The sequence below is a fragment of the Podarcis melisellensis genome (genome assembly GCF_964234715.1).
Source record: "Podarcis melisellensis genome assembly, chromosome: 7".
In the NCBI taxonomy this organism is placed as follows: domain Eukaryota; kingdom Metazoa; phylum Chordata; class Lepidosauria; order Squamata; family Lacertidae; genus Podarcis; species Podarcis melisellensis.
In genome coordinates, this window is record NC_138539.1 from 57,286,436 (window position 1) to 57,429,705 (window position 143,270).

The 143,270-nt window shown below is 42.3% G+C and overlaps 5 protein-coding genes across 10 annotated transcripts; 2 read left to right on the forward strand and 3 right to left on the reverse strand.

Annotated features, from left to right (window-relative positions):
- Positions 1–640: 640 nt before the first annotated feature.
- ALDH5A1 (aldehyde dehydrogenase 5 family member A1) lies at positions 641–14,535 on the reverse strand. The gene is made up of 10 exons (XM_081919251.1): positions 13,982–14,535; positions 12,430–12,513; positions 9,346–9,516; positions 7,966–8,082; positions 7,478–7,621; positions 6,168–6,311; positions 4,805–4,963; positions 4,470–4,639; positions 2,856–2,914; positions 641–2,675 (listed from the first exon to the last, which is right to left on the reverse strand). Exons 1-10 carry the CDS (start codon positions 14,315–14,317, stop codon positions 2,470–2,472), a joined length of 1,590 nt encoding a protein of 529 aa, XP_081775377.1. The 5' UTR covers positions 14,318–14,535; the 3' UTR covers positions 641–2,469.
- On the forward strand, positions 13,669–38,831 carry GPLD1 (glycosylphosphatidylinositol specific phospholipase D1). Of its 3 annotated transcripts, none has more exons than XM_081919245.1 (26): positions 13,669–13,802; positions 16,213–16,556; positions 17,579–17,634; positions 18,065–18,143; positions 19,373–19,470; positions 19,819–19,929; positions 20,467–20,515; positions 20,968–21,022; positions 21,802–21,909; positions 23,441–23,468; positions 23,557–23,696; positions 24,416–24,481; positions 25,436–25,556; positions 26,666–26,805; positions 27,173–27,359; positions 27,831–27,941; positions 28,292–28,366; positions 29,896–30,052; positions 30,636–30,777; positions 32,143–32,245; positions 32,465–32,558; positions 34,045–34,221; positions 35,649–35,809; positions 36,318–36,344; positions 37,109–37,159; positions 37,520–38,831. In XM_081919245.1, exons 2-26 carry the CDS (start codon positions 16,463–16,465, stop codon positions 37,595–37,597), a joined length of 2,508 nt encoding a protein of 835 aa, XP_081775371.1. In that variant the 5' UTR covers positions 13,669–13,802; positions 16,213–16,462; the 3' UTR covers positions 37,598–38,831. The 3 variants fall into 3 exon arrangements, with proteins under 3 accessions (XP_081775371.1, XP_081775370.1, XP_081775372.1); XM_081919244.1 differs by having other exon boundaries at positions 13,670–13,802; positions 32,140–32,245; XM_081919246.1 differs by lacking the exons at positions 13,669–13,802; positions 16,213–16,556 and adding an exon at positions 14,692–15,847 and having other exon boundaries at positions 32,140–32,245.
- Positions 38,832–40,499: 1,668 nt separating this feature from the next.
- Positions 40,500–52,409, reverse strand: MRS2 (magnesium transporter MRS2). The gene is made up of 11 exons (XM_081919259.1): positions 52,019–52,409; positions 50,433–50,506; positions 48,681–48,717; positions 47,801–47,913; positions 46,652–46,825; positions 44,978–45,108; positions 43,840–43,956; positions 43,139–43,291; positions 42,726–42,843; positions 41,816–41,929; positions 40,500–40,983 (listed from the first exon to the last, which is right to left on the reverse strand). Exons 1-11 carry the CDS (start codon positions 52,392–52,394, stop codon positions 40,873–40,875), a joined length of 1,518 nt encoding a protein of 505 aa, XP_081775385.1. The 5' UTR covers positions 52,395–52,409; the 3' UTR covers positions 40,500–40,872.
- Positions 52,410–65,194: 12,785 nt separating this feature from the next.
- Positions 65,195–105,297, forward strand: DCDC2 (doublecortin domain containing 2). 4 transcript variants are annotated; one of them, XM_081919260.1, is made up of 12 exons: positions 65,195–65,235; positions 68,776–69,129; positions 72,070–72,121; positions 77,995–78,009; positions 84,659–84,735; positions 84,823–84,954; positions 89,319–89,465; positions 90,623–90,677; positions 91,673–91,823; positions 99,679–99,782; positions 103,440–103,739; positions 104,779–105,297. In XM_081919260.1, the coding sequence occupies exons 1-12, from the start codon at positions 65,210–65,212 to the stop codon at positions 104,881–104,883; spliced, it is 1,518 nt and encodes a 505-aa protein (XP_081775386.1). In that variant the 5' UTR covers positions 65,195–65,209; the 3' UTR covers positions 104,884–105,297. The 4 variants fall into 4 exon arrangements, with proteins under 4 accessions (XP_081775386.1, XP_081775387.1, XP_081775388.1 ...); XM_081919262.1 differs by lacking the exon at positions 65,195–65,235 and adding an exon at positions 66,287–66,669; XM_081919263.1 differs by lacking the exon at positions 65,195–65,235 and adding an exon at positions 66,686–66,943.
- A 12,241-nt stretch (positions 105,298–117,538) lies between these two features.
- Positions 117,539–131,068, reverse strand: NRSN1 (neurensin 1). Its single transcript, XM_081919286.1, has 3 exons — positions 130,946–131,068; positions 120,697–120,897; positions 117,539–119,183 (listed from the first exon to the last, which is right to left on the reverse strand). Exons 2-3 carry the CDS (start codon positions 120,886–120,888, stop codon positions 118,785–118,787), a joined length of 591 nt encoding a protein of 196 aa, XP_081775412.1. The 5' UTR covers positions 120,889–120,897; positions 130,946–131,068; the 3' UTR covers positions 117,539–118,784.
- Between the last annotated feature and the right edge of the window lie 12,202 nt (positions 131,069–143,270).

Sequence of the window (143,270 nt, forward strand, 5' to 3'; positions counted from 1 at the left end):
CACAGATCTGACAGTAGATGTGAATGTCCACCAATTTTAAAGTTAAACATTTATTACACACAGCTGTTTTCCAAACACCCAAAGCAAATCTACACACAGAAGTGAAATGTAAGAATTCAAGTATCACCTTCTGTTAGTGAATTACTGTATACAAACTTTTGTTATTTTTTATGTAAACATACCATACAAATGCATATTAACACTTAGCTGATCCAGCCCCGAGAGAAAATTTCTCCAATAAGGCTAGTAGTATCTTGTTACACTTGAACAATTTGTGCTTCTCAAATGTTTTGCTTCTTTTTCCTCAAAAGAGGAGCGTTGACAAGCTTGGGCTGTATTGAATCCCTAATTTGTTTTAGTTTTGTATTTGTGTGTGTTTCAGATTTTGAATTACATGTAGAGCAACTGCCTTAAATAATATAACAGGAAGCATTTCTAGACTTGTCTGTAAGACTGTAGATCAGTCTGTGGTACTAGCCTATATGCCCACAAATGTAAAAATTATTGTTGCTGGGATTTTTAAAAAAGTATGTAAGATTATATAGATTAATTATTCTTCCTCAGTACCATTTGACAGTGATTTCCTCAGGAAACTACTCAGTTTGCTGGCATTACAGACCAAGCTTCATCTTGGTTGTAATTGATTTTTTTTAGGAATAGCAATTAGAGCTACATAATGTGCTTTTAAGGAGTCGCTATAGTGCCACTATTTAACCTATCCCTAATATAATACAGCAGAACCAATGTTTTGTAGTACAAAGTCACCCAAAATAAGCTTAGCTGACCTGTATCAGTTTTGGAGGTTAATGAACATACATGAAAATAGGAAGAAACAAGCGACTAGTTGTGTGTGTCCGAATGAGATCTGGATTTATGTTTCTCCTGAATGCTGGATGGTCGTGGCTACACTGTGAACTACTTCTCGAGCCAAGTGGTGTCTCTTAGAACTGTCAGTGAAATGGCAGAAGCTTCGCACTTAAGGAAGACCTCAAATGTTTGTTCCAAGCCCTTTTGGTTCATCTGAAGCAGCCCTTTGGATCGCAAGCAGATTTGATAGGGAAGGGGATTGCATAGCTAAGTCCACTTGAAAACATATTGCAAAATGTCAAATGAAGTTTTGCAATGTAAATAAAGTGCATGTTCCATTGAATGCAGCAGTAGCAAAGCAGAGCTGTTAAATCTTTTTATGTTTCGAACGTAACAGCAGCTCATACAGAAAAGGCCTGATGGAGCACATGCAGGTAACATTAAAGCTCACTGGGAAGAGCACAAAAGTGCTTTTATCTTGTGCCATCAAAAGTCTTAACGTGTGGTGGTAAAATAAACAACTTTTGGGATTCTAGCTGTATGCCACTGTTAACTCAAATAAGTTCATGGAGGAAGCTTTAAAGTCCTCCCACATAGCACCCGCCCCCCACTTTTCCCCAGGTCTTAAGCTTTTTCTCTTGTACCCAGTTAACTGCTTTCTGTAATCTCTAGAATGAGCAGGAGGGCCATGGAGGATGAGACAAGTCTTCCAGAGAAGAAATATTACTTGGCAAGAATAGACACAGGAAACAGAGCTCTAGAGCAGTGTAATGGGCTATGGAGGTGTGAGCTTGTGTGCTGTGGCGCTTCAAATAAATATTACTTCCTTGTGGAGCTATTGGTCCAAGTTGGTCTCAGTGCATTACAGCTTTTGCAAGACACAATGTTACCCCACCCATACGAAACAGTTTATGTTCGTATCTCTGTGCTGTTGTACTAATGCATGATAATTTGGTCACAAGGCTCAGCTGATAGGAGCAAATCACAAGTATCTCCTTAGAGATGCTCTAGTCCTATTGTAAGTAATAGGGAGGATTCTGTCAGAACTGTACATATACCTTCAAGGCCATTTTTCAGCTCCAGCCAATAGCTGAAGAACAATATGAAAAAGTGCAATACATCCTTCCCTAGAAAATATTTCCTAGAAGCCCTAAGACAGGCACCCAGAAAATAATAAAAACATTAGAAAAAGAAACAGACAACATTTGGCACAATTATTCAGTTATTTCACACCTGGCTCAGCGCATGAGAAAGGGTAAATGAGGATCTTTTTCCTACTTTGCTACTCTCCAAAAATCATTTATTTCTATCCTGCCTTTCCCCTCTAACAGACACTCAAGGTAAATCATACATCTTAATTAGTAAAGTTTTTCCAAATTCCTCTGAAACACAATAGGGAATCGAAACATTATTTATCCCTGCATTATGGTTAAGACAGGTAATATAAATAAACCTATATTTCTACAACCTGTGTACACAGAATACCAGAGTTGTTCTATATGTATCGTCATGTCTACAAGTAATGACGTTTCTACAAAAACATTATTACTTCCATTTTAAGAGGGAATGAAAAATCACAAATGATCTTGCTAAAGCTTATGAATGCCCCAAAAGGTTGTTTTCCAGGCATTCTGAATAGGTTAGACTCCTAACAAATGGCTACTATAAACCTCCAAAACAGACATACTTTATTTCCAAATATTCATCAATACCGTATTTTGAACCTTCTCTTCCCAGCCCAGATTGTTTTACGCCACCAAAAGGGCACTCCACGGCAGACACAATGCCTTCATTAACGCCCACCATCCCAACCTCCAGCTTCTCTGCAACTCTCCAGATCTGGGCCGGGTCTCGGGAGTAGAAATAACCTGCAAATTGGAGCATTGAATAGAAAACAGTTTGGCGTTTTTTGTTTGTTGTTTTGCGGGGAGAAAGGTCATTTTTCTAAGCTTGAAATGGTAAAATCAAGATGTGGCCTGGTAGCTTGAACCATACCCCATCTTGCCTCCTTAAGCATTGTAGATTTGCAGTATTAAGAACTCACATACCTGCTAAGCCCACGTTGGCTGAATTTGCTATGGCAAGAGCTTCTTCCTCTGTATCAAACCTGCAAAAGTATTAATAGGAGATGTAAATAATAATGGAAGAACTGCTTTATTGCAAGTGGTGTGCAATTAGAGGCCTCTCCCATGGGAAATTCGTAATGGCATCCCCACTCTCTCGAGTGACGCAGATTTCCATAACTTCCCATGAATTAAGCTAGTATAAAAGTTACACGATGTTTTCCAACATCAGCAATACATTTGCATGTTTAAAAATGACACCGATTATGGGAAGATTAGTAAATCCTATGCAGTTTCATCAGGTTAAAATAAAACAGGGTGGGGAAATGGGGAAGAATTTTCTAAAGGTGACATCCAACAATGGCTATTTGCTTGCACAATAGAGACTTTTACACCTCTCTGCTGCAGCACCCCCATGCAGTCTAGAATCTGGGGAAGTGAAGTCCATTGGTGACATTAAATTTTGCCCTAAGAGAAAAAGGTTGGGAATGGCTACAAAAACCACCACGTAATTTCTTGAGTGAGCATTTGCTGGAATATAGCTAAGCAAATGCGAGACCTAATGTAAATATATTTTGACATCCAGGTCACTCCATAGTGTTTGAAGGGTTGGTGGTGTGCCTCACCACACATAATGCAAACAATATTCCCACACTATGAGACAAGACTTCCCAGTAAGTCAACATTTGCAACATTTTAGCACACCCAGAACAGTTTCCCTCAGGAAATCCCTTGGGGAAAGTCTATTCAAGCTCTACCTACCCAAGCTATATAAGAAATAAAAATAAAATTGAGGCACCAGAGAATCTAGAATGTGGGCATCACTGTGAAAGAGGCAAGTGCCTTCATTCTTACACACTTGTGCAAACTTCAGGACACATGAAAAATGATCATGAAAAGATTCTGAAAAGCGCTAACAGATCAGAAATTAAAGGCACAGGCATTTTATTGTATTTTGACATGGTTTTGAAATACCTACCTTTCTCAGGCTATCCACATAAATAATTGTAACAAGATTATGCCTGGGATGCATACTACTAAAGTTTTCAAAAGAAATCTAAGGTGGTACCTGCTTATATTTTGTATACATAAATATATAAAGAAACACAAAATGTCTGACACAGTCTGTGGAATTTTTCTACCCGAAGTTGGGAAAGGGGTGCTGTTGTCTTTATACATGGCAATTTAAAATAAGGGAAAGTTCCCCACACTTAATACACATAATCCCTCCTGACTGTCGCTGACTTTGAGAAATGTGCATTAGCAGTGAAGCCATCACTATATGAGTAAACTGTATTGCACTTCCATGACTGCGATGGGTCCAAAAAACACAGCAGCAATTGTGGCTATCGCAGAGTGTATTTGTGTAGGGACAGTTCCTTGCCAATTCAAACATTATACTTGGAAGCGTGATCCTTAATCCAGGAATTGTCTGGGAGGGTCACATGTAATAAGTAGGAGAAATGTCAGCTGTTTCCTGTTGTGAACTACTTCTATGCTTATCACAATCCATCTTGCCTCCAAGTGTGTAATATGGTAAGGTTAACAGGAGTAATAATCAAAGTTTGTTAATGTGTGATATGCAGAATAAACTCTTACTTCATAACTGGGGCCAAAGGACCAAAAGTCTCCTCTTGTGTGCACAACATGTGTGTTGTGACATTGCTGAGAAGAGTCGGTTCAAAGAAATTCTTCCCGTAACTGTGCCTTTTTCCTCCTGTAACTATGGACGCTCCTTGGGAAACAGCATCGTGAATATGTTTTTCAACCTAAGAGAAAGAAAGCAAGTGCAGTGTTAGGCTCTCCCACAAAAGGGCGGTTTTCATATCCCAAGTAGAATTTTGTAGTTCATTATTATCCCACTGGCATAGCCAACAAACGTAACTTGGCAATACCTCTTCGTACCACAAAAAAATTAAAAACAAAACACTTACCTTTTCCACAGCTTTTTCATTAATTAGCGGTCCCTGAGTTGTCCCTTCATCAAACCCATTGCCAATCCGTAGCTCTGACTTAATGGCTCGTGCAAACTTTTCTACGAATGCATCGTGGATCCCTTTTTGCACCAAGAAGCGGTTTGTACACACACAGGTCTAAAGTCAGAAGAAATTGTGTTTGTTTTCAGTTAGGCATAGACTAGTGCTTTGTTGTTTAATGTCATAGGCTCCTTTGGGAGGAAGGGTGGGGTAGAAATTTAAGAAATAAGCCAAAATGTATAAATCAAGACCAAATGTATGCTGGAAATGTAAAGAGAAAGAGGGAACCTTTTATCATATGTGGCGGATGTGTAAAGTGGTAAAAGCATTCTGGGAGATGATATATATAATGAGTTGAAAAAAAATGTTATAGAAAGCTTTCTCTTAAGAAACCAGAAGCTTTTCTTTTAGGAATTTTAGGTGCAGAGATTCCAAATGACCAGAAGACATTATTCATGTATGCGACTACAGCTGTCTGGACTCTGCTAGCTCAGAGATGGAAAGAAAATACAGTCCCTACCAAGGAAGATAAAATGGATGGGCTATGCTGAAATGGCAAAACTGACTGGAAGAATTAGGAATCAGGAAGAATCAAATTTTAATAAGGAATGGTGAAAATACATAATGTATTTTAAATAATTATTGTAAACTATTAACATCCTTAGTAGGATTGACATAAAACTACGAAATGTGCAATTAATATTTGTGGACATATCCTACTGAGCTCTGTTTGTACTCGGCTGTGTATCATGGGAGGCATGGAAACATTCCGTTTTACACGCAAATGCTTTGGTTTCTACCTTCATCAGCAACACAACTGAGTTTCATGAGCAACAATGTCAGGTTTCAAACTAGGTTCCAGTGCAAAGAATGCTGAGGGCAGAATTCTTCAGAGGGCAACACTAGCTAACTACAAGAGAGCTTAAAAGTAAAGGAAAAGGCAAAAGTTTTAAGTATTGCCCTCCAAATTAAAGCCAAGGGTTTAGTCTGCACAGTTAGTGTAGATTCAAAGTGTGCCAGAATTGGACTTCCACCCAAGCATGAATAAACTCCCCTTGAAATCAATAACACTTCTAAGTAAATCAGAATGTAACGGTCCCACTGTAACTGAACTCTGCTTAGTTATAGCTGGGTTGTATTCTGAACTGTCAGACTTATTATTATGACACCTGCTTTTTATAGATCAAGAATGAGGGGTGAAATGTCTTTGCTTGTGTCCACCCCCCCATCCCAGTACAAAGCATAACCAAATTTGTAAAAGAGCAGTGCTCAAATTATCTGCAAGTGTTGTAGGGGGAAAAACAGGGGAGATTAATCTCACCTGGCCTGAATTTCTGTATTTGGAAGCTAAAGCTCCTGCTACCGCTTTGTCTACATCAGCACTATCAAACACTATGAATGGAGCGTGTCCTCCGAGCTCCATGGAGACCCTCTTCACAGTGCCAGCAGCATGGCGCAGCAATATCTGCAAATACACAGGAAACACAGAAAGCTGTATACCTACAAAGATGAATTACACAAACTTAGCTTTTTTTGAATGCCGAGAGAATACTCTGTAGTTGAAATCACGAGTTCCCTACTAAACTACCCACTCATTTTTCTAATCTAAGGAGTAAATGTAGATCTCAAAGTCTTCAGTGCTTATTTTAGATGGTGATGATGATGATAATAATAATAAATAGTAGTAGTAGTAGTAGTATGCCCCAGCCACTCTGAGCAGCTTCCAACAAATTTTAAAACCACAGTATAATTTACCTAATTATACACAGTGCCCAGCCTTGGACATGGGATGTTCTCTAGTCTAAAGCAATAGATGTGAATCTTTGAAACAGTCCCATTCTTTTTAATACCACTATGCATGCATTAAGATACTGGTCTGAGATGAGTTGATCCAATTATGTAAGTGAATGGAAAACAACTACTGGTTTCAGACTGAGTTTCAAGGGATGGCAGTAAGGGTCAAACTAGACAAGACAAGATATAGATATAGATATCTAGATATAGATATATTTTTATGTATGTGACTACAGCAGCATGAATATTGATAGCCCAATGCTGGAAAGAGGAAAAGATCCCAACAAAAAAAGATTAGCAAATAAAGTTAATGGAATATGCGGAAATGGCTAAATTAACAGAGAAACTTAGAAATCAAGACAATAACAAATTTAAAAATGGGAATGGGAAGTCTTTATTGCATATATATCAAAGCACCGTATACAAGTTGATACAATAAGCAGGATTTTAAGAAACATTTGCATTATTATGATAAAAGATAGAACTGGATACAATTAGATGAATAATATTACATGGACATGCATGAATTAATCATAAAACAATGGAACGACGGGAAGGGGGTAGAGGGAAGTCAAGGGATTTAAGAAATCCCACATTTGGATGTCCTACTGAATGTATAAACAGCACTGTGAAGTTTTTAATTTTTATTTCTTTATTTTCTTTTAAATATTTATTTTATTTAATGTGATGTTTGTCATAATGAAAATCAATAAAAATATTTTTAAAAAACAAAACAAACTAGGCAAGATAACATCTACCCAATTAGCAACTTCATTTTAGCTATGTATTTTAGCCACAAATTTGCAGCAGTTTACGAGCCAACATTGAGAAGCTTACCTTTCCTGTAGCCGTTGAGCCTGTAAAAGAGATCTTGGCTACCAAAGGATCAGTGCACATCACTTCCCCAACCGCTACTGCCTGTTGTCTAGAACAGGGAACAACATTATACACTCCTGCAGGTATTCCAGCCCGATTTGCAAGCTGCAGCGAAAAAATAGTGGCATGAAACTGGTTAGAATTATATAATAATGATAAACAACAAGCTGAAGATGGTGCTGAGCTTTGTCTTGTTGTAAGTGTGTCACAAGCATTTAAAAACCACACATAATTTCAATAATCTTATTTTTAAAAATAACCAAAAAGTTAATCTGCCTTTTATATAGTGTATGTGAATGCTTTTAGATTTTTATTCCATTTTTAGCTTTATACTGGTTTCAGTCTTTGTACTATTCTACAAATAACTCAGAGTGACTTAGAAAAAAATGACTAGTAAGTGCAATAAATAGTAATAATTAATCCACTGTTCATCAATATAAAAATCTCACCTCAGCAAGTGCTAAAGCAGATAAGGGTGTATCTTCTGCTGGTTTCACCACCACTGTGCAGCCAGCTGCCAAAGCAGCACCGACTTTCCTTGTAATCATAGCACTTGGAAAATTCCACTAAATTGAAGAAACAGGTCCATTTAAATGTTGTGTGCACATTGGTACAATAAAACTGGCAAGTTCTGAAATTTGAGGGGGAAATTAGCAAGATAGAAAGCTTTTAAGATCCTTGGCTGTTGTTTGACCCATCTGCTCCCGAGATCCTGGCAACTTCTAGATACCATCAAACCATATATAAAAGCCACTCTCCACCAACAAAATGGGACCTTAACTTCCACTGAATGGTTTGGAATCCCATTGTCTCTGCAGGAAACCGTGTAGTTACCGTGTGGGGACACCAAGGTCTTGTTCTCTGACTTGCCACTAAGAACCATCAGATTAGCAGATACCAGAAAGAAGACTCAGCAAGCCTACCAATAGCCCCAGATCTCAAATTCACTGCCCTGGGAAGTGCATAGAATTGCAGATGTAGCTCCTTTGCTGGTGACTTTTAAAGTGACCTTTAAAATGCCTTCTATTTTGTTCAGTTAGCTTTTAAATTTTGTTAATTTTATGCTGTTATTAATTTTAGTTGCTCCTGCACAATTGTTTCCAGTTGTGGGCTGTTTTAATTAACAGATATGTATACTTACCCTGAGAGACTTATGCTAAGGGACAGGGTAAGCCTGAGAGTGCTACAGTACTTGCTGAAAGCTTAGAAAGCAAAAAGAGGACTGGGTGAGTTTTCCAGTGAGTGATGCTTCTGTAGCTAGTGTGGTTTTCTTTGTCTTTTATCCCCAAGTCCTACCATAGGTATGGGATGCGGGTGGCGCTGTGGTCTAAACCACAGAGCTTAGGACTTGCCAGTCGGAAGGTTGGCGGTTCAAATCCCCGCAACAGAGTGAGCTCCTGTTGCTTGGTCCCAGCTCCTGCCAACCTAGCAGTTTGAAAGCATGTCAAAGTGCAACTAGATAAATAGGTACCGCTCCGGCGGGAAGGTAAATGGCGTTTCCGTGCACTGCTCTGGTTTCACCAAAAGCGGCTTAGTCATGCTGGCCACATGACCCGGAAGCTGTACGCCGGCTCCCTCGGCCAGTAAAGCGAGATGAGCACCGCAACCCCAGAGTCGTCTGCGACTGGTATTAACTGCCAGGGGTCCTTTACCTTTACCTAGCATAGGTATAGCACAAATATTACAACGCATTTACAACCTGTATATTGTGTGCAAAATTTGAGTTTTCATTGTAAGAATTTTAATTCATTGGCCTCAGGGCATCACCAATCCTGCCTCGTTTGAATATTAAAAGTAAAAGTCTGACTTAAACAGTCAGCTGAACTCACAGGAGTAATGATGGCAGCAACTCCCACCGGCTGCTTAAGAACTAGAACTCTTCTGTCCTTTGCAGAAGATGGGATGATGTCACCATAAATGCGCCGAGCTTCTTCAGCAAACCATTCCAAGAAAGAAGCAGAATAAAGAATTTCACCCTGTGCTTCCTTTAGGGGTTTCCCCTGTGAATGATTCAGAATGCAGACATTCACATGCAGAGAACTACAAAACGTCTCTCCCCCAACAAAATGATTACAATGAAGGATTTGTGTGATCACATTTGTTTTTCATTTTAAAGTGTGATTTTAAACTGTCTAAACTGCCTTCCAAGTGCTGGCACTTGCCTTTAAAGTCCTCCTCCATCTGATACAAACCTTAAGAGTCAAAGGCTTAGACAGTCTCTGCATATATGAAGGAGATGTTGTCTTAGAAATGTGGATTTAGACTCATATTTGCCAAGATAATGTACATCGTAGGATGCACGCAACCAAGAATTAGTGGGCAGAGTGCTTAACTCCTCCTCAGTCTGCTAGTTCTCCTCTGCAAAAAATCCTGTCCACTAGGTAATTTCCTTTTCAGCTGGGTTTGCCTACTGTTATTACCTGCCTGAAGGAAAACCTTAAGCACTGCTAAGCAGAAGGTGGGAGGATGGATGAAGTCTTCCGGGGAGAAAGTACCTGGTGTGAAAGGGTAAAGTCCCCTCACCTGGCCTCCTTAGAAGTTTCCCTGTAAGACTTCCGGGTTGGCGCCATCGCCGAATGGCGGACTCCCTCCGAGCTCCGGAGGGAGCCTGCTCGGCAGGGGTTGGGTCCTCCCGCGCCGGCGACGCGGGGACCCTCAAAAACCATGGGCGCTGAAACCCATGGACATGGTGACTCGGCTGGCACCTTTTAAACCCCCCCCGACCCGCGAAGGAGCCTTTTTAAAGGCTACGGAACGGGTGGCGGGGGGGGGGGGTGCTTTGAGTACTCCGCTTCCCCTGCCGAGCGAAGCCGCATGCCATTCGACGGAGAGCGCTGACTTCTTCCATTGGAAATTCGGACTCAAAGTATAACCCGTGAGTAATTGGAACTTGGATTAAAAAGGACTAAATTTATAAAAAATTTGGAACGAGCGGGGAGGGCGTAAAAAGGAAGTCAGCCCCCCCCCCTGTTGTAGAGGAGCTAAAGCAAAGGACTTAACATCTAAGATCGAGCGCAACCCTATTTTGAAAAAGTTATTAAATTTCGCGATGGAAAATTATAAGACTGTGCTGGAGGAGAATAGTGGAAGTGAATTAAAAAGCAACCCCCCCACGGAACCTGGGAGCGTTTTAGTTAGAGCGCCCGGAGAAGACAAGGAGAGGTTTTGACAGCTGTCAAAGAGCTGTCAAAGCAGAAGAACAAAAAAGAACTTTGTTGCAAGGACTTTACCGGTTACATTTGTTATAATTTGGATTTAGAATGTTTAAAACAAGGAATACTAAGTTACTATGATTGCTGGTTGTGATCTGGAAGGGAACTGAGTTATTGCAATCCACCTAGAGGAGCTGAGGGATATTACAAGTTGTCAGCATTGAATTTGAACAGAACTCTTTATCTCCTGGGAAACTGCAGAAATGGAACACTATTTTGGCTACAGAGGCTCATACATGTAAAGCAGACAATAGACTTATCTATTGAAGAATGGAAGGGACTTGGCATCATGTTTGGTTCCTGAATAACAGAGCCTTTGCAGAGGAATTTAGAGACTTTTTGAATTGGAACATCTGTGCAGGAAAATAGGAAAAGAAAAGGAGGGGAAAAAGAGGAGACAGATCAACAAGAACAACAAGAACAATTGACAACTGGACAAAGTTGGAAGCGGGAACATTTGGAACATCTAGACTTGAAAAAGTATAAAGAAGTAAAATTGGAGTTTTCACTCCCAAGTACATAAAAGTCTGGATGGAAAAAATGGGCCTTTTTGAGATAGACTCCTTCCAAGATTGGATATACAAAATTAAAAATGACTGGTAAAGGACTATGGTTTAAAAAAAAATGTGGGAGCTCCAGGAAGACATCAGATTCGAGAAATATTGGGGACGCAACCGGGGAAAGGGGGAGGGAAATTTGGAATCCAAAGGTTGTAAAACTACATCTTATCTTATTATATTTTAATCTATTATGTATATTAAAGGGGAGAACGCGTGGAAGGGATTAAGTCGATTTTAGGAGGTGGGCAAATATTTTTAAAATTGGGATAATGACAATAAGTTTAAAATTTGGGATAAGAAATTGTTGAACTTATTTGTAAGAACTGGAATGCAAGAGGGGGAGGGGAGGGGAAGTCTTGGAAAGATGATATGGAAAATAAGATTCTAAATTGGGATGTTTTGTTTTTTATATTGTTATAATTGGAAATGCCTAATAAATATTATTAAAAAAAAAAGAAGTTTCCCTGTAGACCCCTGAACTATTTTTATGAGGGAAATATGAGGTTGGACCTCCATATTTCTCTTGTAGCATCTACTTTGTATTTCAGCCTTCCACGCTGTTTATGTTCAGTTACTCAGGCCTTCTTCCAAGAGCCTTCACTTCACAATGTTAGAACAGCAGCAATAAACATGTTCTTCACAACTGAGTGCTCCAAGGCTCTGGAATAACATCCATGTAGAGATTTGGAACTGCTCTCCTTCATCAACCTTCAATAAAGTACGTAAAACCTAACTATTTTAGAAGATGTGAAGTTAGTTTCTGGGATGTTTAGAAGCATAACACCCATAATTTAAGATTACTAGATGATCGTTTAAATGTCCTGCGGCTATTTTGACCTCAGGAAAAGCAGGTTAAAACATTTTAAAAAAAATAAACAAGCTTGCACCTGCAACTATACACATACTTTCTTAGAAGCAAATTCTTCGGAATCAGGTCTTCTGCGTTACTTTGCGGGGGGGGGGGCTTCAAAAAGTCACACATGAAAGATCCTGCATTTGTCGTGACATATTGCAACATGGAATATTGCAACTGTGCCCATTGACTGCTTCACCTTCTAGGCAAGATTCTTGTAACTAGCTGCCTGAAATTCAGCCCCAAATCCCTGAGGAATATGCCCCCCACACTTCTTTTTATACTTACGTTCTCTGCTGTTATGATCCTTGCAAGATCATCTTTATTCTCTATCATCAAATCAAACCATTTACAAAGTAAAGCAGCTCTTTCCTGAAAAAGAAATAGTGTTTTAGCAGTATCACTGCCAAGTGCAAAAAATATTATTACTCCAGTATTACTTGCATGCTTTACAGTATTTAAATTTGCTTGTCTCCCAATAATCCTGCAAGTAGATTCAGGTTCAATTCTAACAGGACTACTAACAAAAGTTGATAAAATTAATTTGGTGTGCTCTGGTCCATGGGGTCACAAAGAGTCGGACACGACTAAACGACTAAACAACAACAACATGCATCTCCACTCAAAGATGGAACTTAAGTATTATAATTAATACATGTATGATTTCCCCGTGTTTCTTACATATTGTACGTAAAGTACCCCAGGGAATATACTTACGCAGGGGAAACGCACCATACTCCACAATATAGTTAATGGGGAAACAAATGAACAAATAAAGGATTTCCATTACTCTGAAGGTGCAAGTTATTTTTATTATTATTATTTATTTCATTTATGAGCTGCTTCCCCTGAGATACCCCCAAAGTATATACAACAGTTGGTTATCTACCCCAGTAGATGTTTTTTTCAAATCTGCCCTAAAAACAGGTATTTGGAGCTTAGAAAGGCAAAATAAAGCCTATATATTTAAGGCCACCCTGCAAACCACATACATACATGTGTACTGTGCCAATATGATTGATATTTTGATGAGGCCCTAAGCTACTGAAGGTAATGGGGCCCTTTATATGTCCAGCTGTCCTTTGTCAACAACAAATTGCCGCTGGTTTTTTGGTGTTGAATATATGCTGTATGGTAATTTATGAACCTAATAGGTATCTAAAGCCATTTGCACATGCAGAATGTAGGCAGCCTATATATAGAAATGAGCAAGCCAGTGATATTTTAGGGAGCAGGCTAGCAGGCGGGGCCTATTACTTACATCATAGGAGCCTAAACAACACAAAGCACTGTTGCTGTATGTAGGTTTTATTTTGGAAATGTACATCCAGGTGTGTGTTTTTTTCCTTTCAATTTTTTGGGGCCCCCCAAGAGAGTGGGGCCCTAAACTATAGCTTGTAGGTAAATCCGGCACTGCTTCATATAAATAATAACAAGCAGCATTGACCCATTCCTTTATCTGCTGCTTCTTCAGCGCAAACTCTGGTTGAGTTTAAACGGGGGGGGGGGGAGTCTCTTTGAAGGAGGAGCGTTCCCTTTCTCCAGACCGGGCAGGCGCCTTCTGAGTAACCCTGTCTCGATGTCCCCACGGCGCGTCTGGAAGGGCGTGCGCGCGCGTTCCTCGCCTATGTGGGGCTGCCCATGACCTACAGCTGATGCCGGTGGGTGGCCACAAGCCAAGGAAGGCCGGGCTCCTCTCTTTTAACAGCTGTGCACCAGGCGCCGGCGGGCATCCATCCCTCCCTCTTGCGCACAGGCGCAGGAGGGAGCCTGGACTGGGGCTCTTGCATGCTCGGCTCCCCCTGCCTTGGAAACTCTCCCTGCGTCCCGCAAGCCTCACCTTGGCAGACGCCCCGCTCCAAGCAGCGCCGGCCTCGTAGGCGGCCCTCACCGCGGCCTGCGCCTCGGCCGCCCCGCAGTCCGCCACCCGGCTCAGCTCCGCGCCGCTGGCCGGGTCCCGGACGGGGAAGGCGGCCGCCGCTTGCACCCAGCGGCCTCCCACGAAGCCTCCGGTGCGCACCAGGGAACTGGCCAGCGCCCCTGCGCCCGGGCTGGCGCTGCTGCCCAGGCGGACGCCGCCGGGCGCCGCTAGCCAGAAGCGAGAGCGGCGGGGAGGAGGAGGAGGAGGGCGAGCGAGCGGGGCTCGGAGGCCCAACGACGCCCAGCGAGTCGCCATGGCCTCGGCGCCGGGGAAGGGAGCGGAGAGGGTGGAGCTGGGGGCGGGCGAGGGCGAAGGCCCCGCCGAGCGTGGAGCTCCTCGGCAGGCGGGTTTCTCGGGAGCGAAGTCCCTGAAGGCTGCAGCGCCACTCGCGCTTACTCGGGAGCAAAGCCTCGGAGGGACTTGCTTCCAAGCAGAGAACTGCGCAGCGCTGCAACTCCGTGCCAATGCACTTGGGGCCGTGCTCATCCAAGGATTTAGTGGTCTTTAAGCATAGGAGACAACTCCTAGCGACCAAGGTGCCTTTGCTTCCCCCCCCCATTAAAATATTTGAGGGGGCTGCCCCCCGGCATTGCCATTTAACTAGTGAGCAGTTATATATATATATATATTGTTCAGGTGGGCACCCCTGTCTTTAAGCCACTCTCCCGTGCTTGCTTGCTGGAGAGATTCGCTTGTAGCCCAAGCTTGCGTCGTCTGTTTCATTATCATGTCTCCGTGCGCTTTGGAGGATGCTCGGTGGCAGAGCATCTTCTTGGCACGCAGCAAGTCCTAGGATCAACTCTGGCCTCTCCAAGTAGGGCTGGGAAATAATGCCCTCTGCCTGGAAACCTTGCACTGCAGAGCCACTGCCATCAGCCAGTGTAGGCAATAGCTAGGAAATGCCCTGGCTGAAACTGGAGAGTCACTGCCAGTCAGTGTAAGCAGTGTTGAACCAGAGTTGAGAGTGCTTGAGAGCAGAGCTGTGTATGTCTTGCAGCCCTTAAGCTAGCCTGCTTCCCTTAGGGAGAGTGGAGGATGTTGCCCCTTCACCTGTGTGGAAGCCAGATTCAGCTGCCCTTCCAGCTGGTTTCTGCCCAGTCATGGGAAGGTACTGCCTTGTCCTTTGCTTTGGGGCAGCCCTCAGTTTGGGTCTCTTAACCTGGAGCTGGCCAATAGCTGTATCGTAAGAGGCCCCTCTCTTCCCCCAAATTTGTGACCTGACCATTTAAAAACATTTTGCCCCACCTCCTCACAGATAATAATGTGGTTGCCAGTGTAATAATGCTGGGTTTCCCAGTTGATGGAATGGGTGCAGTCAAACACAGCTGCGGCGGTACATACAGCAACCTTCGCCAACCAGGTGCCCTCCAGATGTTTCAGACTAAACCTCCCATCAGCCCCAGCATCATATGGGATGGGCTAGCTCAGGGGTCAGCAAACTTTTTCAGCAGGGGGCTGGTCCACCATCCCTCAGACCTTGTCAGGGGCCGGACTATATTTTTTTGGGGGAAAGAACGAATTCCTATGCTCCACAAATAACCCAGAGATGCCTTTTAAATAACACATTCTACTCATGTAAAAACACACTGGTTCCCACACCGTCCGCAGGCCGGATTGAGAAAGTGATTGGGCTGGATTCGGCCCCTGGGCCTTAGTTTGCCTACCCATGGGCTAACTCCATTAGGCCTCCTCTCCCTTCAGCTTTCATAAGGGGCAGCTGTTCCAGCAGTGGGAGAATTTTCCCCTAGTACAGGAGCTGATGGATGATACCAAAAGAACGACTGTGTGAGTACAGTCTTTGGTCCTGGTACTTTGGTACTTCTTCCCATATAATGTGTGAATCAGCAGCAACACTTGTGAATGTAGTAAAACTCCCCCCAATGGGTTAACTGCTACTAAAAGTTCTTATTCCTTTAGATAGAATTCATAAGTATTGCAAACCTTGCATGTATTATGGACATTAACAGAACAAGACACAACCATCAGTATTTTAGGTTGTTGTTTTTAAGTGAAATATGTTATTTTCACTGATATCACCTGCATTAGCAGAGAACGGTTTAATGAACAATGGTGCGTTGAGAGAGAAGGAAGGAAGGACGGACGGACGCAGTTGCCAAACATCATACAATAATATCCTTTCTCTGTTCTAGGCATCATTTCACAGATATCAATGGAAAATCGACATCATATTAAGTTTCGTTGGGACCGATTCTTGTCTCAGATCTGTTGGCTGATACAGGGGAAACTGGCAACACATTTCCAAATCACGTGAGGGCTTTAGTTTATGTGCCAGTCACATATTTGATTAAGAAATGCACTGTAGCCCATATTTCAAAGGTCACAGTCCTCCTATTGAAAGCATCTTGAAAACCATGGTTTATAGTCCAGAATATCCACAACATGGAAGCTTTCAAGATCTGGTCTGTTCTAGCTGTACTTTGCAGTTTTTGCAGTAAAGGTACACCATGCGGCTTGTCAACACATATTGAAATAGGTAAGATTTGATAATAAAGGCATGAGTGTTGTGAAGCATCATAACAGATAATTTCTGTAATCTGACCATTATAGTTACCAGGTAAGTGTTATTTAAGGGGGGTGGATATGCAGCAATTGTTGAATAAAATACTGCGATTATCATGTTGTTTTAAACTGCTAGCAAGGCTAGGGCTGCATGTATCTAGAAAAGGTGAAATGATACCAGCATAATGCAAACTTGGCATATTTTATTAACAGAAAACAGCACATATGTGTGCTATCTTCAATCAAACATATTAAAAATCTGAGTATCTTAGCCTTCAGGACTAATTTTTATATGCAGAAATTAGATGCTAAATGTTTTCTGAGCTTTCAAGCCTTAAAACAATTATATGCTTACCTGCCCGATATTTGCCCGATATCTGCCCGATATTTGAGAAATCAAGAGGAGAGGGTAGCTTAAGAATTGGAAATATATTTCATTGTGGAATTTGTGTCTTACCCGCTGAGGCTTCAGTTGCAATTCATTTTGTAATGAATTTTCAGCTACAAAGTTTATGGCTAGAAGGCAATTCAGGCATTTAACTTCTTTTATTCATGCTTTTGTTCTAGTCTTTTGCATAAGGCATCTTAAAACAATACATTGTTAATTCAACAAGTGAAATTTGGGTTAAGCAATATGGTCAAATTGAAAGACTGCTTGAATGGGTAGGATAACCATGATAAAAATAAACACACTACCAGGATTACGTTTATTTACAAATTTGCCATTACTTGTTTCTCCATAAATTTTGTGACGGCAAAATAATAGATTGTGTGTGGGTAAGTAAGTTAAGGATATCTCCCGATATTCTTTGAAAACCAGCAGGTGAAGGTTGTTTGACATTTCCCGATATTAAGGAATACTATCATGCAGCAAAATCTGGACACTGTAGGGAATTGCATATTTCCCAGAGGATGGTAAGTGATCTCCAGTTAAGTACTGCAGATCCCCTGTTTTTCAAAAGCCACCAGGAAGCTAATGTGATGTTATTTTTCTAGCTCACAGAGCTCTGGAATTTTTCAGCAGCCCAGAAGGAAATGTTAATTATCGCAAGGTAGGAAACTTAGCAGTCTAACATTAAAAAGCATTTTAATAAATGTTTCCTCTTTCTGCTACCTTCTCCACCCACCCCAGCACTGAGCTTCCTTCCTTCCTTTTCTTTTTCTTTTTTGTAACTATTACAGAAATTGTCCAGACCATAGGCTAGGGGTTAGCCACCCCATTGTAAAAGAATTGACATTTGTTCATCCTTACCAAACTATGTAAAACCTTGTTATATTTACCTTTAATATTTTTATGAGTATTTAAGAGGCAGTATTTGAGTGACTTTAACAATACCTAGATGTGAGTATTAAGTACTTACTGTTTTAGTATTTGAAATATTGGTAATATGCAACTAGTAATATTCTCTCCCTCCCTCTCTCTTCCCCCTCCCCTTTTCTCTCTTACTTTTATTTCTGTTTTGTCACCATCCTCTTGTCCAGTTGATACTAACCCACCAAGATGCCTATCAGGCTGGAAGCCTGTATCCTGATGCCTTTTATTCTGGTATCTGCAGGAACGGTAATAAATGGCTGGAGAAATTAGGTTTCCCTCCCTTGCCCCCTAAAACCATACTACTGACAAGTAGCCTGATTCTTAATGCATTTTTACTAGCTGGCTGGCTAGAGGTCCATTTATATAAATTGTAATTATGCCAGTGGAGAATCTGAAGAGAACAAACCACTGTTCAAACAACGAATGCCAAGGAACACTGCAGGAGGAATGAGGAGAGTAAGTATAGTTGCAGGCCAACAACTTCTGGGGACGCAAGGTTAAAGAAGCCTACTTTAAAAAGTGCAGGCAGAGGAGATCAGTCAAGGCATTTGATCATTTAAACCGGCAATCTCTTTTTACAATTCCACGTTCCTTTGGTATGAGTGCATCTTGGGTTGATACGCTTTATAATTTATATTATGGGTTACTGGCCCAAGTTTTCGTGAACGAGGAAAATATTTTGGAGAAGAATTAGAGGAACAACTCTGGCAACCAATTTGGAATAAACTACTATTTGGATCCATCTCAATTAGAACTCCTAGAAAATTCTTTAAAAGTAGCACATCGCTGGTATATGTACCCAGCCCGACTGTATAGAATTAAGCACAACACACTCAACCTTTGCTAGTAGAAATGCAATGAAGTACTGGCTCTCCAATCCACATGGGGTGGTTTTACCTAAAAATTATTCCTTTTTGGGAAAAAGTTTTTTCAAACAATCAAATAATGGGACAATTGCTGCAACCAGAAAACCAGACCCCAAATTAGCCCTACTGTCATGTTTTACTCCTCACATTAAGATCATAACCAATAAAGAGCTCAACTTTCATTTATTAACTGCAGTTAGATTAGTGATTGTGGAAAATCAGAAAACTTTAATTGCAAATCTTTTTGAAGCCTGGATTTCGCAAGCATGGGACATTATGCTTTTGGACAAATTAACTGTTTCACGATAGGAATATCAGTTGAGGGGGCTCACCCCTTCTAAATGACATGGTATGCTTTTATTGACTTTGTTAAGACAATTGAAATTGGTTTTCACCCTCCATCGACTCATGGAACCTTATGGAGAGACATGTTCATTTGATTGGCTTTCTTGGAGCATCTAAAACTGCAACCCTCCAATGCTATTTTTCTTTCTTTTCTGTACAGCTACTAAGCTCTGTTTTACTTGTATGGGTATGTTTTGTTACTTGAAATTAAAAAGCAATTAAAAAATTATCATGAAATAATGTTGTTCTTGTCTGGTGTTTCAGGGCTGTTCCGTCAAGTATCTGAAGACACTCACTGGGCACCTTTTCTCAGTACCAGTGTCCATTACATCAGAAAGAACTATCCTCAGCCCTGGGGAGAGGTAATAAATCCCCCATAAATTGCTCAGGCCGAAGGCCCTGGTATCACTCTTTTCATAAATCTTATTGTTCTTTCCCTTTCTCATTTGTACCAAAAGCATTTGAAAGAGAAAATGTCAAATTAAATTTGATATTTCATATCGACTAGCTGTAAAAATGGCAGCGTGCATGCCCATTGAAGATGCTATACAAATAAATAACATACCACATAGATTTCTGCCTTGTGTTGGTGAAAGCAGAGGCAAGGTTTCATCAGCAAACATGTCAACTAAATGTCTCCAAATACCTTTTGAGAGTTTGGTTTCAATGCACTTAATGCAAAATTGCTTGTTTTTGTTTCTGTTGTTTAGGCCATAGAGAAACTGGTGGCTTTCCTCTTTGGCATCGCTTCTCATATGGTGGCAGACGTGAGCTGGCATAGCCTGGGGATTGAACAAGGATTTTTACATGCCATGGCAGCTGTAAGTGGTGCTTTATTTTATTATTAGGCTCGGGTCATTTTTTCCTTGTGACCGAAGCATGCAACAAGCATATTTTATCATTTGGTTTTGTTGTTCCCCTTAAGTGACAATCACATAATATCTGGGGTGGGAGGGAGAAGGAAGGAAGGAAGGAAAGATCTTTACTGCTGTTCACCTTTAAAAAAATTAATTGGTTGGGTGTTCTCTGTAGTACAAGAGAACAGGGAGAGCACAAACTCTTAAGATTCTGATGAGTAAGGATTGTTGTTGACTAGTAGCCATTATGGTTTGGTAGACATGAAAGAAACACCTTGGCAGTTTTGGAGGTAGCCAGAGAAGGAGACAAAAGTCTTGAGTTTTTGCAACTGATTGGCTAGGAAATCCTGCTGGAGGAATCCTGTATGTGGAACTTTATGCAAAGGCGAGGGTGAAAAAGAAGCTTCAAGGGTCTGGATCATCTCCTATGTTGGAGAAATGAGAAATTTTTATTCTGTTCATGTTTCTTTGATGTAAATAACTTGTTTCTATTTTTCCTAGATTGATTTTTCTGGCTCATATTCAGATGCTCACGCTGCTGGTGATTTTGGTAATTTATTTCCTTATGGATCCTGGAATGTTCTCCCTAGATTTCCATTAAATTCCTGAAGGTTCTTACAGAAAAAACTGATATCACTAAGGTTTCAATGACTTTATCCCTGAAATAAGTGATTTGTTTAACTAGGGCACTAGTTTCTTTCTGCATAGCTTGCTCAGTTTCACATGGGGCATTTCAGCTGGCTGAGATGCTTGACTTAAGGCCCTTAAGCAGACAGTGAGAAACTTGCTCAGGTTCTGAGCATAAGGGAGAGGACAAATCCAAAAGTATGTGGCAGACAGGAAGAAATGCCCTTAATGGAATTGAGCAAGCTAGAAAGAAACTAGTTGGGCCTGTGGAGGTGTTCCAGATTTTGTTCAAATTTAAAAGGCAGGCAAAATTTTTTGTATGGTTTTTGCTTCAGTAAGTTGATGTCTTGCTCTCTTTTCGCCCTCTAATTTTAGGAGGAGACGTGCTGAGCCAGTTTGAGCTTGATTTTAGTTATTTGGAGCCAAGCTGGTAAGTGTGCTATTTTCAAAACAGAGAGAGAGAGAGAGAGAGAGAGAGTGCAGGGAGCAGAGGGTTCAGAAGCAGAGACAGTGGCGAAAGATCCATGGTTTAACCACCACCACCACCAATGTGGTGTTGAGGAACCAATGTTACAACATTATAACCAATGTTAAACGTTATAACCACTGAAAACCAATGTTATAACATTATCCTTGCATTAGGGAGCAGGTGGCACTGTGGTCTAAACCACTGAGCAAGCCTCTTGGGCTTACCAACTGGAAGGTCAGCAATTCGAATCCATGTGAGGGGGTGAGCTGCTCCCATTGCTCTGTCCCAGCTTCTGCCAAGCTAGCAGTTCGAAAGCACACCAGTGCAAGTAGATAAATAGGTATTGCTGTGGTGGGAAGGTAAATGGCGTTTCCGTGCGCTCTGGCTTCCGTCATGGTGTCCCATTGCGCCAGAAGCAGTTTAGTCATGCTGGCCACATGACCTGGAAAGCTGTCTGTGGACCAATGCTGCTCCCTCAACCTGAAAGCGAGATGAGCACCACACCCCATAGTCGTCTTTTACTGGACTTAACTGTCCAGAGGTCCTTTACCTTTACTTGCATCAGGGACTCTGGGGTTGAAATTATCTTGTCTAGTTTGTTCACACCTGTTGTTGCCTGTGGCTTCACCCGCTGGGCAGGGGGGCGCTGCAGATGGGTCCACAATTTTAGTTGAGGACTTGATTTATGCCAATGAACTTTGTTGGTTTAAATAAGAAACTCCGCTGTTCAATATATTTAGGTATGTGCCAGTCAAAGATTTACTGTCAATCTACGAGGAACTTTATGGGCTGAAAGTAATAACTGAAGACACGATTGTTGACTGCACGTATCTGCAGTTTCTTGAAGTGTAAGTCAAGCTAAATGTTTCCATTTTTATTCCTACAGCAGTGCAGGTTTTATAATTTTATTATATGTTTGATCCCTTTTTTTAATGAAGAACATACTAAAAATCCTCTCAGTATAGTAATTGAATGAGAAAATAAATAATTTTGGGAAAGCAAAACTCAGTGTGGAGGACACTGGGCCCAAACAGAGGAAGTTTGTTGTTGATGGGTTAGACTTGCAAATAAGGATAGAGCAAGTGCTGTTAAATGATGAGAATTGGAGAAGAAAAGGTGCGAAAGAAGAAAGTTTAAAGTTGTGATGCGTGTTTTATTTTTTGTGGAAGGGATCTCCCATAAGTGGATGGGCCAGAGTAGATAGAAGGACAGTTGGTTGTTTTTTTTTTTTTAAATTGTGCTTTGGTGCTAAAGGAAAGATTGGAAGGGACTGACTGAAATGGGAAACAGATAAATATTAAGGAGGAGATGTCTCAATATAATACATTTTAAAGGAAATCATGGTGTGGAGTTGAAAGAGATTCCGGAGGGATGTGGACATATTTTAACATTTGCTGATGGGCCAGCAATTGTTGCCCTTATTCTAAACATTTCTTTGCACTACAGGCTCATATCAGGCTGTGTGTTTAATAAATATAGTTTTGGTCAGTTCATTATTTCAGCTGAATAACAAATCTGGAATAACCAATTTGTTAATGAATTTTACTGAAATAAATGTGTTTAGCTGATAGATGCCGTTGTTATCTTTCTACATAGTAAATACTGCTTCCACATTGTAGTGGCCCACAAAGTCTGTGTTTGGCGTAATCATAAACTATTATTTAGCATCATGGGAATGAGCTGCAGGGAACCTTTCCTTCCTCAGTGTGCCCATGAAGAGAAAAATCAGAAGTTTCCATTTTCAAGTTTGATTAACTCAAGTGTTTTGTTATGTCAGAACTCATGCAAACAGGTTAATCTTAAAAATGGTTTACTGAAACAAGCCAGCTTCAAACGTTAGGTAGTTAAACTTAGCCACAGTTTAGGGGTTGGACGTAATGCTAAACTGAAGTTAATCAAAAAAGGAAATTAACTTTTGATCACCTTGGAGGTTAGAGGGAAGTATGTAAGCCTGTGACTCGCTTTGACTTACTGCTGTAATGATAAACCGTAGTTTGTTGCAGCTAAATACTTTTATATGCAGTGCTTTTTTCTAAAAAATAATGTTTAGGGGTACTTTCATTTTCCTACTCATATTGAAATACTGGGGTATGCGTCGCCCTGCGTCCCCCCAGAGAAAAGCACTGTTTATATGGATTGCTTTAATTATTCCCTCCCCATTAACAGTGGGGCTATTAAGCAGTGATTTTAATAATCAGCTAAGAACTGAATATGTTATTTATGTATTTAAACTGTCAGCTATCTTTAAATAGAGGTACTCAAGGCAATATAAAAAACAACAACAGCAAAGTAAGCACATAGGTGTATATAAAAAGTGTTTTGTGCACTGAAAAGTTCTACACGGATGGTAAATAGAGAATACTGTACTTTCTCCTGCAGGTTTGGCGAAATGATCACTGTCGCCAAGGTAATGTATTTTTGTTGAAAAAAGCTTTCTTGAATGCTACTCTTGAAATTCTCATCTATCTAATTAATTTGCATTTCCATTTTCATAGCTTTACCCCATCTATGCCAGGAAGTCCCCATTTTTGGTGAACAGATTCCATGAATATTTTCTCGGTGGTGTGGATGATATGGCATTCTCATCAAATAACATTTTTGAGCTAACAAGTCAAATGTTAGAGAATGGAACAAGGTGAGGTGCTGGTTTAACCTCTCTAGACCAGGGTATACTACTCTAAACCAATAATAAAATTATGCAGATATTTTCATCTAAAAACAGTGGTTCAGATAAGTTGTGAATTGAGCTGTGGACGCTATAATAATTCACATGTAATAGCCACCCATTAGCCTTCTAACATTTCATATGAAGTGCTGATTATGTTTGCAATTATAGAAAACGAGTTTAAGGACATCTGGTTAATTCTGAGAGAGGAATAGTTGTGTGGTTTAATTAATACAATACAATGCAAATCTTTATTACGGGCATAAACCAGCATAAAAGGGTAGGATACAGTCATTTAAAATCTGAAAAGTGTTTTGGAAAGCTAAAAGGTGTTAAAACAGAATGTGAATATGAAAGTCTATAAGAATTTAAAAGAAGCTAAAAGAAGGGATAGGATCATTGGGCGGGTGTGTAGGAGCATAAAAGGTTGATATATAAAAGACTTTAACTATTAATTTACAGAGCGCTCTGATACGTTCATTAAATCTAGTTTGTGGCACAGGTCATCCTCTGACAAATTTTGAGCGCTGCTGTGCAGAATCTAGGAACATTGTACGTTGTAGCAGGATTGGTATCTGAGAGCAGCAGGGAGGTATAGAATTGTACTGTGCGCCCTGGGTACTTATGAAGTAGTAGTCAGTATTTAAAATTATGCATTTAGTATAATTATTTGAAAATTTCTTCTTTAGTGGCTGCTTTATTCCTGAGAATCCTTTGTATATACGCTGTAAAGATGAACAAACAAATGCTGTCGTGTAAGTAAAGACGTAACGTATGTCTGCCTAGTTTGATTGGTTGTCTGAACAATATTTGTCTTTTTCATGTTCATTCCATTAAACAAAATTCAGGCCGTCTACATCCTATGTCTCTTTCTGTTGCAATTGGCCCACCATCTAGATCAGAAAAAAACCCATATTCTTGCATTTCCTATAGGAGATCTCCAGAGAAATCTCCAGAGCAGATTTGGGGGGTGTAGGAGTGGAAGTGGGAAAAGCAAGATGGATCAGCCTCGCTGCATTAGTGGAAGCCATACTGTAGAACTTTGAACTTTGCCCGCTGATATGTTCTCAGCCAGCATCACCAAACTTTCAAATACTTGAAGCTTTTCATTTACGATTTTCCTTTAATGAATACTGTATAGTTGGAAGAAACCTCCAAAAGTAGCTGGTTCAGCTCACTACTGATGCAGGAAATCCACTGTTATAGCATCCCTGGTTGGGGCCCACCCATTTGGCTGGCTCTCCTGAAAATATTGTTAGAATAACTTAATTAAAAACAGGAGTTTACCTCTGGCCTTGTAGAAGATGGTTCTTATGGAACAAATGGAAATGGTTTGTTAGTTTTTTAGTAAAAAGCTGGCATATACTTGTCAGCACAAAACGGAGAGTTTGTGTTGCCAAAATTACAACCATAAATACACCAGAGACCACAATGGACTAGGTTTTGAGTGAAATACTAAATTGGATCATTCAAATGTTTAATAAAAAATTAAAAATACTTAAAGCACAGAACTATTGAGTACTGCCAGAAAATGTCCATAAAAAACCTTTGTGTACATTTTGTGCTTTAAACATCGGGCTTTTCCAGTTTTGTACTTAACTAAAACACTTATTACATTGTAATCTCTTGTAAAGGGCTATCAGTGACATTTATTCCATTTTTATGTTCCCAGAAGCAAATGTCTAATTGTTATTGCCTTATTTCAACAGAATCAAACAGTCCAAAACTGAACACTACAGACAAACGACTTCTTCAATGGCCAAATCAGTTGAAAAAAATATCAGCTACACAGAGCGAGGAGTTTATTTTGAAGTGCCACCTTGGACAGCAGTAAGTCTTTCTGGCATTTAGATATTAATGGTAAGGGATAGAAATATATATGGAGATACATTGGACACCCAGTGCCTTGTTTGTTGGCAAGTTGCCTTCTACATATGCTTTCCCACCCCACCCCACAAAAAACCTATATATTATGTTCCGGTAATACGAAGTAGTTTTTTGTTCTGTGCATTTCATGTAAAGCGCTCAGTATGAAGCTACCATATGTGAGATATTTCTGTTCACTGTAGCTTACGGGAAACTCTATAGGTGCCTGTCATGTGATTCCAAGTAAACCTTCAAGTCAAAATGTATAGTAGAATATGTAAACTGGCCTCAGCCAAGAGATTGTAACAATGGCTCAATATTTTAGCAGCACTGCGCTGGAGTTTAATTAACCTACTGGACAACAGACGATCTCCTTTCTTTCAAGAGGTCATGAGATACAGCTAGAGGAGGGTCTGATAACATAGTACATATATACAGTGCTTTTTTCCTGGGGGGATGCATACCCCTGAACATTTTGTGAATCTAAGTGTGGTCTCATTGAGGGGCAGTATTTCAGTATGAGTAGGAAATTGAGAGTACCCCTAAACATTTTTTTAAGAAAAAAACACTCTCTCTGTGTGTGTATAGTAGTAGTAGTACATATAATTTAAAAAATCTAATGAAATTGACAGTAGCTGTGTAGTGATGTGCCAAAATCTAGCCTCCATTTTTTTAAAAAAAAATTCTTCCTCTGAGAAAGAGGCTTCCATTTATCTGCCTCATCCTCGGGATGATTACAAATGTCCTAGGCCACTTCAAAGGTGAGGAAAGCATGACAATAAAACCCTGCACCCCCCCTGTGACAATTTCACTAAAACGTTCTCTCCTTTTTGATAATTTTTTAATGCCATTTCTTTTTCGTTCATTGACACAGACAATGATGAAGCAAAAACAAAACAAAAAAGCAGGATAAATTCACAGCACAGCACTAACTGTTTGCAAATGTAGAGGCACTTGTTCATTGCAGTGAGTCTTGTGTATTGCACTAAGTATAAATTGGGTCCTTGCTGGGTCAACAACCAAAATATAATTATGAATGTGCTTGAATATTCCTTTATTCCTTTTTCCCCCAGAATTATCTTCAGTTGAGCAATAGTGCCACTGCAAAAGGTTTGAGGAGAGTGTTGTCAGTCACGGCACAAGGGTCACCAAAGCATGTCACCAAACCCAGTGCTTCATATTTTCTGAAAACTCCATATGCTAGACTTGGGTGGTGAGTTCTGAGTTCTGATTTCTCCATTCTGCTTTTGTCTGATAGATCAGCTTGTATGGACTCAATACTATTGCCTGGATGCTTATCCTACCTGCATGTAATAACTATGCAGGGAAATTATCTTGTTTTGGGGGGGGGGGAACCCAAGCCATTTTATTTGCGATTTAAAGGCATGTAATCCTGTTGATACAGGATTGGGATAATAAAAAAATTAAATCAGATTTTGTTTTGGATCTCACCTTTCTTCAGGGCCACCACAGCAATTACTCTTTTATATAGACAATTGAAAATCTGCAAATGAAAATGTGGAAGTATTAAACAAATGTAAACCAAAATAGTAATTGGAATTATTTCACTTGATATGCAGGGCATTGATTTCTGCTGACCTAACCCAGGATGGCTACGATGACCTGGTGACAGGAGCACCTGGATACAGCCGGCTGGGACACATTCAGATAGGCCGTGTGTATATTGTTTATGGCAACGAATCAGGTTTGCCTCATGCAAACTTGGACCTAGACCAGGAAGCAGATTGCATTCTGGAGGGGAATAAGGTAGGAAAACAAGTCACACATTGGTCATTGAAAACATTTTGCTTGTGTTTCCAGTCATCTGAAAGACTGGCGGCATCTTCTTTTCTACTAGCAATGCCATTAACTTCATTTCTAATCTATATCACTTAAAGATAAAAGTCCATTGTGAATAAAGAGCCTTGCTGCTTAAAACTATTAAGGACTCTTTACTGGGGATCTATATGAGCTAAATGAAAGTAGTAGGGTTTGGCCATTCTCCTGAGTATTATATTTGCATGGTAGAATGGACTGTTGAGCTGGGTTTAAAGTACATATTTAAAATACAGTCTTTTGTCACAATTAAAAAAAAAAAGCTAAATAACAAACAAAAAATCCTAAAATGTTGAGCAATTGTGCTGAACGTTATATGAGCAGGTATTCCGTAAAAAGGCAGATAAGCTTTTAAAATGGGTGTTGGACTGCCATAATGATGCAGGCTTCTTTCTTTTTAAGCCTTCAGCAAGGTTTGGTTCTGCAGTAGCAGTTCTAGATTTCAACGAAGATGGTGTGTTGGATCTAGCAGTGGGAGCCCCGTCTGTAGGATCACAGGAACTCAGTTACAGGGTAAGAATATGTGTGTGTGGCCTTTTTGCAGTGTAAAATGTTAGTGCAGGTTAGTAAATACGGGTGATTCATAAGAGGGGACGTTAGCATGGCCCAAGTGAAATAAAGCAGACAGAATAGCAGATGCATCATCTGACTGACAATCTTAGGACCAACCTGTTTTGTGAACGCCAATATCTGTGAATCTCAAATTGAATGATTAGACTAGTCTAGATTGCAGTTGTACACCTGGACACACAGGTTCATGTGAAGATGAAAGGATGAGGTGAAATTGATTTTTTTAAAAAAATTAAATAAAAAATCTGGATTTGATTCATACTCTATTAAAATTTTATTTTCTGTTGATCCAGGGCTCTGTATATGTATTTTTTGGCAATAGAGGACAAGGTTTCCACAGCCTACCAAATGTCACCATAGCTTGTCAAGTAAGTTTGCTGATGAAATGCAATACAAACATATAAGAAATTAAATCTAGGGTTTCTCTAGATCTATCCAGAATAAACATACGTGTGGATTCTATTATAATAGATTTATTATTGCTTCATTGGCACACAATATGTTAAATCAATGTCATTGTGTGTACCAATGTGTGCCAATAACTGTTCCTGTACTTTTATGAAGCACTGTTAAGTACAATGATGTAAGATTGAAGAAAAAGGATTCTGTATTTCCTCTGTGTGTACCAGGGCCACATTTGGACTTAATAAACCATGATACGAATGAATCTTGCATGAATGAAGTTTGTGCAGGTGTATGAGCAAACAAACAAGAAATTGCTTGGTTAATTATAGTTTACTGATCCATCTAAATTGAAATTATGCTTAATGGATTCAGAACAAGCCAACTTCAAACTATGGCTCAATATCCTGGCTTGTTCTGAAGCTGTTAATCATATTTATCTGCTTTAGATGAAACAGGAAACTGTAGTTAACAGAATACTTCCTCATTTGCTTATGTGGAAGGAGAATCAAAGGGGTTGTTGATGCAATGATAACACTTCTTCCTATCTTGTCTTAAGTCAAGATATTGCCATCCGAATAATAATAATAATAATAATAATAATAATTTATTTATATCCCGCCCTCCCCAGCCGAAGCCGGGCTCAGGGCGGCTAACAACAATAAAATAATACAACATTTGTAGCTTTTTCATTCAGCCATCCAAAAGAATGTTGCAAAAACACTGTCCTGTGTGGTTCGTCTCATCTCCTTGAGTCATCTTGTGTTACTTACATCATGGACCGGGTGGTGTGAGAGGATTTGTAGTAGGGCTGCTTTACTGAAATTTCATTATTGATTCAGGTGCTAAACAAGATGTCTTCCTTTCTTCTCCAATTTTCACCAAGATTGCCTTGGTGAAACACAACTCAATTGGCCCATTTTATACTCCAGGCAATAGGGTCTAAAGTACAGACTTTCAAGACTGACTGCTGTTAGTTCACACAAGAAAGAAAGAAAGAAAGAAAGAGAAAGAAAATCACTCTCTTCCCCCGGTTCCTGACGAAAAACCACACACCTTCCTGTATAGTGTCAGACACGGGCCTTGACTTGTGCTTGTCCTAGGCAGAAAGGAACTCCCAAAACTATCTCCATCTCCTACATATCAGCTCTGCCCTTGAGTTGTCTTCTTGCTCAGCCATGGTTCTGCTAAGTGATGGTTTACTGTTAGTTTTCTCTCAGTTTAGAGAAACTATTTATCTGGAGCTTGCAGGTTCCTTGTCCTTCTGTTCTCCAGTCTTCCTCCTCTCAGTTTATAGCCGCTGCAGCACAAGCTCAGAGAGACTCTGAAAACTGATTTGAGTTGGACAAGCAACTACTAGGCCCGACAGACTGTACTAGGTGGGCTCAGGCATACAAGGCTTCCAGACAGACTGAAGGATAGTGAGATGCAACTTAATGCCCTGCACCTACTCCAGTATTGCAAGACCTACTAAAATTTCAGTTTCCTTCTGCAGGAAATATACTGTAACCTTGGCTGGTCACTGCTGGCAGCTGACCTTGATGGTGATGGAAACAATGATCTCGTAGTTGGTTCTCCTTACGCAGCTGGTGGTGGGAAACAAAGAGGATTTGTGGCTTCGTTTTATTCGTTTCTCAATAGAAGCAGCCAAGGTGACTTTGGTTTTTTTTTGCTGGAATTTATTTCTGCTCTTTCATATGCTATTTTTTCTTGCGTCTTCTATTAGCTCCCTTTCAAATCCATCGTAAGACAAAACCACAGTAATAGTCTAAATCCTTCTCCAAGTTATATTGCTGGTAATAAACACCGGACAATGCTTTTAATGCTAAAGGACCCTCAGCCTAAGATCCAGTATGAATTCATGCAGAAGGCTTTGTATACCATTCCATAATCTTCTGAGTCAAAACAGACTAGAGGGAGTTTTACAGTGCAACCCTATGTATTCCAACTCAGAAGTATGTCTTACTGAATATTTACCCCCTGGTAAGCATGTATTGATAGGACTGCTGCATCACTTGATGAACTGAACTGACCCTGCCCTAATGGCATCTTTGCAGAGACAATTTGATCTGACTCAAGTTTCAACATTAGTTTTCATGTATTAAAGAATAGCAAGAATTTTGATCCAGGTAGTGCAGTATGACTGAACAAACCAGAAGACCATGATCCTTTCATAAAGTGATATGTACCAGAAACAGCAGTATGTTATCCTCTGTTTCTTGTTTGGTCTATCAGACCAGCTGTTCCTATCAGATGCTGACTGGATAGTAAAAGGAGAAAAGGATTACGCGTGGTTTGGATCATCACTCAGCAGTGTCCAGCTTCAAAATACAACCTTGCTGCTTATCGGCAGTCCTTCTTGGAAAAACTGTAGAAGGTATATTGCACTTAATTTTAGAAGTTTGTATGTGATCATAAACAGCCTAACATTGTGCACTTTTAAATGTAAACTAACCCTATGCAGTAGGTTAGTATTATTTCTAAATGTGTACTGTTTTAATACTTGTTCTGCTTATTAGAGGGTGTTTCAAAGAAGCCAAATACCTCTCTTTTCCTAATGCTCCCTGGCGATGAGTTATAGACCACTTTTCAAACACAGGTTTCACACAGCAGTTTACAACAATATATCCCAACCATTAAAGATAATTGGTTATGTGTCCAATGTTAGAATCGTACTCAAAGTAAACCCATTTCAGTTAATAGAAATGACTAAGTCTGGTCCATTGATTGTGAGTCTACTCTGAGTATAACTTAGTTGGATGCAACCTATATATGTAAAGCAGTATTAATCAACATAAAGCTTGCATTCTGTCTGCCATAGCTTTTCCCCAGTCTGCATGGCCCTCCATTTGCTGGCATGTTATTATTTGTTTGCAAGCTGGATATTCGGGGGGTGGGGGAAGAGAGAGAAATTGGGGACTGGATACAGTGTATTCTGCTGGTTTGGGACAATCCTCCTATAAAGAAACTCTCCAGTATCTCTTTGGAAAAGTGTGTCATTTAATAAAACACAGAAATAAATATTTGTTTATGGTCCATTTAAAGACTAACAAAGTTGGGTCATATGCACTACTACTTTGGGGAGAGAGTTCCAAAAATGTGGGGCCACTACTGGAGAGGCCCTGATCTTATGCTCACCTGTCTGATAAATCTTGGGAAGAGGACAGTCTTAAGTCCTGATCAAGGTCATATAGGTGCAGGCATTCCTTCCAATTTATGCATTAAAGGTCAATACCAGCATTCTAAACTGGGTCCTGAAAACAAATAGACAGCTAATGCATCTGGTACAGCTTTGCTATGAATGCCTGGCCTCCACAAGCCTTCTAGCAGCTGCAGTGTCTGTTTGTTGGTGTTTCCAAAGTGGTTTTTAAAGGCAGCCCTAAGCAGAGAAAATTACAGTGATCTAGTCTGGATAGAACTAAGGCATATGTAACTCAAGCAACACCCCTTCTCTAGCTACAGTGGCAGACCGTAAACCAGCCTAAACTGCCACCAACGCCACTTAAATCTCTATAGATAATATGGAGTCCAGGAGAATCCCCAAACTATTAATTTGCTATTTAAGGGGAATGCAATCCTGCAGAAACTCTTGCAATTAAAACTTGTTATTTAAATTAAGACGTCACGTTCCAGATACTTTAGATTCTGAACCAAGAATATTTTGCCGTGGTGGTGCTATCTCTTGCAATTACTTCTTCTTCTTTTTTAATGTTCCTCATATTTTGACCATCGTGTGCAGTAGTCTAAGCTGCTATGTCTTACGAGATACCAAGATGACTGTTGGAAAGGTATACGGCTATATCCCACCAAGCATGCAGAGCTGGTTTACCTTAACCGGAGATAGGGTAGGTCTTTTTGGTACCCCTTGAAATGACAAATATAAAAACATACAAGGAAGACTCAGCCATGGTGCCAACAACAACAACAACAACAACAACTTCTTCTTCTTCTTCTTCTTCTTCTTCTTCTTCTTCTTCTTCTTCTTCTTCTTCTTCTTCTTCTTCTTCTTCTTCTTCCTCCTCTTCCTCTTCCTCTTCCTCTTCCTCTTCTTCTTTGACACACAGGAAATGGGGAGACTTGGTTCATCCTTGGCCACCGGCTTCCTTTCTGTAGAAGGAATCCACAGGCAAGTGTTGGTAGTTGGTGCACCATCACAAGGTATGCAGTACTTTCCTTGAGTCAGTTTTTTCTTTGCAGTGGTTTTACTTCTGCAATACACCAACGGGACTGATCAATTGTTTAAAAGTTAAATAGGTGCTTGGAGTCAATCATCATGGGAATTGCAGAGCAGGGAAGATTTAACCAGCAGGGAAAAGAGGACTAGGAGAGAAAGAGACCTCTGATTCTACCCACTGCCATTTCTGGGCCAGTCTGCTGCTGAAAGATTACTCTAAGAGAATCCTGCTCTTGACAGGGGGGAAAAAATCCTGGTTGCTCTCCTGTTTTCAAGGCTTTAAGGACTGGATGTTGGCAGTTCTGAAACACAGCATGTATGTACCATCCAACCCCAAACCGAGGAACATCATGGTTTAACAGAGCAGCAGGTAACAGCTGAGTCTGAAGTCCTGCTGCTCACACCAGCTGTTTCAGAATGTAGAGGGACAACAGTGTCGCACAGAACTTGTGTTGAATTCAAGCTGGGGCTGCAGAGGAAGAATTTTCCCTTGCAGCCTTGACTTGACAGGGCTTCAAAGGCAACATTTGGTTGTCATGCAGGGTGACAGAAAAAAGTGCCAAGTTCAAAAAGCACCCAGAATTCTACCTGTAAAGGAAAAACCAAGGGTTCTTGCAGCAGCTGCAACTTGAGGTTTCTCACACCTGTTATTCATATCTGTCTGTCTTTCTGGGTCAACTAAATCCTATATGAGGGAAAGTCAATTTTCTGTACACATTTGCTTTCAGATAATTACACCAGAGCAGGTGATGAATAAGATTCTGTGGTGTCGCATACTTAACATAAAGGGTGGCCCAGACAACTGTCTTCAAAATGTGTACGGCAGGCATAGGCAAACTCTGGCCCTTCAGATGTTTGGGACTACAATTCCCATCATCCCTGACCACTGGTCCTGTTAGCTAGGGATGATGGGAATTGTAGTCCCAAACATCTGGAGGGCCGGAGTTTGCCTATGCCTAGTGTACGGGAATCCCCTCTTGCTATGGGAGGGCCACATGTGCCCAATGTCATGTGAAAGTGAAGACTATATTGGGTTGGGTTTAGTATGTAACAAACTGCTCTGCAGCGAGTCAGACCATTGATTCACCTTGTCCATGACTTAGCTTTAAAACTCTCCTGAGTCTTGTTCAGTCCTGCTTCCTGAACTCCTTTAATGTAGCTGACCTCAGGCATACAGAACATTCACTTTCTCACTGAGCTATAGCTCTACTGCTGCCTCCAGATGAAGAAATATCATCTACGTTGGATTGAGAATGTTGCTGACATTATGATTTTGAGAGTGGACCCTTTGTTGTTATTGCGAAGTTAACGTGTAATTTCACAAAATGGAGATGACGGAGCCAAAGTTTCCTTGCTATTAATTCCGGTTATAACCTGCCGTAGACAGTGCCCATCTGTTAATGCCAATTATCGTTGCCATCTCCCAGGAACAGCAGTGTGACCCCCAGCATCTTGCTTGGCTTCTTTCAGACAGCACATCTAGGATTGCATTTATAAGCTCAGTGCTGCACCAAGCAGGAACTGCTTTGATGTATGATTTGACGGACCCTGCCAAGCCATTTCTGCTGAGCACTTTCGGCGGGGACAGGAGATTTTCACACTTCGGAGGAGATGTGCACCTGCGTGACATAAACAATGATGGACTTGGTAAAAACGGAATCCTCATAATCAGTGTCATATTTCATTTGTGAAGCACCTAAAATTACTAGATGTTGTGAGATGTGATATATATATGTTGTTGTTCTTTAGTCATTTAGTCGTGTCCAACTCTTCGTGACCCCATGGACCAGAGCACGCCAGGCACTTCTGTTCTCCACTGCTTCCCGCAGTTTGGTCAAACTCATGCTGGTAGCTTCGAGAACACCATCCAACCATCGATATATATATATATACACACATATATAAAAGAACAGGAATGGTGAAATAAGGGGACAAAGAGGAAGCGTGAAACAATAAATTCTGAACCAATAATTTTAACAGCCTTAAGCATATATAGAAGGAAAGGCTAGATCGAACAAATGAGCTTGATTTAGAAAAATTGGAGGAAAAGGGAAAGAAGCAGAGAAATCCAAACAAAGAGGTCAAAATACAAGTGTACTTGCAAGCCTGGGCCAGCACCAAGAATTGTAGGGTCAAAAGACGTTCCATGCACTCTAATGGGGAACATTAAATGGGTGATCTCAGACAGAAATTCTAAAAAAGATTAGAAGCCTAGCAAGGGTAGTGAACTCACAGCCCTTGAGCCTGACCTGGTCCCCCAAGCATTTTTTTTTAACCCCAAATCCACAAATTTTGGTGATGGCAGCAAAATGGCTGGGGTGGGGTGGTGAGTTGGAATGATGCTAGGGTTTGAATTTCTCTGGCAGGACCAGCATCCTGATGGGGATGCAAATTGCCTCCTCTGTATTCATCCTATCGGATGAGTGTGAGCGAAGTGGCAACTTCAATCCTCAGTTGATCTGTTTGGATTAACTGGGACGGGGAGTGGGTGCTGTGTTCTGTGTCTGTGATGTCTACGTGTGTACAAAAATGTATGTGGAGTGGCCAAAAACTAAGATGACTCATGGGCCAAAAAACATTAGTCACTCCTACAGTAAAGGGGGCAGGAATTGAGAGAGAGGGAAATAAACACATATTCACCTGCTTGTGGCTTGTTGGCTGTATTATTGTCTGTAGACTAAGGCCTGCTTCACATGCAATATGGAGAGATAGTTTCCATTGCTCATTGCATTTGTCTGTGGCAGACACCATACCACTTACAAATGCCTGGACATAGAGAAAATCCAAAAACACATTGGCGCTAGGTATGCCTATTTTAAACTAGGCATATTATTTGTGTCACCATGGTGTTTGTCATGGAGCAACATGGGTTTGGATCCAGCGGAGCCATAGTGGAAGCAGAAGACACAAAGCAGGCTTGTATATGTCTGGTAATTGTGTTCCCAAGTTTGTGTATGCCTGCGCCCAACGAAGTCTTTAAAGGTCAAAGCTTTTGCACAGGGATATCCAGTGCAAGTTAGTTTTTGTCTCATCGTACAATGTGATATATTTCCCCCTGCTGCGAATTTTTGCAGATGAGATCATTGTGACCTCACCTCTTCGAGCAAAAGACATCTTATCTGGGCTGTTTGGAGGAGAGGCTGCACGTGTTTACATATTTAGTGGAAACCAGACTACCTCTGGACATGTGACAGACAACTGCAAATCATGGACTTCGCCTTGTCCTGAAGACTGGGTAATGCTACAGCAAATGCTATAGGTCTTTGTGGTGGTGTCTGCTTGGTGGATAAACGGAAGTATAGAGGTACCTCTGGTTACGAACTTAATTTGTTCTGGAGGTCGGTTCTTAAGCTAAAGCCGTTCTTATCCTGAGGCGCGCTTTTGCTAATGGGCTTCCCGCTGCGTGCGCGCTGTAGGCACGCGATTTGCATTCACATCCTGGTGCAAAGTTCGCAACCAGGAGCAGCTACTTCCGGGTTAGTGGAACTCATAACCTGAAGCATTTGTAACCAGAAGTGTTTGTAACCAGAGGTACCACTGCAGTAACAAACTCTTTGCATTTGAAAACTCTCCTGATGCTCCTGCTCAGCAGTTTATGAAATATCTGCATCATAGTAGCTGACTTCTGTGTTTCTATATTGAAATAATTCTCAGCAGAGCAAACACTAGATACCATACATTTAATTGATTCATCCACCTTTAAAAACCAATGTAAAAGTGAGTCTCTCTTTTTTCTGTTCCAGGCGCAGTATGTCATCATTTCTCCTGAGGTGAGCAACCAAACTCTGAAAGGATAAATTGCTGCTTGGGCTAAATAAATTGTGGGTAGAATTAGTGGCTAACAATTGGGTCCTTAATGCATTTTAACCAGTTTTAACCATTAAAACTGAAACCATGTGAACAACAAACTTCCTTGGTGGGTTCAAAACACAGCTGAATTGATTCATGAAGGATATCTTGCAATTTCTATTTCTGACTCAATGGGGTCAGGAAGGATCTTCATCTGAAGAAGATTACAATGTCACAATTAGGGACAGGATGCTAAATGGTTTGGAAACTGAACCATCACCCCAAATTTCACTTGAGAAAACTTAGGGTCCATTCCCAAGCACATTTATATTCCACTGAATTTCAAAGGATCTAAGCAAACATGGTTAGGATTAGGCTGGGCATGATCAGGTTAGCTGTAAAGTTTCCAATTGACTGCAGACCTAAGCTATTTTTCCTCTTGCTGTATATAGCATATGGTTTTCATCATTCACACAAATGACATGGAGCGGTTTGTTCAGTAGGTATCTTTGCATCCTGAACAAGCATGCTCACAGCATTGCACTTGTTCTCTGGTTGTAGCAAACACTAGCTGGGATTACTGCACTGGTGATCTGTTGCCAGAGAAGTGGGTGGTGGTGACCCTGCTTACGGGAATTGAGTTGTGTTAAAGATGATCTTTGGTCTGTTAATGAAAATAACTATAGGGAAGAAAGAAAGCATTAACGCTGTCAAACAGTGCATAACCGTGGTTTTATTGCTGCAGGAAAAATCAAGATTTGGGAGTGCTGTGATCACAGTGAAATCTGGAGAAAAGGTAGGCAAACAAGCACTGCTGGTTTTCACAAGCCCATCTGCAGGGTGAATCATGGGCTGCTTGTGATAACTTGAGTGTTTCGCCTATGCCAGCTGGGTAAGAGGCCATGCCTTGCCTGCTTTCCCCCCGCAACACAACCCTAGGGAAGTAGCGTAGAACCAAGGCGGTTCCACAACTTCCTTGAGACCACCCCACTATGGTGAAGGTGGGAAGGATCATCACCTGACTTCCTTATGCACGGTGCCCAGCTGTACACAGGGGTAATCTGTTTTGCCCTGGCAAAATGACCCGCTAAAAAAAGAAAGAAAAAAGTAAGGAACTGAATTCTGCTGTATTAATGGATATTTTCTGTCTTTGCAGACTGAAGTTGTAGTAGCAGCTGAGAGAAGCTCCCTAGAAGCTCGGCTAAGTGGCAGACTTTTTCTCTACACCTTTTAATTGCCATGCTTCCCCACCTAGCCTCTTTTCAGCATCACGCTTCACTTTTGTAAAATTCTGCCCCTTTTGAAAATGGAGAAGCATAACTCACTTACTGTTTAACCGGCAATTGAACAGCATTAACATTTTAAGGAACGGAAGCCGAGATCTAAAATTACTTATTGCTGTGTTTAAATTTCCTTGCTAAGGGTAATAATGAATGGAAATCCTTCTAAAAACATAATGTCATTGCTTCAGACCATTAGCTGCTTTCAACTGTTTACATGCGTTGTGCATATACAGAGGCCTATTTTTAAAATATTTATTGCAATATACACTGCAATGGAGTAGATTGAAGAAGGAAGCCCCAATGAAAATGTGGAGTTGCACAAAAGAGAGTTTGGCAAGAGCACATTTTCCCAAGCTTCGCTATTGATTCCAACCTTGATTTGAAATGAACCACTTCTTTAACCTGTACTTGGAAGTGGGACTGCTTCGTCTCAAATTAGGCCGGACTCAGATACATCTGTCTGAAAAGAAGTAGAATTGCATTTTTATCCCTCTTCAGTCACGGCCAAAACATAAATCGCCCATGCTGAGTTATTAACATCTACATGGCAGCAAGAGCAGTTGTTCAACCTTGTATATCACAGATGCCTAATGGGCTATGATTTAAAGTGCTCTCCTGTTAGGATTCGGTCCACCAACCAGTAAGATGCCTCTTCCTTCTAGTCAAGTCCAATGGGACTTAATTCTTAGGTGCACAGGACTGCAATTGAAACTACAGGTCATGGTACTTCCTAGGTAGAGCCAGTAACAAGCATGTAACACTTTTTTCTGATATTAAGAAAACCTTCATGCATGGAATTGCACACAATTGCATGGTAAATTCAGGAGGATTTAGAAGCTGACCCACAAGAAATATTAGCTACTTGAGATTCACTCAGCTTCTACACCTATTTAAATAGCTTCTGTAGCTCCAAAGGTCTCAAGTGTGATTCTTGGTAGCTCCAATTAAAAGGATCTTGTAGTAGGACCCTGTTAGAACACAGACAATACTGGGCTAGATGAACAAATAGTACAAGCTGGTTGGTGCAAAGGCTACTTCCTATTTAATCAAATGTAATCTAATGACAAACTATTTCTCCAGATTCTCTCTGCTATTTAGGCTAATGATTAATGAATGTGCTGTCTTGATTTTTATTTTTTTTACCTTATCCCATGTGCAATGTAATAAAAACAGATATTCCCCCTTTGAGTGGTATTTCACATTCATTCTGAACTTTGCCATCATTCTAGATGTTATCAGAAAGTTAGAAGGTAAACTACTAACTGTGCCACAGATTGATGTTTCTTCTGGTTTTGCTACATTGCTTTCAACAGAGGTCTCGGGATTGATGACTCTTCTCCCTGGTTTTGTAGGATCGGGGCTTCTGATGAGGTTCAGCGGGTACACACATAACAGGCCCTGAGCCAACAGCGCCCCTGTCCCTTACATTTTTTTTAATTAAAAAAAGAAAGAAACATAGGGCAATTGGCCTTGTCTGAAGAAAGTTAGAAGGCAAAAGTGCAGAGGCAGTTCTAAGGTTGCAGTACTTCACAGGTCGCACCACTGCTAAGAATACTTATTCACCGTTGGTAAGCAATCTGAACAAGAAATGCTGATCACTCTCACTTGGGACTCAGGTGTATGTTTGTTCAAGTACCCTCCCCATCCACATGATTTCATTCACTTCCCAAGTGTGCTGCCTTTACAGAGGAAAACACAAGCTGCTGGCTTGGGTGTATTTTGCTGAAAAGTAATCCCCTTTAAATAAACGAGGGTTCCTTCCTTTTGAGAAAAAATTGGTGCTATTGCAATCTCTCCCCACCCTGGTTTTCCATGTTCCCCCATCCATTGATTTGCTTTTCATCACTGGAGTGTTATTTATTAATATACAGCAACCATAACAAAAAATATAAAGTACCAAAATGAATCAGCAAATACCTTACAGCTTGCAGCAAGTTAAAATTCCTATAGACTGTACTTTTAATAGGAACACTTTTTTGTTTATTAAGGTTATGTGTATGTTTTTCAGAGAGTTGTGAAATTACACACATTTGTTGCCTGTTGTCTTCCCCCTTTTATCTTCACAACAGCCTAGTTTTGGTAGTTCAGACACTAAAGTTGTGAAACTGCATAAATTAAGAAGTATTATTATTATTAGTAGTAGTAGTAGTATTATTAGTATTAGTATTATTTGCTTTTTTTATCAGGGTTGCCAAACACTTTATTTCGGTTTTGCATATTGTATTATTTATATGATGTTAGCCGCTCTGAGCCCAGGTCCGGCTGGGGAGGGCGGAGTACAATTATTATTATTATTTAAATAGCAGAACTATGAAATGCTGGAATTAAAGAGGGCTGCTGTGATCATTATATATTTGGACCTTGCTTTCCCACACAAGAGTTCAAGGTTGTGTGCGTTATCCTCCTCTCCCCACCTTTAATCTCTGCAATAGGACCCACCCTATTCCACTGTGATTTCTTTTCTAAACTGTTCTTAAAATGAATTTTACATAGTTGTAACCTGCCATGGGACCTTAGGGTAAAAGGTAGGTGTATATATATATACCTATATACAAGAAAAGCCTGCTAGATCAGGCTAATGGCCCATCTAGCCCAACACCCTGTTCTCACAGTGGCCAACCAGATGCCTGTGGGAAACCAGCAAGCGGAACGTGAGCACAGGAACAACTCTCCCTTCCTGTAGTTTCCAGCAACTGGCATTCGGAAGCACTGCATGGCTAGCAGCCACCGGTAGCCCTCTCTCGCATGAAATCATCTAATCTTATGAAAACATAACTCTCTACATACAGGAAGCATACTGTTTAAGGATGGTATGTACGACCACATTTCCCCTATCTATAAACTTTACCCATGAAGTGTGAAAACCACCATTTACAGAACATACAGTAAGATTTCTGGATTGGATTTTGCATTCTTTGGAGGGAGGACATTATTATTACCCATTTTCTTGTGTTCCTTAAAGATTACACCAAACGGAATTTCCCACAGGAGACATCAGATGATAAGCACCTTCAGCTCATCCAGCTGACTTGTGGAATTCTGATTTCCTACCGCGGTGCACAAAAGTCGACTGTACTCTTCTCTCAGCAATCTTCTGGTTTTGGTGGTCTCAGCTGCACATCTTTGGCATGTCATTAAGAGTCAAAGGAGAAATCCCTGCTACAGTATTACAAGAGAACACAGTCTAAAGTTCAGTTATTGCAGGTCGACCAGTACAGAGATCTGGTCAGTGGTTAGTCAGTGTGCTTCTACTTGACCCAAGTGGTTCTGTTTTAATATCGCTTTTATATTCCACCTTCCCATTTGCTGGCTGAGTTCTTTTCAGCAGAGCAGGGATCTGTGGAAGAAGAAGAAGAGGAGGTAGGATGGGGAAACGATTCAGTAGTCAGCACAAAGGAACTCTGAAATCCACTAAAGGAAGACTTCAGTGGTGTTACCTTGAAAGGTAACTCAGAAATTATAACTAATTCAGAATGCGGCAGCTACACTGGAGACTGGGAGCAGCTGCCGGGATCATATAACACCGGTCCCGAAATACCACCTACATTGGCTCCTAGTACAGTGGTACCTCGGGTTAAGTACTTAATTTGTTCCGGAGGTCCATTCTTAACCTGAACATGTTCTTAACCTGAAGCACCACTTTAGCTAATGGGGCCTGCTGCTGCTGCCGCGCTGCTGGAGCACGATTTCTGTTCTCATCCTGAAGCAAAGTTCTTAACCTGAAGCACTATTTCTGGGTTAGCGGAGTCTGTAACCTGAAGCGTATGTAACCTGAAGTGTATGTAACCCGAGGTAGCACTGTACGTTTCTGAGCACAGTTCAAAGTGACCTTTAAAGCCCTAAATGACTTTGGTCCTGTATACCTGAAGGAGTGCCTCCACCCCTCTCATTCAGTCTGGACGCTGGTCTTCTGGCAGTTCCCTCACTGCGAGAAGTGAAGTGACAGGGAATTCCCATAGCTCTTCAGGCAGAGCAGGCATCAAGACTTGGAATTTTACCCCTTATTTACTGCAGGCTCTATTCTAGTCACTTCAAGGTGAACATTGTTGCACACTTCGGCCCCTGGCTGCTTCTCTGCAGACATGCACAGGGAAGAGTCTGAGAAATTGGCAAATTGGAGAGAGACGAAGGTGGTGGCACAGTGTAACTTTCAGAGAGGTCCTACTCACAGGTGGAGGCATTGAAGGTTCCAGCTGTCGCCCAAGAAATGAAAGCAGACGCCGCCAAATTAGGCCGCTGCCCAGAAACATAATTCCTGTCACCAGCCAAAACATTCTGCGGTCCTAGGTAAAGTTGAAATGTATAGTTAACGATGCAACTCTTCAAACCTTTATCACGTTATCTTATTTTCACCACTTTGAAAAAGCAAGCTATCCCCCAAGATTACACTTGTTCCAGCTGACGACAGTTGGGAAGAGACCTTAATGCACAGCCCAGCAACCGGATTTATGAGCAAATTTGCATTCAAGGCTTAATGTGGGGTATGGGTACGGTTCCCTGATTCACAGTGGGGTCCCCCCCCCCACAATGGCGGGTTCCTCTCCTCTTCTCTATGCTGAAGCTACCAAACTAGCCAGAGATTTTGCTGAACGACAAGGGGGGGCGGGGAGATGGTCACGTGCTGAAAAGGAGCTGGGAAGCTCCTTTCTTTAGACAAGCGGCCCCCAGGTAAGTCACAGTAGATTGTACTCAACTTCTGTGTGTTTTCAGACCCCAAGCAAACCCTTCAGTCTGCTATGCATTTGATCTAGATCTCTCACTTGTAAAGCTGAAACACTTTATGATGCAAAAATGCATAAGGATACTGCGCACTCATAAAACAATGCTATTTTTAAGCCCAACTAAAGAGAAATATCTCCAACTGTTTCCTAAAGATGTGAGTAATCTATAGATAAACAATGACTACTAGGCACAATGGACTACAAGGCTTCACCTTCCTATTTGATATGGATGTAGATGAGAAGTTGCACATCCAGAATGAATGGTTTATCTCATGCGATTCATTTACAATCAGAATTGGGAACTGTGTGTGGTTTCATAAGAGAAAAATGAAGCCTTTTTTCCAAAACGGTGCCTTACCTCTTCGAATGAGGATTCCAAGTTCATGCCGAAAGCTACTCCTATCAATCCGAAGAGGGAGAGGGAGAAAGTTCCCATGGTCAGCTGCAAGTTCAGCCTCATCATCACATTGCGGTGGCTAAAGAGGAGCGAAAGGCTAGTTAGTATTTCGCAGATCCGAGTATCTCGGAAGAGTCTACCTCTTTTTCATCCAGAACCCAGACAGGTCTGGGAATTCAGATTAGAACACATGGAGTTACTTCAGATTTAATGAAATAACAAAGCACATTTTATAAGCATAAAATTAAACACATCTGTTCTACTTGATAAGAAGGGAAGCTTCATAAACATAAACACCACCGAGCTCAAGTTTCAAATGCCCTCCAGAAGGTGCATCTAAAATTGTAGTGAGCAGAATGTTACGTGCAGCTAACCTGTCTAAGTTGATAAAGATGATGCTTTCAGAATCATCAATCAATACCCGAAGCTCACGGGCATCATTGAGAAGATCTTCTGCCTGCCTGTAATAATTCTCCAATAGCAACTCCATCTCCTCCGCATGGTCAATTCCAGCCAGACTCTCCTCACTGTGAACAACAACAACAACAGATCTAATTAAAATGCCAGCATACTGAAAATCTACAAGCTGCATCCCTTGCAAGTGGAAGCCTAGACCAACATTCATCTCCCACCCTAATTCCTAGCCTTTGGTGTCGGCACACCATACAAAGCAATTTAAACAAAAACTCAAAATATATAGAGTATCTGTTCAACAATCTGAAGCAGCTGATAGCCTATAACTGGATGTAAAGTTACTTTTAAGAAATAAAATATTTAGTCCACAATTGCAATAGTTGCCATGCCACCTAGGCTGCTGACAAAACATTTCTTTTGCAACTTGGTGCCACCATAGCACTTGTTGGAATGTTTGTTCTTACAAAAGCAGCAGCATTCTGTGAGGCTAATCCTCTCCCGAAACGAAATGCTAGGGGAAAAAACATCTAAATGGTTTACAGAGATGCAGGAAACGCCGCTTCCTATACCCAAACTTTCACAATGTATATTTGGCTAATCCCATACACAGTCCTCGGATACAAAAGCCTTGCCCAACGTAAGCATCCCACTGTATACTTACAATACTTGGGGGTCTGTCCATTTAGACAGGCACAGTTCTTCCAGCACTTCTTCCTCGTCTAAGATTTCCAAGAGTGTCTCTTTGAAAACTTTAAGATCTGTTTCTAACTCTGACAAGCTAAAAGCAAAGCAGGAAGAATTAAAAACCAACCGCTACCACCAAGATGACACGAGTCAAGTGTCGTTTTGTGGGAGATCTGCATGCACAGAGGAAGAGCTACCTGTGGACCTTTAGCTCTTGCTGGGATACAACTTCCATCACCCCCAATCTTTGACTATGATGTCTGGGGCTGATAGGTGTCCAACTATGTCCATAAGGCTATAGGTTCCTTATCTCAGCTATAAAGCCCTATATGGCTTGGGAACTGGGTATTTTGAAGAACACCTTTCCCCATATGAACCTTGCAAGTTCATTAAAATGTGTGGAAGGCCCTTCTCTAAGAGACCCTACTTTCAGAGGTGGAGCAGTTGGTGACCAGGAATAGTCTTTTCAGTGGTGGCCCCCGAGTTGCAGACCTACATTAGCATCAGTGATGCACCAGGTTCAAACTGTTCTCTTCCCCAGGTCTTTTAACAAAGGACCATTTTATAGTGTTAGTGGGTTGGTGTTGTTTTTTAATAACACCAGCTTGCTGCTTTTTTATTTTCTATTCATTTTAGGATTGGGTTAATTTGGGGTTTTTTTGTATTTCTTTAGCATTTTCATGGGTAACTTTGCGGACTTGCTTAGGGGGAAGAGGATTTTGTAAGCATTTTCATTTATAAAAACAAATGGTACCTCAATTCTACAAAGGATTTACATGCAGATTAGGTTTCGCTTCTACAGCTAGGCATAGCACATGCTCTCTTCTCCATCCACATTATACAATCTTTTTCATCTTCACAACCATCATGTGGAGTAATTTCCAGACAGGTTGCCATGTTGGTCTGCTGCAGCAAGAACAAGTTTAGGGTTCCTCTTTTACAAGTGAGGTAACAGCTGCCAAGCATTTCAGATTTGGGACTTGACCCTAGAGCGCCTCCATCCCAGGTGAATAGTGTGCCTGTGCAAGATTCAACTATTGCATAGCTCAAAACTCAGGTTTCATACAGAAATGTCCAAGTAGGTCATTGAAAAATGGGAAGGAAGTCTGTCTTACCTCTTTCCATTTTGCAATAGGACATGGACTTTGCTCCTATCAACAGATAAAAGCTTAGGGTCCACTAAAGCATCCAGGGTCTCAAGAATCTGAGGCTGCAGGTTGTTAAGTCTCCCGTGCAGGTAGCTGATCTAGATAACAACAGGATCCTTCATAAGAATCAAAACAATCCTTTTAGAATGTCTTGGGTCATTGAAGCCTCTTGCTCAGAAAAGCAGGCAACACAGTCACAGACACTCCTGAAATCCCTGAAGCTGATGTGCATTTCCCAGCAAAATCAGCAATCCAGAAACACAAATACTGTAGCAAAGTATTTCTAGGGATATTGGGGACAAGTGTCCCAAAGAATATGATTAAACTATTTATGTATGTAACAACAGCTGCCAGAATCCTATATGAGCAACGCTGAAAGGAAGAAAAAGTCCCAAACAAAGAGGAATGGACTGCAAAGCCGATGGACTCTGCAGAACTGGCAAAGCTGGCAGCAAGAGTGCAAGACCAAAATGACGAACCTTTTATTGAAGAATGGAAACCCATTTTGGAATATTTGAGGAAGAATGAAAAGAACTATAGTCAATGAAATTGTGGGCAGGACTTGAATTAAAAGCAGTGGATTCAGAATTACAATAAATGTAACAAGAGGAAATACGTATTAGATATAGTCTTGACATACAACGCAGCAGAATATGGATGGGAACAAAAACACCACGGAGGTAAGTGTGGGAAGTCATTTTGTTTATTTTGTAAGAGAAACATATATTGAATTTGAAGTTAATGTGTTTAAACTTTCAAAATTGAATAATTTTTATTATTTTAAACCAACCATACTGGTGCAAAGTATCAACACATTTAAATGGTGTATGATGGAAGTCAGCTTGAACACATGCACCCACTTTCATTATTTAATAAAATAAGCCAGTTCTATCCTTTGGCTGCAGATGAGGCATGTGGTCAGGTAATGTGTCAGCCACTCACTGGCTAAGGTGCTGTGTCCACCATTTCATAGGTGCCCTGGGAGCCCTAATAGCTAACTGGAGGGAAGTGAAAACTCCTCCTTATAAGGGTAATGGAATAGAGTGGAGACTTCTTTCCTTCACCTCTGCCAGATTTAAAGCTGCCAATCAGGGCTGCACCTGGCCAGCTTATAGGCAGACCATGTTCCTAGTCAGCCTTCCTTAGCACTGTTAGAATTCCTGCTCCATGATTGCAGTCATGGGATTGGTGTCTTTCACATTACGGTATATGTTTTGACTCCACCGAGTGGGAAGTGACGGAGACAGGATGTTTGTGTTACTGTGTTCCGTGAAGTGGGACTGTTGTCCTTTGTTCTTTTTCTCTTTGCTGTCTGATGCTAGAGAGGGAGACATGTTGCAGTGTGTGCTTATATGTAAACAAAGTAGATTAGCCAAAATGCTGAGTTGCTGAGGTCTGTTATGCATGATGCGCAAACTCTGTGGATCCCTAAGTGTGTTGGTGTCAGTTGGCATTGGTCGCTGTGATGTTCAGGCTGAAGAAAGCTTTTGAAGCTCCTGAACAATCAACAAGGAGGAAGAGAACATGCCAGTCGGCCATGTGTCTCTACCAGGGTCCTACTCGAGTGTAGGCTGAACTCCTGACAAGCATAAGATCACAGCAAGCTATTACTCTCAGTACAGTAAACGCACAGGTGCTTACCCAGTACTGAAGTATTGCTTCGATAGCTCTGAATTCAAAGGGCAAAGAATATGTAACAAGTTGACCGTCGCCAGCTAGCTGAGGTGCCAGTTCCTGGAAGAGCCATTTTTCCAAGTTCAAATTGCGATAGTCTAGGATTAGGAGATACTCCGGTGTAATCACCGCCTTCAAAAACTGAAAGAAGCAGAGGATAAAATCAGTTGGGCTTTTGTATATTTGCAGACTTTTACATGGTGCCAACCAGCAGTGGCTCATGTGAGAGGGGGTGGTGCGGAGGGCAGTGGCACCCTCCCACCACTGGCAAGTTTTTCAGAAGGGGGCAGAGTGAGGACTGAGGTACTTCTGGTTGCAAGTGACAGCTCCACAGGTGTTGTTGCTGCCCCATCCCAAGTGGAGCATCACCATTGGGAGGACATTTCCTACACTTTGCCCCCACAAGACTGGTGCAAACTCTGTGGCACTCCAGGGAACCAATCTAAACCCACATGCAAGCTTGTTCTATCATTAAGTTAAAACCGGAGGAGCGGGGGTTAAAACCTGGATTTTTATGCAGGCTTTACATAGCGTGTTGTTGGTTTTTTGCTCATTTCCTGATAGTAGCAGATAAATACAGAGCTAAATATCTGGTTAGTGTTTGGTTTCCTCCTATTGCTGCTGTTCTGCATGCTTAAATTTTATAGGTTTTCTATCCCTTGTTGCTTTTACCTGTTTGTTTGTTTTTAAATAATTTCTGGTTCTATTTTAGATGCTGTTTTTTAAAAAAGATGAGCACTGAATTCCATATTGTAGTCTGCTGTACATATAGTACCACTTTTTGCAACTGGGAAGTTAAATTATGAAAACTATTTTTGAAAGCAGAACTGCTCACACCCCCTCAACCTTCTCTCACTGCCCATGTAAACTGACAAAATGTATAGAAAGAGAATCTGCCCAAATGATGCTGACATAAAAACGTCACACATGGAGCAGGTTGGAAAAATGGGAAAATAGTGTGCAAGTTTATCATATTGTCTTACACTGAACATAACCAAAAGACTTTATAATCTGAACAACAACAAAAAAGAGACATTGCACGTTCTTTTGTATTTCATGAAAACCTTTAATAAAAATTCTTCTTTTTTAAAAAATGAATTGTTCAGGTGCACTTACTTCCATTCTCATGATAATCCTGTTGTTCCTGGGAGATACACTGACTTGGTGTTGAAACCGTAGATCTCGTGCTTGGAGACTTAGTTCCTGATATAGCTCTGTTTTCTTTCTTTCTGCCAAGGAGTTTATTAAAAAAACAACAACACAATGATGTGAAATGAGAACAAAGACCACAGCAGCTTCTCAAAGGCATCACTCCAGCAAGCACAAGGCCCAGAGAAATTAACAGATCCAGAGTATAGTCTGAGTCCACATGACACAGACACCTTGTTGAAATAAAGCAGGATGGGATCCTGCCTGCGAACCCCAGGTCAGCCATATTGAGTACATTGAAAAAGGTGGTAAGGGAACAATCCTATGCACAAGAAGCTGGCATAAAGCAAGCCGGGGTAAGTTAAGTTATTCCAGTAAGATCCAAACTATGTTCAGCCGTGGGGCTGCTGTTGCTCTGCTTAAGCCTGGCAGAGAGAAATCAACTCTTTAAAATAGTGTTCTATGCCTGGTTGCCAGGTCATTGCCAAGTTCTATGCCAAGCAGAATGGGATCAGGATCCAGACTAGCTCCACCACCACCCCGGCCCGGCCCCAACCTCTATTGGGGAACTTACATTGGCCTCGGCTGACTGACCCAGAATGAGCAAGTTACCACAGTGAATCTTTGGCTGAGCCAGGGTTGGGCTGAGCCAGAGATCCGTTGCATCTTAAGCTGCTCAACCTGGCAGATCTTGCCACAGAACTGCCCTCTAAATAGATAAAATGATTTGTGGATTAGCATCCAGCAACCAAATAGAAAACAATCAATACTGCTGCATCGGCATGTCTTCAAAAGGTCTAGGCTTTGTTGAGTTCAGAAGTAAAGAGGAGACTAGAATTCCACCTACCGTAAAAGCTTATACCACCTTCTTTATCGAATTTCATCTGGAAAGAAAAAAAGAGAGAGAAATCAGTATTGCCAAATTCTTGAAAAAACACTAGGTAAAATGTACAGAATTCATATGATTTAGATGGCCATGCAATTTCTAGAGGCAGCATTAATTCTAAAGAATTAAATATCCAGCTTAATTCATACCTTGGTTACATATACAGTGGTACCTCGGGTTAAGAACTTAATTTGTTCCGGAGGTCCGTTCTTAACCTGAAACTGTTCTTAACCTGAAGCACCAGTTTAGCTAATGGGGCCTCCTGCTGCTGCCGCGCCGCCAGAGCATGATTTCTGTTCTCATCCTGAAGCGAAGTTCTTAACCCGAGTTATTATTTCTGGGTTAGCGGAGTCTGTAACCTGAAGCATCTGTAACCTGAGGTACCACTGTATCTCAAGATGTATGCAGTCTAGGTATGCAGAACTGAGACTTTGCAGCTGCTGCTGAGCTCGAGCTCCCATCAACCTCAGCAGCCAGCATTGCCAACTATCAGGAAGGACAGGAGTTGCAGCCTTTCATCAGCTGCGTGGCCACAGCTGGGTTCACCATAGCTGGGTGTGGTGTTTCCACCTCATGACACAACCTTTTGAACATTCGTGAAGTAGTTCTAAGGTGAGAAATGATGATAATACATCTTTCACTTTTGCAAGGCACATGCACTTCTACAAGGCAGCACACCTTGAACAAAGAGGGGGAGAATGGCGACCACTGTGGAGTCTAATGAAGATGGGCGATATTTGCAAGTTAAAAATGCTTCACAAATTAATGTATAAGAGTGAATTGGAAACAGCAGCAAAATACACAAATGAGCCAAGCCCAAATCACTCCTGGGCAATGGCATCAATTAACTTTGTTGGTAGAACAGTCATTTCCATGACAATTTTTTTTTTCCACATGGCAATCCCACACATGCTTATAACAGAATAATAGAACTACAGAGTTGGAAGGGACCCTGAGGATCATCTACTTCAATCCCCACAATGCAGGAATCACAACTGGATTATACATGACAGATGCCTGTTCTATACAGGGATCAAACTTGCAACCTTGGCATTATCAGCACCATGTTCTAACCAACTGAACTATGTTCATTGACATTTAGTCCCCGGTAAGTGTTTGGGGGTGTGGGGCAGCAGCCCCAGTCCACCCATACATCTACTTCTTTTCTCTCCAATGTCTTTAAAAGGTAAAAGTAAAGGGACCCTGACCATTAGGTCCAGTCGTGGCCGACTCTGGGGTTGCGGCGCTCATCTCGCTTTATTGGCCGAGGGAGCTGGCGTACAGCTTCTGGGTCATGTGGCCAGCAGGACTAAGCCGCTTCTGGCGAACCAGAGCAGCGCACGGGAACGCCGTTTACCCTCCCGCCAGAGCAGTACCTATTTATCTACTTGCACTTTGACGTGCTTTCGAAATGCTAGGTTGGCAGGAGCAGGGACCAAGCAATGGGAGCTTACCCCTTTGCAGGGATTCGAACAGCCGACCTTCTGATCAGCAAGTCCTAGGCTCTGTGGTTTAACCCACAGCACCATTATGCTTTTTTTCTTGTTCCTCTCTCAGGTCTCTCCTCGGGGTCTTCTTCCTTTAGCTTCCCCTTAGTTTCTAGCTGCCATTAACCAACTCTGCACCCCCAAAGCTGGCGCTTTGTGGGCATCTTTCATGTTCTTCTTCAGACTTGCCCTGCATCCCATAGTAATAACTGGAGGAAGTACTTACCACTGAAAACACTGGAGCCACACTCGCTAAAGTGGCTTGAGACACGTCTGTAGTAAAGTGTCGAGACAGATCATCTGAAGGAGGGTGAAAAGAAGTTCCAAGTTGTAAATTATATATATTTGCTGATCTCATATATGTTCAGCAACAAGCGCCACATTGATCATGAGTCACAGCTCATCATTCCTGCCAAGATCAACGATTTGTATATTATTTGCATCTTTAGATTGCAAGACCACCACTGATTAACATGTTTACAGTTCTTGATGCCAAACTAGGTCTCCATAAACAAACTAGACTGGCTATTACTTCAAGGTTAGAGGATAGTTATTTTATTTTTGTACTGGGTAACTAATTAAAAAAAAATGAAGTTGGGGCTTGGAGTGTCAACCAGAACAAAGTTCCCAACTTCTAAAATCTTTTTTACTAATGCAACATGGAGGCAAATACACAGGAAGTGTGGTGCACGGACAAGTGTTTCATACACGTTTCAATGCACTTCCCATGGGTGCTGGCCCATTTAACGTATAGCACTGCATTTCGCGCACACTTACTTGTACTGTGTGTTTTAAAGGAGGGGCAAAATGTGCTTTTATAGTGCAATCCTCTGTATGCCTACTTAGAAATTAAGCCTTACCAACTCCAATGGGGCACAAGGCCAGGTAAGCATGTACAGGATTGCAGCGCACTTGGGGCTCAGTGCCTTCAAACACAATGGGCCTTGCTTCAAGTATGGATACTTGCAACTCCTGTCACTTGTATCTGGCTCAAGTGTCACGGTGCAGAGATGTAAACTAAGACCAGTTAACACCCATGTTCATCCACGCTGACCGTTTTCACTGGGCAAAGGGATTTCTAGGTCAAATTCCTCCAAGCGCGCTTCCTCACACAGAGTGGTCTCCGTTTTATTCACAGTAGCTGCACTGAAATGAATAACGGTTCACTAAGAAGATCAAACCTCTCCATTCTTAAGGAAATCAGCCCTGAGTGCTCACTGGAAGGACAGATCGTGAAGCTGAGGCTCCAATACTTTGGCCACCTCATGAGAAGAGAAGACTCCCTGGAAAAGACCCTGATGATGGGAAAGATGGAGGGCACAAGGAGAAGGGGGCGACAGAGGATGAGATGGCTGGACAGTGTTCTTGAAGCTACTAGCCTGAGTTTGACCGAACTGCGGGAGGCAGTGGAGGACAGAGGTGCCTGGCGTTCTCTGGTCCATGGGGTCACGAAGAGTCGGACACGACTAAACGACTAAACAACAAAAGGTAGGTTCATCTGTTTCAGTGGGCCTACTCTTGAGCAAAACCTAGCTGAATGCCAGCTCCACTACCTACTACATTCGTGCGTAAAAAGGTTTTTGATGAATGCCAGCTCCACTATCTACTACATTCGTGCGTAAAAAGGTTTTTGCTAAGCTTGGTAAGGCTGCGTGAGCCATTCGGATAGGAAAAGCCCTGGCTAGGCGTCTTCAATCGGTGAACAAGTCGCCCCGGAACTTCCTCCTGCGGGACCACGAACAAACTCGGGCTGCAAAGCCCCAGCATCCCCGGGCAGGACGGAGAACCTGCCTGTGGCAGCGCGTGACTTACTTGCGCGCAGCAAGGTCCGCCTGCCCTCCGGCTCGAGCCGGCATTTCCCGGGCCTGCCGGCAGCCCACGCCGCGACATCCGGCAGGCAGCAGGCGGCGCGCCCTCGTTGCAAGAAGCGGCGGCTGCTGCAGCAGCAGATCCCCGAGGCGAACACGCGCAGCGCGACGGGCCGCAGCCGCCGGCTCCACAAACGGGCGCACTCCATAAGCGGCGCCGCTCCGACACGGGCCCCCGGTGGCGCTTCCACGTTCCTCGGGCGCGCAGGCGCTGCTTCCCTTCCTCCGGCAGCACACGTGGGAAGGGAGGAGCGGCCTTCGCGTTTGGTCTCCCGAGGCGGAGCTTCTGCACTGACGGGGAAGGGAGGGAGCCATTGCATCGCAAAGAGGAGGAGGCTTTGGGTGGCGTGTGATGCGGGGATCGTGAGACCAGAATCGGGGGAGCGCGGAAGCCCCTAGCCTCCGGATCAGGCCCCAAGGATGCTGTATCATCATCATATTTATATTCCGCCCATCTGGCTGGGTTTCCCTAGGCACTGGACGGCTTACAGCATATCTAAAAAACATAATAAAAACATCAAAGCATTAAAAACCTCCCGATGCAGGGCTGCCCTGTCTTCTACAAGTTGTGTAATTCTTTATCTGAAGGGAGTGCGTTCCAGAGGGAGGGAAATAGCCTGATATCTCATTTTGATCAACTACCAGTGTTTTTCTTTTATTCCAAATGGGTTTACGGTAAGCGCACTTGAACACTTGGGGGCGTTTTCTACTTAATGTACAATGCAGGGGTAAAAACGTGCATGAAAAGCAGGCCGCATTCAGTGCCAGCTTTACGTAGAAGCTAAACAAGCTGTACCTTAGGGCCTGGGGGGGGGCCGTGGGGGGGCAAGAAATTTAAAGGGAAAACTGGATGTACATTTCCAAAATATAAGATAAAAAACAAATAAAACCTACATACAGCAACAATGCTTTGTGTTGTGTAGGCTCCTATGATGTAAGTAATGGACCCCATCTGCTAGCCTGCTCTCTAAAATATCACTGGCTTGCTCATTTCTATATATAGGGTGCCTACATTCTGCATAGACTGGTTGCATGGCAACATGTAGCATGCAGCTGCAAATGGCTTTAGATACTTATTAGGTCCATAAATTAGCATATATACAACACCAAAAACTTCGACAAATTTTTGAGAAAGGACAGCTGGCTATATAAAGGGCCCCATTATCTTCAGTAGCTTAGGGCAGGCTTCCATTATCTTCAGTAGCTTAGGGCAGGCTTCCTCAACCTCGGCCTTCCAGATGTTTTGAGACTACAATTCCCATCATCCCTGACCACTGGTCCTGCTAGCTAGGGATCATGGGAGTTGTAGGCCAAAAACATCTGGAGGGCCGAGGTTGAGGAAGCCTGGCTTAGGGCCTCATCAAACCTAAATCCGGCACTGGCTGCATTCGTTATGGCCTGACTTCCTTGAACCCTGCCCACTCTACATTTCACAGAGTCAGATAATTGCCGCTCCTGCCTCAAATTATGTTCTTGCACTGACTGCGGGAGTCTTTCCCTGCCATATCTGGAGATGCCCCCAGGACTGACCTTGGGACCTTTTGCATACAAAGTCTGCTTTCCTTCTCTGAGCACCCACTAGCTGCTTTTTAAATAGGCCTTCTGTCTGCAAGGAGAAAGAGGGTGCTTAACAGAGGAGCTGGACTGTACTTTGCCGGAACACATAAACAACGGAAAAAACAATCATTTGTAGGATTTGTACATGAAGCTGAGACATGGGTTAATGTATTTATTTCAGGGCCGTTTGTAGGCTAAGTTGCTGCTATTCAACAGGACAGGATTTCCATGTGAATGTCTATGGTCTCTAGAGGAAGAACTCTAAAAGTTTTACAACATGAAAGCATAAAGAGAAGATTAAACTGTTTACAAGATTTTCTTTTCTGCACTTCCATCCACAAGACAGCAATATGAAGACAAGAAAAATGTCATTGAACAGGCTAATCAACTTTGGTCCATGTTTTCATGATCCTGGTTCAAGCCAGGGCTCTTTTAAATTTAAATTTTAACTTGTTTTAAATCCAGGGGTCAAGGAGTTTTGCACATCTTAATTAATGTGGCAATATTTTTGTCTTGTGACGCCTGACACAATGCCCAGCTTTCTGGATTGAATGCTCATGTTATTTCCCCCCTTTTATTTCCCTCTTGACAATTTGCAATCAAAGTCATCCTGTCACAGCAACCTTTCTAGCCAGCAGGGAGAAGGGGGGTGGAAGACTGGTGGGTAGAGACAGCATTTCTAGCCTTTGAAAACAGTTTGATTTGATGGACTGAGTTTATTTACCTATCACCTTTCCACAGTGAGCTGTGTCCAAAGAGGTTTACGACACTCATCCATTGGAAGATACGGCTGGTATAGAACACAGTTGCCCAAATCTTACTGGTGTTAGGACCAGAAGATCACAGACAGCACATTATACTTTGTCAGTCTCACAGGCTAGCTGCGCACCTAGTTTTTAGAGGAGGAAAACAAGAAAAAAAAATCTGAATCTCAGAAGCCAGAACAGCAAGAGGGATCGCTGTGCAGTAAAAGCAGCAATCCCTCTTGCTGTTCTGGGTTCTGGGATAGCTGCACAGCCTGCATTTGCTCCATAAGACGCACACACATTTCCCTTTACTTTTTAGGAGGGAAAAGGTGAGTCTTATAGAGCAAAAAATACGGTACTTTCAGATCTAGGGAATTAGTTTGAGTTTTGTGTGCCTGCAATAGGTGGCAGTATATGAAATAGTGAAACAGTGTTTGAGATGGCTGGATGTCAAGGATACAACCCAAACAAAAGACATTAAGAAAATACTGTGTAGAAAACAAGAGCAGGAGAGCACTAGCGGCTGTTTCCCCCCCCAATACCTGATCCAGTAAATACCCTGGTATTTATTCTTCAGCCTATAAAAACAACATTTGTTGGTGGTACCATATAGATGAATAAATTTATCTTGGCAAAATATTCGTGGACCACTGCCCATAAGAATCCCCAGCTGCTTTTGCTGTAGTCACATCCCTTTATTGACAAATGTTCAACACAGCTTCCACTTGACTGCAGGAAGCTCTTGCAGCCAATTGGAAGCTGCACCTTGGCTTTTGAACGGTTAAGTTCAAGAACCAATGTACGGCTGTATTATAGTAGAAATTTAGCCAGTGAATGTTATAGGGTTACCCACTTGTGCCTTTAACAGCATCTTCAAGTGCCAAAATGATCGGGTGAAGCTTTTCGCAGGGTAGAGGTAATATTTATTGTTGCCTATTAAGGCCTATAAATTAAGCTACACTGGTAGAATGAAATGTCAACTGTCCTAATATATTTAGTGATTATTTTGGTGTTGTTGTTGTTTAGTCGTTTAGTCGTGTACGACTCTTCGTGACCCCATGGACCAGATCACGCCAGGCACTCCTGTCTTCCACTGCCTCCCACAGTTTGGTCAAACTCATGCTGGTACAGAATGGTAATAAAAATGAATCCAGATATGTGGTGTAATGGTGCTATGGCACAGTTACAGAACCTTACATAGTAAAGCATATTTAATTGTCAAAATGAGGTTGGTCACAACTATTCTTTTCATTTTCTAGTTTGGGAACTAAATTGCCTTGTTAGTGCATGGGACAAAGAAAGGAATTCTAAACCATAGTAGAAATGAGAATCTTGGAGATACCCTTTAATTTATTCTAGATAAAGGCCTGTCAGTTTTGATGGGCATGAGTTGATAGAGGTGTGTTGCGGCCCTTTCCTCAAACACATTCTCTTTGTGTCTCTCATTTCCCACCATTCCATCTTTTCCTGAAGCCATTGCTTCGAAACCTGCATTTCCAAATGTTAGAAGACGGTGTCAAGTAGAATGTGCTGCTCTCCAGACTTCATTCTACAGAATACAGTAGGAGTCATTAAGAGCCCAGACAACCACCTATATTCATTTTTTGTTGTAGTAGTAAAGTCACACTAGAGGGTGACAGAGTGCTAAGAGAGCAGAGGGGGAATGTTAAGAATAAACTTTGCTAGTTATGGATGACATTAACCTCTGCCCCACTTTGACCCACCCTTTGGTGGGCAGTATTAAAATTCTTCTTGGAGTAGCCTGCATGCTAACAAAGAATTCTTATTTCAACATTACTGAGCAGAGAGAGGCAGTCTCTGTGTGTGCAAATTTTCTTCTTTCCCTTTAAGGGCCACTTTCTTTCTGTGGCAGACTTGCATTTCATAAGGATCTTCTCACCTATCTTCTGACTTCTTCTCCAATACACCTCAGGAGACTGAGCTTCACTTAAAAATAAAACAACAGCCTGCGGCTAATTAACAGAGTTCGCACAGGGGTGCAGCATTTACAACAAAAAGGAAGCTGGCATGCTTTAATGGCTTTCGTTGCCTTGTAATTTAATGTTTGGACAGGGAATTTTATGAGCCCCTGAAATAACGGTGGCCCAGGTTTTAAAAATAATGTGCAAATGCCATCAGTATTTCATTTGCTCCAATTAGTACTAGTGAGTCGGAGCGCCCAGTAACGAGTAATTCAAACTGCTGATTAAGGCAGTCCAATTATTCTAGAATTATTGCTGTGCATAAACCAAATGCTATTGTTTTGCTTGTTCTTAGATGCACAGCGTTGATTGTTGTAATTCTAAATCATGAGTGGACAAGCTATTTAACAGAAAGCGTTTAAATACCCTTCTGCTAGAATCTTTTAATTAACACTATCAGTGACGTTTCCTTAATTACATTATTATGTGTAACACCAGATATGGCAGAAATACAGAAGGATATATTGAGGTTGTTCCTGTGCAGTGAAATGTACTTTTTTATTTTGCTAAAGTTTACTTAAAAACTGAAACAGGTTCATTGAAATTCCAGCTGCCTTCCATGTGGCATCAGGACAATTTCCTGTTTAGACTTCCATAATCCTGTGAAGAACAGTCACCGTGGTCCAGTGGTTTAAACATTAATTCTTGCTTCTGCATGGCACTTGGAAGATCTTCCTGATGGCATTGCATGCAGGAGCCGTGATATTTAAATTCACCTTATCATGCGAATATTATGCCTGCTAGTGTATCCTTGGCAGTGATGCTCAAATGCATACCAAAATGAAGCCTCACATCAGTGCATCTATGAGGCCAGAGTAGAGTTGTTTTTCTTTGCTAGATTCCACTGGCAGGAACCGTGAGATATTGTAAACATTATTGGAATGTCTGCCTAGCTAAGTAACAGTGCAATCCTAATGTCAAAATATGTCAGCTGGGACAGGTTAGGCGTTATCTCCCTCCCAGATGAGGTGTCTTTAAGACAGGAGCATCTATCGACAGCCCTGCTGGCGGAAGTTAAGTCAGTGAAGAGGGCAAAAAGGGGTGGGGAATGGACAAGGCAGCTCAGGGAGAAGGATAAACAACGTTATGCAGAACCCTGACTCCCTTCATATACTGGTCCCGTGTAGAGAATTTTGTGTAATACAACAACCCAAATGAGGGTGCAACTGAATTCACTCTGTAGGAGTCCATGGAGCCCTGTTTAGGGAAGTTTTTAATGACTGATGTTTTAAATAGTAGGAGTGAGGTGCTGTGGTAACTTCATGCATGGAGACTGCTGCCTGGTTAGGATTGTTTTTCATTCTTTCTTCCAAAGCAGGGCTTTTGAAAAAAATTCTCAAGGTTCTAATGTGTACCTATGGGGGGGGCATTTTTTTCAAGTAATCTGGTCTCAGGCCATTTAGGGCTTTAAAGCTGTGTTGACTATTACCTGGGATGTGGGTGGCGCTGTGGTCTAAACCACTGAGCCTCTTGGGCTTGCTGATCAGAAGGTCGTAGTTCGATTCCCCGCAACGGGGTGAGCTCCTGTTGCTCTGTCCCAGCTCCTGTCAACCTAGCAGTTCAAAAGCACACCAGTGCAAGTAGATAAATAGGTACTGCTGTGGCGGCAAGGTAAACTGCATTTCCGTGTGCTCTGGTTTCTGTGGTTTAGTCATGCTGGCCACATGACCCAGAAAGCTGTCTGTGGACAAATGCCAGCTCCCTCAGCCTGAAAGCAAAATGAGTGCCACAACCCCATAGGCACCTTTGATTGGACTTAACCTTCCAGGGATCCTTTACCTTTTTACCTTTAGCTTTTGACTATTACCAGAGAACATTTGGTAATCTGGGCTGGTGTTCGAGCCTTTCAGGCCTGTGTCCCATCTAGTCTAGCATCCTGTTCTCACAGAGGCCAGCTAGATGCCTATGAGAAACCTGCATGCCAGACCTGAGCCCAACAGCATTCTCTCCTCCTGCAGTTTCTGGCTACTGGTACTCAGACGTGTACTGCCTTTGAGAGTGGAGGTAGAATGTGCCTATCATGGCTGCTGGCCAGCAACCTCCACACATTCATTTGAAGATAGCACCTGACCATACAGAAAGGAAGAAACAGTAATTGAACTGTTTATTTTTCTGTACAGATATGAGTGAACTGTCTACCAAAACACCAACAAGGGCAGCAGTTTAAAGCCCATAGGAATTGCTGGAACTTGGAGGACTGTCCTGATCCCATAAACGGCAATGTTAAAGTAGCAGCTTGTGGGGACCTCTTAGGTTCCAGCACTGGACATTTAGGGTCCTTGTGCCATTGTAGAGGCCAATCCAAGGTCAAGCACAGTAGCAGCCTTTGGCTCGAGGCAACTCATAGTCTTCCCTTGTCTTTATGCAGCAGATCTCTGATACCCAAGATACATCTTCCGATGGGGAAGGAGCAAAGCATGAATGGAGTTGGGGTATGGCCCCTGCTGAGCAATGTGGTCTGAAAGGACAGTGGAGTAGACAAAGACATCTCTGTCCACCTGTCTGGATTAGAATGTGCCGTTAGGTATTGCAGCACAGGCAGCTGCAACTGGGCTGCCTGTCTTTAACAGTAATAAATCATTTAAAATTAAGAAACACTGGCACAAGGCATTTGAAGACTGCAATATATAAAAAAGGAGTGTATACTAAAGTGGTAGTACTGCCCTTTCACATTTATTAATTAAGGCAAAATTGAAAAACCCAACTGTTAACCAGTAACAGTAGAACATCAAACACTGCTCTCCTCTAAATTACTTTTTTTTTGTAATGGTTAACCACCTTCTTTGTAGCTCACAGCAGGGGGGGATTTTTCCCCCTTCCTGAAAGCTGAGATAAAAAGAAAGGAGAAAATTCCTGTCTGCTTTTATCATCCTGTATGTTGAAATACGGGTTGTTGTTTTTAAAGAACGGCACTGAGCAGTGCAAGTCAATAAATGAAATTATTTTAATTTTGATACATGCTAATAATGTCCTGTCAGGTCAGCGTTACCCCTTCTACAAACGAGTGTGAGAAAGGAGGCAAAAGTCTTAAGTTGATTATGAGCAGTGTTTTATAGTGCAGATCTTTAAACAAAGATATTTCTGGTTAAAGTTTATTTACTATGTTCATTCTTTGAATTAAGGCTATCGGGTGCATTCTAGAGCTTTCATGGGAATTTCACCCTTATTCCTTACATGGTGTGTTGGTGCTATGGATCAAAATGACTAAATAAAGTGGTTCCTCAGTTTACAAACTTAATCCATTCCTGAAGTCTGTTCTTAAACCGAATCCATTCTTAAACCGAGGCGCGCTTTCCCTAATGAGGCCTCCCACTGCCGATGCCCTTCCACCGTTTGACTTCCGTTCGTAGACCGAGGTAAACTTCCAGTTTTGTGGAGTTTGTAAACCGAATAGTTCGTTAACAGGGCTGTTTGTAAACTGAGGTACCACTGTATATGATATGTATGGACTTGTGAAATACAAATTATACTCGTACAAAAAGACTGCCGAAAGATGAAGAAACACACTTTTGCTATTTCTGAATGAAATTCCTTTTTATGAAGCCCCCTTCACTGACAAACCACCTAAAGTAACTATACCTGACCTTCTCTGAGTAAAAATTTAACCATCAGATCTCACTGGTGCTACTACTAACCCTCCGCAGATAACATTCCACAAACTCTCCCTCACACTCAGCTGGGAGAAGCTCTTGTTTGTACACAGGTTATAGCATTGCCAGTGAGAGATTCTGGAAGCTATAATTTCTTCTCACTATCATACCAGCCTCTTCTTGTTTGTGAGCCAGTTTCACACAGCCAAGCCTCTCTGCTTTGATGGAAAAACATTTTCGTCTTCCTGTAGTCAATGTTGTATACCTGCTACCTCTCCTGTCAGGTGTTACGTGAATTTGTAGCCTTCTGAATATTGGGTTCTTTTTTGGAGGTGACGGGAGACCTTTCTTGGTGATGGGGGCTTGCAAGATTACCTGCCTGGGTAAATCAAGGAACTGAATGTACTCTGATAACACGCGTGCATCTTTTTGCGTGAGATGTAGTTCCATATATTGCAGCGGAAACGGCGAAACTGTACTTTTTTGGGCACATGCTTAAAATATTTTTCTTTAGGCAAGCCAATCGAGACACGCAGGTGGTGCTGTGTTTCAATCTTTTTAAAGCCTCTGTTGATTTTAATAATCCTGAATATTTTTAAACCCTTTAAATTGTTTTTTTCATCGAGAATTGTAACATTTGTTTTATATTATTGTAAACCATTGAGAGTTTCTTTTTGTCTACAATCAAGCAGGTATATAAATTTTGTTAAACAAACTGTCAGCTTGAGATAGCTCAGTCGGTAGAGCATGAAACTCTTAATCTCAGGGTTCTGGGTTCGAGCCCCAAGCTGTGCAAAAAGATTCCTGAATTGTAGCGGGTTGGACTAGGAATCTCTTACGACTCTACAATTCTATGAAGTAAAACTCCCGTTAGATGCATGGCACAGTTCATGTAAAGAGAACTCATCAATTCTCAATGAAAAACAAGAATTAACCCGAGTGTTTCATAGTGGAAGCAGACAGACAGATCTCTCTCTCTCTCTCTGAAGCAAGACTTAAGTGAGTTCAGTGTGGCTTAGCAAGGCCTTTTTCTGCCTGAAGTAAAGGACAAGATGGCTTCCGCTCCCATTCCACACACACAACCTGACTTTTAGCACTGGCGACAGGATAGCATCTCCCACTGCACCAAACATAACAACCCAGTTTCGAGGATATGAAGTAGCTCTTTGGCAATAGAGGAAAATAGCTGGGGGGCTCAGGAGGAACAGCTGGGAGCTACCGTTGCCTGCCCTGTAGCATCTGCAGCCTGAAGTGGTTGCTTCAGCCTGCCTAATGGCTGGCCCGGCCTGGTGCTGGGGAAGGTTGGAATACACAAGTATAGTTTATACTATGAATAACACAGGGCTCAGTTAAGACACCCCTGCAAAAAAGAGAGAGGGGGGAGCCTGATCTAATCCAATTTGTGGTCTTCTTTCATTGGTTTCTTGTGGTTTGCCCTTTTGGCCGTTGTCTTGTAAAAGTCTGATAAAAAAAAATGTCAGAGCTAATCTTCTGGAAAAGGAGGACTAGTAAAGTTGCGAAGTGCAAATAAAGAGAGTGGTGTTGAGCTTTCTCTTGTAAAATTTTCCCCAATAATAAAGTTTTTCTAAGGCTCCTGTCCAGTGCTTCACTTGTACAAAATAAGTAAACGGGATTTAATTTCCAAGTAAATTTAATTAAGGTAAGGGTAGTAGGGATATTTGGGACTCTAAACTGAAGCAAATGTAATCTGGCTGTATTAGGAGCCTAATATTTAAGAATTGATGTACACAGCATTTTGAGATACAACAAAAATCATTTGGGCAGCTAAAGAAAGCACTGCCTGAATCTTAAAATATGCCTTTGGAGAAAGTCTGCAAGACTGATAACTGAATACAAGACAATACAGAATATATGCCTAAACAGCAATTGTTGTTGTTCATTATATAATATTCTTTTAAACAATTCCATCTCCAAAGCATCTATCACCCATCCAGACTGAACCATCAGAAAATGTTTGGGTTTGATGTATCTTAGAAAGAAATTAAGATATTTGAAGATGACTATCATGTCCCCTCTTGGTCTCATTTTCTCCAGGCTTAGCATACTCAGTTCCCTCAACCGTTCCTCACAGGGCTTGGTTTCCAGAGTCTTGATCATCTTGTTTGCCCTCTTCTGCACATGTTCTAGCTTGTCAACATCCTTCTTAAGCCATGGCGCCCAGAAGTGGATAGAGTACAGTGGTACCCCGGGTTACAAACACCTCAGGATACAAACACTTGGGGTTACAGACTCCGCCAACCTGGAAGTAGTACAGTGGTGCCCCGCAAGACGAACGCCTCGCAAGACGAAAAACCCGCTAGACGAAAGGGTTTTCCGTTTTGGAGGCGCTTCGCAAAACGAATTTCCCTATGGGCTTCCTTCGCAAGACGAAAGCCCATAGGGAAATCTCCAGGGACAGCGGGGAAGTGCAGCGCGTCTTCCCCACTGTCCTCAGACCTCCTCCGAAGCCTGGCCCAAAGCCTGGCGATGGGGCGGAGAGCCCTCCTCCCCCCCGCCAGGCTTCGGAGGGCTCCTCCGAAGGCTGGCGATGGGGCGGAGGGCTCTCCGCCCCATCGCCAGCCTCCTCCGAAGGCTTGCGGTGGGAGGAGGGCTTTCCTCCCCACCGCCAACATTCAGAATGCTGTTCTGAATGTTGGCGGTGGGGAGGAAAAACCCTCCTCCCACCGCAAGTCCCGGGAACAGAGGAGAAGCGCTGCGCGCCTTCCCCTCTGTTCCCGGACCTGTCCTGAAGGCTTGCGGTGGGAGGAGGGCTTTCCTCCCCACCGCCAACATTCAGAATGCTGTTCTGAATGTTGGCGGTGGGGAGGAAAAACCCTCCTCCCACCGCAAGTCCCGGGAACAGAGGAGAAGCGCTGCGCGCCTTCCCCTCTGTTCCCGTACCTGTGCTGAAGGCTTGCGGTGGGGAGAAAAGCCCTTCTCCGCACCGCCAGCCTGGCAAGCGGTCTCCATAGGAACGCATTAATTGATTTTTAATGCATTCCTATGGGAAACCGTGCTTCGCAAGACGAAAAACTCGCAAGACGAAAAAACTTGCGGAACGAATTAATTTCGTCTTGCGAGGCACCACTGTACCTTGAGTTAAGAACTTTACTACCTCAGGATGAGAACAGAAATTGTGTGGTGGTGGCACGGCAGCAGCAGAAGGCCCTATTAGCTAATGTGGTACCTCAGGTTAAGAACGGTTTCAGGCTAAGAACGGACCTCCGGAACAAGTTAAGTTCATAACCAGAGGTACCACTGTACTTCAAGTGTGGCTTGATCAAGGCAGAATAGAGTGGTATTGTGACTTTCATTGATGAATGAATGATGGTTTAATATTATTCTTATTCTTATTTGCCCTCCTTGGGTAAATAAGGGTGGGTTACAACAATTTAAAATCCTTTACTACTACTACTACTAAATGCAACCACAAAAAGTAGGATGGCTCTGAAAATATACATCTCAGGTGTCAAAAGGCCAGGGTAAAGAGGTGCATCTTCAGTATTTGTTGAAAACTGTATAATGAATGCACCTCTGTGGTGAGAGAGTTCCACAACTTAAGAGCTGCCACAGAGAATGCCCTCTTTTGTGCCACCACCCCCTGAGCTTTTTAAGGCGGCATAACTACCAGGAGATTACGATCTGAATATGATAAAAAAGCTTGCACTTTTCCACAATAATCAAATTTTTTAAATGATGTGAAACTCGCATCTGGATTATTGATTGCTCCAGAATCTAGAAGATTCCAGACCCGGGTTATTGATGGCACAAATTGTACAGGGACAAGCAAACTGTGGCGCAGGAACAAAGTGTTATGCCTTGCACTCATTCCTCCCTTGCTCCTGCTTGTTACCTGGTGAAGTACATAATATTTCTTTTCTCAAGTTTATATCACGGCCTTTCTTCTGTTATGCTACCTGAAGCGGCTTACACAGGATTCCTAGGAGGTTACTCATCCAGGCACTGATCAGAACTAGAGCTGCTTAGCTTCAGCGAGCTGGGGGCCTCATGTGCCTTCAGATGATATTCTGGGCATACATATGTAGTATGCATACATATGTATATAGTGTTCACTGAAGTACTTTTGGCTGTGTACATTTAGAACACGCTGCTTTACTCAAAGAATCCTGGGAGCTGTCCTCACAGAACTATAATTCCCAGCACCCTTAACAAATTGCTGTTCCCATGATTCTTTGGGGGAAGTAAAATGTTGTAAATATATGGCATGTGCATAGCCATGGTCTTTAGGATTTGATATGTGGCATTCTTGACAAGAAGTCCGGCCATCATTGCTGTAGATCCCTGAAGGACAAATTGACAATTAGAAGAAGCAGTGCTTTTTTTCTGGGGAGAAGCAGGGGTACGCAAATTATTTTCTAGCACAGTGAATCGTCAGTTCTGTTGAACAGCACAGTGAACTGTCAGTTCCGTTGCTACCCTCGATGGCGGCCTCATTTTCCGTCATGGTGTTTCCTGAGTCTCAGATGGAAGCGAGCGTTTAATGTGTGAAGTAGGAGTTGGAATCAAGCAGGGTGATAGTTGTTACCACCTCCAATGGAGGCTTCCTTTCCTTTCCTGGTGATTTTCGTGAGTCAAAATGAGAGTACCCCTAAACATTATTTTAGGAAAAAAGCACTGATTAGAAGTACCATATAACTAAAGAAGTGATAAACTGAAAAAAGGAGGAGAGGGAAGGACAGGCGAGAAGTGAGGGAGACCCCTCAATATGCTTGCTTCTTTTAGTAGCATTAGCAGGTCATTCATCTTGTTCCAAGGTTTGGATGGGAATTACAGTTCAATCCTACGCATGTCTTCTTGGAAATAAGCCCTGAATGGAATTCCTGGGTAAGTGTGAATATGATAGCCTATTATCCTTGTGGCCTGTTTATTTTTTTTACTAAACCAAAGATACTCAGGAGACACATGTAACCATCTGTGTTCTCTCTCTCTCAAGAGGAATTGTGGAAAGCTGTAATCAGGAGTGGGCCGCTGAATAAAATAGAAATTAACAATACACCCATCTAAAAACTATTGCGTGTATCTCCCATGCAATGCCTAGCTTGGCCCTGCACATTGGCTATCATCCATCAAAGCAATAAGTGAAAAGCAATGATCTCGCCATCTTCTTTGGCGTTCGGTCTGCAGCAAATGGTACATGGCACCTTTCTGTGGGGTGGTGCTGAAGACTCATCAAGACATGAGCGCTTAATGGAACACCTGCTTTCAGGTGGCACTACAAACTTTTTTCAATACCTGTGCCATGCCAGTGCTTAGAAATCTTCAGAGGTTTCTATCTGTTTAGTAACAGGAGTAAGAGTAATCATAATCCACAGGCCCGTTCTTCCACGGATGGCAGTTGTGAACAGTTAGGAACCCACGCCGCCTCTGGAACCCCAAGAGCAGCGAGGGATCCTCCAACTGCCATCTCACGCCCTCGGGAATCTCCCCTGCAGGCCCACCAGGTACCCAAGAGGAACTTTGCCTGCCAATCCATCATGCGCCTTCTCTTGCCATTTCTGCACCGACGGCAGGCAGGCTGCCCTCTCGCCCCTGTCTGTCCGGCTCAAGCCATTTCCCACCTGCCACGGTTTGCCTAGTAAAAGGAAAAGGGGCAGGGCTGGATTTAGGTTTGATGAGGCCCTAAGCTACTGAAGGTAACGGGGCCCTTTATATGTCCAGCTGTCCTTTGTCAACAACAAATCGTCGCTGTTTTTTTTGTGTGTTGAATATATCCTATATGGTATATAGAGAGAAAAGCAAAGCTACAGGGAACCAGGCAGAGGGCCTTCTCGGTAGTGGCGCCCGCCCTGTGGAACGCCCTCCCGTCAGATGTCAAAGTGATAAACAACTACCTGACATTCAGAAGACATCTGAAGGCAGCCCTGTTCAGGGAAGTTTTTAATGTGTGACATTTTAATGTATTTTTAATCTTTGTTGGAAGCTGTCTAGAGTGGCTGGAGAAACCCAGCCAGATGGGTGGGATACAAATAATAAATTATTATTATTATTATTATTATTATTATTATTATTATTATTATTATTATTGATCTAATAGGTATCTAAAACCATTTGCACATAACAAAATATGTATTTTATCAAAGTAATTGTTAAACTGAAATACAATTAAGAAGAAATATATTAATAGTGAAATTTTGGGGGACCCTCAAGAGAGTGGGGCCCTAAACTATAAGCTTGTTTAGCTTATACGTAAATCCGGCACTGAAAAGGGGAAGAATAACAGTTTCTCTCCCTACCACCCACGGGAGGGGGGTCCCTGAGGCGCCCCTCTCCCTTGCCGGCGCCCCTGAAAGCTGCAAGGCTGTTGAGTCTCTGCAGTTTCCTTTCCTTGCATTGAGTGCAGCTATGTGCGTTGCTACGGAAACTGCAGGGTTGGGGAAATAATAATAATAATAGCATTCTCCTCCAACTCCTCCTCCTCCTCCTCCCCTGGGAGCCGAAGTTCCCGCAGCAGCAGCAGCAGCAACAAACCGCCAGAATAGCCTCCCTGCTCCTCTCTCTTACCTTTGGGAGACCCAGCCCGGAGAGAGAATGAGGCAGGTATTCTGCGGTAGCGACAGCCGCCGCCGCCGCCAGCCTGCAGTTCTTTGGTAAAGCTCATGGTGCTGGCAGCTGAGCCGCTGCTGGGTGGAGAGAGAGAGAGAGACGGGCTGCCCTATATCCAGAGTGAAAAGAAGAATTTGGACTTTGCTGTGTGCACAGGTGCTCTTCCCCTTTCTCCTGCTCTGTTCTTCTCTACAGGGGACCAAAACAAAAAATGCTCCCTAGTTTGTGCTGCGTCGTTTGTCCCCTTTCCCTTGCTTCCCCCTGATTTGCGTGTTCACACGTGATACTAACAGCGGCTCCCCCCTCCAGCCCGACACGGTCGTGTGAATTACTTTGCTTTGTTTGTTTTTAAAGTGTTTTTGTTTAAATCGGCCTCTTTTCCCTTCGTGGGTTAAGCCTGACGCTCGTGCACGCCAAAGAGCAGCCACAGGTTTGTTTTGTTTTTTAGCGCTTTTAGTGTCGCGCGGACGGGGACACTTTCTCTTGCTCTTGGGAGAGCTGGCGAGGAGAAAAGCTGGAACTGGGCACCCGGGTTTCCCGAAGGGAAATGCCAAGAAGAAAGAAGAAGTCGGGGAGGGGGGGGGGGTTGGATCTGCCCGAAGCCATTTGCAAAAGCAGCACAGGCATTTCTTGCCTGCTTCCACCCTGGCCAGAGGGCAGTGCTGGTCCAGGCATCTTGAAGGCTTGATATTTCCTCAGCAGAAGCTGAAAATGGGGGTGTTTGATACGAAGGGCCCTCAAAGGGATTTAGGGCACTGATCTCTCTCCCTGCCTTGAGCCAAATTATTCCTTCTAAAAGCAGCTGAGACAGACATCAGGAAATATTCAGAGGATGGGCTCCCTTGCCCTTCCATCCCATGGTTTAAAGTGAATTTAAACCAGAACTCACCTGTTCCAGGATCATATGAAGTGGTCATATGATCAACATGCTCCTGAGGATATGCAGAGTGCTTTCACTTCATCACAGAGCAACCACAGTCAGACCCCCCCCCCCAATGCCTCTGATGTGGCTTCTTGAGATCTCTTGTAGAAATTAATCGCTGGGCTATATCTTATCAAGGTTGCAGTAAGAGTGTGTCTGGTAAATTAGGGGGTAAGCATGTGGATCAATTAAATGTGACACTGGTGGGGCTGCAGCTATGTCTTCATTTGCAGTGAGAGACAGCATCCTGAGGGGAGTGAAGTATGAACTGTTTTCTCTTCAGACTGCATGTGGAGGAATGGCAATTTTTAATGCTTCACTATGTAAAAAAAAAAAAGAGAAAGGGGAAAATGCCTCCCTGCAAGTAGAAAACTAGTTAAGCAAAAAGCTTCCTTCCCTGATGTGCTTATTTTCTGCTTGCAAGGATTTTCAACATGGGTTGCTTTACCTGCTGTCTGAAATGGTACAGTCCACTCTAACATCTTGCTGCTCTGTCATTCTGTTCTGCTGTGGTAGAAGGGAGATCTGAAATAATGCAACTACAAAAAGACCAATTCATCAATAAAGTCTTTTGTGTCTCACAGTTCTGTGTTCTCTCTCCTCCCGCCACCCCATCTCTTGTTCTACTGAACATATTTCTGTTAGGATATTATCGGAATTCAGCCAGGAAAAGTCCCGCTATTCCCAGTTCCTGCCCACTATCTCTGGGGCCAATAAAATATTGCCAGCTGAAAGCTTTTATTCCCCCCCTAATACCTGATGATAATGTCCACCTCCTCTCCATTTTTGCATGCCACCTGTTGCTGAGCTTTGGCCGCTTTGGACACTTGCGGTCCACCTCACGGTTGATTTTGAGGAGGAAGAAGATGGCATAGAAGAATGGAGAAAAGTGAGGGGAGTGAAGACTCCTGGAGAAAAACGACAACATGTTGCCTTGTTCCAGTGACTACAAAGCTGGATGCTGGGACTACAAAGTTGGGAAAAGGGGGAGGGGGTTCTTTATTCTGCTAAGTCACTGTTTCTGCTTTATGCTTGTAGACTCAGTATATAGGATAAGAAACTCCTGATGGCATTACCATTCTCCGGAGAGTGGCGAGAACTGGTTGCCTAGCACAAGTTGCTCTTTAAACTGCTTTGAAATTGACACCTTAGGGAGGCACCAAGAGCATCTCTGGTACTTTCAGGCAGAGAGATACCATTGGTGGTAGTCCCAGTGTGCCCGTCTTGGTTGACTGTGTGTGTACACATGCAGTACGCATACTGCAAACAGGGATTTTAACAGGTCTGCAGGAGAGAGAGGCGGTAGGGAGAATAAAGCCTGTTTCTTGCTGAATCAACAGGTGTGCGAGCCAAAGGCTCCATTCAAAGGAGGAATCGGAAGACGTGGGTCAAAGCCTGGCCATGAGCAGTCCCAGTGCCAAGCCAACATGCCTGTCACAGCCGGTGGTGAAGAGCGTGATGGTGTATCGCAACGGAGATCCGTTCTTCCCAGGGCGCCGAGTGATCATCCACGAGAAGAAGGTGTCCAGCTTCGATGTCTTCCTTAAAGAAGTGACCGGTGGGGTGAATGCTCCCTTTGGGGCCGTGCGGAATATCTACACCCCCCGCGGTGGCCACCGTGTCCGACAGCTAGATGAGATTCAGAGCGGAGAGCACTATGTTGCCGGTGGCAGGGAGGCTTTCAAGAAACTCAAGTGAGTACAGTGGTACCTCGGGTTACAGACACTTCAGGTTACAGATGTTTCAGGTTACAGACTCCACTAACCCAGAAATAGCACCTCAGATTAAGAACTTTGCTTCAGGTTGAGAACAGAAATCGTGTGGTGGTGGCGTGGCGGCAGCGGGAAGCCCCATTATCTAAAGTGGTGCTTCAGGTTAAGAACAGTTTCAGGTTAAGAACGGACCTCCGGAACTAATTAAGTTCTTAACCCGAGGTACCACTGTAAAAGCAAACCAAAATGGCCTGGAAACTTTAACTTTATGTGCTCTTTTCAAAGGCACTATCCAGATGCCTCAAAAATTAGAATCAACGTAAGCACTGAGACTTTTTGCAGCTTGAAAGGTATTTCTGTTTCATCTGCCCAGTCCCCTTATCCCCTGTGCACATTTCCAACAAGGTGCTTCTATCATTTCAACATGAAATCTTTGTCCCTAAGGAGAGAAAAAAACAACAATTGACAGAAAAAGTTTCAATTGTTCAAACATTATTAACTTCATCAATGGACACATGAGGCTATTTTGTGGTATTTGGTAATCGTGTCTGACATTTCTGTGTCTCGGGTTCTATGTGTGCTTTGGCTCTGTTCCAGTAAACGTGGAATGGAGAGAAATATAACCTAGTCCTGGGCATGCTCAGATGTAAGTCCTGCTTTGTTTTATAGGGCCTTCTCCCAGGTAAGTGTGTATACGATTGCAGCCTTAATGGTTATGTTAATGAAGCACAGGTAATCTCTATTAAAATAATAAAACTTGGGGATATTCTTAGATAAATGCTGGTAGAGTAATCATTGGAAATATTTTTGTCATTCAATGCCCTGCCTTTTAGCCTCCAGCCCCACACCTGCAGCTGCATAAGCTTAGAACAAATGGCTAAATATACAACTAATTTGTGTGGCAGAATGAAGCATTTTAGCCATAGAATCGTGGAATTGTAGAGTTGGAAGGGACACAGCTTGTGTTATTTTTCAGCAATAAAGAAGAATGAGTTTGCTGGCCAGTGTAAACTGAAGTGGGATCTTTCGACTAGACTTTGTAATTAAGGACATTGTATATAACTGTTTTAAAGGTCATTTTTATGTGAAGATAAATATATGTAGGATGCAGAGTGTGTGCCAGTGCTTTGTAGATGTACAAAGAGCTGCACCTCCAGATGTACAGAGCTGTTCCTTTTCTTAGGCACAGTAGAAGTCATAGGAGACACTGGGTGGATTTACACACCGGGGAAAAACGTTATAAATAAGTCAGAAATTAGATCGTTATAGCAAAATAAAAAAACCCCTATGGAAAAATGCACCTATAAATTTCCTGCTCTCTGGCACCATCTGGTGTTGCATGATTATAGCACATTCAAATGGTTGTTTCTTTACTAATGTAGCTGAGCCCTTAGCAACTTTTGAAATTCCAGGAATTCAGTGAGACAGTTTTAAAAAAGCTTTGCATAAAATTGTATCCATTTTCCATTTGTCTTTAGCTGCTGGCAGGGCATATCAATTAGTTACTAGGCGATGCCATTTTTAAATACAGAATCCTATCATGAAACCAAAAAAGGGACGTGGGTGGTGCTGTGGTCTAAACCACTGAGCCTCAGGCTCGCTGATCGGAAGGTTGGTGGTTGGAATCCCCACGATGGGGTGAGCTCCCGTTGTTCGGTCCCAGCTCCTGCCAACCTAGCAGTTTGAAAGCACGTTAGAGTGTGAGTAGATAAATAGTTACCGCTCCGGTAGGAAGGTAAACGGTATTCCCGTGCGCTGCTCTGGTTTCGCCAGAAGCGGCTTAGTCATGCAGGCCACATGACCCGAAAAAAACTGTCTGTGGACAAACATCAGCTCCCTCGGCCAGTAAAGCGAGATGAGTGCCGCAACCCCAGAGTCATTCGTAACTGGACTTAACTGTCAGGGGTCCTTTACCTTTACCTTTTTATCATGAAACTGTGCCTATCAAAACATAAGAATCCCAACCAATCTTTTCTGTGCCATTATTGCAGCCTGGCGTAGACTATAGAGTTCCTTAATTTAGGGCAGGCTTCCTCAGCCTCGGCCCTCCAGATGTTTTTGGCCTACAACTCCCATGATCCCTAGCTAGCAGGACCAGTGGTCAGGGATGATGGGAATTGTAGTCTCAAAACATCTGGAGGGCCGAGGTTGAGGAAGCCTGATTTAGGGTATGGCTAATTCATCTCTCTGTGTTACTGTGCCCTGTTCCTCTTTACTAAAATAATGTAGAACTCGCACCATGTTTCAATTGTTGTGAGCAGTGGCTTCTGGGGTCTCTTGGTTCTTCAGCTTCTTGATTTCTCATTTTCTTTACTATTATTAGCAAAACATTCTAATTTGCTCAGGCACAGATAGTAAAGGGTTTCCTCCCTGTCTGCTGATGAACACTATTGGGATTTAAAGGCAGTTTATACTATCTGGGCTGCAAACATATAGCTTGCTTACTATCTCAGAAATAAGACCATTAAACTCCGTTGGACTTACTTGGAGTAGATGTGTATATGGCTGTACTTTGAATGTTTTTGTTTAATAAATATGCCTCACACATGAATTATTCCCCCCATCTTGCACTCACCTAACCACTATCAGATTGTGGGTCTTTTTGAAGCCAACGTAGCATCACCCATGCACAAAAGGGAGATATTCAGCAGGCCTGGGGCATTCCCAAGATTGGCAGATGTAAATGCACTCTGTGTGTGTGTATTTGTATATTTGGTGGAGACCACCAAACAGTCCAACAAGGACTGTGCACACTTGGTGGACGTGAAATGCTGACTGCCTTGGGTGGAGGGAGGTGAGATGGAATGGAGTTTCCTGTAAAAGGGTATGACTCTCTGGCTGGAACCCTGAACATGAAGGCATGCTCTACACCACTGTAGGTTACTCTTGTACATAACCTATATTCCTTTTGTTGATTTGCAGCTACTTGGACATTGGAGAACTGAAGAAAAGGCCTATGGAAATAAATAATGAGGTAAAGTAATTTATACATTAAATCAAACTAGGATTAGTCTGTATTATACCTGAGTCTAGGGAAATGAAAACAAAGCAAAGTTTTATTGCATCAGCTACAATCCTGAAATCACTTACCGGGTGGGTGGGTGTGTATATCATTGAACGCAGTGGTGCTTGCTTTTGAGTAGACACTGTAAGAGCCACCCTAACAGCTTGAGAGAGATCTAGACAGACAACTCCACTCACTTAAAACTCTAGATCTGCTTTGCCCCAGACTTCCACTTGGTTTCTCTTAAAGAGGCAGTAACTTATTAATGATCTGATGAAGTGGATTGCAGGCAATGAATTTGTCATGTGCCATAATACTCTTTGCATTCACATGTATTGGTAGCTGATTGTCAGGGTTGGAGTCAGACGCAGGTCAGCATGAAAGACTCAGGGCTCTGTTGTCAGGGAAGTTAACTATTCAAGGAAACGGCATACAACTCAGCAACCCTTTCCCGGAGGATTGCCAGAACTGAAGGTCCCTGCCTTCCACCCTTTCGAAGGCTCCTCATTTCCTAGATATTTCCCAAGCAGTCTTAAACTGTGCCTCCTCACCTCTGGCTTCTGTTCTGCTCTCATTATCCTGCAAGTACTATTTCTGAGATAGCAGAGCTTGTTGCAGCAGGAGTTGGAGACTCCCTGGATTCTTCAGCAGCCTCTTTCCCTGCCTCCTGCTTTAGTCTCGGAATCTGAACTGCTCTCTGCCACGAGCTCTTCCTGCTCACTAAACCCTGTTGCCCCACCAGCATCCAGCCCCTCTTCCCAATCTTCTCCCTCTGACCTCTCCTCAGTGCCCCACCACCAATCCCCTGGCTCTGAGCCTTCCTCCTCGGGGGTTTCCCTTCGGGGTTCCCAGCTGGTGCCTCCCACCACTTGTCTTCATCCAGCATTGTTAACAGACCCTAATCATGTTTCACAACTACAGGAAACAGAACAAATGAATTTTGCCTCTGGAAACCCTTCAACTTGTAATCCTGTAATATTTGGGAGCTCAGACCATAATTTTAGTTCAAAACTGTTATTAGTGGCAACCATTTTTTGGTGTGATATATGAACTTTCTAGTTAGTTTATGCTAACTCAGCATCTATTTTAAAGTTAAAATCCAGTGTCTTCTGGATTATTTGTTTGTGTTTGTTTTTTCTTTGTTGCTGTGGATCCCTTGTCTTATTCGCGGAACCAATTTCCCTGGAGGAAATACTGTAAAGAAGAGTGAAAGGCAGGCTGCACTGTTCTAACAGAATTGTTACTATAGTTCATGGTCATTTAACGCAGCTATAAAATCGGAAATTAATATTTTACAGTGATTATTTCCTGCAAGTGAGACAGACTAATTATATAGTATCAGTAATTCTAATTCCACCAGCGTGTTGTGCTTAGTACATGAACCAAACTTACGTCAGTGAAATCTTTGAATGGATTTCATTGCTAGAGAGAGTACAATTTTTGATGGAGTATGTAATGTAGAATGAAGATGCATGTTCAGAAACAGGTAAATAATAACACCTAAACTACTCATTTGTACGTGCCATAATAGGTTAAAAGGTATAGAACCCTGGAAGGTTAAGTACAGTCAAAGGCAACTATGGGGTGCGGCGCTCATCTCACTTTAGGCCGAGGGAGCCGACATTTGTCCACAGACAGCTTTCCGGGTCATGTGGCCAGCATGACTAAACCATTTCTGGCGCAATGGAACACCATGATGGAAGGTAGAGTGTAAGGAAATGCCATTTACCTTCTTGCCGCAGCGGTACCTATTTATCTACTTGCACTTTTGAACTGCTAGGTTGGCAGAAGCTGGGACAGAGCAACGGGAGCTCACCTTGTGCGGATTCAAACTGCCAACCTTCTGATCAGCAAGCCCAAGAGGCTCAGTGGTTTATACCACAGCGCCCAAGTTAACACACCTTTAACTTAGATTTGTTTAGAAAAGAGGCTAATTTGAGGCTCGAGTTAAAAGTGAGGATAATTTAAGTGCTCTTTCCTTACCATTTTTATTTTTGTGAATAACATGCACATTGTCTTTGATTTGTAGAGTTGGTTGCCTTTGCAGTTCAGCTCTTAGGTTTTGCTTATATTTAGGAATCCTACTGGCTGTGACATTTAAAGGCAGGGAGGAATTTTCATTGATGTCTCTTTGGCTTGTGATCCTAGGGTGTTTTTAAAAACTAACCATATTTTGTAGTGAGTGGCTTGGCTGGCTTCTTTTAGTACTGTAATCTGGATGTATCAGCCCTGCAGGCACCTTGTGAATTTATGAAATCCAAATAATGTGGGTAGGATCTGTGGTAGGATTGTTTTATCTTAATCTGTCCACAGCAGGTTGTTTCAAATGACTTTTTGATTGCTTTCAGCTGCCTGATTCATTGAACATTTTCCTCAGTCTCTTCTCCTCTATGTTACATTACAGTCTTCAACATTCCTTTCTGGAAGTAGGTTCCATTGAAATCAATGATATCCCCCCCCTCCCCGCCCAGGATAAATATATAGGATTCAGGTATAAATTTCCAAGTCTAAAGGGAGTGATTTAAGAAAAAGAATGTGATGTGCCAAATGGTACAGTAGTTTTTGTACTTGTGTGGTGAATGTACAGAGGCACCTCAGAATCCATTCCAGAAGTCTGTTCGACTTCCAAAACGTTCAAAAACCAAGGCGCGGCTTCAGATTGGATGCAGGAAGTTCCTGCAGTCAACCGGAAGCTGCAGAAGCTGCAGCAGACTTTTAGGTTCCAAAGAACGTTCGCAAACCGGAACACTCACTTCTGAGCTTATGGTGTTCGGGAGCCAAAACGTTCTACTTGCAAGGTGTTCGCAAACCAAGCTACCACTGTATTGAATATGTACAGCCCTAGTGTTATCTAAGCCTCACATATATTTACTAAAGTGGTTAGATGGAAGTGCAATCCTGTGCAACTCAGAACTCACAATTCTATTCACCCCCATATTGTTTTGTTCCTTTTGAGGAAGCAAGAGGAGTAGAATTGTTTAGCTGGAACTCTTTTTATTGCATTAAGTGGTAGCTAGAGGAGGAAACAGGACTGGACAGCATATCAAATGAATCTTCACTGAATCAAGATTTCCCCATGCAGTAATTTCAGTCATTGCCATTAGATAATGAAATGTAAAAAATTCTATTTGTTTTACAGTGTCTTTCATTGCAAATCACACTGTATGTTCACATTCCATGAAATACATTTTCAGTAGTGTCTTAAGTCTTCTTAATTTAGGCAGCATTCCAAAACCCACTTTTAAGCCGCGTTGAACTCAGTGGGACTTCAGAGTAGGCGTGTAGAGGGTTGTCCTGGGAACATCTTTTCTTTAAGAGGTTGGTGTAAAGATCCAGAGCAGGGATCACCTATAGTTATAGTGAAGTAAATTACCATATGTGCTGACAACTTTACTATCTAGGATAAGTAAACATTTCAGAAATAAGATTCGTTAAAAACAGTGAGGCTTGATTTATGAAGCATTTGCGTTCTATTAAAAGGGCAATCCATTGTGTTTTATGGGAATGTAGTATTGTAGAATAAAAATGACTCATACTTAAAAAGGAGAACCAATAGCTTTATTTCTTGCTGGTTGAGTGACCCGGCTCCTGGAGCACTGGATTTAGCATCTCAAAACTCTGGAAGAGCATAGCTCTCCAAGTTGTTTGATATTTAGTATCTTGGTAACCTAATTAGCACAACAAGCCATACAAACACTGTTATTCTTCTGAAATGAATACCTTGAGGATTCAGTGCAACGTTGACCAGAAAGCCTGTGAAAACAAAGATGATGCTTCTGGTTTACACATGTTTTGCTAATTGCAACTGTGTCCTTCAGAAAGATAATGGCCAAACATTCTAATTTTGTGTATAGCAGGAGTGGGGAGCCTTGGACCTGGAGGTTAAATGTGGCCCTCCAGGCATCTCTGTCTCATCCTTGGAACTCTCCCCAAGCCATGTCTCACAATAGCACTAATCTACACCTGCCTCAGGTGTTTTTGACTGGTGAGAATATGTCCGTCAACTGCAATAATGCCTCTAGCTTTCCCTGATGGTGGAGGGGTATAGAAACATGTGGCTTATGTTGTTGGAATGTAGGCTACTGTACAAAGGTAAATATGTAGCTCCACCCACTTTTTGCCCATCGTTCCACCCACCACTGACTTGTTTACTACGTATGAGGAAATGAAGCCTTTGGGTTGATAATGTTTCTTCATGCCAATCTGTGGTTATACCAATGAATACAGTCCAGTCTAGTCCCAACAAGAGGCAACGCTGGTACAAGGATGTCTGTGTGCACAGATAACCCTTTTTACCCGGCATACCCCTAGGATTTCTGCAAAGTGGTTGTAGAGGTACCCATGTGCAGACAGAATGATCCTGTACTTCATGCTAATACAGCTCCCTATGCATGCTCAGAAGGAAACAGGCTATGGTTGTGACAGGGGATGCGTGGAGAAGAAGCTCTGCTAGTAAGCGACTTGGGGAAAGGAACTAGTGTTTCTGTGTAGTCTACTGAATGTTTATATGCATGTTTTGCAGACATCTGACATTAATTCCTATGTTTGGCAATATGCCAAATTTTCTGTAATTTGTCCTTGTCATTGTAACAAAAGAGTAGGCCAACATCTCCCTCTCTCTATGCATATATGTAAAAACAAGGTGCAAATGGGTGAGAAGAGGGGTTAACTCACAGATCAGTCTGTGAAATCTTGATAAGAGAGACTAGATTTCTTCTGTTAGTGATGCAAAGCATCCACATACTTGGAGTAACCTGTTACTGCTTTGGGGGGCAATCTAATCATATGCAAAGAACAGTGATTTCATAAATCTGAACAAGCTTTTCCTTTGTTCTAAATATTTTTTTAAACATTTTTTTTTACACTCTCTGGTTTCTTTTCATTTGCCTGATAGCCTTTCAACCTGATAGTAAGAGCATGTAATCAGTCTTTTGGGTTCCCTTGACCTCAGTCTGTCCTAAGGGAATGCAAATATTTATACTCCGTTTACCAGGGAGGACTGAATATAATAGACCATTGTATTGAACTGTCCTAGCTAACCATGGTTCATTACATGAGCTGATCAACATGAGCTGGTATAGTAGTGGTGCACAGTATTTGCAGCCTTCTCATATTTATTTATATTAAACCATATAGGTAAGTATAAGCCAATTCACCTCGTTATGCTTCATATTACTGTATCTTGCCCTCTGAGGTGAAGAGATTACCCCATTGGCCTTGGTGTAGCATTAATAGCTTGTTGATGTCTCTGGAGCCAGAAATGCAAGCCAAAGCTACCTATTGGGGGGGGGGGAGAAATGAAGTGGTGTGTGTGTGTATTTATGTGCACAATGATCAAAAGAGAAAATACAAAAAAAGGTTAGAAATTGTTTGCATCTGATCAGCAGACCAAGCTGAGGTGGAATGCTGCTGATTCTTGTGGGAATTTATGCTGCTTTAGGCATGAGGTGGAGAGTGGAATTCTGGAAAATGAAAATCAATATTGTTCCATCATGTCAACATAAAAGCTTTAGTAGGGCTAAAATGTCTTTTACAACCCAACAGTCATGCTGTAATTTTAGTTTAGACTGGAACATACATAAATTCTGTGAAAAGGTATGGCAAAATAGAACAGGGAAGTAAGGAGAGATGGAGAATAAAGATATTTACTGGGTTAATAAATAGTGATATAAAAGAACAGTGTGGCCAGTTTTATATCTGATGAACAGATATTATTTTAACCACATCAGATAGGTCACTGCATCCATTCATATTAAAACAACCTGCTTTAAAAATATGTTGAAAATAAACAGATGATAATGAGTGTAACATGCTAAATGTGTTATTTTGTTTTTTGCCAACAGTTGGCACTGGAAGATGTAAGTACCCGTGTTGGATTTTTACTGACAAATTGCTAAATTGTCTAAACGTTTTTGAATAAGGTTTATCATGGTATAAGAATGAATGTTACATACAATGTCATTGGGTGGTATCTCACTTCAGACACATTGATTTCAGTGCATATACTCTGAATATTACATAGTAGGACACAAAATAATATACAATAGCTTTGATCCACGTATACATTTATAGACTACTTCCTACTCCTGTGCAGCAACAGGTGCACAGGTGGTCACAGTTGGCTCAAGGGGTGGGGGAGCATAAAGGTTCCCTGCTCCCCATTGCCGCCTAAATTGTAAATTATTTTGCATGCCCTTCAGTATTTCGAAAGGTTGCCTCTACTGAACCTTTGGTAATTTGAAAATGTTTTCTTTTTAGTTGTTTAATTTACTGATCGGTAAAAAGGCAGGTGATTCTAAAAGTTATTTAAGTAGTTGGCAGCTCTAACAGTGGCGTGTCAAGCAAAGTTATGTCTTTTGCTCAGTGGCTCCCTTACCATTTTTGCTGACGACTCCTGTTCCACCAACATACCAAGTTCAGGAGATGGTGGTAACTCATCGCTTTTGGCCTGCAGTGCACTTAATGCAGCAAACCAAGGTCAACTCAAAGCGTAGGCTTCCCATCTCTTTATTGTCGCTACTGTTTTCATTCAGATAAACTGGTGCAGTCTTGTTGTGCTGTAGGGAAAGCGAGACAGTTTTATTTCCTAAAATTAATTTCCTTGCTATTAGACCTAACTTATACTTTCATGGTAGAATGGATACAAGTCAAATGTATGCCCCTTTCCTGCAAAAATGCACTAATCACATTTTGCGAATGTGATTCCTGTCAATCACTTCCCTGCTCTCCTCCCAATGGAAGATTATTTGGACTATCAGAATTGACAGTAGTTACATGGCTCCAGGCCTTTGCTTATCAAGGTAACTGGGAACGTGGTGGAAGGGAATTTAGAGGGGAGGATCAATGATGAGAAGGAAGCATACTTAACCCCCACCCCCTTCAAACCAACTATCCATAGCAAAATCCTTCCTCCCTGAGACAATTCCTTCTTGGCTTAGCTTTCAATTCAGACCCTGGAGGGCAAGATTAGCAATAGAAAATTGATGGATAGGACTAAAGATTGTGGAGGTCAAACATCCCTTCCCTTCTGCTGATTTCTCCCTGCAAAAGCTGCCCATACAGTGGTACCTCGGGTTACAGACGCTTTAGGTTACAGACTCCGCTAACCCAGAAATAGTACCTTGGGTTAAGAACTTTGCTTCAGGATGAGAACAGAAATCACGTGGCGGTGGTGTGGCAGCAGCGGGAGGCCCTATTAGCTAAAGTGGTACCTCAGGTTTCAGGTTAAGAACAGTTTCAGGTTAAGAAAGGGCCTCCAGAACGAATTAAGTTCTTAACCCGAGGTACCACTGTATTAGCATTATGAAGGAAATACTGAGTTGGGCACTCAACGTTTCTCACATAATTTCTGGTTTAGATCTCCCGACAGATCCTTAACATGTGTGTCACCTGCTGTGAGGATCTCCTGATCACAGCCAGTCCGCTTAAAGCAATCTAGGAACCAAGAGTCCTGTTTCTTAAATTAAATTACAGTAATACATTTAAATTCCATTGATTTGCAAGCTGTTGTGTTGAAGTTTGAGCCTGTGCAGCTGAGGTAAATAGAGCCTGTCCAACTGAGTCTATCCAGCTGAGTAACTTTGGGTTATTGATATCATTTGAAGCATGCTAAGGATCTGTCTACTAAGCAGGCGATTAAAGGCTGCAGTGATGTGAGATCCTTAACATAATTACAGATTCCACGTTGGTTAATATATTACTTTGTGGTTCCCGAGGGGATCGTATTCCAGACAATGCTGTATTGTGGTGATTTGTAAATAAATATATGAGCAGCTGAACTGTAAACCTGAAACTGGAACTTAGGGCATGTGTGCAATGGAGCCTCCAGTTCAGTATATTACCACACAGGTAGAATTGTGGCAGGCAATACCAGTGGACCATGGTCTTCAAGTGTTAAACCTTTTAAAAAAACTATATTTACTGTGCAACCTGAAGCGATGGCAGTTTGCAGATCATTAGACATCAGCATGGAGATCATATGACTAGTGTGCTGCCATAGTTCATCTGAGAAACACCATTCACTGATCCACTATCATAGCTCATGCCCAAAATATCACATTACATAGTTATATCATCCCCCTCCCGATACAATTTTTTTTAAAGGAAAAACAACCAAAAGAAGCTGGATTCTTGAGGACAGGTGGGGAGAAGGGGCTGTTTGACCATTTGCCTGCCATCCATTTTTCTGCTCAAAATCTCCTCCATTGTAATTACACTCAGGAGTGGGGGGGCGGGGCGGGGGAAGAAACTGGTTCCCAGCCCTGTGGGAAAAAGGGGCAGAGAGTGAGCAATTTGGAACAGGAAAGAGCCTAGCAGGGTCAAGCCTCTTTATTCCCCTGCCCTTCTGATCCTCCAAGCCTCCACCCCCATTGTTCAGGCCGGACACTGAGGTCCAGCTCCAAGGACCTTATGCAAGAAGTGAGGTTACAGTGAACCAGGCAGAGGGCCTTCTTAGTAGTGGCGCCTGCCCTGTGGAATACCATCCCATCAGATGTCAAGAAAATAAACAACTATCTGACTTTTAGAAGACATCTGAAGGCAGCCTTGTATTGGGATATTTTTAAGGGCTAATGTTTTACCATTTTTATGTGCTGTAAGCTGCCCAGAGTGGCTGAGGAAACCCAGCCAGATGGGCGGGGACATAAATAATAAAATTATTACAGTTGTACCTTGGGTTACATACGCTTCAGGTTACATACGCTTCAGGTTACAGACTCCGCTAACTCAGAAATAGTACCTCGGGTTAAGAACTTTGCTTCAGGATGAGAACAGAAATCGTGCTCCGGCACGGCAGCAGCAGTGGGAGGCCCTATTAGCTAAAGTGGTGCTTCAGGTTAAGAACAGTTTCAGGTTAAGAACGGACCTCTGAAATGAATTAAGTACTTAACCCGAGCTACTACTGTATTATTATTCAAGTCTGAAGTCTTTTGTTTGTGCTTTTTCTGAAAACAAAAATGTTCAGGAAAAGAGTAATCCAACCACAAGTGTTTTACACGCTGTCCCTCAGTTGATTGTTTTGCCTGTGAATGATTCAACCATTAGTGGGGCAGAAGAGCACATTCTGCATCCCCACACTGAACTCAAAGCACTCCCTTTCCTCTTCTGAAATGGCACAGGAGAAATCCCCATGTGCTTATCAGAGTTGGCATCAGATCTCCCAGCCTCAATAAAATGCAAACAGTATGTAGCTACGGGCAGTGCAGAAGGCCTAAATATGTGAATCTGTCTGTCTCTACGAGAAAACACATACAAGATGCAGGCTTAGAGAACTCACTGCAGTATCTGCTATAAGCAAACATATATTTGGTATTTGGTATAATCAAATCTGTGAAAACAAAGCTCTTTTTGTAACCAAAATGACAAATGTCTAAGCAAATATTTACTTAATCAGGAAAGCTGCAGAGTTAGCTGAATATTGTTTTTATTAGGGCTAACCAATTGCTCTTTTCAGATGAACCGATGAATGCTGTCCTTGCTCCTTAACCGATTTATCCATCTGATTTTCTAAACAAAGCCTATGGGAGTATAACTTGTATGGCTTTGATAAAAAAGATCCAATTAATGAACTGAGACTTTGAATGGGGTCCGTTGCTGTGAGCTCTTCCTTCCCTCTAACGTGTTCACTGGTTGTATGAAAAGGGATAATCATAGTGTATATGAACTTTTGTTTAAAGTTTTGTTTTTAAGAAAATTGATTTTTCTGAGAGAAGTTCATTGCTTTACATATTTACTTGAAAATATGTATGGTCATATTTCACCCCTAATCTCTTTAATTCTCAGAAAATGGATTTTTTTACCTGACCACAGTGTAAACTCCAGAATCATGGAATGAGCTCATATCCAACTAATGCCTACTCTGAGTTGTTGTTGTTGTTTAGTCATGTCCGACTCTTCGTGACCCCATGGACCAGAGCATGCCAGGCACTCCTGTCTTCCATTGCCTCCCACAGTTTGGTCAAACTCATGCTGGTAGCTTCGAGAACACTGTCCAACCATCTCGTCCTCTGTTGTCCCCTTCTCCTTATGCCCTCAATCTTTCCCAACCTCAGGGTCTTTTCCAGGGAGTCTTCTCTTCTCATGAGGTGGCCAAAGTACTGGAGCCTCAGCTTCAGGATTTGTCCTTCCAGTGAGCACTCAGGGCTGATTTCCTTAAGAATGGAGAGGTTTGATCTTCTTGCAGTCCATGGGACTCTCAAGAGTCTCCTCCAACACCATAATTCAAAAGCATAAATTCTTCGGCGATCAGCCTTCTTTATGGTCCAGCTCTCACTTCCATACATCACAACTGGGAAAACCATAGCTTTAACTATATGACCTTTGTTGGCAAGGTGATGTCTCTGCTCTACTCTGAGTAGACCAACTGAAATCAGTGGACTTATTTGTGTCTCTTGATTTCAGTAGGTCCTGAAATGGTAATGCACTCATTTTTCCTGTTGTTTGATAGTTGTGTGTTTCAGGGGTGGTTTTTTCTTGTCTGTATAATGATGTGCATTCCATTGTAACACACTTAACAAATCAGCATAACTTTGTAATTATTCTCAAAAGAAAAAATAACATGCCTTGGTCACACCATGCACTCCCAAATGATTGGCTTATTTTAGAATGGAACTGTTTTGTTTTCCAGACGCACCAAAGGAGTGCAAAAATACTAATGACTCTTTGATTAGAGGCTCATTTAAAACTCAGATTGCTGCAACATCTATATTTGGAAGATATACACCCCTTCAGATATTTTTTGACCTCCCCACATCATTGCGAGGGTGGATTATTTCCACAAGGACTCAAGAAGGAAACATACTCTATAGCATAGTATCCTGTCGAGAAGCTTTGTTAGGTTTCATCAGCTTGAGGAAACTAATTAATTGCACACTTCAGGGAATCTTTTCAATGGCTTGTTCTTTATGATTAGTGAGTCTTTCTTTATCTTCAATGTTAGAAGGCAACCATCCTCTGAAGTCACATACAAAACACCATCTAGAAAAAGATTTGATTTCCCACTGGTTAGATGTGCCAGGCTGCCCCATTAGCAGTCCAAATTCTGTAATAGTTTGCCTGAAACTTTTACTGGGGTACCGTAAGTGGATAGTTCTGAGTGTATTTTAACTGCAGGTGTAGCTTACTGGATATCAGTATGAGAATTGAGTGCAAGGATGTGTCATCCTGGAAGTTTTGAAAGGGCTCAGAAGTGCTTCTGTATATATGTGTAGAAGCAGTGGGCTGTGTGGTTTTCTTTTCTGAAGGGTGGGATATAAATTGAAATAATAGTTAATAAATCATCATTGGAATCCATTACTGTCTAGATAAGTACTTCTACATATAGTCCTTGTGACCTACTACATAGAGCAAAAGCTCTAGCAGTTCCTGAAAAGCTAGGGTACTGAAAAATATTGCTAGTTTCTGAACACTTTCTAAGGAAATCTCTCCCTTTCCCTGGAACATCATTCTTCCAGTTCAAGGTTCCTCTCTAATTCAAGAATTAAAATTGCTTATTTTTTTGTGGTGGGTGCAAAAACAGCCTGTTACATAGGTGGCAACTCCCTGGGGACCTGGGTGACCCAGCACCCACAAAATTCCCCATGTGGAGGCTGGGCACCCACAAATTTCGGTGCCAGTGCCATGGCACCCATGGCCCTGGGCATCCACGGTCGTGAGGCCAAGTTGGCACTTCTGGCCTTCTACCAACACTGCTTGCCACTCCCCTGAGATGGCCATTTTTGAGGGGCTTGTGCTGGCGTAGGGGTTTTGGTTCAGGCAGCTGAGGCCTGGCTCAGCCGGGAAGATGGGATTATGGTAGTGTATCTCCAGCTCAGACGGGATCTGATGCTTATGCCAGAGATCCACCATTTCTCAACTCTCTTGTCCCTGTGGATTTTGGGGTTGGATTGTCCCCTAACACAGGAAATCTTTAAACATGGCACAGAAAGGAGGGAAGGGGTGCATGTGGACAATGCCCACAGGCACAAGCCTCATGTATATATAGGATTAATAGGCTCAGATATGTTCTGCTGAACTGGGTTTGGACTGCTTTTACAGAATATTATGTCGAAACCAATACTTTGCCTCATTTAGACATGAGGAGATGTTAAGGTGGATATAGCTTGATAGCCTCCTGGCTGGTATCAAATGGGAGATAGGTTTCTTTCCAAGCCGCTGAACATGGACTATGAGAAACAGCCAAGAAATTAGCAGATCTGACACTGGGAGGCCAAATTTCCTGTGACTCAGCAACACCACTTGCAAATCGGTAGACACTAATTAACTTTTGAAGTTCAGGAAAGTCGTGGCTAGAAATAACACAGCTACGATGAAGAAGAAAAACTAAGGATTTTGATGAGAAAGTGGAAAGCACAATGTCAACAAAAGCACAAATAAAACATGACTACAAATCCAAGTGGTATGATTAGAAAATTGGTCCTGGGAAGAATAAGGTAAGATTTTAAATAGATGTCATAATGACAAGTTGAGACAGAATCAGTTGCTGATTTATTTATTTTTTAAATCTTTCAGGTGAAGCCAGTTTCCCACAGCAGAATCAATGTGTCTGCCCGGTTTAGAAAGCCTCTTCAGGAGCCTTGCACTGTTTTGTAAGTTGGGTTTTCTGATAGGCAGTTTGAGCATCATTATTTTGAAGAACATCCAACTGATTGCAACTTTTCCTGTCCTCTTCTTAGCCTGATTGCTAATGGTGACCTCATAAGCCCGGCCGTGCGTCTTTTCATCCCCAGAAGAGCACTAAATCAATGGGATCATGTTCTTGAAATGGTTACTGAAAAGGTTACACTCAGAAGTGGCGCTGTGCACAGGTAAGATGAAATGGCACGTTGTCAATGTGACCACAGTTTCAGGCTTTTGCTAGTAAGGTGCAGCTGAGCAGGACCAAGTTCTAGGGGCAAAAGTGCTCTAATGTTGTACATATACATCATAAACTGGGGTTTCAGCCCTTTTGCTACTTGGTAGAAGCTGCCAGCAAATGCATGAACTATTTGCTCGGTTGATGCTCTGCAGTGGCACCTGAAAGTTGCTTGGGGCAGCACTTGAAAGACAGAGATGGTGTGCATCTGGATTGGGGGTTTTCAGTTCTGCTTTGAAAGCAAACTGGTCCTGGTCCAGAAGAGAGCTTTTGTTTGGGAAAACCCCAAAGGTAAAGCATGTTACCTTGAGATACATTTGTACAGCACACTGTGTTTCTTCCCTTTTGTTTTTTCCATGTTTCCTGTAAATCCAGTTTTTGCATTTGATTTCTTAAAACGTTAGAGGACACATTGAGCTAGCTAGTACGATTTATCATTGCTTGTTTAATAATTAACAAATTAGCTATTGTGACGTGTGGTAGCTGAACTATCATTAGCTTAGCTTCCAGTAAAGGCCATTGATTCTGAAAAACGTAAAAACTCTTCATTAAAGAAATGGATGCAATGTTTAGAGGGTTCAGTACAGCCAAGACCAATCTGAACATTAGTGTGGGCTTTTTCCTCAATTACACACATCAGTAGCCAGACAAATGGCACGGCTTGTGCATTACATTTCAGTTGTGTGGCGAGTTCCTGCCTTCCACCAGTAGGAATAAAGACACATGACACCGTTATTTTAGGTTCATGGGCTAAAATTGGCCACAACTTTATTGGTTACAGGTAAAGAGCGGTATTGGCTTAGTCATTGGTCCTATCCGACTATCCGGCTTCAGCCTGATTGCTTGAAGACCAGGAAGGGTTAACACCAGCAGGGGGAGCCCTGCTGATGCACATCAACTAGGCACTCCCCCGGGGTCACCGCTCAGGGGCGTGCCTTGGGCCGTGGCCTCCATAGGCTTTGGATGGGGCCACGCCCCCTGGAATCCTTTACCGGAGGTAGGTGAAAAACCAAAGAATGAGTGGCCAGAGAGGGAGATCCTTGGCTGCGCTTGCCTTAAATGCGGCAAGCCACACCCCCTGAGCCAGCTGATTGGCTGGCCAGGGGATGACGCGGCAGAGGATTCCCCAGATGGTGTGGGGCTGGGAGCCACCCCCGCGCATGTGTTGGGGACGTGAAGCCCGCAACACCACCTCCTCCCGAGGTCGGAAGTGGCTTTGTGGATAATGGGGGCACTTACTTGACCTCCTGGCAGCAGTGTTGCTGTTGTTTACTGAGAGGGGTAAGGTGGTGGGAAGTGGGCATTGCAAATGTACCAGTAGGAGTGCTGGATTGGCCCTACTAGTGTGTTTCCACGATGCCACCCTCCCCGTTGTCTTGCTTCTCCCCCTTCCCATCCAGGAAGCAGCAGTGACTCCCCTGCCAGGAGGTCAGGTTAGTGCCACTGCCCCACCATACTGTCCACTGATGCAACATTTCTGATGCCTCAGAGAGATTAATGGGCAGGCAGACCATGCATAGCAGTGAGCAGGGGTGGAGAACTGCATCAGGCTGGTGGGCCAGATTCTCATTTCCCTGCTCCCTTGCAGGCCAAATTTGCTAAGTGGATGTGACGTTCCAGCCTGACAGCTCTAAGCACACCCCTGTAGTTTCCACATGCCTATAGCCACTTCTGCCTGAAGCAGAGGACCGGTTTAGATTGGGCTGCAGAAGTTGTAATTCCCAAAGAACCTTCCTCCTATGCACACAAGCTCCATTTGACCATGTGAACTCCAGTATCTAAGGGCTGTTCCCTCAGTTATAATTTTAGTTAATGGAAGAATGCCTATCAGTCACATCTGTGATAAAAATCACAGCATGGGAAATGCGTGTTTATGTTTGCTTGAGTCATGGCTGGTGCGCTGCATCACCCTGTTTATGGTGACTGCTCCAGTGATGGGTGGTCCCTGACTGTGGCAACATTGGGAATTGGTGGTAACTGGTTGCTCATGTGGGAGAGTTTTGTTTTGTTTTGCATAAGCTGAATAAAAACGGAAACGTCTGCTTGCAGTATAACCAGTGTATGGTGTATTACCCCTGCACCAATATACTTGTCTAAAATCTTACCTACTTGTCTAACCTCATTGGGACAAACAGGTCTTCTGTCTCACTTGCTACAGACTTCATTCATTCATTCATTCATTCACAATGATTCACATGTTTATTTCCTGCCTTCCTTCAAGGAGCTCATGGCTGTGTACATCAGGCTGAGAGTTAGGGACTGGCTCTAAGGCTGTCCATTAAGCTTCATGGCCAACTGGTGATTTGGTCCAACACTCTCACTCCTATACTATGCAGACTTGCTGAAAATTTGGCTGCCATCACAACCTACCTTGTGTAAAACTTCACTTTAAACTTGCAGCAAAATTGGTGAAGGCCAATTCCATTTTTCTCTGCTTAAAAAAAAAAAGAAGTAATGTCCACTACCGAATTCAGGGAGGAAATTAGTGAGGTTTTCTAATAACTTCAGAAGTTCATCCTGTACTGTTGTGTCTTGCCAATGATTGGGTTTAATGATTGCATTTTACTGTTGAATTACCGTATTTTTTGCTCTATAAGACGCACCAGACCACAAGACGCACCTAGTTTTTGGAGGAGGAAAACAAGAAGAAAAATATTCTGAATCTCAGAAGGCAGAAGAGCAAGAGGGATTGCTGCGCAGTGAAAGCAGCAATCCCTCTTGCTCTTCTGGCTTCTGTGATAGCTGCACAGCCTGCATTCGCTCCATAAGACACACACACATTTCCCCTTATTTTTTAGGAGGGAAAAAGTGAGTCTTCTAGAGCAAAAAATACGGTATTTAATGTTGTTTTATACTAATTGGAAAGTGCCTTGCGATCACTTGTCTGTGTTGAAGGGTCATCTAGAAATTTTGTGAAATAAATAAATAAATTTCTTCATGTCACAGTTTTTTTTAATCTTATAAGTGACATTCGGGTTCATTTCCACCATCTAACATTTCAATATGGGTTACTAGTATAGTGAATGCTCTGTGACTGCATGTCAAACAGTAGTTTAGCTACATGCACAATAACCCAGTTAGGCTATGGGAAATTCAAGTAGACGTGCACATTTTAACAAATCAGTTAGAATGTCTCAAAATCTGGCCAGTTCTAAATGGGTTTTGTTGGCAATCTGTGTTGGTATCAGTATTTTTTCTTAATAAACTCAGAGCTTTTCTGATCTGAGGAGCACATTGCAAAGTTTAAGTGGACAACACAGTCAGTGATCAGTATGGAGCTATGTGGAAGAATTACTGCACTATGAGCTCAAGTACTTAAAAGTGTGACGTTTCCTTTAAGGGGGCCTTACACTTGCTGAATTCTTTGAGGTTTTGACCAGTAGACTGCTGAATAATTAACTACACTGATTTCCCATCAGCATTTTAAAGCATACTATAGATGAACTGGCCTTCCATCCCATCTAGTGGCTCTTATTAGTGGTGCAGGTATGGAACAGGGCTTCCCAGGATATTTAAGAGATGCTGGTAGATTTGCCTTTTTGTTTGGTATAACGTTAAGTGGTAGCAAAATGCTAAGTTTGGTTTCTGCAGATGATAGAACATGCCCCTCCCCCAAAAGGTATTCTAGGAAACCTGAAATTTCAGAGTTATAGAGAGTGAGCCTGGCTTCGGCTGGGGAGGGTGGGATATAAATAAATTTATTATTTATTATTTATTATATCAGCAATATATGCATTTAGCAATCCTGTGCCCCTCAAAGCCAACAGTCCGACTGAGCTTAGAGATTTAAATATTAAGCAACTGAGAAATGCTTTTAAAGAAACAGCGCACCCCAATTTCAAAAATTGTTGTTAAAAACAAGAAGCGTTGTCACTTTTTCTAAGAAAAAGGACAAAGTGAGCACTGATAAAGCTTACATGGAAAGGCATTGGAAAAGACATATTGTATTAGGCTTGTTTCCTCTACAACCTGGTACCAAACTCAGGTAGGGCTCAGAAAGAGCCCTGTCTGAAACCCTGGAGAAACCCCTGCCAGTTGGCACGACAGACTAATTGGTCTGATGCAGTATAAGGCAGCTTTCTGTGTTCCTAACACACAGCTGGTGGGAGTCCTGCTAGTGGTTCTTCAGACAATTCCTTCCAGTTTAGTTGACATTGTTCCAATGATGGGGCAAAGTGGACGCCAAGGGGAAATTCTTCTCTCTTCCGGAAGAGGGCTCACAATGTACCGCTAGACTTCTCAGTGCTTAGTTCACTCCTTGAAGGGTGTGGATTATTTATTTCAGTTGCTTAAGGGAAGTGCTCATATATTTTACAGGCTCTACACTTTAGATGGAAAACCTGTCGAGAGTGGGATGGATTTGGAAAATGGGCAGTTTTACGTAGCGGTTGGCAGAGACAAATTTAAGAAGTTGCCCTATAGTGAATTGCTGTTCACGAAGTCCACCATGAGGAGATCGTATGGGTAAGTTTAATGGGTTTTTGTACTAGCCATATTTATGAACATGAATTATGATAATACAGTGTTATGAATCCAGGTGTGTACTGCAGCTAAGCCCATTTTTTGACATGGATTGGATTTTTGTAACTTTGGGGTTCTATAGGTGAGAAGATGTTACACAGTGCAGCTGCAATTGCTGCTGATATCTGTCTCTTTTATTGCCTAGTTCACATGTTTTGCTTGTTTATATGAGCATCTAAGTTATGATTACTTGCACAGACAAAAACATATAGTGAATTGGACCCAAAGTAACAGGTTAGGAGGATAAAGAAGGGTTTTGTTTCATTTGACAGAGCGAAGATACCCTAAAGCTAGCTTAATTCACTCTAACCTTCTTCATGCAGTGATAGATCAGAGCTCCTGTTTGAATAAACTTGTAAAGTCAACGGTTCTCACTTGAGAACCTTTCCATTCCTAGTTTTTCATAACCTCTTGAGCAAATTTATTTTGGCCTAGTTGCAAAAGTTGCTGTCCTTCACAAGTGTTTTATTAGACCACAAATAAAAGGGCATTGTATGTAACTGCATGTAACTGCTTCCTCTTCAGTTGGTCTTTGAGATGATGACTATGGCTTGTGAATATCTGAAATGGTTTCTAGCTTTTCAGTAATTTATTATATTATATAGGGTCCTTCCTATGTATGACAGTTGCAAAGTATACCACAAAATCATTTGCTTCTAAATACCTTGGGTTGTTCCAGATGACCTGATTCTGAGCATTCATCATGATTCATCTGCAGAAAGTTTGTGCAGTGGTTAAATTGTGTTCTCTGTTTATTTAGCATCCATTTGATTTGTTTGGGTGGATGTTATCCATCGTTACTTCAGTCAGTTGTTACTCACACTTTGCAGTGCATTTTGCCTCTCACTTTCCTCATTGCAGAAAGTCCATTTTGGGGGAATTGGGTTTGTTACGCAAGAGCAGCAAACTGATTTTGATTGTGCAACCTGGATTTGCCAGCACATGATTGAATCGGACTTGGAAATAGTGACCGTCTAGAAGCACCCTTATAAAGACATTATGTTTGTTGGCAATAGATAGGCTGTTTCAGCATAATAATTCATGATGTTGAGAACATTCCAAGTGTTTTAAACCTGAAATACCATTATTGTTTCCTACAGCTCAAAATCATCTTCACTACCTCCTATTGGTGGATCTGGAAAGTCTAAGGGGAGTGTAAGTATTCAGAAGTAATATATGTTTCATGGTTAAGCAGCTTGTTTAACTCTATCAGATAAGATGTCATTTTCTGTTGTGGGTCTACACAAGCATTCTTTGGATACAAAAGAAAAGTACAAAGAGAAGAAGTTTAAGAGACTTGAGCTTCTTATTTCCTTTGCATGTTTGTAACCAGCAAAATTGTAAGAAATAATGCCTCTGTCATCAAATATATTACTTTCCAACCTTAAATCCAAAGCATGCTCTTGGCAAGATTCCAGTTTGGGAATATTGATAATAAAACTGATTTTGTATGTGTGCACTTGAAAAGGATGCTTTCAGTACAATCCTGTTAATGTCTTGTTAAAAGTAAGCCCCATTGAAATTGATGGGGGTTTACGTTCAGGTCCATAGGTAAAGGCACCCCTGACTATTAGGTCCAGTCGTGACCGACTCTGGGGTTGCGGCGCTCATCTCGCTTTATTGGCTGAGGGAGCTGGCATACAGCTTCCAGGTCATGTGGCCAACATGATGAAGCCGCTTCTGGCGAACCAGAGCAGCGCACAGGAATGCCATTTACCTTCCCGCCGGAGCGGTACCTATTAATCTACTTGCACTTTGACGTGCTTTCAAACTGCTAGGTTGGCAGGAGCAGGGACCGAGTAATGGGAGCTCACCCCGTCGTGGGGATTCAAACCGCTGACCTTCTGATCGGCAAGTCCTAGGATCAGTGGTTTAACCCACAGCGCCAGGTCCATAGGTGTGTATATATCAGGCATGTCCAACTTTCAAGAGACTGTGATCTATTCCCACTATAAAAAACTGACAGTGATCTGCCAAAGTTGTTGAGGTCGTTGAGCTTTTTTTGGCGGGGGGCGGGGACCACGGACCAGTAGATCACGATCAGCCTGTTGGGCATTCCTGGTATATATGATTGCAGCCTATGTAAAGTCCTGTTTTAAGTTTTCACAAATTAAATAGTCTCCTTCTCCTTTTTGTGATGGAACCACCAGTCCAAATCTACTGACACAGAAGAAAAAGTGTCCTCTCCTCAACCTCCAAAGAGAAAGGAAAAGCATGTACAGAATCAAGATATTAAAAAACCTGCTAAATCAAAAGAAAACGTAAAAGCAGTGACCAGATCTCATGTTCCCGTAGAAAATGGTAAGTACCTGAAGACACTATTTTAAGAAGTAACAAGAACAGTGGCTAAATCTTAAAGTTTGGCTGCCTTTACTATTTGTGACTCTTGTGCTTTTATCATGAGCGAGTATGAATTTTGCTAAAGATTACTGTTTCCAGACAAGGCCCTCTTAACTTAAAGATTTATATTTTTAAAAATGTTTTTCCCCCAGACTATCAGGGAAGCCTGTCCATGAAATACACCCCGTTGGGCAAGGACAGGGTTGCTTTGCATTTTAAATCCCTTCCATTAGGCTGTTCACGTCTTTTGCTTCCTGCACATGCCCCAGGTAAACGAAGGAGGAAGCGGTGATTGCAGTCCTGGTATATGCACACCGCAATGTCATTGCGCAGGTGTGGGTACCACCTCCATTCCTGGGGCTGCCTAAATCCGTTTTCAAATGGACGTACAGCAGGGTAATGCAGAAAGAATCAATCCTCAGTGAGCTTTTATCTTCGGAATGAAGCCAGTTTCTCAATAAGCTCTTTTAAGGGGCAAAAATACATAATAGAGTTAGACCAGGCTTCCTCAACCTTGGCCCTCCAGATGTTTTTTGCCTACAACTCCCATCATCCCTAGCTAGCAGGACCAGTGGTCAGGGATGATGGGAATTGTAGTCTCAAAACATCTGGATGGCCAAGGTTGAGGAAGCCTGAGTTAGACTATGTGTGAACTACATAGAAACCACCCCCCAAGTACTCAGTTTCCATTGATTCTTAAATTACACACACACACACACACACACACACACACACACACACACACACACAGCCTAAGAATCTGTAGGGGATATTCCCAGCCTTGGTTCATTTTCTCCAAAAGAGAAAGAAAGATGGATTATATCTTGAGTAGAATGAATTCATATTCCATGCAGATCATAGCATCCAAGATTAATTTGTGCTGACGAGATCCTGTCTTCTGCGAAGGCCACATGCCACTTTCCTAGTCACCTAGTTCTGTTGTTGTTGTTTAGTTGTGTCCAACTCTTCATGACCCCATGGACCAGAGCACGCCAGGCATTCCTGTCTTCCACTGCCCCTGCAGTTTGGTTAAACTCATGTTTGTAGCTTCGAGAACACTGTCCAGCCATCTTGTCCTCTGTCGTCCCCTTCTACTTGTGCCCTCCATCTTTCCCAACATCAGGGTCTTTTCCAGGGAGTCTTCTCTTCTCATGAGGTGGCCAAAGTATTGGAGCCTCAGCTTTAGGATCTGTCTTTCCAGTGAGCACTCAGGGCTGATTTCCTTAAGAATGGAGAGGTTTGATCTTCTTGCAGTCCATCTTCTGCAATCCTAGTTCTGTTACTATACACTTAACAGAGGAAAGAGAACAACGAAGAATCCTAGTCAGTCAATTGCTGCAGAGACTATGGTGTGTATTGGGCCTTCAGTTCAGGGCAGCAGTTCAGAAGTGTTGAGGGATTGTTTTTTGCCAAAATGTTACAAGCATTGTCCTGAAGCTGAATTAATAGGCATTTGTATATATTCTTGAGCCATGAGTGTTTCTGCTACTTTTGAACACTCCATGTTAACACAGGCCCTGCAGTCCTGAACACCAGGGATGAAGAACATGTGGTCTTCTAGATGTTGTTGGACTCCAACTCCCATCAGCCCCAGCCAGCATGGCCAATGCCTCAGGGATTATGCAAATTGCAGTCCAGCAACACCTGGAGGGCCACCGATTCCCCATCCCTACTGTGCACATAAAGAATTCGTATGACCTAGTTCACACATCACAATAAACCACAATTAATGGTTTACTAAGAAACAAACCACAGTCACTTCTGAACCAGGGATATTGTTTTGTTTTGGTTCAAGCAAACTGCGGTCAGTAAGGTAAGGATTGTTCTTGCCTTACAGATGGTGTTTTCTTTTGCGTGAAACAAATCTCAACCCCTAGTTTAGATGTAATATTAAAACAGAGGTCATGGTTTGTTTTTGCTACACATTGCTAGGGAGGAGCAATGTGGGAGACTGGCAAATTCATGGTAGGAATAAAAAAATATTTTAAGATGTTAATCCCCTGGATTTACACTGCATCTAAGCCTCCAAGGCAGCTCACACGAAACAATAATATAATCTACTACAATAATGACCCCCAACACCCTGAGCTAAAAAGCAAAAGCTAATTCATCAGCCAACAACAACAGAGATAAAGAACATGAAAGTTAAACTCTAATTAAATGCCAGCAACAACTTGAGTGAACATAAATTAATTGGTGCTTCAAAATTAATCATGTAGGCACCTGATGAATTTAGCTGGGAAGTGTTAAGTATAATGTTGTGGAGAAGTTTTAAATTAACTGAATCCTGCATTCCTTTGAACCGTTTTTCTGAAGTTGAAATATGTGCGCTGGTTTACCACTGAGCCCTTTTAATTAAAACTTCTTTTTAATATGTAACTTGTCCCTTGTCCTGCTATCCAGAATGGAGACAAGGGACAAAATACTGGAGTAGGCTTGACCATGACTTTTGAAGATATGCAAAAGTGATTAACAGTCAACCTTAGCTATCCAATAACCTTAGCTATTCCTAACCTTCCTGTGAGACCACAATTTCTAGGAAGGAAAGGTGTCAATTGCTGCCTTACTCCTTAAAGTCATCTGCCTTAACCCTGACCCAGAGTAAAACGTGGAGCCAGCGGTACAGTTTCAGTTTTCCTTGGTTGTGCCAAAGGTATTTCATCATCTCTACAAGAGATGCCTCAATGTGATCACTAAATCAAACTTTGTCCTCTAATCCAGACCCGTACTGATTTGTTAATAAGAACAGTCCAAGATTGTGGGCCCATTGTTGTTCGAACCCTTTCAGCAGGTAGAACGAGCCTCCAAATTTCCTTTGTAGACTTGCAAGGAAAATATTATACCCCTCTTCCAGGAGTTTGAAACCTGGGGTCTTCTTCATGTAAGGAATTTGCCCTGCCATTGAGCTATGACTGCTACTCAAGCATTGCAGAACAAATGGCTCCACCAACCATTAAGCAACTTAAACTGAACCAGAATGCCAAAATTAACCAAATAACAACCCTCATATGTTTTACTGCTGAGGTCAAGGGCAAGATGTCCTCCCACATTTCACATGCAGAAGTCAACTAGACTGTTAGTTAATTCTTTCCCTAACACTGTTTGATGTGTGTCTGATTTCTCTATGTACCAGTGCAGTTGCAGAGTGACACATACCTGGTAAAATGTACTCCTGGCCATTGCCATGGCCCGGTCATCCAGGGACAATGCCTGCTCCAGGAGCAGACATGTATTTTGTATTTCACCAGCAGTGCAACCCCTCTGAGGACCAGAGCACTGTAGTCATGCCTGGATTTAAGTTTCAGTTTGTTCACCAAGCCATGACTGATTATAAACATTGATTCAGGACATGAGTGCTTGTACTTCCCTAAGATCAGAAGATAGGAACAAGAGGTAGATCTGAGTGTCATAAGCAAACTAATGACATATCAGCATCCCAAGCCTCTAGATAATTTCTCATAGTGTATACATATAGATCTGCTTATCTATATGCCTGCCAATCAAGAGTGGTACTCATTTTAAGGCTTAGGCAGATTCATATAGGCAGATAACCTATTCATATAGGCAGATTCATAGGCAGATAACCTAAGATTGGTCTTTATGGAACCCTGTTCCCCAGTAGCCGCTAGTGGAACAGCAATTTCGCAGCACCATCTTCTGGGAGTTATCCTCTGGGAAGATTGAGAGCCACTGAAAAACAGTTCTCTTTTATACATTTCTGCAAATGTGGAGACAATATATCAAATGTTATCTAATATCCTATGCCTTATTGTTACTTTTCTGCCAAATGGCCCATCTGTGGTTCTGTAATAAGCAGTTCTCTGTTTCTAAAACATTATTGTGACTTTCTATAGAGAAAAAAACCCCACTGTTGTATTTCTCATACGATAGAGTCCTTTCTTGTATTTCAAAGAGTCTTACTGTTTTAGGCAGGGCAGGTTAATCCCTGCATCCAGTTTTTAAATATTGTGTGCTAGTTGTATCTTTTGTTTTTTAAAATTAAATAACTTTAATTGGAGAGGTTATGCAGCAGGTGATAAAATGTCCTTTTTATTTTTCTGAGAAGTATGTGTAACAATTTCTGACTAGCTTGGGGCTGACACTATTCCCCTTCCCCACAAGTTCTTTGAAATGAGGGTTTTACTACCTGCAAGGTAATAGTTACCTGGAATATCCGTTTGGCTTGCTTTGCTATACAAATTGAGGTTTTAATGTCTCTATGTATTCTTCATGCTGAGAAGCTGAAAGGTATTCTTCTGAAAGACGAATGGTAAAGCATAAGTATTTAGAGGAATTTTGGCAGCAATTTTCAAGAGTTGACATCTATCTATGTGGAGCATGCATCCATTAATAAGAAATACTTGCAAGTGGATATTCTCATTAGGTGTGACAAGAAAGAGCAAAAATTGCCTCCACCCATTTGGTCCTGGCTTGCAATATATATTACAGCCTCTGAATGGAGGTTTGAGAAGCCTTTAAACAGAACAACCTGCTTTTTCTAGAAGGCGGCATCAAAAGAATGGACAGGCTGGTTCAAGTCATTATGTGAAATATAAAGTTTCATAATTATGAAAACCACATTCTGGTACCACCTCTGTATGTTACAGTTTTGGAGTCTTTGACCCTTACTGGAACCATTTTCTCATGTTATGAAGACCTTTTCCATTATCTCACCAGTCTCTGGTTTCCATTATCTTACTGTTGTCGTCAACAATTTTTGCTGTGCTGCTCCATCTCTCTGAAACAGAGAATGGAGTTCTGCTTCATAAGATGTATTCTTTGCAACCTGATAGTTTGGGATCATTACCGTTGCTAGAAGCAGAATGACGATAGGGTAACAGCACAGTCAAACAGCCATACCTTTGGGCCCTCTGGTTTATGGTGCATAGTAATTTATTTTCCAGGAAAACATTATCACAAGGCGGTGTTTCCCAGCTATTCTTATAAAAGTGAACTCCTCCTGTTTTCTGTGAGGGAACATAGCAGAGGCCTCTGTTTTGTACACAAAAATGTTCCCTTCCCCTGAGAGATTTATAATTCTCTTGAGACATTTTAAAATGGATTCCTTCAACAATGCCAGTTTTTTGGTGTTTTGTTTGGGTGAAGATTAGAAAACAATCCTGTATCCTCTTCATCCCTTTTGGGTATTTGTTGGATGTAATGAACAATGCGTTTATTATGGGTTTGTTTTGTTTTTTTGCTTTATGAGGCAGCATCTGGTAAATGACATTAAATATTTTTTTGTAGCTACATTAACTTAGATACAGAGCTTACAGCTCTGTAAATGCCCCTGATTTCCATAAAATATTCAGGGCAGACTGTTATTACCATGATTATTTTCTCCCTAATGCTGAACTTCAATCAGTTTCAAATTTGAAATGTATTAAATGGCTATGCATAATACTACCATTTGTGCTGCATTTTTTTTTTTTATTGTTAGGGCTGCCTAGGAGGGGAATGTATGCAGGAAACATTAATTTTCTGTGTTTTATTATTTAAAGTATATTGATTTCTTATTAGTTGTTGGAATTTATAACTCATTTGCTATTTAATATAGTCATGTAATTTTCTTGTTTATCAACGTGTATCAGCGAGGTTCTGTCAATTGGAATGGAGATACTGAGCTGGATAAAGCAGAGAAATGTCTTTCAGTAGTTTCAGAGATGCAGGAGTCCAGATTCCCCCCCCCCCAACAATAGCATAGGAAGCTATGCTACACACCAGCTTCCAAATGGTTCTTTCCATGTCCCCATGCTTTCTGCACTCATAGGACTCTAGCAGAAAGGTGCCGGACAGTCCTGTTTGCTGAATTGCAGCTGCTGTTTCCACATCTGCAGCCAAGTTCCACTCTTTCTCCTCTTCTATGCATTGACTATCCCCCCTTTTTAATTAAATTTTATTGACTACAAAAAAGAATATCAAATAAGAAAAGAAATACAGAACAAATTGGATACATATACACATAAACATAATTATTTATACATCTATAAAGCAATATTCAGAAAGAAAGAGAGGGAGGGAAAAAGAATAAACGAAGTAAGAAAAAAGGAGTAAAAGAATAAAGAAGAAGGAAAGATTTTAAAATAGAAATTTGGAAAATAGAAAAGTGTTTGCCATAAACAACAGTTCTAGATCTATGCTTGCATACGGCTATATATTTCCTTCTTGCAAGATATTAACCTTAATTAAAATGTTTTAAAAAGACTTCCACCGTTTATGCCACATGTCTTTTATACTTCAGTCGCCATAACCTCTGTTCTTCATATCCTTCCTATAGGTTTTCCTTGATTTTTCACTTTACATTCTTTATATTTTTCACAAATTTTGGTAACTGAGCCCTGGTTTTGTAAATATTCATTTAGACAATCCCACTGTTTCTTGACCATAATCTTAGGTTTTCTCCTTATTAAATCCATCAATTTGGCTACCTCCAGGTACTCGCAGAGTTTTCCCAACCATTCTCTTTTTGTTGGAATGTTTTTTCCTTTCCAGTAACTAGCTATCAAAATTCTCGCTATGCATTGACTATCCCTTGTCTAGGCTACTGCCTTGTGTTTTGTAGCAGGTGATTAATACAGCCATCTGATTTCTCCCCACAGGATAGAGTGAGGCAGTATATAAAGTTACTCTTCTATTTGCATGTTGTCTTCGTCTGCATGTTTAAAACATTCAGGAATATTTAATTCAAAAGGCGGAAATGCATGGCAAGCCAATTTAAAATGCCAGTTGAAAAAATGCGGAAAGTTGCATGAACTGCTAGTACTGTATGTCTCTCTGAGAAAGGAGTTGCAGATTGTGTGCAGCCACTGAGAAGGCCCTCTCATGTTTTCTCACTGTGTTCAAAAGCCAGAAACAAAATGGATCAGTGTTCCTATTTGCGAATACATCTCCTTTTTAAACTTGGGTTAGCCAAGTTTGGGTTGGTGACGCATTTATTGCTTTCTTCTTTTCCACCATGCTATGTGATATTTGTCTTCTTAGCCTTCCTTCATATATATTATAGTTATCCCATTTCTGTGATTTAATAATTATTTGAATCTATAAAAATATGTAATAATAACATACAATTTCTTTTCACTTGAAATAAATGAAATTGATTTTTGAGTAGTTCTTGGCAGATTTTCCTTATAACTGTCTTAAACCACGGTGGATGTAGCAAAGTACCAGTTGTTATCCGTGCTGAAAGAAATCTAATGGGTAAAGCTTTGTTGACAAAAAAACAACTTGAGGGTTTTGTTAACGTCTATTTTGTGAAACATGTGTGCTATGTTTTCCTTTATAAGCGTGTTTGATATTTAGTTGCTTTAAAGCTCAGAATTGAGCTAGTGCAACTTTTGACAAAGCATTAGCCTGAAGCCCAGATTCAACTAACCCAGCGTGCTAGTGGAAAGCTCATGGAAGGCTCATGTAAAGGCTCCCACTAGCACAACAGGGCTTTCTCTCCTCCTCTTCTGTGTGCCCCTGTGGCACCCCCAAATCTTCTCCAGAGGGTCAGGAGAACTCTCAGAACAGTGCATGGGGGTGGGGGGAAGAGAGGAGGGAATTTTTCCATCCGGCAAGCAATAATGCTTGTGTTGATGGAACAAGTAGGAGACCACAACACTGAATTCCTTCCAGTGGTTATTTTTGTTCTCTTTCCATGTAAGAATGCTGGTGCTCTTATCAAGCCAAAGCAAAACCAATGGGTGCAAGGCTCAAATCTGTAAGAGTAAACACCTGTGAAGAATGGGAAACCTTTTCCAGACTGTCCTTGGGTGCAATTCACTAACTTTGCCACACAGTGTCACAGTTTGACTCTGCTTCTTTCCAATTTCAGAGGAGGAAGGAGTTTACAAGGCTGGCAAAAAGCGATCGGAAATGAGGGGGGCTGTGGAAGTCCAGGAAGATGAAGACACTCAAACTGAGGTCCCACTTGACCAGGTAAGCTGCAAGCTTTGAACAAGGGACTCATAATGAAAATAAGTTTGCAGTATAGTTGTGGCTCATTTCTCTTGTGGTTTTCCACTGCTGTCATAACCATCATTTTTCTGTTATTGGTAAACTGTTTCATTGGCTAATGTACTAAGACTGCCATTAGTGAAGGAACACAGACCTTTGAATATGGCTGGCATTGGAATACCTAAGTTCCGTTTTCTGGTTTCTGTAACCTTTTTAGAACCTTATTCAATAATGGTCATTGAATATTGCAGCAATGTACTGTTAAAGCAAAAGCTTAGCTACTGAGTACTCGAACTTTCATACCAGCCACATGGATAAGTATAAAATAAACTGCAAAAAGTGCAAACCAGCATTAGATTTATGCAAAATGTTCCTGTTTTGCATTTGAACTGTTCTGAATGCAAATAGTATTATGGCACTCAAGTTTCAAATAAACCACCCCCTATCAAAATATCAAAATCTGTAAGGAATTGAACTATGTGTGTGAAGTCAATAGAATGAATAACAGGATAAATGCTGTCACGTTCAGGATGGGTATCTTTCAATCTTTGTAATGGAGAATGATGTAATCCTCTGCCAGATTACAAGCATGAAGCAATATAATGATGAAAATCATAGGAGCCTGAAACTATCATTAGTTAAATCCCATAGTCATTTGTTTAGGGCAGCAACGCCATTTGTGGAATAGGTCTCTAGAGTGCGTGGAATGTAATAAAAGAAGAGTTATTATCGTTGGCCTCTTTATGATTGCTTTACTGATGTTGCATTGGACCAGTGAGGACAGCATGGGAATCTTGGAGATGTTAATAGGTTTGGAGCTTTTGAATTTCATGGCAGCTTTTCATTATGGTTTATCAATGTGTTTCAAACCTGGTGTTTGTGTGTTTGTTTGTGTATACATGCAGCTGCTGTGAATCTGTATCATCTTTGTTAGGCTAGAAAAAGTGGTGGTGGTGTCAATGGTAGCAGTAAATCAGAGGGAAATTGGTGTGGTGGCAGCAACAGGGCCAGAGGAATAATAGACTTATAGAATTGGAAGGGGCATCTAGTCCATTTCCCTGCAGTACAGGAATCTCAACTAGATCATACATGACAGTTGGCCATTCAACCTCTACTTGAAGCCTCCAAGGACACCAGGCTAGTCTTCCTTCTAGAGGAAAAACAGATGTCTACATTGATTCAAGTTTTGAAACTGGCATCTGAGAAATACCCCTTGATGGAAGTGCTTTTGTTTTTAGTCACAGTGTCACGAGTGAACCCTATCCTCTGGATCCTTGTGCAAATGTAAAGCATTCATGTTTAATGCCTCTTAATGGCTTTCTTACCCATGTTTGGCAGGTCTCTGGTTCAAAATCCTAATTGAGTTTCGCAATCAGGAAAGAAACGTTTGTTCTCAAGGGACACCAGATAAGAAAGGCACTTGTTGTTCAAGCATATAAAGTACTTTCTGATGGAAAGTACTCAAGCATATAAAGTACTTTCTGATGCTAGGAAGTCCTCCATAGTAACTAAAGTGGTACCTTGGTTTTCGAATGTAATCCATTCTGTAAGACCATTCGAGTTCTGAAACGTTCGAAAACCGAAAATTCAATATGGCATGTTTGATTTCCGAGGCATGTTCGAAAACCAAAGCATTGTCAACGGAGATGTTCAAAAACCAAGGCACCACTGTAAATGGTATAAAGTAAAGTAACCAATAGACTTGTTTTCTGTTCATTTATAACACTGTCTAGATGAAAGGTGGGCTGGATGCTGCCCAGGGAGGAGTGGGACTGATGGTACCCCAATAATGCTGGTCTTGGCTGGCCTGATTCAGAGTGGGGCCACTTAAGGAGAGGTACAAAATTGTAGAACAAAAGAGCTGGCCCTACTGATAACTGGTAGTTCCTTGCAGAGGATTGAAGGGGATGCAGGGGGCACATGGGAAGGTAGGAGAGCAAAGGGAAGTTCTCTTGCATTAGTGGAATTTGTTCTGCTTTGCTGCAACGTCTTTGGACTCAGCCCATTGAGACCTTTGAAATCTGACTTGTATCTTAAAGATTCATGCTTATGTTGGCACTCAGATATTAAAAAGGTAAAGGGATCCCTGACCATTAGGTCCAGTCGTGGCCGACTCTGGGGTTGCAGCGCTCATCTCGTTTTATTGGCCGAGGGAGTCGGCGTACAGCTTCCGGGTCATGTGGCCAGCATGACTAAGCCGCTTCTGGCGAACCAGAGCAGCGCACGGAAACGCCGTTTACCTTCCCACTGGAGCAGTACCTATTTATCTACTTGCACTTTGATGTGCTTTCAAACTGCTAGGTTGGCAATGGGAGCCAACTGAGCAATGGGAGCTAACCCCGTCGTGGGGATTCGAACCGCTGACTTTCTGATCGGCAAGTCCTAGGCTCTGTGGTTTAACCCACAGTGCCACCCGTGTCCTGCACTCAGATATTACCACATTTCAAAATAATTTATTTATTTATTAAAATTGCCAGCTGCCTTATGTATCCAGCCCAGAAGCAACGATTTCTTTCCCTTTTTCAAATGTTTAAATTTTGTAAACAGGTGCTCCATTGTCACTTAGCAACCCTAGCTGATTCGGGAACAAAATGTTTTGAGTTTTGCTTTGCTTTGTAAAGCATTTGAGATATATAACAAATCATTGTTCACTGGGAAATGGCAATGGTATTTAAGCATTGCTCATTTCTTCAAGCCTAAGTGCTCTCTGAAGTTGTGTTTATGCCTTGCTGTGTGTGCCTGTTAGGATCTTGTTTTTTCTCTTTTGTCTGAACGGCAATAGGTAATATCCCTAGTCGATGCCTAGTTACTTTTGAAAAGATGCTTTTAAAAAGTACTTTTTATTCAAACAGTGCTTTCCCAAGTTTTGCAGTGGAGTTACTTTCAGACTTTGATTTTACCTGTATTCTGTTATAGATGGGCTTATCTGAGCTGATTTTCGGAATCTGAAAAATTGGGTTGCTTGAGAATAGAGGCAAAAATCCAGAAAGCAGCACAAATACAAAAACAGGCTGGCTGCTTGGTTGAATTACTGGGTGGTTATAAAAGAGGTTCACCTAGGTCCCGTGTGTTCTGTCAAGGCAAGATTGTGCTGTCTAAAATCATTACTGGTAAATTGGAATAATCTTGGTCAGGATATAAGGAACTACTTAATATCCAAGGGATTGCCTGCTCAGCTGGATATTTGACCTTATTGCTTTTTATGGCATTATCCATGCTGATATCATGTGATGCTTTTTAGCCTCCCTTTAATTTCAAAGGAGCTTCCAATGTGGTTTGTGGAACAGATTTGTTGTTTCAGGGTATAAGAAGATAGATACCTTCTGGACTGGACCAAAGATCAACCTAATCCAGCATTTTGGACCCAACAGTTAGTTGCAGCTGGGAAGCTCACAAGACTCCCCTGTAGTTTGTCACCAGTATCTGGTTTTCAGAGGCCTACCTCCCTTATACCAGAATGAGATTGTTGAAACAGCATTGTGTTGTAATTGTAGAGATTCGTGTGCTGTATCACAGTTCAGAGCCGTTACTCTCTTTAATGTAGCTTTACCCTGGCTTGTCTGTGAACCTCATATATGTTCTTTATATATTAATCAAAAGAGCGGAGCATAACGCAATTTGGGTTTTTGGGTTTACTAGCGGCCAGCGGAAACTGTGGATGAGGAAGAGACCATGGCACCGGAACATCAAGCTCGGCATCAAGAAGACTATTCAGCTATGAATGGGGAGGCGGATCAGGGTGGAGAGACAGAGGAGGCCATCAATGGAACAGAAGAGAATCTGAATGGCCATTATGATGATGAGCAGCAAGGGCAGAACCTTGACCAAGATGAGCCTAGCAGTCATGCGCATGGGGGAACAAATGAGGAAAACGGTGAACAGATGGATCACAATCGTCAGGAAGAAGAAACAAAAGAAGGTACTGATGATCAAAAACAGGTAACATGTCTTTGCTCTTTCGATGTGCTACTGCTTCCATTTTTTCTGCTCTAACAATAGGTTTGTTTGCACCCAGCATACTCCACTGCTGGATTTTCAGCTTTAGAGCAGCTCTTCTTGCCTTTTTGCAACCTTTTATATGAGGACGGTATATAATCTCATACTGGGTGATCCCAGTGGTAAAGCGTTCATATGTTGCATCAACACTAATATTGTGATAATGTTGCAACCCTTACGTTTTCTGGTCACCAGTCTTCTGTGCAATCTGACCTCGTTTTCAGAGGTTACTTGGAAAACTGACTGCCGTGTTTTTGTAGTATCATAGCTGATGTGACAAGCCAAGTTCACGATCACTTTAATGGTGTGAGCCAGTGAACTGCGCATCTGGAAACCACATACTTTGTCTACACTCGAAAACCTGGTTTCAGGTGCCACAAGCTGCCACCATGAAATTTCCCAGATTTGGAGAGTAACTTGTGCTCTTTAAAAATTGTACCTAAAGCAAGAAAAAACTCAAGCCACTTCCATTGGTTAAATAAAAAGTTAGGCTGGGATGAATTAGCTTGTACAATCACACTGCTATTTTTTTGTTACCCAGTTGTCCTCTCCACTTTTTTTCTTGCACATTAAAGAAGCTAACTAGGATGCCGGCTTATTCACTTGTCATCATTTAATGGTTTCTAAAACTACTTGTTTCATACGTGGCATGAAGAATTCAGTTGTTGTTGTTTTTATTCAAGCACATTATAGGCTTGTTCCCTTATCTCTCAACTGAACACCTTGTGGCCCATCAAGCCAAACATAGTTCACAGTCAGCTCTTTGTGGTGGCCTATGAGGGGTTTGATAAATTTCAGAGCTTTTCTGCCTTCTGGAACAGCAGAAGAAGGAGCGTTTCCAACCATCTCACATGGCTATGGACCTGCACTTGGCTTGATGGGTGCTGGTCATGCAGGCTCTGCTTGATCACATCAACACATACAAAAGAAAAATCTATGCCATATGAGAAGTTAAAATATGCCCCCCTTTCTCTCTGTCTAGGATGATTCCAATTATGAGAAAACCTCAGCTCCAAGAGTCACCATCACCAGCCCGCAGGAGAGTGAAAAAAACGAACAAACCAATGACTATGCGGCAGTAGCATAGACATATTTTGAAGGACTTAGGTTACCAGAAAATGAAGGATTTACTATTTGGAGTGCAAAGCAATTTTGTGTGTCTCTGTGTGTGCTTTATTAATTTATAATGTGACAATATGGTGGAGTTCCACCCACTGAACGCTGGCATGATAATGTGGTATACCAGAACTTAGATAATTAAATGAATAATTAAGAGGAAGATTGAATTATAGTCCCCAGATTTGGTCTTTCTCCAATGTGAATTCTAAGGGGAAACATAGGTGTTAATGGAATAAATACAGCTATTGCAGAATGTTGAATATTGAACTAGACCTAATGTGTACCCATGTTTGTTTAGAAGAGTTGAAGAATATTTTTGCGACTTTAAAATGGAGAGTCTGTAATATTTTTTTATAGCTGAATAAATCTCTTATGTACATGAGCTGTGGTGTATTTCCAGGATCTAATTTAGGGGTATACGATGGAGTCTCACTTTGTGATGTGGAGAGTGGGGGCGGGGGGCGGGGCGGTGGGAATCAAAACAGGATGGAAATTTATCTCTGCTATGCAGATGGGCTCTTGTGTGTATGGGCAGTTACACTCATTTCAAAGGTATGTATGTGCAGATGTCCTCTCTTCCATTGAAAACAACTGCAGGTGAGTGAATACCATGTGCTGATCAAGAGTTTCCATGTCAGGAACTGATAGCTGGATGGGGTGACAGAATGTGACCACAAGATGAAGGACTTCTTTTAATAGTTTCAATAATACCAAATAGTTACCTTGTACTGCATTAGCATGGGTTAACAGCCCTACCCAATGTGCATTGATATGGCTAAAAACCCCATTGACTTCACTTATTTCTAAGTAAATGTACTTAACTATCCCACCCAAAATGTGTCCGGCATAATTTTGTTGCTATGTGCTGGCCAGATTCACTTCGGTCAAAGATCTCTCCAGCAGGCTAGTTGTGAGGGATAAATGAATCAATCAGGCAAAATTTCTATAAATAATTTATCTTTGATTCTAAAAGTGCATTGCTTTAACCTATCACAATATTATGCTTTAATAACACTTATAGGAGAAAATAAAATTACTTAAAAATTAATTGTCATCTTGGAAAATTGTGTTCCCATCTCATTGGCTTAAGTTTGCAGGTCATGAGAAAACAGGTATTGGGTCAGATATGTTAATGGCAAAGAGACATAGTTCAACTGATGTTTCATAAGTTAGGTTGGTGGTTTCTTGCAAAACATTTGGCCTACAAATCCATGTGCAGTTCATTTAAGTTCTGCCACATCCCTTGATGTAGCTCTCTCGCTCCTTTTTGTAATAGGCTGAATCTTTAGTTTGGTTTGTAGCTGTTGATAAATAGTACAATTAATTTTAAAAATCTTAAACACTGTTTGGCTTGGCGATACCAATTTCTTTGTAATTATATATTTTATCCTGAATATATTTTAACACATTAAACAAATGTTAGTGTATTTTAGGGTTTGTTCTTTGAATATATTAAAGCTAGTAAATTGCTATTAAAATTTCCTAGTTTCATTACATGAAGATTCCTGCTGTTGCAGTTTGTAAGTAGCATACAGGGAAGTGAGAACATCCCAAGAAATATATATATATATATATATATATATATGCTTTCGTAGATTTTCACGGGTACAGGAATGCAGGTTTTGGTGTCCTCGGGTGTCTTCCCGTGTAAAAGTTGGGGTGTCTAGGCGACGTTTCGACGAGGTCTCACTCGTCATCTTCAGGCTGGTGCTTTCGGCTTCTTGTTACTGGAACAGAGCAGGATCTCAGTGTTTGAGTTCCTATAAATACTGTTGAGGGGGTGTGGTGTATAGCCTCCAATGTTCTGGGCAGAGAGGAAGTTCCCAGGCTAGTGTGCCTTTTCTTCTTTTGTTCCTTAATTACTTGAGGGATATCTTGAGTGATTTCTTGAGTGATATCCTGAGTACCACTTAGGTGGGTCATTAGGTGTGGATTAGTTGCTAAAGTCTTTGTGTCTTGACCTCTTGAACTTTGTGAAGAGTTTTTCTGAGAAGATGGCTGTACTGCACTTAGTTGTGCTCTGGCTTGGCTTCGTGTATAGGGGCGAGCTGTGGTTTTGTGGCCTGTGTCAGCCAGATCTGTGTAGGGATTGCAGGGGGGTGCAGCATCCGGAGGTGCCACCATGGTTTGGCTACTGGATGGTGTCTGTAATTTATCTGTGGAGAGGGTCTGGGTTTGGGTCTGGTGTGGTTGATTGGTGATGGCGTTCTGTGTGCCTCTGGATCTGGTGTCAGTTTTTGTGGGGAGGGCTAATTTCCAGATGTCTGGCAAGCGGGATGTGTCGTCACGCTTGTTCATGTTGTGAGGGTGTTTCTCTATCTCGATGGCTTCCATGATTATTCTCTTGTGGTGATGTTCCATGTTAAAGAGCAATTTGGAATCTGCAAAATTAATTTCGTGTCCTGTTTCTTTCATGTGTTGGAAAAGAGAGGAAAACCAAGGGGTCTATGAAATACCCTGCAAAGTCTGCCCAGCCACGTACATTGGACAAACAAACAGACGAATAAATGCACGTATCGCAGAACACAAGAATGCCGTCAAAAAAGAAGAAAAAACTTCCTCTCTTTTCCAACACATGAAAGAAACAGGACACGAAATTAATTTTGCAGATTCCAAATTGCTCTTTAACATGGAACATCACCACAAGAGAATAATCATGGAAGCCATCGAGATAGAGAAACACCCTCACAACATGAACAAGCGTGACGACACATCCCGCTTGCCAGACATCTGGAAATTAGCCCTCCCCACAAAAACTGACACCAGATCCAGAGGCACACAGAACGCCATCACCAATCAACCACACCAGACCCAAACCCAGACCCTCTCCACAGATAAATTACAGACACCATCCAGTAGCCAAACCATGGTGGCACCTCCGGATGCTGCACCCCCCTGCAATCCCTACACAGATCTGGCTGACACAGGCCACAAAACCACAGCTCGCCCCTATACACGAAGCCAAGCCAGAGCACAACTAAGTGCAGTACAGCCATCTTCTCAGAAAAACTCTTCACAAAGTTCAAGAGGTCAAGACACAAAGACTTTAGCAACTAATCCACACCTAATGACCCACCTAAGTGGTACTCAGGATATCACTCAAGAAATCACTCAAGATATCCCTCAAGTAATTAAGGAACAAAAGAAGAAAAGGCACACTAGCCTGGGAACTTCCTCTCTGCCCAGAACATTGGAGGCTATACACCACACCCCCTCAACAGTATTTATAGGAACTCAAACACTGAGATCCTGCTCTGTTCCAGTAACAAGAAGCCGAAAGCACCAGCCTGAAGATGACGAGTGAGACCTCGTCGAAACGTCGCCTAGACACCCCAACTTTTACACGGGAAGACACCCGAGGACACCAAAACCTGCATTCCTGTACCCGTGAAAATCTACGAAAGCATATATATATATATATATATATATATATATCGCAGTATCAGCAGAATAAACAGATCACTTGTGACACCATTCCTCCCTTCATCAGTGGTAAAATACGTCTGACTACAACCACAGATTTTTGAGTTTTTATAAAGAAATAATTGATTAAATTCTCATTGATTCTTTGCATCAAATGAGCTTTTATGGCCTTTGGACAGGTCAGGGTGTGGTGCTCTTTTAGCAATAGGGGTACCTTCATACATGCATGTTCATCATCCGATGGCTACAACTTAGTGACTTGCATATGTGAAAACAGCCATGACACGTTAGACTTCTCTAATACAACCTAAGTAGTTCACGCACTACATTTTCAACAGAGGTTGATCCATGAATTTACCTGTGTAATAATGAGACATTGAGTGATAAGACGCAGAATGATTATGAAGGTTTGAGTGGAGCCCTATTCTGCTATGGTCAAGCTATGTTCTTAATTATATTCTAAAAGCCAACTTGACTTCAGTAAGATATAAGTGTAAATATGAACTGTTGTTGAGGTAGTTCGACCCACCAGGGATATTTATATCTTAAAGGGACAATCCTTCTTTAAAAGTATTTATTTCTTTATTTCTTTATTTGCTGATAACGTTCAAAACTGCAAGGCTAGTTGACTGCTATATCAACGCTATAATAGTATCATAGCTTTGGTCTGCCCTATTGTAAAATCTGGTGTGTTAGCGAGGCACAAATCGGCTTATTAAAAATATTTGTCCTGCAATCTAAATATAAAGGTAAAGGGACCCCTGACAGTTAAGTCCAGTTGTGAACGACTCTGGGATTGCGGTGCTCATCTCGCTTTACAGGCTGAGGGAGCCAGTGTTTGTCCACTTCCGTAGACAGTTTTTCCGGGTCATGTGGCCAGCATGACTAAGCCGCTTCTGGCAAAGCCAGAGCAGCACACAGAAACATTGTTTACCTTCCCGCTGGAGTGGTACCTATTTATCTACTTTAACTTTTTGGCCTGTTTTCGAACTGCTAGGTTGGCAGGAGCTGGGACTGAGCAACGGGAGCTCACCCCATTGCAGGGATTCAAACCACTGACCTCCCAATTGGCAAGTCCAAGCAGAACAGTTGTTTGAACCACAGTGCCACCTGTGTCCCCTGTTCTGTAATCTACAAATTGCTAAATTGTTTTTTTCCTGTTGAGATTTAAACTCTCGAGTGTTCCCTTACTAAGCCTATCAGATGGAATTTAGTTAGACTCCATCATCAGCCTTCCATTGGTATAGCCTACTTCGTCAGATGCATGGTGCAGTTTCCTGAGATGCAGGTGGGGTACATTTATGCGTAGTTGCGTGGGAGACAGTCACTGGGAACTGAAAGGAAAGCGTGAGATCAGAGAGAAATGAAATACAGAAAACCACAACAGTGATAATTACAGGCTTAATAATTCACAAAAGATCAAAAACCGTTTTGTGAATCACCTTTGTTAAATATGTAATTATCACTGTTTGCTCCTTTCTGCATTTCGTTTCCCTCTAACCTCACTATTATTTTTTTTACATTCCCAGCTCCCCACCTTGTACATGTAACTCAGGAAAACACATCATGCATCTCCACAGAAGCTTATGCCCAGATAAATTTGGCAAGTCTTTGAGATGCCGCATGGTTTAAGATGTAGGGAATGACCCCATAGAACAGTTTTTTGTTTCCTAAGATGAAAATTTCTAACGCTACGGCAACCTTCTCACCAACAGCACAATGATGTGTGTGGAGTGTGCTTTTCTCTGGTTCTCATCACTAGGATGTAACCTCTAATTCTATGGCTTCTTAAGAGTTTTAAGACTAACATGCCTGTCTCATTCTAAAAATATGTACGGTGACAGATGGTGGTTCACACAACTTCTCTACTTGGGACTTCCACATTCTTTTCCCTCTTTGAACTTGACTTGCAATGTGCTTCCACTAAATTGACCTGTGTTTAAGAAGGATGACCCTTCAGTGCAAGCATAGTGCAGAGATTAGGCTGAAGATCTACCGTCGCCATTAACACAAAGAGCCAGGTTCCCATGCAGATCATATGACTGGATTGTAACAAGAAATCAGGCATACCAAGAATTTTATTAACACAAAGAGCCAGGTTCACATGCAGATCATATGACTGAATTGTTACAAGAAATCAGCTATGCCAAGAATTTTATTTTTAATCAATACCGTATCCTGCTTGTGTCCAAAGGTAGATGATGAACCTGTAAGTTTCTGCCATTTGAATGAAACCAGATGACATATATAAACCATAGTCCTTGATGCAAATTCCTATAGAAAGACTTTTAAAACAGTGTTAATTAAAGGGTGAAACGTCATCAAAACTGCATTTGTGATATAAGGGATTGTTATTTTGACTAGAGCGTAACTAAAATTTATAAGTTTTTGGAACGCAGAAATAAAATAAACCATCAAACCATCAACTATAGCATGTGGGGGGCCACCTAAATTATATAATTTGGCATCTCAATGATTGGTATTACTAATTGTGTTATAAATTGGCATTGTTATAATGAGGCTGTTGGATTGTTGTAATTGAAAACTAATTTTAAACATTATCAAAAGAAAAGAAAGGGTGAAACATAATACATACACAGCTATCGAAATCTGTGAATGCATTAGCAATCTCTTACCTTCCCCAAGAAATGATTGGTGGGCAATGGGTGCCTGGGCTGCTCCCTCCTACTGATAATCTTCTAGAACATTCTGGGCAACCCCCACAGGTCAAACTGCCTCATGTCAAATTCCTCCTGCTACTGGATTTTGCAGGTAAATTCGAGCAGGTTTTCTGAAAGGCTGGGGATGGGGCAATGGCACACGGGATGCTCATCATTCAAGCCATCTAAATAATTTGAAATTATGCCCCTCCTCTCACCCAGCTCAACAAACAGTTGTCTAACAGGCTTAGAGGGAGCAGGATTGCAGCAGAGAGGACAGTGGGAGGGGAGGGTTAACGCATGAGGGTGCATCTGAATACGCTGTGCGAGAATGCCCCCAACAACCAACCAGCCACCATCGAATCTGACCCTCGAGATCAGAGAGTAACCCATGTCTTGAAGTTTCCCTGTATTTGCTTGCAGGTGCTAATTCTCCGAATACCTAGGCTGGCCTGCATTTTCAGCTTTGCATTCAGCCTTCTCCTTATGTGATAACATCCAAAATTAGGCTGCTCTATCTCTGGAAAATAGAGTAGCTTGGTGATGCTATCTTAGGAGGAGGAATCTAGCTGACTCCAATATGTGCCCGTTTAGTTCAGTCCAAATTCCCAGAAACACAATTTGAGATAAACTACCGTGACATTAAGCAGATGACTGTCATCATCAACCCACCATCTTTTATGACTGGGGATGAGCAGTGAGAAGCACAAAAAGGATGTCAGGCAGCAGATGCCCACTTTCCTGGTCACCAGACATTCTGCTACTTTTATTCATTGTATGCTGACATTTCAAAGACAGGCTGCCCTTTGAAAATCTTTCTCGTCCTCTTTCAGGCCTCGGCTGTCTTTCTGTACTGCCTTTGTACCTAAAGATGGGTGAGGGGAAGCTGTGCCTTGTGTCTGGCCCAATATGAAACATATCTCACTGTGTTGTTCTTCAAGGAACTTTGGAAACAAAAGGCTCTGTTCAAAACTTATTGTCAAAGCTGTCAAATCTATTTGTTAGCTGAAAAATTATTAATACAATTCCACGCCCCCAACTCCATTAAACGTATTGGTGTTTATTTGTTGTCCTGTGGCAGGTTCTGCTTTTCAAAGAAATTTCAAACATAATTGAAAAAGATTGACTGACAATATTATTTTTTTGTTGCTTTGGAATAGAACAATCGGCTAACGTCGTAACTTAACGTTCAAAAAGATTTTTGTGAGTTTGGAGGAGTGTTTTGGAAGCAAGACCACCGGTGAATCTTTCACCATGGAGTTTTCACCAGATGCACTTCATGATGGAACAGAACTGGTTTAACAATGCTTAACTGGTGCAATAGGTGCTGGTTGTTTCCCCTTATCAGTGCTACCCTTTTAAAAGTGCTTCCAAAATCTGCAAGTGTTGGGTTTTACTGGGGGAAATTGTCTACGGGTGATTGAAGTCCTGGCTGAGGATGTCGGGACCGGGGGCAAGATTGCAGGGTGGGAGCAGGAACGAGAGTCCAGAAGCCAGGGGTCTGAGGGCCAGGAAGCAGGGAGTCACGAAGTCAAGGGTCCAAGGGCAGAGAAGCAAGGAGTCAAGAAGCTGAGGTCCGAGGATCAGGAAGCAAGAAGCCCAAGGCAGCAAGGCACTAAACAAGTTGCTGTGGCAAAGAGCCAAAGGGAAATGCTGACCTTAAATCCTTCCCGGCTCTTGCCACCAGGTGCAGTGAGTTACCTGTGTGGCTGTGCCTTGCCTCTCCGGAACAAACCTAGGAAGGCCCCAGTCCTGTGAAGCCCTACTGGTCACAGGGCCTGGCTCCTGCACGCACTCCTGACAGAAATTAACTGTTCATCTTGGCTTCAAATAAGCTTGGAAAGGCAAAATGAAAATTATGTCCAACAGATAATAAGTGTGTGAAAGGAGCAGACAAATGAACAAGATAATGTCCCTCATTTGGCCCTACCAAGGCAAATACCAGTTTTCATACCAGTTGTTGGGAATCGCAGGTGAGTCTTGTGATGTTGCACCCAAGTCCTGCTTGCATGCTTCCCACAGACATCTGGTTGACCACTGTGAGAAGAGGAGGAGGAGGAGGGGTAGTTTGGATTTGATATCCTGCTTTATCACTACCCTAAGGAGTCTCAAAGCGGCTAACAATCTCCTTTCCCTCCCCCCCCCCACAATAAACACTCTGTGAGGTGAGTGAGGCTGAGAGACTTCAGAGAAGTGTGACTGGCCCAGGGTCACCCAGCAGCTGCATGTGGAGGAGCAGGGAATCAAACCTGGTTCACCAGATTACTCGTCCACCCCTCTTAACCACTACACCATAAGAAGAGCATGTTGGACCTGATGGGCCATTGGCCTGATCCAGCAGGCATTCCCTATATTTTTAATGCAGAGGTATGTCCTTGTTTATGAAATGCTGTGGCGTTCCATGTTCATTGGTAGCACTGTATAAATAAGTTGTTCATCATAACATAACTGTACCAGCACTAATGATGCTTCTAAGCTACTGATCGTCTGTTTTCAGGAACGATGCAGACTTTTTTTCTTTTACTGTGCAAAAGGATTCAGTACTGAAAAAGAGTCATATTGGGTTTACCTCAAAACCCAGAAGGGAGAATCTGCTGTCACACACAGCTGAGGAAGAGAGGGCATATGTACTCCCCAGCCTCTCATGTGTGACTCACTGCACTGTGGGAATAAAAAGCAAAAAAGAAGGGTCAAGGCAGCCCATAGAGGACAACCAGATGGCTGGAGCGAAATGGCTGTGCAAATCCGAATGGAAGCGGCAGACGCAAACATCCTGAGAGCGTGTTCATCAACACAAACGAGATAAAAGGCAATGATTGCCAATCAAGCTATGCCAAATTTGATCTCAGCACAAATTGCACGAGTGATTACTCTTCTGTTAAAATGGCTTTTGGGGTTCTTAATCCAGAAGCAAAGAAGGATAGCATTCTGAATTTGCATAAGAGGCTGATGTTTAGTGAAGAGCAGAGAGAATTGTAGCTTCTTCTTCTTTTTAAAAAATGTGTCACTTGTTTAATATCTACACAGAAGCAGAGAAGAGGTCGTGAAGACCATTAGTGGAAAATCATGGCTTATGCTGCACATATATTACAGAAATCAGATTTCCCACACTAGTGCTTGGTAACAGCCTTACCTTACTTCCCAATCCATTCTCAAGGCTATTTTCCTTCTCTTCTGTGGTTCAACATATTTACTTCCCCCCAAACTTCTTATTGCCCTCTATCCACCTTTCAGCTTTAGAGACTGATGACAAGATCACTTGCAGTCTTTGTGCTCAGGACATTAGAAAGGTGGGAATAATTCTAGAGTGTTAAGCGACACTCCTAAAGTAAAACAGTATGAACCCTATTTTAGTTGTGTTATATTTGACAAAGCGTCAAATGAGGACCAGATGCTTCCCCTGCTTTGATGTGATAGGCAACAGTATGATTAAAACCTATATAAAATATCCCTCTGAAACAAACCAAAATAAGGTTTCCCAAAGAGAATCAGGATTCTTTCAATGGAACACAGGAATCAACCTTTTACTGACCATTGGTCCAGCCAACTGGGTATCATCTGCTGTGGGGACTCAATACACTGCATGGGAGTAACTAAAAGGTAACTAGGGATGCGGGTAGCGCTGTGGTCTAAACCACTGAGCCTCTTGGGCTTGCTGATTGGAAGGTTGGCAGTTTGAATCCACATGACAGGGTGAGCTCCCATTGCTCTGTCTCAGCTTCTGCTAACCTAGCAGTTCGAAAGCACACCAAAAAGTGCAAGTAGATAAACAGGTACCACTGTGGCGGGAAGGTAAACGGCATTTCCGTGCGCTCTGGCTTCAGTCATGGTGTTCCGTTGTGCTAGTAGCAGTTTAGTCATGCTGCCCACCTGACCCGGAAAGCTGTCTGTGGACAAACGCCGGCTCCCTCAGCCTGAAACGAGATGAATGCTGCAACCCTATAGTCGCCTTTGACTGGACGTAACCATCCAGGGGTCCTTTAGCCTTTTCCTTACCTACAGAAGTAGCTCTCCAGGGTTAGAGGCAGGAATCTTTTCCAGGAGGTGCCAGAGATTGAAACGGGGATATTCTGCATGCAAACCAGTTGCTCTGCCACTGAGCTACTGGCCTTCACACAAGTGTGTATACCACTGAATGTCAAAAGCTGATTGTGCCTCATGAGAACATAAGAAGAGGCTGCTGGATCAAGCCAACGACCCATTTAATCCTGCATCCTGTTCTCACAGGGGGAAACCAGATGCCCACGGGAAGCCCATGAAAAGGACACAGTTGCAATGACCCTCTCCTCACCTGTGATTTTCAGCAACTGCTCTTCAGAGAGATATTGCCTCAGCATTAGTATGTCTGTTAACCAGTGACTGTAAGTTTCCAATTCTTGAGAGTGTTTCTCATCCTGAACAAGGTCACTGCAAGATAACGTCTGGGCCTTTCTTTTTTCTGAGCAATAATTTTTGAGATATATCATCTTGCCTTATTTTTCTAGAAAGGGGTGTAAATTAGATTTTCAATCTGATTTCAGAAATGATGTTATCAAAAGGGAAGTGGGGAAGATGGAAGGAGACTAGTGGATATTGCAGCCATCATTTTAAATGTCCTTCAGCAAGCTGCACTGTAATACTCAAAATGTCACAAGTCTGCTCCTCACAATCTTTAATTAAACATCACATTGGAAAAGGTCATTGTGCTCTGCCTTGCTGCTGCCCACACACTGCTAGCTTGATGGCAGTGAAAGCAAACTGCAGTAAACAAGGTTTCTACTGACATGAAAAGAGCAAGACCAAAGTCCTTTCATTAAGATTTGACACTGTGGCTATAAATGCATGTAACTGTAGAAGAATGGCAAGAGTTTATAGAATGCTTTCTCTAAGCGCTTCACTCATATTATTTCAGTAACTCTTGCAATGGCCCTATAAGGATTGACAAGCATAATTAGCCTCCTAATGCGGACGGCGAATTAATATTGTGAGACAAACGCAAGGCCTCCCATGGAATTCATGGTACAATTGAAATTTTAGCAGGGAACTTCTAGTTCATGTTTTAAACCAGGTATGGGGACCTTTGCACCTCCATGTTTTGTTGGACTCGCTTCACGTCCCATCAGCCACAGAAACCATGGCCAAGGTTAGAGATGATGAATGATGCAGTTTGACAACATTTGGCAGGCCACAGGTTCCTCATCCTTGCATTATTTTGTTTATTGATTTGATTTATATCTCTCCCTTCATCATAAGAGCCAAAGGCCTGTTTGAAGAGGAACGCTGTAGCCTGATACTTAAAAAATATATAATGAAGGCACCAGGCAAACCCCTTTGGTGAGAGCATTCTACAAATGGGGAGCCACTACAGAGAAGGTCTGTTCTCGTGTTAGCACCCTCTGGACCTCACACATTACATGATAGCAGGGTGAGTATATCAGCTGAATGACTTAAGAGGCTGAGAGAAGTAAGTCCTTGGAGATATCATGGGATGGTATTGCCCATGATCTTAGGGGCTGCATCTAACTAGAGAGGGAAGAGGTGTGCTTCCATTTCATGTAGAAACCTTTCTAATCCCAGATGTCTTCATGCATCTGTTGCAAAAGAAAGAGGGTGAAATTGCACAAACCACTCCTGACAGGAGCTGATTTTAGATATATATACCTACACTGAAGGTAGGAACATGATGCCCTTGACATCATCTGTTGCCCAAACAACTACTTCACACAACCTTGTCATAGATGCAACTTGTAAACGAAAACATTTTTTAAACGTAAGGCAGGGTTAAAGGAAAGTGTCTGTGTCTGCCAGCCTTTGTTGCATTTCCTGGCCCCTCTGTTTGGGTGGTTGGCAAAAGGGTCACGAACCCTTGTTCCAGGAATGTGGTTACACTGCCAGTGCTATGTTGTGAGTTCTCTCTCCCTGACCATTGCCTAGGCTGACCAAGGCTGTAGGTTCCTCGTCTCTGTGCTGGGCCATCCAGCTCCTTATGCCCACTTGATATTTTGAAAGGAAACATTTCCCATCAACAGCACCAGTTCTTCATAATTTTATTTAATCCATTGAAAAAAATAGACAGAACTATAAGGTGGGCACATATTGTCAAAGAATATAAAGGTCACATCTCTTTACATAGTCTTGTTTTAGATCCATAGAATAAAAGGAAGAGAATTTTATAGCGAGAGAGACATACAGAGAGAGACAAAGATGATTTATATCTTTAGTGGAAAGGACAAATCTGTAGGTAAGCGTCAACACAACTGTACTATGATTAAGGATAAGCTCTTTCTATTATCTAGAAAAATAGAAGCATCACATTTAATAGTTTCTTTCAGGCAATCAGATTTAAGGAATGAAGAATCTCTTAGCTTTAAAAAATATGCACGATTCACCAGGAAATGTTCCTGCACAAATCCTATTGGAATTCATGGAAGTTAGGCAACAACATGGAGGAACTTGCCCCATGGCTTCCCCAGCCCAGAAATTTGGTGCAGGAATAGGGGCTTTGATGTCCTTTTCAACAAAGGGAGCAGATCTACACATGTATTCCTTTGTGTGTGTACATTTGCTCCTACCATTGATGTAAAAGGTCCTTCTTTATGTGCCCAGGAGCTCTGTGTACACTTTCAAGAGCTCTGTGTACATACCACACTGCACAGTGCATGAAGCACAGAACTAGGCTTTTACTGTTCTTATCTCGTACCAATGTGAAATGCACATGCTGTACGGAAAAACAGCCTCAGTTACATTTCTTTTCCTACTGAAAACTTGAGACCAGACCTGCAGGTGGGTTAACTTGGTATACACTTCCACACAAAAGTTATCTTCTTCTTTTTTTAATATGACAACTTTCAAAATTGCACTTCCCAGAAACAGAAGGCGTTAAATTTGGGGCTCAGCTCACAACAGGATATTTTTCAATCATAATACTGAGAAGTGCATCTTCTGATGGTTAGCGAACCAAACCTTCTGCCATGCAGGTTGCTACAAGAATGCATGGAATTCTAGTGACTGCAGTCTGGTAGACACTTGCGTGGAAAAAGGTCCTACTCAGTGGAACCTCCATCTTAGTAAACGTGCATAGGATTTCACTGGTAGACTCTAAAGGATGCTCTTCAGATGACAGTAATGGATGAATTTCTTTACAAAGAAGAGCTTATTATAACTCTTCTATAACAGGACTGGGCAAATATGGAATATCACATTAATGATCTGTCATTTCTATTTAAAAACAAATGAATGATCAGGTGAGGGCATTGACAGGTTCCCATTATGTTCCCACCACAGCAACTCATGCTGCTGAAGAGAAAAGCTGCCCTTTGGTTTGCAAGACAACTTTCTTCCCCAGTAGTACAAGCACACGTGGTGGAAATGAGAAAGCTGCTCCCATTGTCTGCATGATGGTTCTCTCCAACGTGCACGAATATCGTTTTGTTGGACTTTGGCTATAGAGCCAAGAGAACATAACTTGAAGCCGTCCACAATAAAACAGGTATGAACATGTCAGTTAACTGGAAGCAGCATGAAATGTGTGACAAATTTAAAGGGAAGGGCAATCAAATGGTGCTTTGCAAGGGTTCAAGGCAACTATTAAAAATAAGAGAACAACTCATAACATTAATGCTTTGTTCAAGCCGCTGATGGCTGAACCATCCCTTTCAAGCCATTTCCACCTCCTTCCCAATCTGCTCCTTTCCCCACTGGCTGCAGAGTGCAGTTACACTGCATGGGAAACACAGATTCATACACAGGCCAAAGCTGACCTTTTCAAATTCAAAAGATGGGTATGTTTGGAAAGAGAAAACAAACATCAGGTTTCAGATAACGGCTGGACATTTTGAACTTTGGACAACGTGACGGGTATCTTGGATTCTCCAGGCGCCGGGGCTTTGGTGACGGGGTGTGCATGGGCTCTGATGTCTGCAATTCTCTCTTTAAATTTCTGCTGCAGGTACCTTTCTTCTTTGGAGTAGCTTTTAGCAAACGCAGACATCAGCAAGCAGGCCGCCATTGTGGTTCCTCCGATGCAGAACAATATTGCTCCAGCCAACTTGCATATGTCAAGGGCTCTGTTGAACTGCACTGCACGTGTATCCACCACCACAAAATCTTCTACTCCCAGGGCTTCAATTTTGAGCGGCACAAGAAAACCTACGACGAGAACGATGATCCCTGTCAGCATAAACACCGTCCCTGAGATGAGTCCGACCTAGAAGACAAAGAAGATTCAGAAATCAGCAAAGCTGCGGCGTCAGTTTTTTGCTTTATTGTTTTCAGTCTTAGCTATTAAATCTACGTGACATGTCACTGACATCTGCCATCACACCAATGAAACGTGCAGTGCCATTGTGAGCCCCTGGAGGCTTCTGTCATGTAGAATTCGAGTCGACAGATGATTTTCACAACCTTAACTGCATCCGCAAGCAGTCAATGGATACACAGACAATGGAAATTCAGCAGGGATGAGGGCAGAAATAGGAAGTGTTCATGTCCATAAATAGGAAGTGTTCATGTCCAGGCTTATAAATATGTGGGTTCCTGAGAAATGGGATCTGAAACACAATTTTGGGAGAGGAAATGACATTGCAAGGGAAAAGGCAGTCACCAGTCTCCTGTGATTCCAGAATTTACCAAATAGGGAAGCTTCAAAATGGCAGACATTTGACCTACTCATCTTTGTTCTCATGGCATTAATTTTCCCCTACCCAGATATTATAGGGGAGACTTGCTGAGGCCCATAAATATTTCTAATATTTTCAGCATCTTAGTGTGAAGCAAGCTTAAGTGAATTTTTGAATTTGGAGCACCAGTAGTCAAATTCCTCCAAATGTGGATCTGTTGAGTACTCAGTTCTGTAAAATGGGGAATAATGTATGCCATAACTTGTTACATGGATGAATAATATAATATTTATTTATGCATGAAGGCCGCAACCCAGTGCATAGTGACAGATACCTAAGCTCTGGCAACATCAACAGTATCTGAGCACAAGGCACACTCAGAATAATCTTACCTTTTAAAAAATTAAAATAGAAGAGTGCCAATAAATTCAAATTAAGTTTCTTGGGGTGCGGGGCAAATGTGTGTATGAACTTGGAAAAAAGTGTCATAGTAGAGCATGAGACTCTTAAGCTCAAGGTCTTGGTTCAAGCTCCTTCTTGGGCAAAAAGGTTCCTGCATTGCAGGGGGCTGAATTAGATGACCTCCATGGTCCCCCCCCCAGCTCTGTGATTCTGAATTGAACTCATTCTGAATGTAGCTATGTGATATGGGAAGGAATGGAACCTGATGGAATGGTTTGATTGCCTTTAGTAGTAATATGTTAACTATGCACATCCTTCCTTTTTTTAAAAAAAATGACACTCATTATTATTATTATTTTAATAGTCTGAAGAGATAAAAAGCTGAATTTGGATCAATTAGTTCTGAAAATCTGGATCTGCTTTTGGTCAGTGAAAACATGGTCTGTTTGTTTCCACAATTTTAACACTCCAGAGGACTCTCCCTCATTACGATATACTGACACTACAATGCAGCTCTGCCACTAGGGCAAATGCAGCCAATCAGGGGCTCAGAAAATGTTCTTGTTTGCTGCCTGCCTGGAACTGCAAAAACATCTGGCATCTGGAAGGCCACAATACATGTTTGATGAGACTCCACCTGGCTTTTCAGGTCATAGTTGATGCAGACCTGCTGCAGGAGAAATACTGGATAGCTGTTACCTTCCAGAATGCAGAGCTCCACCTGCTTGGTGATCTCTGGATCTGAAAATCATCATCATACTCCCAAATGGATGCTGTGCAGTCCTCATAAAACTGATGCAGGTAAGAGCGAACTCCATAGCGCTGGTAACCTCCTTCCGGGGTACCCTGCTGCGCCTGCTTGGATGCACAGATGTCAGCATAAGCACTCATCCTTCTCCCCTGCAATGAGAAAGGTCAGACAATGGAGTACCACAGAGGCATGGCACAGCTTGCAGGGAAAGCTAAGTAAAAATAGAGAGGACATTTTGATAGGGAAGATATCCCATGAAGAAAACCCTCCAGGCAATTGTACGATCAGACCCTTCATTGGTCCTGATCATAGTAGTTTCCCCCTTAACATTTCACAATGAAAGCATCAGTACAAAACCAAGCACCTCGGGTTAAAACTATCCCTCTCCCCTTGGAGATGCTCAGAATGCATTGACAGTGGAGAGCACAAGCATAGAAAAGGCTGGGATTAGTTTAGGTTGACCAATTGCTGCACAGAGACTCGAAGGATAAGGGGGTGTCCTCTCATATACCATGGAAATGCATTAAGAGAAAGCAGGAATGGCCAGGTGGCTGAAAGGGTGCTGTTAAAACCCCCCAGAAAAGTTTGGTAATGGGTCCGCCATATACACAATTGCTCCCACAAAGAGGATTCACAGATCAATGATAGATCTCCAATAGAAAATATCAGGTTCAGTTGCTGTGAGCTACAGTTGAAAGGATTTCAGGTGGGAAAGCTGGGTAATGCTATTGTTGGAGACTCTTGGGTCAAGCAACAATTCTGGGCCAGATAGAACAATGATCTGACTCAATATTAGGTGGGCCCTATGTTTGGTACTAGATCTTCCCACTTCAGCAAGAGGTGGCATTGTGTTGGGGGCCAGACACAACCTGGATGATGGGCTGGCACAGCAGAGTCCTTTGCAAAGCCAGTGTGCAATGCTGGGAGGACTGGACAGGAAGAAGGACCAGTGGCAATCTGTTTACATACTATCCTAATATTTCCACCCATCCCTGTTGCCTTCAACAACTCAGAAAAAAAGTAAATCTCCGATAAGTTTGGCTAGCCACAAAGGGTTTTATTTAACAGGGATAGGTTGCCATGATACCTAGTATGGCACCTATCAAAACATTTTGTGTGTGTGTAAAAAAATGGTTTGTAGTAGTATGAAGAAATCTAACTGAGTCCATAGTGAATCAGAATCCGAAAACGGACATGTGGTAACACTGCCCTTCCCACGGTAGCTATAATATGAAGACAGGATTTATAGCCTGCCTTTCTTTCACCATGGATGTGATGCAGAACATGAGTAAACACTTGCCTGTATGAGCATTCAAAGCATGCAAGTGCATTGGCCAGCTTTCAGGTGAAGTTAGCCTACTAGTGATCAGCAATCCAAACAGACACACCAATGACACTATTGCCATACACGGATGAGCCAATGCATGATTTAAGTGCAGTTAAATGTTACACAGTAAGCACAGAATATTTTTTTTATGGCTAAGCACCTTTTGCCAAGGTCCACATCATGTCTGTTTGACCCTCAGTCTGCAAGTCCCTACCCTAGTTGATTCCCCTCTTTGTTTCTACACATAACACCAAGAGCACCCTTTCTCTTGCGTGTACTCTTAAAGGGTAAGGCTGTAGCTCAGAAGCAGTGTGTATGATTTGTGGAGGTCTCTGGCTAATCGGATAGTAAGACTGGGAAGGATCTCTGCCTAATGCCTTGGGAAGTGAGCAGAGGAGACATTACTAAGCTTTTGTCTGAGTCAGACTAATGTTCATAATTTCTCACCTTTGTAAAGAGCTTGACATCCCTCGCTGGCTCTGCTCACAGCCCCTGCCCAGAAAGATTTTGAATTGGCTAGCTTACTGCCTTTGATCATGGACTCATGCTACAGCAGCAGTGCCCCAAGAGAATGACCAGCCCTATGAAATAGGCATTTGCTTAACAGACAATTTATCATACCTGTTGCCAATAATCAGTAGCACTGAATAGTCCTTAAAAGGTTTAACTAACTTGCCTACCAATAACTAAAAAAAAATATTCTGGGTTTTTTTAAAAAAGCTACTTACGTTAATCCATGCGGAACTCAGAAGCAACACTGCGGAAATTATTGTAGTTGCAGCACAATACAGCTGTTATAATATACTACACCATTAGCAATGGCTGAGTGCCAGCCAGAAGCTTCTGCTGCAGAGCTTGACTTTTCTCCCTGTGATGCATTTAGTAGGATTATATGAATCAGAAAGTGTGAGTAAGATCAGCACTGAATAAATTTACCTGGTATCCTAAAAATAGCGTGTGATTTCCTTTTATGAAACTCATTGAGACACTTTGATCTAAAGCAAGACTCCTGTTTCTAAATTTAATTTCTTATAGTGGATAAGGTTTCATGTCCTTTTCCTGTCAAGTCATTCATTTTAGCAGCCAGCTGCAGAACAGCAGCTCTGCATACATTACCTATGGTGGAGAAGAGTGTCAACCTTCCTATTTAAATGATATAGAAATCAGACAGAAGTCACAGAATTGGGCACAGACTGACTGCTGCTGCTGCTATTTCCATCACTATGACAACAATCCTCAAATCCCTCGGATTAAATTCTTTCAAGGTTTCAGGTTAAAGTACATTACGTACTATGTTGGCTGCCTGCTATGTGGTATTTCTCCTACTGGTTGAGGAATGTCAATTCTTTATGAAAGTTTGTTTTCCTGCTGTAAAACACACATTGCTATTTCTTTGTCATGGGCACTCAAGGGATTCCAATACCCTGTAACCCAAAAAGAATGTAGCAGTTGGTATACCAGGGAGACAAACGGTTTTTTTTTTAAGCATGATAATTTCATGTGCACAATGGATAGGTATGATAGCAGTTCAGCATCACTTGGGAGGATCCAAAGTTTCTCCATGCCTGACTTAAAGGATGGCATGAGTAGCAATGTTACACCATTTGTGGCCCAAGACTGTGAGGAGATCCACTGTGGATGTTCCCATTAGAAGGTGCAAACATGGGAAATTAGGGATCATGTAAGAGAGGAGTGGGGAACCTGTGGCTTCCAGATGTTGTAGGAGTCCAACTCTCATCAGTTTCCAGCAACTGCTATTCAGAAGTATTACTGCCTCTGACCGTGGAGACAGGGCACTGACTCCATGCTTCATGTAGCCAGAACATAACCCCCCATCATGGCTAGTAGCCAGGTGAAGTCTTTGTTTCCTTGGGCTTTTTAATTTGTTTCAGTCTATAAGAACTGATGATGAAAATAGCAACAACAATGATGCACTATAATTATTCGAGCAATATGAAGCCACTTTTGTCAGTGTCACCTGACTCTAGCTACAATCCAAAGAAGTGTTGAGTTGTAGAGAGTAGAATTTGCCAGCTATGCTAAAGGTTTCTGCAGTCTTCCCTGCTGAAGAGATAAGCCACATGTTATCCAAATCAACGTTTGTCTCTTCAACCATGGGGCCTAACACAGCAGAAACAGCTGGTGAAGCTCTTAATGGCTCAATATGCTCCTCGCCCAAGTGTACATCACTTCTTTGGCTCATAGCTCTAATTTACAATAGTAATTGTAAATGACAGCTAACAAGAAATGCAACAAAAACCAACCCAGTCAGAATGTGACCACAGCTGCACCAGTTACAGTGGTACCTCGGGTTAAGTACTTAATTCATTCTGAAGGTCTGTACTTAACCTGAAACTGTTCTTAACCTGAAGCACCACTTTAACTAATAGGGCCTCCTGCTGCCGCTGCACTGCTGGAGCACAATTTCTGTTATCATCCTGAAGCAAAGTTCTTAACCCGAGGTAATATTTCTGGGTTAGCAGAGTCTGTAACTTGACGCGTATGTAACCCGAGGTACCACTGTATAAGTTTTCTGATTGTAAAGATATCCACAAGTGTCTCATCAATCTGAAGGCCAATTGGAACATCCTTGCAATTAGTTAATTAATTGAGAAGGTCACATTGCCCTTCTTTTTTCTTCCTTCCATTCTCTTGTCCTTCCTTTACTTGTTGCCTTTCTGTTTTGTTTTGGCTAGTTTATTCTATTTCCTGTTCCCCCTCTTCCCAAACAGATGCTGATGCTGTCAAAGAAAACAGCAACACACATCTGTTTGGCATTGCATGTATCCCCAGTCTAATGCTGGAAGTGGCAGCCATGAGTCAGAAAGCAGTTGATGAAAATCACCGCTGAACAGTGGCCCACATCCTCACTGGTGGGCATTTGTTAGAGGCAGCCAAGCCTTGGGGTGACTCACACCCTCTGCTTGTGAATGACAAGCAGAACCAACCACAGGCAGGTGACATCATCAGCCCATATCTATGTGGGGCACTCTTACACATTCACCAGCTGTGCATGAAAAGGTGGAGAGTAGTAGGGCTCATGCAGTAGTGTGCCAGCTGTGTGAGCCATACCTTGCCTTCACTGCCTCCAATAGCTGCTCACTAAAAAGGGTGGGAAAATCTCTTGGTTTTTAGGTCAGCAGCAGTGTCCATTACTGGCCTCTGTCTAACCAGCCTCAACTGCATGCCAGAAACTATGCATGCTGCCCCAGTTGTGGGATCCACACCCACTGCTGGAATCCATGTGTGTCAACATCTTTTTGCATGTGCGTTTCCTAGTTCACCAGGTCATGCACCCCAAAGCCTGCATCTGCCTACATATTGCCCTTACTACACTGGAAGCTGTAAGGGTTTATGGCTTTAACACTACAATTCCATGATGCAGTGCAGCCACAAGCAAAAGCACATGCGCAGCATGATTAAACAGAAAGTGCCACCATCCTGACAGCAGTCAATACTCTGAGGAGGAGGAGGAGCATGGAGCTTGATCAAGAACGCAAGCCCCACAGGTGTTGAGCCAAGGCCCAAGGCCCTTACACTGAGTCCCTTGAGTCCCTTGAGCCCCAGACTCCCAAACTAGGATTTCTAGAGACAGAACCCACTGAAAGACTAGCACCATTTCCATCAGGCACTGCAGCTGACAGGTGACTGCTTGCCAAGGTAGGCAGCACACAAGGCAGGTGCTGAATGACAGGCAAGAAAGAACTGAGCTCCCAGCCAGAAAGCTACCACTTTAAGTGATACTACATGCATCACTGGCAATCACGCTAGCAGTTTTTGTTTATTTAATAGCAGGTGTGTGGGATCTCAATATTAATCAGGACTGCAGCACACAGGGAAGTTAGAAGAAAGCCTTCTGTCCCCAGCTGTGATCCCAGTGAAAATCACCTCCCACGCTACAATTAATGACAAGGAAAAGACTCCCACTGGCACCAATGGTAACCTTCCTTACCTGTCAATAACCACAGCATTTTTAATCAGAATCATGGGTGGGGAGAGAAGGGTAAAACCTTCCTTCCCTGTGTGTTGTGATCTTGAGAAGAATTGCGCACACACCCTGTCTTTACTGTTAAAAACCACTGTAACCACATGCCTGATTGCCAGTGAAGCATTTATTGTGATATATAGTTTTGCCCTAGTACTCGGTGCTCTTCAGGAATGTGGGGCTAAACCTTGGAGGTGTAGTTTGTCCCAAGGAGGACACAAGGCTTCCGTTGAACTCCAGATATGGTGAACTCCAATTGGAGCTATCCGAGATACTGCAACTCCAGCACATGCTACCTGCCTGCTCCTGTTTGTGGCCAGGCCGACGCAGAATGGACCAAGCAATGGACCAAGGGACTGGCTGAAGTTTGAACTGCAAGAGGATTTTCTCCAAAAACACTTTGGCTGGGACTGGGAAAACAGAATTACCAGCAAAATCCCTGTGAATGGTTTCTCTCATCCCTTAAGTCAGCCTTCCCCAACATGATGCCCTCCAGATGTTGTTAGACTCTAATTCTCATCTGCCCCAGCCAGCATGGCCAATGTTCAGGGATTATGAGAGTTGTAGTTCAACACCAGGAGGGTACCAAGTGGGGGAGGGCTGTTTTCAGCAAGCCCCCCCTCCACGAAGTTTTAATGTCAACTATACAAGCTTCCCCATAGAATCGAGTTATGTGGGATCTTAGAGACCATCTAGTCCCATGGATGGCATCACTTATGAAACTTGTTTCTCTTATGCTCTGGGCACAAAACAGCAGAGACTGTCGTCACAAAAGTATGTTAGCTGAAAGGATGAAGCAGAGCAAAAATAACCCACACTTACAATGGAGAAAGAAGACATTGGAAGACTTCTATTTTTACAAAATAAATGTTGATATATGATGTATTATTTGCTTGCATCTAATTGATTGTTGGATAAAATACAAATCTCTAAGGTTGTCTAAGGATGGTAAGTTACATTGGCCCTTTAGTTATAAGATTTAACTTATCCGGCAAGTTGTAGCTGACACTGAAACTTTTCACAGCAGAATAGCTAATGAGTGAGATCATTGAGAAACAAAGAAAATGTACAATCAGATCTTTGGAACATGCAGCTGCCTGGTAGGTAATCCCTTAGCAACTTCTGTTGCCATGGCAAAGGCTGCCTTGCGTGGATTTTGAGCGTTATTACACTCCAGCAGCACATTGCAGGTGTGATCAGATTTGTGAATAGATAGATTAAATGTTGAGAACATGGTTGCAAAAAGTACTGAATGAATCTTTAATCTATTCCATTATATTTTCATGAGTAACTTGAGAGTATGTACCAGTATAATGTGAACCAGTAACATAACAGAAGAAAAATAGTGATGCTTGTCTCAATCAGTCCAGGGAAATGTGAACACATTAGAGCTCTTTTTAGATCATTTATTGGTCCCCATCAGTATTTCATAAAATGATTCCCCCTCCCCGCCCTGCAAGCAGAACAGACGCAGATGCAAAGGAACTGTGGCTTGAGCTGCGATTCAAAATAAAATATTGACTGCAATCCTACAGCTAAATGTGGTCTGGTTGGCAGGCTTTAGGAAACTGTGTAAGCGTGGAGGGTCCATGCTGATGGAACCTTCCCCAGTATGCCCATGAGAAGTTCTGCTGGTGCAGCTGCCTGCCACTGGTGTTCTGGGGTCAGTAAGGGGCCACAAATGCGGTTTCCCAAGGGGGCATGTCAGGAGTGACCTTGAATCTGCAGGATCCAAAGCCCACTCATTAACCACAACACACCCACAAAATTAGATGGAAATTGCACCAACCCATGGTCTAAAGTAGGCTTTTCACTCCCACTGAAGTCAACAGGAGGGAAAACTAAACACCCTGTCTCCTTCCTCTCACCCTGGCCTTAGTAAGCCAGTAGGGCAATGGATGAGGCACTTGCTCTACCATAGAGTCTCCCTCTTCCTAAGGATAGTATTGCTGTGCCCACCATTACATAAAATTTAGCAGATTTTGGATGAGCACATCTGTGTACAAAGACCAACTTTCTAAACAGAAGATTCTGTTATAGTAGTTTTTACTCCGACAAAATAGAAGAAGGAATTGATAACTGTGGACCAGTCAGCTGTTTAAAAGTTTCTTGTTTTTGAACTTAACATGAGTCTTTTTGTGAGTACTCTTTACTGTTCAGAAGTTTGCATGCAGCATATATCTCACACAGAGTGATTACAATTCATCTATATGTTGTTGCTATAATAAAACTAGAAAAATCTATTTTATACAAGCAGTCCTTGAAAAAAATACTAGTTCTTGTTTGTCGTTATACTTACAGATAATGTGAAAATTGCAATAACTTGTTACCTTCTCATTTTTTAAGCTAAAAAGTAAGATTGACTTTAATTATGTTAACCCACATGCCTTCTGTGAGGACAGCAGTCACCTTAATGCCACAATCCAGGGCATATTTACCCCTTCACCCTTATCAAATGGCTAGGTGTTCAGATGACCTTCACTGACATGAAACAGATAATTCATAGAATGCTATCTTCAAAGATAATATACAAGTAGAGCAAGTAAGAGGGAATATTTTTCTGAGATTTCTTTTTTAAAGAAAGCATTGGCAGGCTGTCCTTTTTTGCACTGGAGAGGGGGAAGATGCAGCCTTAAGAGCACAGGAAATGGTTTCAAAAATGGCAGGGAATTATTGTTGCTGATTCAGCGGCGACTGTAACCTTGCAGGTCTCCACAGGTTTGAGTGCTTATGCACTCTGCTGTTACAGGGAGAGAACAACATCTAACAAAGTAAGGCCTTGAAGGCTGACTACCGCTTCTGATGCCCATGCTTATTTGTGCTGCCATGTCCTCTACAGCAGTCACTATCATAGAGGAAGTGCTAACAGTGCTGATCACATTTCCCTCAGCATGCTGGGTTTTACACTGGGAAAATGCAGTGTCCTACAAGTTGCCCTACACTTCTTCAAGGAAGAACATCTGGATCCCCTGAAACACTTGAGGAACCACATGCATCTCTCCAAACAGTGATCTGGATAAGACCTGATGAATGTCAAGTAGTCACCCACCCACTTGAATGAGACATTTAGGGCAAGGGTGAGGAATACCCCCTTTTCTCTTGAAGCTCAAAGATAATTTGTAGGGAGCTGCATGCCAGTGGTGGGCATGACCTGAAGGGTGCCATTTGTAGCATTGCATAGCTATGTGTGTATGTTCTTAACCTTTCTTCCATTTATCTATCCATTCCCCCCTTGCCATTAACACATGTTGGAGCAGATCGCTTGCAATGGGATTCTCCCCCCATCTTTTTGGCTCTGTCCATTTCCTCAAGCAATTCCCAGAGGGGTGGTCCAGAAACCAACTGTGGGCCTGCAGCATCTGGAAGCCCACCTGAAATTAGCCTGAGGGCCATAGGTCTTTAGAAGCCACATGCTCAGCTCTTTGTGTGAAGGCATCTTAACACCTGCCACATTTTGCCATCAGCTTATGCAACAATCTGTTGTTTACAGTAGCACCCCAACAAACCATTGTGGGAGGTGGGAAATCCTCTATAGGATTTCATATCCTCTTCTCTGCCTCTGCCCCATCAATCCTCTTTAAAAGTCCCCCCCAATGGGTAGGCAGGTCATTGTTGAATACTTCTTTGACAAGTTGCTAAGACGATTACCAATAAATTATAAACTCAAGCCATGTTTTGAGAGACACACACAATAAAGAAAAAGTCAGTCAGCTTCATTGACAATAAAATGATTTACCTTTGATTGGCAGACTTTAATGATAGAAGGCTACAGTTTCCTTTGGGGTCTGACTCACAGAACCAGGGCTGAAAAATGGGGGAGGGGGGGAAAAGCTGGGGATACAATGTTACAGGCTTAAAATACATGGAACATGAGAGTCAATAAACTATTGCCTATGAAGAAGGAAGGAAGGAAATGGAGTATGGGGTGTTAGGTTTAATAATAATTAGAAATCAAATTAATACCAATACTAATATTTTTATGTAAATAGCACCTTAAGGTTTCAAGGAGGGTCACATGATGTAAAAAGTAAATATGAAAATCAGTTAAAACAATGTTTAAAAATGTGCAATCAGGTCGCTGGAGAACATTTCTTAGACAAGGCACAAGATAAATCAAAAGCTGCCTCTAGGCCCGGCCAGCAGGGGCATTTGCCGGCTCGTGTCCTTCAGTGCTGTCCCGCGGCTTCCGCGCGGGAGCTCTCCAAGGTGCTGAATGCCAATAAACGAGCCAAGCAACAGTTTCAGCGTCCCAGGCACTCTCCAGCCTGCAAACTCGTGCATTCGTTCCTTATGGTTTTTTTTATTAAACGTTTTTAAGAACCTTCCCCTTTCTACCTGCCAAGTAAACAACAACGGGAGAGGACACTTTCCTCCACTTTCCTCCAATGCCCCCCGCGCACCCTTCATTTCTAACCATTTCGGGACTCTTTTATCCTTCTAGCCCCAACCATAACGCAACGCCTTCCTTCACATCAGCAAATCCTTGGGAGGGGAAGGGCAGTCTGCAAGTTTAAAAAACAACAAAAAAGCCTTCTAGCGAAGGGTGAGGGTTTTTTCTCCCCCGGACGGAAACTCGCCGCCCAAGTTGCAAACACTGTGTCTACATGGCTCCTCCTAAACGCAGAGATGAGCCCTTCTCTCTCCTTCTGTAAAACTGCTAGGACAGAGTATGCAACATGCAGTGAGCACCCGCTCAAACGCACACGCATACTTTGCAAAAACGGATTATTCGCTCCCTGCCTCCCTTGCGGACCCAGATCTGCTCCAGAAGCTCGGTTTTTCTGTGTTTTTATTTGAAAGTAACGCGCAGGGTTAAAAAACAAACAAACCAGAAAAAGCGGCGGAAGCGAACGAGCAGTCTGCAACTAAGAAAGCTCCGGGTTACCTGATCCGCCTTCTCCTCCACCTTCCTTGCCGGGCGAGCAAATGCAGCTGGGTTAGCCGCAGATCTCTCGCGCGGCTCCCATCTCTCGCCTGTGCGTCGCTCCAGCCTCAGACGCCACGTATTATGGACACCCGGCGAGCTCGGCGCGACCCGTGCCTGCGCACTGAGAGCCGCCGGGTGCTGCGCAGGAGGCGGAGCCGCCGCCGCCACTTCCTCGAGCGGCTCAGTAGGACTCTCGGCTGCCTTCGGTCTGCAGGCCTCGCTTGAAAGACGGGACTGCGGCTAGACAGTCCTAACCCCATTTAGCAGGGAGGAAGCCCCGTTGAATTCGAAAGGACTTACTTCTGAGTAGACACGGTTAGGAAGGCGCTGGGAGAAGACCCGCCTGCTGTTCGCTCTTCTGATTCGCGTGCATAAGAATAATAGAATCGTAGTTTGGAGGGACCCCAAGGGTCATCTAGCCTAACCACCAGCAGTGCAGGAATCTCAGCTAAAGCATCCATGACAAATGGCCATGACAGATGGACAGATTCAGCTATGGCGTCCGCCATTAGTCACAGACGTCATGAGTTATAGGGGCCCTTCGACATTATTATTATTATTATAATCAATCAATCAATCAATCATTGTGTTAGTAGCCCACCTTTTCTCCAAGGTGGCATGCATGCTTAATTATTATTATTATTATTATTATTATTATTATTATTATTATTATTATTAATTTGAACCCCACCCATCTGACTAGGTTTCCCCAGCCACTCTGGGCGGATCCCAACAGAATATTAAAAACACGATAAAACATCAAACATTAAAAGCTTGCGTACACAGGGCTGCCTTCAGATGTCTTCTAAAAGTCAGATAGTTGTTAATTTCCTTGACATCTGGTTCTTGACACAGGGCAGGTGCCACTACCGAGAAGGCCCTCTGCCTGATTCCCTGTAACCTCACTTCTCACAGTGAGAGAACAGCCAGAAGGCCCTTGGAGCTGGACCTCAGTGTCTGGGCTGAACAATGGGGGAAGAGATGCTCCTTCAGGTATACTTCTCCTCCTTCTCATTTAATCCCCACAACATCCCTTTAAAGTACAATTTAAAATCATGCACCACTGAGCACAGCATGTTGCAATTGCTACACCAGCCTCTCTTTTGTCTCTGGTGAGATGCAACATCTGGAGTCTTAAAGAGTCTATACACTCTACTATAAGCCAAGGACTTCCTGCTTTCACTCTCCCCAGCCATTCAGGACTTGGATAATAGGCAATGCATTGCCAAAGGAAAGGTGATCCTTACCATCACCATGATTGGAAAGAAGAAGAAGATATGTACATAGCATGTATTACTAATTTTGGGGGTAAGCTGAAGCCGCTGTCAAGGTGTAATCTATAAAGCAGGCTCTGGGACAAGCTCCCTTAGATGTTCTTACAGAGATCAGATGCTCAGACTGAAGAGGCAAAGGAAAAGAGGAAAATATGACCCTGCCGGCCGCATACTGCATCTAACAAACTGGCAGGTTGCTCTGCTTCCTGGCAACTGGTAACCATCAATGGCCCCCAAGAGCAGCAGATGACTAGCTCAAGGCAACTGTTGGCTTTTTCTAGTAGATGTACGGAGAGCAACTGAGAAATCCAAACCCTTGATCTTTGTCCTAAAGGGGATCTACATGGAATGGAGGTGTCTTTCCACCCGGCCTTACCCAGTTCTGCTAGACTCCACCAGTGGGAGAGCTCTGCCACTGTTGGTGAAGCACTGCTAGTGAGGAACACCACAAACCACCCTCCTAAAGGCAGACAGAAGCTATCACTGGCAGCATCCTCACCAGCAGTAGCTGGAGGAAAGAACTCAAAGTGATATACGAAAAGAAGGATTAAAAATGGATATATAACAGGAATAAAAGCAACCTGTAATACTTACAATCATATGCATAAAAGAGCAAATCCAACCCTACCCACCCACCGCACTAAAAATATTCAGAGAATTAAACTCCAAAGGCCTGGGTGAATTAAAAGTGTTTTTACTTGGCACATAAAGTATTTAAGTGTGGCTGCTTCATTGACTCTTTCCTCCTCATAAAATTGTTCACTGGGACTGTGGCAAGGAAAGAAAGAATTAACCCCCATAGTCCTGCTTAATCTCCTCCTCCCATGCATGGGCACTATTAACAGTAAAAACAAAAAGGATGGGGCCCTAGCTCATTGGTAAGAATACCATTTGCATTCAGAAGGTCCCAGTTTCAGTCTCTGGCATTTCCTGGTAGTGCTGGGAAAGATCCCTCTCTGAAACCACAGAAAATGGAGCCTCCTGCTGCCAGCGCGCCGCCGGAGCACAATTTCTGTTCTCATCCTGAAGCAAAGTTCTTAACCTGAGGTACTATTTCTGGGTTAGCGGAGTCTGTAACCTGAAGCGTATGTAACCCGAGGTACCACTGTACATAAATCCCACACTGCTGGGAAGTAATATAGTCATCTGAGAAATAAATAATACAATACATTATAAGCAGAGAATGTCAGGTTATGTATGAGCACATAAGGTTATTTCTTTGCCCCAGATCTGCAGCATCAGAGAATATAGAGATAGTATCTCAGTGTTACTTTCAATACAGAAATAGGTTTCTTAATGGCTGGCTCATTGTTTGTTTGTTTGTGCGTTGATATCCTGCCTTTAAGCTAATAATAAACTCAGGACACTTTAGAAATAGAAATCACATCAAAGATTAAAATGATAAAAACAAACAACATCATAAAAGAGGACATCACACAGAACAAATGGACTTTGTAGAGCAGGGGAGGAACCTGTGCCACCCCCACCAATGTTGTTGGACTCCCCATCAACACCAGTCAGCACGGTTAATGGTTAGGATGACAACATCTGGAGGGTCACAGGTTCCTTATCCTTGTAGTATAGAACACATCTGGATCCTGCTGCTTGAGAATCATTCATTTTAGTATGGAAGCAGCTCACTGAGAATAACAAACTGAATGGCCCTAAACAGGCAATGCCAATGAGATGCCAAGAAGAGTGGAATAGCACAGAGGGCATTTCAGTTATTCTCCAAGGCAACCTTGCCCAGCCTTGTGCCTTGCAGATGCTTTGGACTACAAGTCCCATCAGCTGTGGTCTGTGATGGCTGATGCTGATGGGAGTTGTAGTCCAAAATATTTGGAGAGCAATGAGTTGCTCTGAGGTTTCCTTGTACAGTGGTACCTCAGGTTACAAACACCTTGGGTTACAAACACTTCGGGTTACAAACTCCGCTAACCCGGTAGTAGTCCCTCGGGTTACAAACTTTGCCCCAGGATGAGAACAGAAATCGCGTGGTGGTGGTGCGGCGGCAGTGGGAGGCCCCATTAGGGAAAGCACACCTTAGGTTAAGAACAGTTTCAGGTTAAGAACGGACCTCCGGAACGAATTAAGTTCATAACCCGAGGTACCACCGTAATCGTATCCTTAGCACATATCTAGAAGAAAAGTCTCCATTGATCATACCAAGCTTTCTGCATCTTTATATCTTTTTTTATAGAGCAGGTGTAGGGAACCTTTGGCCCTCCAGATGTTGCTGAACTACAGCTCCCATCATTCCTGCCAATGGTTATGCTTGCTTGGAATGATGGGAGTTGGAGTTCAGAAACAGCTGGAAGACCAAAGGTCCGAGGCAGTCTTAAATCTAACAGGTAAATGCTGCTTTTGTTCTGTTGGTTTTCCCAGAGACTTTCATTTTGTTGTTGCTGTTTTCTAATGTATGGTACTAATTGCCACTTCAAAGGAATTAAGCCTTTGCAAAATAATTAATTAGCATTTCAAAAACAAGCCTTAATTGCCTCATTTCTGTATGTTGAACACAAAGAAGTAGGCTCTGCGGAGAATGCAATTAAATCCCGCTGCTTGAAGGCCCTTTTCGTGTTGGATGATTAACATGACGGTAGGCTTTGACTTGGTTAATGGGCATTTGCTACCTTAATCTGTTGAGTTGCAGAGGAACCTTGTGGTTAAGCAGAGTCCTCTTTTCAGCCTCAGGTGTGACAAGTAAGATGGTAGCAGAGTGTTCATAGGCTGAAAAGGTATTCAGGCCACTTTCAGGCTCCCAGTACATTTTCGAGCATAACTCAAAGTGTTGGTGCTGACCTTTAAAGCTCTAAATGGCCTTGGTCCTGTATACCTGAAGGAGTGTCTCCACCCCGATCGTTCAGCCCAGACACTGAGATCCAGTTCCGAGGGCCTTCTGGTGGTTCCCACACTACGAGAAATAAAGCTACAGGGAACCAGGCAGTGGGCCTTCTCATTAATGGTGCCCACCCCGTGGAATGCCCTTCCATCAGATGTCAAGGAGATAAAGAATTACACAACTTTTAGAAGACATCTGAAGGCATCTATCAGGAAGTTTTTTTTAATGTTTGGCATTTTATTATTTTTTATATTTTGCTGGAAGCTGCCCAGAGCGGCTGGGGAATGCCAGCCAGATGGGCAGGGTATAAATGATAAAACTATAATAATATTATTATTGTTGTCTAACTGAATATTGCATCACCTGACAAACCCCACATTCTATATTACCCTTTCTCCACTTGGGTCACATGCACACCATACACAGGTGGTAGTATGTTTAAAGGACACACTGGGTTTCATAAAGTATGTGAAATGAAGGCTGCAGTCTTACTTGGGCGGCGGTAACCAACGTTATCAGCTATAGATGTTGCTATGTTCCAACTATCACTAGCCCAAGGGAGCATGGCCTAAGGTCAGGGATGATAGAAGTTGGAGTCCAACAGCTTTTGGAAGACACCGTGTTGGCTACCCGGGTGTTAAGTCCTATTGAAATAGATTGGACTTCTTAATAAATATGCTTAGCATTGCAATGCCTTGTGTGTGTGTGTGTGTGTGTTATTTGCATTTCCAATTTCATTCACAGTAGCATTTGAAAATTTTGCAAAAAGAAACCATTGTGGTGCATTTCACTACAGATAATGACTACGCTGTAGACCTGTTTTTTGTTTTTGTTTTAAGTACTCTGCTAAGTGTTTTGGTTTAAGAAGCAACTCCAGAAAAAAGTGGCATCCTCAGCCTACATTCATTTTGTTTTCTTAGCCACAGAGAGCAGAAGCTGAAGGAATTATCTTCTGCACATTTTGCACATCCTGTTCCGTTCCTGTTCTTCTGGTTCTTCCTTGTTACACCTTCTCAGAAGCAATTTTGGAAACCCTGGAGGCCTGTGCTGTGCTGTCTCATTCTTGCTGTAGTAGACGATCAGACAGTATGCTCTTAGCCCCTTGACTCATAGGCTGCAGTCCACTAGACACATTTACCTGGATGTAAGCCTCTTTGAACTCAGGCTGGATCTACAATGCTAAAAACAAGTCGTAAATTAAATCGTAATAACAAAAGGAAAAAAAAACCTATGTAAAATCGCATAGACAAATTTTGTGCTCTACAGCGCCATCTAGTCTCGGATCTTTCCAACAGAGTTACAACAATATAACTGACTGAGTGTAGCTGAATCCTCAGTGGGACTTACTTCTGAGTAAACATTATAGAATAGCCCTGTTAGTCCTTTTGAAATTTCACTGGAGTACTACCATATCTCTGATAATATCCAGGAATCTAAGAGAGATTTTCTGAAATTTTAATTTTATTTTAAAGAAGGGGTCTGATTCAACCTGCTGGATCAGAACAAAGGCCTATCTAGTCCAGCATCCTATTTTCCACCAGTGGCAACCAGATGTCCATGGGAAGCTTGTAAGGAGAACAAGACGCCAAAAGGTCTTTCCTGCTTGTTGTGCCCCAACAACTGGCATTCAGAGTCGTGTTGACTCAGCTTCTGAAACTAGTCTAGGAGTCTTGGTGGCTAGTGGCCACTGATGGCCTCACCAACCAGGAAATTATTTAATCCCCTTTTCCTAACATTCACCTTACATCAAATACCTTAACATTAAATAGCCCAAGATTTATCGGCCTCGCCTCCCCTTTCCCCTTTGTGTTTGAGGTAGCTGGCTGGATTTCAGGAAAATGTTCCAATTGAGGATGACAAGCAATATGGCAAGAGTGTGCATAAATAGCAGTGTTCCCTGGCCAGTGATTTCTCAAGAAAACTTCATAAGGAAGGGTGTACCCAATGATCCAGGGGAGAATACAGTGGAGGAGTCAAGCCCAAATTAAAGCTGTCCTGTGACAGTTGGCACGGGAAGGCTGTGGACATACTTCAGAACTGTTTGTTCTTATAGAGAGGAAAACCTTGAAATACCAGCCTCTCGTTTTTGATTGATTAAGGAAGTCCTCGGTAGGAGACCGAGGCTTCCTGGGGTTTTATGGATCAGCGAATGCCAATTCTACGGAGGGCAAATATTATGAAAGGAAGTTTGTTGCCAAGCAAAGGGCTCTCTAAAAATGCAGCGCTTTACACTGTTTAAAGGGGCATTTTGCAATCATTCAAAGAGGCGAAAACTTCTGCTTCAAGGGAGGAGACAACTTCTTTAAAATAGTATCGTTTTAACGGTGTAATTTACCAAAAATAAATAACTCCTGCATCTTTAATTAGCGTTACTTGCCAAACATGGTACTTTGCCATGCAATTAGTTGTAAAGCTAAAGAGAAGTGATACTGGATTTCCATTTCAGTGCAATATGAAGAAACAAGGGGATCTCTCTGTAAGGCCCTATTCTGAAAAATAGCTCACACATCCTAGCCTTGCCCCCTAGCACCCGGATGTTCAGTGTGAATGTCTGCAGAGGGGGAACCTTTAGTTATGTAGGAAGGTTCCCTCCTTGAAGTCATATGTGTTGAATGGGCAGACACCAGGGGGACAGAGCAGCTCAAAATGCATGGCACCGGGAGTGTGAGGGGTACTGCCACCTGAGGTGCTTGCCATTTTACCATTTTACAGATTAGATGCTTTGAACCAACCAGTTCAAATTCCAGCATGGCAAGAAAAGCCCAAGCCCATTTCCCTGTTGTTTAAGTGGTTGTGATGCCTGTAGCACCATGGGATTCAAACAGATGAATAAATGGAACTGCAAAGTTTCCTCTTAGCCAGTCGAACCTTAATAGGAACTGGCTCTCCTCCCACTCCTCCTAATCCTTCAAAAGTGCTGAGGAATGCACACACCCGACTCCTCTGTGACGGAGGCTTTTGCCTGCCTCCCAGAGGCTATAATTGGGAACCGTTGGGGACCATTTCCTACTTGCTGACTCATCTGTGTCCAAAATAAAAGAAGGTTGCATTTTTTTCTAGGCCATGGGAAATCAGCCCTCACTTTTCTCCCTTGAAAAAGTTGGTTTCCTCCCCCCCAATAGAAACAGGATTAATAATGTTTTCACTGGCTCCACAAACCACAGACAGCATCACATAATCTGCAGTCCTTCAACCCCTTAAATTAGTCTTGTCACCCATGAATATGGCACACTAATCCATGCAGCAAGCATTTGAAGCCATAATCCTCTGAATCGGTTGGCAATTAGATTTTAATGTTTTACAACCTGATCCCAGGCACATTTACTCAGAAGTAAGTCTTATTTAGTTAAATAAGGCTTATTCCAAGGTAAGGCTTCAACCTTATGATAAATTACATATAGGATTGAATTTGAGCCAGGGTCTGCTCCCAGTGACTGGTCTGGCAACAGAAACATATTAAGTAATAATAGATAAATTCATCTGAGCAATATGTAGAGGAATACTCTTCTTTTTTAAATCACACTGAATTTCTAGATCCATGCACTAAGATTTTTATTTAATCTTATAAATAAGATTTATATTTATATACGACCTAAGTTCTGAAGTCTCTAAGTGGTGTACATAAAAAGCATACAATGGTTGAAATAAATTCGGATTGATCATAAGGACTGTGGTGGTGAGACCTTTCACATCAGAGAACAAGACTTCCTAGCCATATTTGATCTCTGAGAGCTATTTCTTTAGATATCCATCTTAGACTCTATGGCAGGTGTGAGGCTTTCCAGCTACTGCTGATCTACAACTCCCACCATCCCTTGCCATTTGCCAATCTTGCCAGGGCTGATGGGAGTTGTAGTTCATCAGCATCTGGACGTCCAGAGGTTCTATGGATTGTTTTATGGATGATCTCTAGAGTCCTCAGGTCACTCTCTGGATCTAGCCAGTGTTTCCTTCCTTGTTGCACCAAACCAGCCGGCTGAGGCTGAGCAATAACATCCTGCTGTGAAGCCCCATCAAGCATTAATGCTCTCTCCCCATAATGGCACTTACAGACATTAATGTGCTTGAGAGCAGTTGCTTGAAACAGTGCTAAAATAGAAAAGAAAAGCCCAGCACAGTAATGGGGAAGAAAATTGCCCCCTTCCTGCAAGAGTGCTATTTCAAGCACATCAAAAGGGCAGCAACCAGGAGATGCAGGTTGTGATTTTCCTAAAGGTTTCTCTGGCTGTGACCACACAAAGATAGGGGGTGTCTTGGGAGCCAGAAAAAAACAATGCTTGAGGGAGGTGGGGGACCCAGCCTGTGGGCTAGCAATTCAGCACCCTTGCTCTAGAATTATAGTGCAATACTGCACATGCTTATTTGAAAAAAAGTTGCACTGAGTTCAATGCGGCTTGCTTCCAGGTAAGGTGCAATCCTAAACAGAACAAACTTCATTGAACTTTGTGGGGGTTATGTGTAAGGAGGATTGCATAGGATTGTTCCAGATCTTGATTTAAAAGCAACAACTGCTTGAAGCATTTCATATAAGGTGCACAGAAGTGATGGACAGTCAATACCACAATAAGCTAACTGGAACTCTGTAGAATTGCTCAAAGTCAGCGCCAACAACACTGAACTAGGTTGTCATGAACTGGCAGGACTTCAGGGAGGAGGTAGAGGAGGAAGAGGATCCCGGCGAGGGGTGCAGCTGGGAGTGGGTCACACAGGAGCAAGCTGGGGATGAGGAAGGAGAGCTTGGTGAATGTAGTACTCATGGGGTGACAGGGATGATGAGGGGCCAGGGGCCAGTGCACAGGAAGATGAGCAGCGGGGCCCCTTGCCAGAGCCAGAGAGGCCCCCATCCCTATGAACATGGCAGGTCCTGAGACGTAGGGAACAATGGGAGGGGCACACCAGGAAGCAGAGGCAGGCCTGCAGCTTAGTTCACTAGCTGGCCATGTAGGGAAGGAGGCATGTGATTCCTCAGCTGGGGCAAGCTGAGAGCAGGTGAGGTTACATGCCTCATCAAGCCCAGATGCTGCAATCAGAAGACACAGTATAAGAAGGCAGCAGAGCTGAGGTGCTGTGTCTGCTCAGCTTGCCTTGGATATTCCTTGGACCTTCACGGATTTCTACTTTGGGTGTGACACTGGATTGCATCCTGACTTTGGACTTGGATTGACCCTGAACCTTGTTTCCTGACTTTTGGCCTTCGGCTTTGGATCTTGGACTATGGACTTTGTGGATGCTGATCAACCCTCGGCTTTTGGACTTGGTCTTGGCACCGTCAGTCTGTCTGTCTGTCTGTCTGTCTGTCTGCCAGGTAGGCCAGGGGATCGGGACACAGATGAACCAATGGTCTGACTTGGTATGCTTCCTATGTTCTTATGATTAGAAACTAATAATGCAGTCCTATCCTTCCTTCATACACCAAAAATGTAAGTTTACAGGAAAAGCAGCTCACATTTTAGATTTTAGGGCAGCGTTGACTTGTTTGCAGATTGTGAATGGTGGGGAACATCTGGCCCATTCTAACTGGGCTTAGCAGGATTCTTCATTTTCCTGCAAGTCTATTTTCTGCAGACCACATTCATTTACCCCACATCTGACAACATATGTGATATCAGATGTGGACAGGTAAAGTCTACAAGGGAAGAAACAGGATATTAGTGCTTTGAGACGGGTGATTGACAGATGGGTGGTCCTACCTCCTGTCAAAATGGGGGATGGGGTGGTGCAGATCCAGGACCTCTGGTTGAACCCTTTCGTATTTATTTGATGCGCCTCCTATTTAGGTTTCAGTGCTGCTTGAGGAAGGCAGCTATCAAGCGCCAGAACTGTCTAAGAAGCCTTGAATTTCTTTAATGATAGAACTCAGTCTTCTACTGTGATCTGATAATTAAGTCCTTCAAGGTAATTGGATTACAGGAGGTAATTATCTGGCAGGATTTTAAAACCTCATCAGGTGTCCAAAGGCTGCTCTGGGAGCAAAACTCAGAAACTGATGGGTTTTCCTGAGGGAATCTGAAGATTTACAAATCACACCTCAAACCAGGGGTAGGCAGCCTAAGGCCCGGGGGCCGGATGCGGCCCAATTGCTTTCTCAATCTGGCCCATGGCTGGTCCAGGAATCAACGTGTTTTTACATGAGTAGAATGTGTGCTTTTATTTAAAATGCATCTCTGGGTTATTTGTGGGGCATAGGAATTCGTTCTCCCCCCTTTCCCCCCAAAATATAGTCTGGCCCACCACATGGTCTGAGGGATGGTGGACCGGCCCATGGCTGAATAAGATTGCTGACTCCTGCCTTAAACCACACATTTAAGAATGTTGAGAATGAAGCCCAATGTTAAAGAATGTTTTCCTCAAAGAAATTCAAATTTGCTTTTTAAAAATAAGTTCTGCTTGCAGTTGCTTATTTTCCCCAGTCCTCCCTATCCTCTTTCCTTTTCATGGTGGGGTTATTGCCTGTTTTTTGACATTGCAAAATGACTTGAAGTGCTTTGGCAGTATGTATAATATCTTTTTTTAAAAATAAAATATTTATTGAGATTTTACAAAAAACAAAAGTTTACAGAATGAAAAAAAAAACATGTAAGAAGGAAAAAATAAGAAAAAATACAAAAATTACAAAAATACATAAAAAGGAAAAAAATAAAGATTATAAGATAAAAAGAAAAATTAAAAACAAATCCATTTTTAGTATCTTTAAACTCATTTGCTTGTTTCGTTGACCTCTTCACACCTCCCCTTTTTCTATTCCCATTTACATAATCAAATCAGCAAATCCTTACCCTCTTTCATTTATCTTAACTCTAAATCTTAACATATTATAACTATATATTTTCATATATTATCAATCCATTTTTGTATATTCTTGTTAACTTTGTTGCTAATGCCACTTATTTTCAATCCAACATCATTTTAACATTCATTAATTTTACAATATTTCTGCAAATAGTCTTTAAATTTCTTCCAATCTTCTTCCACCAGCTCTTCTCCCAGGTCTCGGATTCTGCCAGTCATTTCCGCCAATTCCATATAGTCCATCACCTTCATCTGCCACTCTTCCAGGGTGGGTAAATCTTGTGTCTTCCAATACTTTGCGATAAGTATTCTTGCTGCTGTTGTTGCATACATAAAGAAAGATCTATCCTTCTTTAGCACCAATTGGCCGACTATGCCCAGGAAAAAGGCTTCTGGTTTCTTCAGGAAGGTATATTTAAATACCTTTTTCATTTCATTATAGATCATCTCCCAGAAAGCCTTAATCTTTGGGCACGTCCACCAAAGGTGAAAGAATGTACCTTCATTTTCTTTACATTTCCAACATTTATTGTCGGGCAAATGATACATTTTTGCAAGCTTGACTGGTGTCATGTACCACCTGTATATCATTTTCATAATATTCTCTCTTAACGCATTACATGCCGTAAATTTCATACCAGTGGTCCACAACTGTTCCCAGTCAGCAAACATAATGTTATGTCCAACATCTTGTGCCCATTTAATCATAGCAGATTTAACTGCTTCATCCTGCGTGTTCCATTTTAACAGCAAGTTATACATTCTTGAAAGTATCTTAGTTTTGGGATCTAACAGTTCTGTTTCCAATTTTGATTTTTCCACCTGGAAGCCAATTTTTTTGTCCAAATTATAGGCCTCTCTTATTTGATAGTAATGAAGCCAGTCTCGCACTTTGTCTTTTAATTTCTCAAAACTCTGCAATTTCAATTTGTCGGCCGTATGTATAATATCAATGCTGTAAGTGGATAAACAAGGGATGCAGCTGGCGCTGTGGGTTAAACCACAGAAGGTCGGTGGTTCAAATCCCCGCGAAGGGGTGAGCTCCCGTTGCTCGGTCCCTGCTCCTGCCAACCTAGCAGTTTGAAAGCACGTCAAAGTGCAAGTAGATAAATAGGTACCACTCCAGCGGGAAGGTAAACGGCATTTCTGTGCGCTGCTCTGGTTTGCCAGAAGCGGCTTAGTCATGCTGGCCACATGACCCAGAAGCTGTATGTCAGCTCCCTTGGTCAATAAAACGAGATGAGTGCTGCAACCCCAGAGTCGGTCACGAACTGAACCTAATGGTCAGGGGATAAACAGGCAAGTTGGTGGCACTGGCGGGCTTTTCAGGTTCCATCTTGAAATCACATGCAGTTATCCTGTAATCACTGAAAAGAAA

What these genes read in the sequence shown, in the direction of transcription:
- ALDH5A1 (XM_081919251.1), bottom strand. Translation starts at nt 14,317, where the DNA reads ATGGCGACTCGCTGGGCGTCGTTGGGCCTCCGAGCCCCGCTCGCTCGC. An exon ending in GGAGCGGGGCGTCTGCCAAG is followed by an intron (nt 12,514 to 13,981) that starts GTGAGGCTTGCG and finishes TTTCTTTTTCAG; the next exon opens with GAAAGAGCTGCTTTACTTTG. An exon ending in GCTCAACGGCTACAGGAAAG is followed by an intron (nt 6,312 to 7,477) that starts GTAAGCTTCTCA and finishes GTGTATTTGCAG; the next exon opens with ATATTGCTGCGCCATGCTGC.
- GPLD1 (XM_081919244.1), top strand. Translation starts at nt 16,463, where the DNA reads ATGGAAGCTTTCAAGATCTGGTCTGTTCTAGCTGTACTTTGCAGTTTT. An exon ending in GAAATGTTAATTATCGCAAG is followed by an intron (nt 17,635 to 18,064) that starts GTAGGAAACTTA and finishes CCTCTTGTCCAG; the next exon opens with TTGATACTAACCCACCAAGA. An exon ending in AAGTGCCACCTTGGACAGCA is followed by an intron (nt 25,557 to 26,665) that starts GTAAGTCTTTCT and finishes TTTTTCCCCCAG; the next exon opens with AATTATCTTCAGTTGAGCAA.
- MRS2 (XM_081919259.1), bottom strand. Translation starts at nt 52,394, where the DNA reads ATGCAATGGCTCCCTCCCTTCCCCGTCAGTGCAGAAGCTCCGCCTCGG. An exon ending in CTATTGCAAAATGGAAAGAG is followed by an intron (nt 43,957 to 44,977) that starts GTAAGACAGACT and finishes CTTTGCTTTTAG; the next exon opens with CTTGTCAGAGTTAGAAACAG. An exon ending in TGGACAGACCCCCAAGTATT is followed by an intron (nt 43,292 to 43,839) that starts GTAAGTATACAG and finishes TGTTGTTCACAG; the next exon opens with TGAGGAGAGTCTGGCTGGAA.
- DCDC2 (XM_081919260.1), top strand. Translation starts at nt 65,210, where the DNA reads ATGCCAGTGCTTAGAAATCTTCAGAG. An exon ending in ACCATGAGGAGATCGTATGG is followed by an intron (nt 89,466 to 90,622) that starts GTAAGTTTAATG and finishes TGTTTCCTACAG; the next exon opens with CTCAAAATCATCTTCACTAC. An exon ending in CTGGAAAGTCTAAGGGGAGT is followed by an intron (nt 90,678 to 91,672) that starts GTAAGTATTCAG and finishes TGGAACCACCAG; the next exon opens with TCCAAATCTACTGACACAGA.
- NRSN1 (XM_081919286.1), bottom strand. Translation starts at nt 120,888, where the DNA reads ATGAGTGCTTATGCTGACATCTGTGCATCCAAGCAGGCGCAGCAGGGT. An exon ending in GGAGCTCTGCATTCTGGAAG is followed by an intron (nt 119,184 to 120,696) that starts GTAACAGCTATC and finishes TTTGTCTTCTAG; the next exon opens with GTCGGACTCATCTCAGGGAC.